The sequence below is a fragment of the Chiloscyllium punctatum genome, chromosome 40, assembly GCF_047496795.1.
Source record: "Chiloscyllium punctatum isolate Juve2018m chromosome 40, sChiPun1.3, whole genome shotgun sequence".
Classification (NCBI taxonomy): Eukaryota; Metazoa; Chordata; class Chondrichthyes; order Orectolobiformes; family Hemiscylliidae; genus Chiloscyllium; species Chiloscyllium punctatum.
Window position 1 is genome coordinate 32,899,062 of NC_092778.1, and position 144,179 is coordinate 33,043,240.

At 41.2% G+C, this 144,179-nt stretch overlaps 1 long non-coding RNA gene across 2 annotated transcripts; it reads right to left on the bottom strand.

Annotated features, from left to right (window-relative positions):
- Positions 1-41,051: 41,051 nt before the first annotated feature.
- On the bottom strand, positions 41,052-91,219 carry LOC140464448 (uncharacterized). 2 transcript variants are annotated; one of them, XR_011954928.1, is made up of 3 exons: positions 90,600-91,217; positions 82,922-83,420; positions 41,052-41,525 (listed from the first exon to the last, which is right to left on the bottom strand). It is a non-coding gene; the product is annotated as an uncharacterized lncRNA (long non-coding RNA). The 2 variants fall into 2 exon arrangements; XR_011954929.1 differs by lacking the exon at positions 41,052-41,525 and adding an exon at positions 48,109-48,482 and having other exon boundaries at positions 90,600-91,219.
- Positions 91,220-144,179: the final 52,960 nt, after the last annotated feature.

Sequence of the window (144,179 nt, forward strand, 5' to 3'; positions counted from 1 at the left end):
AAAAGAATAGAAAAAAGAAAAGTGATAAGAAAACAGAAGAGAAAAGGTAAATGAGAAAAGAAGACAATAGCGAAAAGAGAAAAGAAGAGAAACGTGAAAAGAGAAAGAAAAGAAGTGAAAAAAAGAAAAGAGAGAAGAAGAGAAAAGGGAGAAGAGAAAAGAAGAGAAAAGAAGTGAAAAGAAAAAAGAGAAAAGAAGAGAAAAGAGAAAAGGGAAAAGAGAAAAGAAGAGGAAAGAAGAGAAAAATGGAATGAGAAAAAAGAAGAGAAAAGAGAAAAGAAGAGAAAAGGAGAGAAATGGGAAAAGAGAAAAAAAGAGGAGAAAAGAGAAAAGTAGAGAAAAGAAGAGGACAGAAGAGAAACGTGAAAAGAGAAAAAAGAAGAAGTGAAAAAAGAAAAGAGAAGAAGAGAATAGAGAGAAGAGAAAAGAAGAGAAAAGAGAAAAGAAAAAAGAAGAGAAAAGGGAAAAGAGAAGAGAGAAAAGAAGAGAAAAGAGAAAAGGGAAAAGAGAAAAGAAGAGGAAAAAAGAGAAAAATGGAATGAGAAAAAAGAACAGAAAAGGAGAGAAATGGGTAAAGAGAAAAAAGGAGAAAAGAAGAGAAAAGAAGAGGAAAGAAAAGAAATGAGAAATAAAGAGAAAAGAAGAGGAAAGAAGAGAAATGTGAAAAGAGAAAAAAAGAGGAGAAAAGAGAAAAGAGAACAGAAGACAAAAGAAGAGGTAAGAAGAGAAACGTGAAAAGAGAAAAAAGAAGAAGTGAAAAAAGAAAAGAGAAGAAGAGAAAAGAGAGAAGAGAAAAGAAGAGAAAAGAGAAAAGACTGGAAAAGAAGAGAAAAGGGAAAAGGGAAAAGAGAAAAGAGGAAAGAAGAGAAAAATGGAATGAGAAAAATGAAGAGAAAAGAAGAGAAAAGAGAAAAGAAGAGAAAAGGAGAGAAGTGGGAAAAGAGAAAAAAGGAGAAAAGAAGAGAAAAGAAGAGGAAAAAAGAGAAAAGAGAAAAGAAGAGAAAAGGGAAATGAGAAATAAAGAGAAAAGAAGAGGAAAGAAGAGAAACGTGAAAAGTGAAAAAAAAGAAGAGAAAAGAGAAAAGAGAAAAGAAGAGCAAAGGGAAAGAATGAAGAAGAGAAAAGAAGAGGACAGAAGAGAAACGTGAAAAGAGAAAAAAGAAGAAGTGAAAAAAGAAAAGAGAAGAAGAGAAAAGAGAGATGAGAAAAGAAGAGAAAAGAGAAAAGAAGAGAATAGATGAGAAAAGAGAAAAGAAGAGAAAAGAGAAAAGAAGAGAAAAGAGAAAAGAGAAAAGACTGGAAAAGAAGAGGAAAGGGAAATGAGAAAAGAAGAGGACAGAAGAGAAATGTGAAAAGAGAAAAAAGAAGAAGTGAAAAAAGAAAAGAGAAGAAGAGAAAAGAGAGAAGAGAAAAGAAGAGAAAAGAGAAAAGAAAAAAGAAGAGAAAAGGGAAAAGAGAAGAGAGAAAAGAAGAGAAAAGAGAAAAGGGAAAAGAGAAAAGAAGAGGAAAAAAGAGAAAAATGGAATGAGAAAAAAGAAGAGAAAAGAAGAGAAAAGAAGAGAAACGTTAAAAGAGAAAAAAGAAGAAGGGAAAAAGAAAAGAGAAGAAGGGAACAGAGAGAAGAGAAAAGAAGAGAAAAGAGAAAAGACTGGAAAAGAAGAGAAAAGGGAAAAGGGAAAAGAGAAAAGAAGAAGAAAGAAGAGAAAAATGGAATGAGAAAAATGAAGAGAAATTAAGAGAAAGGTAAAAAGAAGAGAAAAGGAGAGAAATGGGAAAAGAGAAAAATGGAGAAAAGAAGAGAAAAGAAGAGGAAAAAAGAGAAAAGAGAAAAGAAGAGAAACGGGAAATGAGAAATAAAGAGAAAAGAAGAGGAAAGAAGAGTAACGTGAAAAGAGAAGAAAAGAGGAGAACAGAGAAAAGAGAAAAGAAGAGGAAAGAAGAAAAACGTGAAAAGAGAAAAAAGAAGAAGTGAAAAAAGACAAGGGAAGAAGAGAAATGAGAGAAGTGAAAAGAAGAAAAAAGACAAAAGAAAAAGAAGAGAAAAGAAGAGAAAAGAGAAAAGAAAAAAAGTAGAGAAAAGGGAAAAGAGAAGAGAGAAAAGAAGAGAAAAGAAAAAAGGGAAAAGATAAAAGAAGAGGAAAACATAGAAAAATGGAATGAGAAAAAAGAAGAGAAAAGGAGAGAAATGGGAAAAGAGAAAAAAGGAGAAAAGAAGAGGAAAGAAGTGAAAAGAGAAAAGAAGAGAAAAGGGAAATGAGAAAAGAAGAGGACATAAGAGAAATGTGAAAAGAGAAAAAAGAAGAAGTGAAAAAAGAAAAGAGAAGAAGAGAAAAGAGTGAAGAGTAAAGAAGAGAAAAGAGAAAAGTGAAAAGAAGAGAAAAGGGAAAAGAGAAAAGAAGAGAAAATAGAAAAGTGAAAAGAAAACAGAAGAGAAAAGGGAAATGAGAAAAGAAGACAATAGAGAAAAGATAAAAGAAGAGAAAAGTGAAAAGAAGAGAAAAGGGAAATGAGAAAATAAGAGAAAAGAACACAATAAAGAAAAGAGAAAAGTAGAGAAAAGAAGAGGAATGAAGAGAAACGTGAAAAGAGAAGAGAAAACAGAAAAGAGAAAAGAAGAGAAAAGGAGAGAAAAGAAGAGGAAAGAAGAGAAAATAGAAAAGTGAAAAGAAAACAGAAGAGAAAAGGGAAATTAGAAAATAAGAGAAAAGAAGACAATAGAGAAAAGAGAAAAGAAGAGAAAAGAAGAGAAAAGGGAAAAGAGAAAAGAAGAGAAAACAAGAGGAAATAAGAGAAACGTGAAAAGAGAAAAAAAGAAGTGAAAGAAGAAAAGAGAGAAGAAGAGAAAACAGAGAAGAGAAATGGAGAGAAAAGGAAAAAGAGAAGAGAGAAAAGAAGAGAAAAGAGAAAAGGGAAAAGAGAAAAGAAGAGAAAAGAAGAGGAAAGAAGAGAAAAGTGAAAAGAGAAAAGTGAAAAGAAGAGAAAAGGGAAATGAGAAAAGAAGAGAAAAGAAGAGAAAAGAGAAAAGAAGAGAAAAGACAAAAGACAAAAGAAGAGAAAAGAGAAAAGAAGAGAAAAGGAGAGAAATGGGAAAAGAAAAAGAGGAGAAAAGAAGAGAAAAGAAGAGGAAAGAAGAGAAAAGAGAAAAGAATAGAAAAGAGTAAAGACAAAAGAGAAAAGAAGAGAAAAGAGAGAAGAGAAAAGAAGAGAAAAGTGAAAAGAAGAGAAAAGACAAAAGACAAAAGAAGAGAAAAGAGAAAAGACAAAAGACTGGAAAAGAGCGAAGAAGAGAAGTGAAGAGAAAAGAAGAGAAAAAGAAAAGAGAAAAGAAGAGAAAAGAGAATAGAAGAGAAAAGAGAAAAGAAGAGAAAAGGGAAAACAGAAAAGGGAAAAGAAGAGATAAGAGAAAAGGGAAAAGAGAAAAGGAGTAGAAAGAAGAGAAACATGAAAAGAGAAAAAAAGAGGGAAAATGAGAAAACAGAAAAGAGAAAAGAGAAAAGAGAAAAGTAGAGAAAAGAAGAGGAATGAAGAGAAACGTGAAAAGAGAAGAGAAAACAGAAAAGAGAAAAGAAGAGAAAAGGAGAGAAAAGAAGAGGAAAGAAGAGAAAATAGAAAAGTGAAAAGAAAACAGAAGAGAAAAGGGAAATTAGAAAATAAGAGAAAAGAAGACAATAGAGAAAAGAGAAAAGAAGAGAAAAGAAGAGAAAAGGGAAAAGAGAAAAGAAGAGAAAACAAGAGGAAATAAGAGAAACGTGAAAAGAGAAAAAAAGAAGTGAAAAAAGAAAAGAGAGAAGAAGAGAAAACAGAGAAGAGAAATGGAGAGAAAAGGAAAAAGAGAAGAGAGAAAGGAAGAGAAAAGAGAAAAGGGAAAAGAGAAAAGAAGAGAAAAGAAGAGAAAAGTGAAAAGAGAAAAGTGAAAAGAAGAGAAAAGGGAAATGAGAAAAGAAGAGAAAAGTAGAGAAAAGCGAAAAGAGAAAAGAAGAGAAAAGGGAAAAGCTAAAAGAGTAAATGAAAAGAAGAGAAAAGAGAAAAGAAGAGAAAAGAATAGAAAAAAGAAAAGTGATAAGAAAACAGAAGAGAAAAGGGAAATGTGAAAAGAAGACAATAGCGAAAAGAGAAAAGAAGAGAAACGTGAAAAGAGAAAGAAAAGAAGTGAAAAAAAGAAAAGAGAGAAGAAGAGAAAAGGGAGAAGAGAAAAGAAGAGAAAAGAAGTGAAAAGAAAAAAGAGAAAAGAAGAGAAAAGAGAAAAGGGAAAAGAGAAAAGAAGAGGAAAGAAGAGAAAAATGGAATGAAAAAAAGAAGAGAGAAGAGAAAAGAAGAGAAAAGGAGAGAAATGGGAAAAGAAAAAGAGGAGAAAAGAAGAGGAAAAAAGAGAAAAGAGAAAAGAATAGAAAAGAGTAAAGACAAAAGAGAAAAGAAGAGAAAAGAGAGAAGAGAAAAGACGAGAAAGTGGAAAAGAGAGAAGAGAAGAGAAGAGGAAAGAAGAGAAAAGTGAAAAGAAGAGAAAAGGGAAATGAGAAAAGAAGAGAAAAGAAGAGAAAAGAGAAAAGAAGAGAAAAGACAAAAGACAAAAGAAGAGAAAAGAGAAAAGAAGAGAAAAGGAGAGAAATGGGAAAAGAAAAAGAGGAGAAAAGAAGAGAAAAGAAGAGGAAAGAAGAGAAAAGAGAAAAGAATAGAAAAGAGTAAAGACAAAAGAGAAAAGAAGAGAAAAGAGAGAAGAGAAAAGAAGAGAAAAGAAGAGAAAAGAGAAAAGAAGAGAAAAGACAAAAGCCAAAAGAAGAGAAAAGAGAAAAGACAAAAGACTGGAAAAGAGCGAAGAAGAGAAGTGAAGAGAAAAGAAGAGAAAAAGAAAAGAGAAAAGAAGAGAAAAGAGAATAGAAGAGAAAAGAGAAAAGAGAAAAGAAGAGAAAAGGGAAAACAGAAAAGGGTAAAGAAGAGATAAGAGAAAAGGGAAAAGAGAAAAGGAGTAGAAAGAAGAGAAACATGAAAAGAGAAAAAAAGAGGGAAGATGAGAAAACAGAAAAGAGAAAAGAGAAAAGAGAAAAGAAGAGAAAAGAAGAGGAAAGAAGAGAAACGTGAAAAGAGAAAAAAGAAGTGAAAAGAGAAGAAGAGAAAAGAGAGAGAGAAAAGAAGAGAAAAGAGAAAAGAAAAAAGAAGAGAAAAGGGAAAAGAGAAGAGAGAAAAGAAGAGAAAAGAGAAAAGGGAAAAGAGAAAAGAAGAGGAAAAAAGAGAAAAATGGAATGAGAAAAAAGAAGAGAAAAGAAGAGAAAAGAAGAGAAACGTTAAAAGAGAAAAAAGAAGAAGGGAAAAAGAAAAGAGAAGAAGGGAACAGAGAGAAGAGAAAAGAAGAGAAAAGAGAAAAGACTGGAAAAGAAGAGAAAAGGGAAAAGAGAAGAGAGAAAAGAAGAGAAAAGAGAAAAGGGAAAAGAGAAAAGAAGAGGAAAAAAGAGAAAAATGGAATGAGAAAAAAGAAGAGAAAAGAGAAAAGAAGAGAAAAGAAGAGGAAAGAAGAGAAACATGAAAAGACAAAAAAGAAGAAGGGAAAATGAAAAGAGAAGAAGGGAACAGAGAGAAGAGAAAAGAAGAGAAAAGAGAAAAGACTGGAAAAGAAGAGAAAAGGGAAAAGGGAAAAGAGAAAAGAAGAAGAAAGAAGAGAAAAATGGAATGAGAAAAATGAAGAGAAATTAAGAGAAAGGTAAAAAGAAGAGAAAAGGAGAGAAATGGGAAAAGAGAAAAAAGGAGAAAAGAAGAGAAAAGAAGAGGAAAAAAGAGAAAAGAGAAAAGAGAAAAAAAAGAAGAGAAAAGAGAAAAGACTGGAAATGAAGAGAAAAGGGAAAAGGGAAAGGAGAAAAGAGGAAAGAGGAAAGAAGAGAAAAATGGGATGAGAAAAAAGAAGAGAAAAGAGAAAAGAAGAGAAAAGGAGAGAAATAGGAAAAGAGAAAAAAGGAGAAAAGAAGAGAAAAGAAGAGAAAACAAGAGGAAATAAGAGAAACGTGAAAAGAGAAAAAAAGAAGTGAAAAAAGAAGAGAGAGAAGAAGAGAAAACAGAGAAGAGAAATGGAGAGAAAAGGAAAAAGAGAAGAGAGAAAAGAAGAGAAAAGAGAAAAGGGAAAAGAGAAAAGAAGAGAAAAGAAGAGGAAAGAAGAGAAAAGTGAAAAGAGAAAAGTGAAAAGAAGAGAAAAGGGAATTGAGAAAAGAAGAGAAAAGTAGAGAAAAGCGAAAAGAGAAAAGAAGAGAAAAGGGAAAAGCTAAAAGAGTAAATGAAAAGAAGAGAAAAGAGAAAAGGAGAGAAAAGAATAGAAAAAAGAAAAGTGATAAGAAAACAGAAGAGAAAAGGTAAATGAGAAAAGAAGACAATAGCGAAAAGAGAAAAGAAGAGAAACGTGAAAAGAGAAAGAAAAGAAGTGAAAAAAAGAAAAGAGAGAAGAAGAGAAAAGGGAGAAGAGAAAAGAAGAGAAAAGAAGTGAAAAGAAAAAAGAGAAAAGAAGAGAAAAGAGAAAAGGGAAAAGAGAAAAGAAGAGGAAAGAAGAGAAAAATGGAATGAGAAAAAAGAAGAGAAAAGAGAAAAGAAGAGAAAAGGAGAGAAATGGGAAAAGAGAAAAAAAGAGGAGAAAAGAGAAAAGTAGAGAAAAGAAGAGGACAGAAGAGAAACGTGAAAAGAGAAAAAAGAAGAAGTGAAAAAAGAAAAGAGAAGAAGAGAATAGAGAGAAGAGAAAAGAAGAGAAAAGAGAAAAGAAAAAAGAAGAGAAAAGGGAAAAGAGAAGAGAGAAAAGAAGAGAAAAGAGAAAAGGGAAAAGAGAAAAGAAGAGGAAAAAAGAGAAAAATGGAATGAGAAAAAAGAACAGAAAAGGAGAGAAATGGGTAAAGAGAAAAAAGGAGAAAAGAAGAGAAAAGAAGAGGAAAGAAAAGAAATGAGAAATAAAGAGAAAAGAAGAGGAAAGAAGAGAAATGTGAAAAGAGAAAAAAAGAGGAGAAAAGAGAAAAGAGAACAGAAGACAAAAGAAGAGGTAAGAAGAGAAACGTGAAAAGAGAAAAAAGAAGAAGTGAAAAAAGAAAAGAGAAGAAGAGAAAAGAGAGAAGAGAAAAGAAGAGAAAAGAGAAAAGACTGGAAAAGAAGAGAAAAGGGAAAAGGGAAAAGAGAAAAGAGGAAAGAAGAGAAAAATGGAATGAGAAAAATGAAGAGAAAAGAAGAGAAAAGAGAAAAGAAGAGAAAAGGAGAGAAGTGGGAAAAGAGAAAAAAGGAGAAAAGAAGAGAAAAGAAGAGGAAAAAAGAGAAAAGAGAAAAGAAGAGAAAAGGGAAATGAGAAATAAAGAGAAAAGAAGAGGAAAGAAGAGAAACGTGAAAAGAGAAAAAAAAGAAGAGAAAAGAGAAAAGAGAAAAGAAGAGCAAAGGGAAAGAATGAAGAAGAGAAAAGAAGAGGACAGAAGAGAAACGTGAAAAGAGAAAAAAGAAGAAGTGAAAAAAGAAAAGAGAAGAAGAGAAAAGAGAGATGAGAAAAGAAGAGAAAAGAGAAAAGAAGAGAATAGATGAGAAAAGAGAAAAGAAGAGAAAAGAGAAAAGAAGAGAAAAGAGAAAAGAGAAAAGACTGGAAAAGAAGAGGAAAGGGAAATGAGAAAAGAAGAGGACAGAAGAGAAATGTGAAAAGAGAAAAAAGAAGAAGTGAAAAAAGAAAAGAGAAGAAGAGAAAAGAGAGAAGAGAAAAGAAGAGAAAAGAGAAAAGAAAAAAGAAGAGAAAAGGGAAAAGAGAAGAGAGAAAAGAAGAGAAAAGAGAAAAGGGAAAAGAGAAAAGAAGAGGAAAAAAGAGAAAAATGGAATGAGAAAAAAGAAGAGAAAAGAAGAGAAAAGAAGAGAAACGTTAAAAGAGAAAAAAGAAGAAGGGAAAAAGAAAAGAGAAGAAGGGAACAGAGAGAAGAGAAAAGAAGAGAAAAGAGAAAAGACTGGAAAAGAAGAGAAAAGGGAAAAGGGAAAAGAGAAAAGAAGAAGAAAGAAGAGAAAAATGGAATGAGAAAAATGAAGAGAAATTAAGAGAAAGGTAAAAAGAAGAGAAAAGGAGAGAAATGGGAAAAGAGAAAAATGGAGAAAAGAAGAGAAAAGAAGAGGAAAAAAGAGAAAAGAGAAAAGAAGAGAAACGGGAAATGAGAAATAAAGAGAAAAGAAGAGGAAAGAAGAGTAACGTGAAAAGAGAAGAAAAGAGGAGAACAGAGAAAAGAGAAAAGAAGAGGAAAGAAGAAAAACGTGAAAAGAGAAAAAAGAAGAAGTGAAAAAAGACAAGCGAAGAAGAGAAATGAGAGAAGTGAAAAGAAGAAAAAAGACAAAAGAAAAAGAAGAGAAAAGAAGAGAAAAGAGAAAAGAAAAAAAGTAGAGAAAAGGGAAAAGAGAAGAGAGAAAAGAAGAGAAAAGAAAAAAGGGAAAAGATAAAAGAAGAGGAAAACATAGAAAAATGGAATGAGAAAAAAGAAGAGAAAAGGAGAGAAATGGGAAAAGAGAAAAAAGGAGAAAAGAAGAGGAAAGAAGTGAAAAGAGAAAAGAAGAGAAAAGGGAAATGAGAAAAGAAGAGGACATAAGAGAAATGTGAAAAGAGAAAAAAGAAGAAGTGAAAAAAGAAAAGAGAAGAAGAGAAAAGAGTGAAGAGTAAAGAAGAGAAAAGAGAAAAGTGAAAAGAAGAGAAAAGGGAAAAGAGAAAAGAAGAGAAAATAGAAAAGTGAAAAGAAAACAGAAGAGAAAAGGGAAATGAGAAAAGAAGACAATAGAGAAAAGATAAAAGAAGAGAAAAGTGAAAAGAAGAGAAAAGGGAAATGAGAAAATAAGAGAAAAGAACACAATAAAGAAAAGAGAAAAGTAGAGAAAAGAAGAGGAATGAAGAGAAACGTGAAAAGAGAAGAGAAAACAGAAAAGAGAAAAGAAGAGAAAAGGAGAGAAAAGAAGAGGAAAGAAGAGAAAATAGAAAAGTGAAAAGAAAACAGAAGAGAAAAGGGAAATTAGAAAATAAGAGAAAAGAAGACAATAGAGAAAAGAGAAAAGAAGAGAAAAGAAGAGAAAAGGGAAAAGAGAAAAGAAGAGAAAACAAGAGGAAATAAGAGAAACGTGAAAAGAGAAAAAAAGAAGTGAAAGAAGAAAAGAGAGAAGAAGAGAAAACAGAGAAGAGAAATGGAGAGAAAAGGAAAAAGAGAAGAGAGAAAAGAAGAGAAAAGAGAAAAGGGAAAAGAGAAAAGAAGAGAAAAGAAGAGGAAAGAAGAGAAAAGTGAAAAGAGAAAAGTGAAAAGAAGAGAAAAGGGAAATGAGAAAAGAAGAGAAAAGAAGAGAAAAGAGAAAAGAAGAGAAAAGACAAAAGACAAAAGAAGAGAAAAGAGAAAAGAAGAGAAAAGGAGAGAAATGGGAAAAGAAAAAGAGGAGAAAAGAAGAGAAAAGAAGAGGAAAGAAGAGAAAAGAGAAAAGAATAGAAAAGAGTAAAGACAAAAGAGAAAAGAAGAGAAAAGAGAGAAGAGAAAAGAAGAGAAAAGTGAAAAGAAGAGAAAAGACAAAAGACAAAAGAAGAGAAAAGAGAAAAGACAAAAGACTGGAAAAGAGCGAAGAAGAGAAGTGAAGAGAAAAGAAGAGAAAAAGAAAAGAGAAAAGAAGAGAAAAGAGAATAGAAGAGAAAAGAGAAAAGAAGAGAAAAGGGAAAACAGAAAAGGGAAAAGAAGAGATAAGAGAAAAGGGAAAAGAGAAAAGGAGTAGAAAGAAGAGAAACATGAAAAGAGAAAAAAAGAGGGAAAATGAGAAAACAGAAAAGAGAAAAGAGAAAAGAGAAAAGTAGAGAAAAGAAGAGGAATGAAGAGAAACGTGAAAAGAGAAGAGAAAACAGAAAAGAGAAAAGAAGAGAAAAGGAGAGAAAAGAAGAGGAAAGAAGAGAAAATAGAAAAGTGAAAAGAAAACAGAAGAGAAAAGGGAAATTAGAAAATAAGAGAAAAGAAGACAATAGAGAAAAGAGAAAAGAAGAGAAAAGAAGAGAAAAGGGAAAAGAGAAAAGAAGAGAAAACAAGAGGAAATAAGAGAAACGTGAAAAGAGAAAAAAAGAAGTGAAAAAAGAAAAGAGAGAAGAAGAGAAAACAGAGAAGAGAAATGGAGAGAAAAGGAAAAAGAGAAGAGAGAAAGGAAGAGAAAAGAGAAAAGGGAAAAGAGAAAAGAAGAGAAAAGAAGAGAAAAGTGAAAAGAGAAAAGTGAAAAGAAGAGAAAAGGGAAATGAGAAAAGAAGAGAAAAGTAGAGAAAAGCGAAAAGAGAAAAGAAGAGAAAAGGGAAAAGCTAAAAGAGTAAATGAAAAGAAGAGAAAAGAGAAAAGAAGAGAAAAGAATAGAAAAAAGAAAAGTGATAAGAAAACAGAAGAGAAAAGGGAAATGTGAAAAGAAGACAATAGCGAAAAGAGAAAAGAAGAGAAACGTGAAAAGAGAAAGAAAAGAAGTGAAAAAAAGAAAAGAGAGAAGAAGAGAAAAGGGAGAAGAGAAAAGAAGAGAAAAGAAGTGAAAAGAAAAAAGAGAAAAGAAGAGAAAAGAGAAAAGGGAAAAGAGAAAAGAAGAGGAAAGAAGAGAAAAATGGAATGAAAAAAAGAAGAGAGAAGAGAAAAGAAGAGAAAAGGAGAGAAATGGGAAAAGAAAAAGAGGAGAAAAGAAGAGGAAAAAAGAGAAAAGAGAAAAGAATAGAAAAGAGTAAAGACAAAAGAGAAAAGAAGAGAAAAGAGAGAAGAGAAAAGACGAGAAAGTGGAAAAGAGAGAAGAGAAGAGAAGAGGAAAGAAGAGAAAAGTGAAAAGAAGAGAAAAGGGAAATGAGAAAAGAAGAGAAAAGAAGAGAAAAGAGAAAAGAAGAGAAAAGACAAAAGACAAAAGAAGAGAAAAGAGAAAAGAAGAGAAAAGGAGAGAAATGGGAAAAGAAAAAGAGGAGAAAAGAAGAGAAAAGAAGAGGAAAGAAGAGAAAAGAGAAAAGAATAGAAAAGAGTAAAGACAAAAGAGAAAAGAAGAGAAAAGAGAGAAGAGAAAAGAAGAGAAAAGAAGAGAAAAGAGAAAAGAAGAGAAAAGACAAAAGCCAAAAGAAGAGAAAAGAGAAAAGACAAAAGACTGGAAAAGAGCGAAGAAGAGAAGTGAAGAGAAAAGAAGAGAAAAAGAAAAGAGAAAAGAAGAGAAAAGAGAATAGAAGAGAAAAGAGAAAAGAGAAAAGAAGAGAAAAGGGAAAACAGAAAAGGGTAAAGAAGAGATAAGAGAAAAGGGAAAAGAGAAAAGGAGTAGAAAGAAGAGAAACATGAAAAGAGAAAAAAAGAGGGAAGATGAGAAAACAGAAAAGAGAAAAGAGAAAAGAGAAAAGAAGAGAAAAGAAGAGGAAAGAAGAGAAACGTGAAAAGAGAAAAAAGAAGTGAAAAGAGAAGAAGAGAAAAGAGAGAGAGAAAAGAAGAGAAAAGAGAAAAGAAAAAAGAAGAGAAAAGGGAAAAGAGAAGAGAGAAAAGAAGAGAAAAGAGAAAAGGGAAAAGAGAAAAGAAGAGGAAAAAAGAGAAAAATGGAATGAGAAAAAAGAAGAGAAAAGAAGAGAAAAGAAGAGAAACGTTAAAAGAGAAAAAAGAAGAAGGGAAAAAGAAAAGAGAAGAAGGGAACAGAGAGAAGAGAAAAGAAGAGAAAAGAGAAAAGACTGGAAAAGAAGAGAAAAGGGAAAAGAGAAGAGAGAAAAGAAGAGAAAAGAGAAAAGGGAAAAGAGAAAAGAAGAGGAAAAAAGAGAAAAATGGAATGAGAAAAAAGAAGAGAAAAGAGAAAAGAAGAGAAAAGAAGAGGAAAGAAGAGAAACATGAAAAGACAAAAAAGAAGAAGGGAAAATGAAAAGAGAAGAAGGGAACAGAGAGAAGAGAAAAGAAGAGAAAAGAGAAAAGACTGGAAAAGAAGAGAAAAGGGAAAAGGGAAAAGAGAAAAGAAGAAGAAAGAAGAGAAAAATGGAATGAGAAAAATGAAGAGAAATTAAGAGAAAGGTAAAAAGAAGAGAAAAGGAGAGAAATGGGAAAAGAGAAAAAAGGAGAAAAGAAGAGAAAAGAAGAGGAAAAAAGAGAAAAGAGAAAAGAGAAAAAAAAGAAGAGAAAAGAGAAAAGACTGGAAATGAAGAGAAAAGGGAAAAGGGAAAGGAGAAAAGAGGAAAGAGGAAAGAAGAGAAAAATGGGATGAGAAAAAAGAAGAGAAAAGAGAAAAGAAGAGAAAAGGAGAGAAATAGGAAAAGAGAAAAAAGGAGAAAAGAAGAGAAAAGAAGAGAAAACAAGAGGAAATAAGAGAAACGTGAAAAGAGAAAAAAAGAAGTGAAAAAAGAAGAGAGAGAAGAAGAGAAAACAGAGAAGAGAAATGGAGAGAAAAGGAAAAAGAGAAGAGAGAAAAGAAGAGAAAAGAGAAAAGGGAAAAGAGAAAAGAAGAGAAAAGAAGAGGAAAGAAGAGAAAAGTGAAAAGAGAAAAGTGAAAAGAAGAGAAAAGGGAATTGAGAAAAGAAGAGAAAAGTAGAGAAAAGCGAAAAGAGAAAAGAAGAGAAAAGGGAAAAGCTAAAAGAGTAAATGAAAAGAAGAGAAAAGAGAAAAGGAGAGAAAAGAATAGAAAAAAGAAAAGTGATAAGAAAACAGAAGAGAAAAGGTAAATGAGAAAAGAAGACAATAGCGAAAAGAGAAAAGAAGAGAAACGTGAAAAGAGAAAGAAAAGAAGTGAAAAAAAGAAAAGAGAGAAGAAGAGAAAAGGGAGAAGAGAAAAGAAGAGAAAAGAAGTGAAAAGAAAAAAGAGAAAAGAAGAGAAAAGAGAAAAGGGAAAAGAGAAAAGAAGAGGAAAGAAGAGAAAAATGGAATGAGAAAAAAGAAGAGAAAAGAGAAAAGAAGAGAAAAGGAGAGAAATGGGAAAAGAGAAAAAAAGAGGAGAGAAGAGAAAAGTAGAGAAAAGAAGAGGACAGAAGAGAAACGTGAAAAGAGAAAAAAGAAGAAGTGAAAAAAGAAAAGAGAAGAAGAGAATAGAGAGAAGAGAAAAGAAGAGAAAAGAGAAAAGAAAAAAGAAGAGAAAAGGGAAAAGAGAAGAGAGAAAAGAAGAGAAAAGAGAAAAGGGAAAAGAGAAAAGAAGAGGAAAAAAGAGAAAAATGGAATGAGAAAAAAGAACAGAAAAGGAGAGAAATGGGTAAAGAGAAAAAAGGAGAAAAGAAGAGAAAAGAAGAGGAAAGAAAAGAAATGAGAAATAAAGAGAAAAGAAGAGGAAAGAAGAGAAATGTGAAAAGAGAAAAAAAGAGGAGAAAAGAGAAAAGAGAACAGAAGACAAAAGAAGAGGTAAGAAGAGAAACGTGAAAAGAGAAAAAAGAAGAAGTGAAAAAAGAAAAGAGAAGAAGAGAAAAGAGAGAAGAGAAAAGAAGAGAAAAGAGAAAAGACTGGAAAAGAAGAGAAAAGGGAAAAGGGAAAAGAGAAAAGAGGAAAGAAGAGAAAAATGGAATGAGAAAAATGAAGAGAAAAGAAGAGAAAAGAGAAAAGAAGAGAAAAGGAGAGAAGTGGGAAAAGAGAAAAAAGGAGAAAAGAAGAGAAAAGAAGAGGAAAAAAGAGAAAAGAGAAAAGAAGAGAAAAGGGAAATGAGAAATAAAGAGAAAAGAAGAGGAAAGAAGAGAAACGTGAAAAGAGAAAAAAAAGAAGAGAAAAGAGAAAAGAGAAAAGAAGAGCAAAGGGAAAGAATGAAGAAGAGAAAAGAAGAGGACAGAAGAGAAACGTGAAAAGAGAAAAAAGAAGAAGTGAAAAAAGAAAAGAGAAGAAGAGAAAAGAGAGATGAGAAAAGAAGAGAAAAGAGAAAAGAAGAGAATAGATGAGAAAAGAGAAAAGAAGAGAAAAGAGAAAAGAAGAGAAAAGAGAAAAGAGAAAAGACTGGAAAAGAAGAGGAAAGGGAAATGAGAAAAGAAGAGGACAGAAGAGAAATGTGAAAAGAGAAAAAAGAAGAAGTGAAAAAAGAAAAGAGAAGAAGAGAAAAGAGAGAAGAGAAAAGAAGAGAAAAGAGAAAAGAAAAAAGAAGAGAAAAGGGAAAAGAGAAGAGAGAAAAGAAGAGAAAAGAGAAAAGGGAAAAGAGAAAAGAAGAGGAAAAAAGAGAAAAATGGAATGAGAAAAAAGAAGAGAAAAGAAGAGAAAAGAAGAGAAACGTTAAAAGAGAAAAAAGAAGAAGGGAAAAAGAAAAGAGAAGAAGGGAACAGAGAGAAGAGAAAAGAAGAGAAAAGAGAAAAGACTGGAAAAGAAGAGAAAAGGGAAAAGGGAAAAGAGAAAAGAAGAAGAAAGAAGAGAAAAATGGAATGAGAAAAATGAAGAGAAATTAAGAGAAAGGTAAAAAGAAGAGAAAAGGAGAGAAATGGGAAAAGAGAAAAATGGAGAAAAGAAGAGAAAAGAAGAGGAAAAAAGAGAAAAGAGAAAAGAAGAGAAACGGGAAATGAGAAATAAAGAGAAAAGAAGAGGAAAGAAGAGTAACGTGAAAAGAGAAGAAAAGAGGAGAACAGAGAAAAGAGAAAAGAAGAGGAAAGAAGAAAAACGTGAAAAGAGAAAAAAGAAGAAGTGAAAAAAGACAAGGGAAGAAGAGAAATGAGAGAAGTGAAAAGAAGAAAAAAGACAAAAGAAAAAGAAGAGAAAAGAAGAGAAAAGAGAAAAGAAAAAAAGTAGAGAAAAGGGAAAAGAGAAGAGAGAAAAGAAGAGAAAAGAAAAAAGGGAAAAGATAAAAGAAGAGGAAAACATAGAAAAATGGAATGAGAAAAAAGAAGAGAAAAGGAGAGAAATGGGAAAAGAGAAAAAAGGAGAAAAGAAGAGGAAAGAAGTGAAAAGAGAAAAGAAGAGAAAAGGGAAATGAGAAAAGAAGAGGACATAAGAGAAATGTGAAAAGAGAAAAAAGAAGAAGTGAAAAAAGAAAAGAGAAGAAGAGAAAAGAGTGAAGAGTAAAGAAGAGAAAAGAGAAAAGTGAAAAGAAGAGAAAAGGGAAAAGAGAAAAGAAGAGAAAATAGAAAAGTGAAAAGAAAACAGAAGAGAAAAGGGAAATGAGAAAAGAAGACAATAGAGAAAAGATAAAAGAAGAGAAAAGTGAAAAGAAGAGAAAAGGGAAATGAGAAAATAAGAGAAAAGAACACAATAAAGAAAAGAGAAAAGTAGAGAAAAGAAGAGGAATGAAGAGAAACGTGAAAAGAGAAGAGAAAACAGAAAAGAGAAAAGAAGAGAAAAGGAGAGAAAAGAAGAGGAAAGAAGAGAAAATAGAAAAGTGAAAAGAAAACAGAAGAGAAAAGGGAAATTAGAAAATAAGAGAAAAGAAGACAATAGAGAAAAGAGAAAAGAAGAGAAAAGAAGAGAAAAGGGAAAAGAGAAAAGAAGAGAAAACAAGAGGAAATAAGAGAAACGTGAAAAGAGAAAAAAAGAAGTGAAAAAAGAAAAGAGAGAAGAAGAGAAAACAGAGAAGAGAAATGGAGAGAAAAGGAAAAAGAGAAGAGAGAAAAGAAGAGAAAAGAGAAAAGGGAAAAGAGAAAAGAAGAGAAAAGAAGAGGAAAGAAGAGAAAAGTGAAAAGAGAAAAGTGAAAAGAAGAGAAAAGGGAAATGAGAAAAGAAGAGAAAAGAAGAGAAAAGAGAAAAGAAGAGAAAAGACAAAAGACAAAAGAAGAGAAAAGAGAAAAGAAGAGAAAAGGAGAGAAATGGGAAAAGAAAAAGAGGAGAAAAGAAGAGAAAAGAAGAGGAAAGAAGAGAAAAGAGAAAAGAATAGAAAAGAGTAAAGACAAAAGAGAAAAGAAGAGAAAAGAGAGAAGAGAAAAGAAGAGAAAAGTGAAAAGAAGAGAAAAGACAAAAGACAAAAGAAGAGAAAAGAGAAAAGACAAAAGACTGGAAAAGAGCGAAGAAGAGAAGTGAAGAGAAAAGAAGAGAAAAAGAAAAGAGAAAAGAAGAGAAAAGAGAATAGAAGAGAAAAGAGAAAAGAAGAGAAAAGGGAAAACAGAAAAGGGAAAAGAAGAGATAAGAGAAAAGGGAAAAGAGAAAAGGAGTAGAAAGAAGAGAAACATGAAAAGAGAAAAAAAGAGGGAAAATGAGAAAACAGAAAAGAGAAAAGAGAAAAGAGAAAAGTAGAGAAAAGAAGAGGAATGAAGAGAAACGTGAAAAGAGAAGAGAAAACAGAAAAGAGAAAAGAAGAGAAAAGGAGAGAAAAGAAGAGGAAAGAAGAGAAAATAGAAAAGTGAAAAGAAAACAGAAGAGAAAAGGGAAATTAGAAAATAAGAGAAAAGAAGACAATAGAGAAAAGAGAAAAGAAGAGAAAAGAAGAGAAAAGGGAAAAGAGAAAAGAAGAGAAAACAAGAGGAAATAAGAGAAACGTGAAAAGAGAAAAAAAGAAGTGAAAAAAGAAAAGAGAGAAGAAGAGAAAACAGAGAAGAGAAATGGAGAGAAAAGGAAAAAGAGAAGAGAGAAAGGAAGAGAAAAGAGAAAAGGGAAAAGAGAAAAGAAGAGAAAAGAAGAGAAAAGTGAAAAGAGAAAAGTGAAAAGAAGAGAAAAGGGAAATGAGAAAAGAAGAGAAAAGTAGAGAAAAGCGAAAAGAGAAAAGAAGAGAAAAGGGAAAAGCTAAAAGAGTAAATGAAAAGAAGAGAAAAGAGAAAAGAAGAGAAAAGAATAGAAAAAAGAAAAGTGATAAGAAAACAGAAGAGAAAAGGGAAATGTGAAAAGAAGACAATAGCGAAAAGAGAAAAGAAGAGAAACGTGAAAAGAGAAAGAAAAGAAGTGAAAAAAAGAAAAGAGAGAAGAAGAGAAAAGGGAGAAGAGAAAAGAAGAGAAAAGAAGTGAAAAGAAAAAAGAGAAAAGAAGAGAAAAGAGAAAAGGGAAAAGAGAAAAGAAGAGGAAAGAAGAGAAAAATGGAATGAAAAAAAGAAGAGAGAAGAGAAAAGAAGAGAAAAGGAGAGAAATGGGAAAAGAAAAAGAGGAGAAAAGAAGAGGAAAAAAGAGAAAAGAGAAAAGAATAGAAAAGAGTAAAGACAAAAGAGAAAAGAAGAGAAAAGAGAGAAGAGAAAAGACGAGAAAGTGGAAAAGAGAGAAGAGAAGAGAAGAGGAAAGAAGAGAAAAGTGAAAAGAAGAGAAAAGGGAAATGAGAAAAGAAGAGAAAAGAAGAGAAAAGAGAAAAGAAGAGAAAAGACAAAAGACAAAAGAAGAGAAAAGAGAAAAGAAGAGAAAAGGAGAGAAATGGGAAAAGAAAAAGAGGAGAAAAGAAGAGAAAAGAAGAGGAAAGAAGAGAAAAGAGAAAAGAATAGAAAAGAGTAAAGACAAAAGAGAAAAGAAGAGAAAAGAGAGAAGAGAAAAGAAGAGAAAAGAAGAGAAAAGAGAAAAGAAGAGAAAAGACAAAAGCCAAAAGAAGAGAAAAGAGAAAAGACAAAAGACTGGAAAAGAGCGAAGAAGAGAAGTGAAGAGAAAAGAAGAGAAAAAGAAAAGAGAAAAGAAGAGAAAAGAGAATAGAAGAGAAAAGAGAAAAGAGAAAAGAAGAGAAAAGGGAAAACAGAAAAGGGTAAAGAAGAGATAAGAGAAAAGGGAAAAGAGAAAAGGAGTAGAAAGAAGAGAAACATGAAAAGAGAAAAAAAGAGGGAAGATGAGAAAACAGAAAAGAGAAAAGAGAAAAGAGAAAAGAAGAGAAAAGAAGAGGAAAGAAGAGAAACGTGAAAAGAGAAAAAAGAAGTGAAAAGAGAAGAAGAGAAAAGAGAGAGAGAAAAGAAGAGAAAAGAGAAAAGAAAAAAGAAGAGAAAAGGGAAAAGAGAAGAGAGAAAAGAAGAGAAAAGAGAAAAGGGAAAAGAGAAAAGAAGAGGAAAAAAGAGAAAAATGGAATGAGAAAAAAGAAGAGAAAAGAAGAGAAAAGAAGAGAAACGTTAAAAGAGAAAAAAGAAGAAGGGAAAAAGAAAAGAGAAGAAGGGAACAGAGAGAAGAGAAAAGAAGAGAAAAGAGAAAAGACTGGAAAAGAAGAGAAAAGGGAAAAGAGAAGAGAGAAAAGAAGAGAAAAGAGAAAAGGGAAAAGAGAAAAGAAGAGGAAAAAAGAGAAAAATGGAATGAGAAAAAAGAAGAGAAAAGAGAAAAGAAGAGAAAAGAAGAGGAAAGAAGAGAAACATGAAAAGAGAAAAAAGAAGAAGGGAAAATGAAAAGAGAAGAAGGGAACAGAGAGAAGAGAAAAGAAGAGAAAAGAGAAAAGACTGGAAAAGAAGAGAAAAGGGAAAAGGGAAAAGAGAAAAGAAGAAGAAAGAAGAGAAAAATGGAATGAGAAAAATGAAGAGAAATTAAGAGAAAGGTAAAAAGAAGAGAAAAGGAGAGAAATGGGAAAAGAGAAAAAAGGAGAAAAGAAGAGAAAAGAAGAGGAAAAAAGAGAAAAGAGAAAAGAGAAAAAAAAGAAGAGAAAAGAGAAAAGACTGGAAATGAAGAGAAAAGGGAAAAGGGAAAGGAGAAAAGAGGAAAGAGGAAAGAAGAGAAAAATGGGATGAGAAAAAAGAAGAGAAAAGAGAAAAGAAGAGAAAAGGAGAGAAATAGGAAAAGAGAAAAAAGGAGAAAAGAAGAGAAAAGAAGAGGAAAAAAGAGAAAAGAGAAAAGAAGAGAAAAGGGAAATGAGAAATAAAGAGAAAAGAAGAGGAAAGAAGAGAAACGTGAAAAGAGAAAAAAAAGAAGAGAAATGAGAAAAGACTGGAAATGAAGAGAAAAGGGAAAAGGGAAAGGAGAAAAGAGGAAAGAGGAAAGAAGAGAAAAATGGGATGAGAAAAAAGAAGAGAAAAGAGAAAAGAAGAGAAAAGGAGAGAAATAGGAAAAGAGAAAAAAGGAGAAAAGAAGAGAAAAGAAGAGGAAAAAAGAGAAAAGAGAAAAGAAGAGAAAAGGGAAATGAGAAAAGACTGGAAAAGAAGAGAAAAGGGAAATGAGAAAAGAAGAGTACAGAAGAGAAATGTGAAAAGAGAAAAAAGAAGAAGTGAAAAAAGAAAAGAGAAGAAGAGAACAGAGATAAGAGAAAAGAAGAGAAAAGGAGAGAAATGGGAAAAGAGAAAAAAGGAGAAAAGAAGAGAAAAGAAGAGGAAAAAAGAGAAAAGAGAAAAGAAGAGAAAAGGGAAATGAGAAATAAAGAGAAAAGAAGAGGAAAGAAGAGTAACGTGAAAAGAGAAAAAAAGAGAACAGAGAAAAGAGAAAAGAAGAGGAAAGAAGAAAAACGTGAAAAGAGAAAAAAGAAGAAGTGAAAAAAGAAAAGGGAAGAAGAGAAATGAGAGAAGTGAAAAGAAGAAAAAAGACAAAAGAAAAAGAAGAGAAAAGAAGAGAAAGGAGAAAAGAAAAAAAGTAGAGAAAAGGGAAAAGAGAAGAGAGAAAAGAAGAGAAAAGAAAAAAGGGAAAAGATAAAAGAAGAGGAAAACATAGAAAAATGGAATGAGAAAAAAGAAGAGAAAAGGAGAGAAATGGGAAAAGAGAAAAAAGGAGAAAAGAAGAGGAAAGAAGTGAAAAGAGAAAAGAAGAGAAAAGGGAAATGAGAAAAGAAGAGGACATAAGAGAAATGTGAAAAGAGAAAAAAGAAGAAGTGAAAAAAGAAAAGAGAAGAAGAGAAAAGAGTGAAGAGTAAAGAAGAGAAAAGAGAAAAGTGAAAAGAAGAGAAAAGGGAAAAGAGAAAAGAAGAGAAAATAGAAAAGTGAAAAGAAAACAGAAGAGAAAAGGGAAATGAGAAAAGAAGACAATAGAGAAAAGATAAAAGAAGAGAAAAGTGAAAAGAAGAGAAAAGGGAAATGAGAAAATAAGAGAAAAGAAGACAATAAAGAATAGAGAAAAGAAGAGGAATGAAGAGAAACGTGAAAAGAGAAGAGAAAACAGAAAAGAGAAAAGAAGAGAAAAGGAGAGAAAAGAAGAGGAAAGAAGAGAAAATAGAAAAGTGAAAAGAAAACAGAAGAGAAAAGGGAAATTAGAAAATAAGAGAAAAGAAGACAATAGAGAAAAGAGAAAAGAAGAGAAAAGAAGAGAAAAGGGAAAAGAGAAAAGAAGAGAAAACAAGAGGAAATAAGAGAAACGTGAAAAGAGAAAAAAAGAAGTGAAAAAAGAAGAGAGAGAAGAAGAGAAAACAGAGAAGAGAAATGGAGAGAAAAGGAAAAAGAGAAGAGAGAAAAGAAGAGAAAAGAGAAAAGGGAAAAGAGAAAAGAAGAGAAAAGAAGAGGAAAGAAGAGAAAAGTGAAAAGAGAAAAGTGAAAAGAAGAGAAAAGGGAAATGAGAAAAGAAGAGAAAAGTAGAGAAAAGCGAAAAGAGAAAAGAAGAGAAAAGGGAAAAGCTAAAAGAGTAAATGAAAAGAAGAGAAAAGAGAAAAGAAGAGAAAAGAATAGAAAAAAGAAAAGTGATAAGAAAACAGAAGAGAAAAGGGAAATGTGAAAAGAAGACAATAGCGAAAAGAGAAAAGAAGAGAAACGTGAAAAGAGAAAGAAAAGAAGTGAAAAAAAGAAAAGAGAGAAGAAGAGAAAAGGGAGAAGAGAAAAGAAGAGAAAAGAAGTGAAAAGAAAAAAGAGAAAAGAAGAGAAAAGAGAAAAGGGAAAAGAGAAAAGAAGAGGAAAGAAGAGAAAAATGGAATGAAAAAAAGAAGAGAGAAGAGAAAAGAAGAGAAAAGGAGAGAAATGGGAAAAGAGAAAAAAAGAGGAGAAAAGAGAAAAGTAGAGAAAAGAAGAGGACAGAAGAGAAACGTGAAAAGAGAAAAAAGAAGAAGTGAAAAAAGAAAAGAGAAGAAGAGAATAGAGAGAAGAGAAAAGAAGAGAAAAGAAAAAAGAAGAGAAAAGGGAAAAGAGAAGAGAGAAAAGAAGAGAAAAGAGAAAAGGGAAAAGAGAAAAGAAGAGGAAAAAAGAGAAAAATGGAATGAGAAAAAAGAACAGAAAAGGAGAGAAATGGGTAAAGAGAAAAAAGGAGAAAAGAAGAGAAAAGAAGAGGAAAGAAAAGAAATGAGAAATAAAGAGAAAAGAAGAGGAAAGAAGAGAAATGTGAAAAGAGAAAAAAAGAGGAGAAAAGAGAAAAGAGAACAGAAGACAAAAGAAGAGGTAAGAAGAGAAACGTGAAAAGAGAAAAAAGAAGAAGTGAAAAAAGAAAAGAGAAGAAGAGAAAAGAGAGAAGAGAAAAGAAGAGAAAAGAGAAAAGACTGGAAAAGAAGAGAAAAGGGAAAAGGGAAAAGAGAAAAGAGGAAAGAAGAGAAAAATGGAATGAGAAAAATGAAGAGAAAAGAAGAGAAAAGAGAAAAGAAGAGAAAAGGAGAGAAGTGGGAAAAGAGAAAAAAGGAGAAAAGAAGAGAAAAGAAGAGGAAAAAAGAGAAAAGAGAAAAGAAGAGAAAAGGGAAATGAGAAATAAAGAGAAAAGAAGAGGAAAGAAGAGAAACGTGAAAAGAGAAAAAAAAGAAGAGAAAAGAGAAAAGAGAAAAGAAGAGCAAAGGGAAAGAATGAAGAAGAGAAAAGAAGAGGACAGAAGAGAAACGTGAAAAGAGAAAAAAGAAGAAGTGAAAAAAGAAAAGAGAAGAAGAGAAAAGAGAGATGAGAAAAGAAGAGAAAAGAGAAAAGAAGAGAATAGATGAGAAAAGAGAAAAGAAGAGAAAAGAGAAAAGAAGAGAAAAGAGAAAAGAGAAAAGACTGGAAAAGAAGAGGAAAGGGAAATGAGAAAAGAAGAGGACAGAAGAGAAATGTGAAAAGAGAAAAAAGAAGAAGTGAAAAAAGAAAAGAGAAGAAGAGAAAAGAGAGAAGAGAAAAGAAGAGAAAAGAGAAAAGAAAAAAGAAGAGAAAAGGGAAAAGAGAAGAGAGAAAAGAAGAGAAAAGAGAAAAGGGAAAAGAGAAAAGAAGAGGAAAAAAGAGAAAAATGGAATGAGAAAAAAGAAGAGAAAAGAAGAGAAAAGAAGAGAAACGTTAAAAGAGAAAAAAGAAGAAGGGAAAAAGAAAAGAGAAGAAGGGAACAGAGAGAAGAGAAAAGAAGAGAAAAGAGAAAAGACTGGAAAAGAAGAGAAAAGGGAAAAGGGAAAAGAGAAAAGAAGAGAAAAGGGAAAAGAATGAGAAAAATGAAGAGAAATTAAGAGAAAGGTAAAAAGAAGAGAAAAGGAGAGAAATGGGAAAAGAGAAAAATGGAGAAAAGAAGAGAAAAGAAGAGGAAAAAAGAGAAAAGAGAAAAGAAGAGAAACGGGAAATGGGAAATAAAGAGAAAAGAAGAGGAAAGAAGAGTAACGTGAAAAGAGAAGAAAAGAGGAGAACAGAGAAAAGAGAAAAGAAGAGGAAAGAAGAAAAACGTGAAAAGAGAAAAAAGAAGAAGTGAAAAAAGACAAGGGAAGAAGAGAAATGAGAGAAGTGAAAAGAAGAAAAAAGACAAAAGAAAAAGAAGAGAAAAGAAGAGAAAAGAGAAAAGAAAAAAAGTAGAGAAAAGGGAAAAGAGAAGAGAGAAAAGAAGAGAAAAGAAAAAAGGGAAAAGATAAAAGAAGAGGAAAACATAGAAAAATGGAATGAGAAAAAAGAAGAGAAAAGGAGAGAAATGGGAAAAGAGAAAAAAGGAGAAAAGAAGAGGAAAGAAGTGAAAAGAGAAAAGAAGAGAAAAGGGAAATGAGAAAAGAAGAGGACATAAGAGAAATGTGAAAAGAGAAAAAAGAAGAAGTGAAAAAAGAAAAGAGAAGAAGAGAAAAGAGTGAAGAGTAAAGAAGAGAAAAGAGAAAAGTGAAAAGAAGAGAAAAGGGAAAAGAGAAAAGAAGAGAAAATAGAAAAGTGAAAAGAAAACAGAAGAGAAAAGGGAAATGAGAAAAGAAGACAATAGAGAAAAGATAAAAGAAGAGAAAAGTGAAAAGAAGAGAAAAGGGAAATGAGAAAATAAGAGAAAAGAACACAATAAAGAAAAGAGAAAAGTAGAGAAAAGAAGAGGAATGAAGAGAAACGTGAAAAGAGAAGAGAAAACAGAAAAGAGAAAAGAAGAGAAAAGGAGAGAAAAGAAGAGGAAAGAAGAGAAAATAGAAAAGTGAAAAGAAAACAGAAGAGAAAAGGGAAATTAGAAAATAAGAGAAAAGAAGACAATAGAGAAAAGAGAAAAGATGAGAAAAGAAGAGAAAAGGGAAAAGAGAAAAGAAGAGAAAACAAGAGGAAATAAGAGAAACGTGAAAAGAGAAAAAAAGAAGTGAAAAAAGAAAAGAGAGAAGAAGAGAAAACAGAGAAGAGAAATGGAGAGAAAAGGAAAAAGAGAAGAGAGAAAGGAAGAGAAAAGACAAAAGGGAAAAGAGAAAAGAAGAGAAAAGAAGAGGAAAGAAGAGAAAAGTGAAAAGAGAAAAGTGAAAAGAAGAGAAAAGGGAAATGAGAAAAGAAGAGAAAAGAAGAGAAAAGAGAAAAGAAGAGAAAAGACAAAAGACAAAAGAAGAGAAAAGAGAAAAGAAGAGAAAAGGAGAGAAATGGGAAAAGAAAAAGAGGAGAAAAGAAGAGAAAAGAAGAGGAAAGAAGAGAAAAGAGAAAAGAATAGAAAAGAGTAAAGACAAAAGAGAAAAGAAGAGAAAAGAGAGAAGAGAAAAGAAGAGAAAAGTGAAAAGAAGAGAAAAGACAAAAGACAAAAGAAGAGAAAAGAGAAAAGACAAAAGACTGGAAAAGAGCGAAGAAGAGAAGTGAAGAGAAAAGAAGAGAAAAAGAAAAGAGAAAAGAAGAGAAAAGAGAATAGAAGAGAAAAGAGAAAAGAAGAGAAAAGGGAAAACAGAAAAGGGAAAAGAAGAGATAAGAGAAAAGGGAAAAGAGAAAAGGAGTAGAAAGAAGAGAAACATGAAAAGAGAAAAAAAGAGGGAAAATGAGAAAACAGAAAAGAGAAAAGAGAAAAGAGAAAAGTAGAGAAAAGAAGAGGAATGAAGAGAAACGTGAAAAGAGAAGAGAAAACAGAAAAGAGAAAAGAAGAGAAAAGGAGAGAAAAGAAGAGGAAAGAAGAGAAAATAGAAAAGTGAAAAGAAAACAGAAGAGAAAAGGGAAATTAGAAAATAAGAGAAAAGAAGACAATAGAGAAAAGAGAAAAGAAGAGAAAAGAAGAGAAAAGGGAAAAGAGAAAAGAAGAGAAAACAAGAGGAAATAAGAGAAACGTGAAAAGAGAAAAAAAGAAGTGAAAAAAGAAAAGAGAGAAGAAGAGAAAACAGAGAAGAGAAATGGAGAGAAAAGGAAAAAGAGAAGAGAGAAAGGAAGAGAAAAGAGAAAAGGGAAAAGAGAAAAGAAGAGAAAAGAAGAGAAAAGTGAAAAGAGAAAAGTGAAAAGAAGAGAAAAGGGAAATGAGAAAAGAAGAGAAAAGTAGAGAAAAGCGAAAAGAGAAAAGAAGAGAAAAGGGAAAAGCTAAAAGAGTAAATGAAAAGAAGAGAAAAGAGAAAAGAAGAGAAAAGAATAGAAAAAAGAAAAGTGATAAGAAAACAGAAGAGAAAAGGGAAATGTGAAAAGAAGACAATAGCGAAAAGAGAAAAGAAGAGAAACGTGAAAAGAGAAAGAAAAGAAGTGAAAAAAAGAAAAGAGAGAAGAAGAGAAAAGGGAGAAGAGAAAAGAAGAGAAAAGAAGTGAAAAGAAAAAAGAGAAAAGAAGAGAAAAGAGAAAAGGGAAAAGAGAAAAGAAGAGGAAAGAAGAGAAAAATGGAATGAAAAAAAGAAGAGAGAAGAGAAAAGAAGAGAAAAGGAGAGAAATGGGAAAAGAAAAAGAGGAGAAAAGAAGAGGAAAAAAGAGAAAAGAGAAAAGAATAGAAAAGAGTAAAGACAAAAGAGAAAAGAAGAGAAAAGAGAGAAGAGAAAAGACGAGAAAGTGGAAAAGAGAGAAGAGAAGAGAAGAGGAAAGAAGAGAAAAGTGAAAAGAAGAGAAAAGGGAAATGAGAAAAGAAGAGAAAAGAAGAGAAAAGAGAAAAGAAGAGAAAAGACAAAAGACAAAAGAAGAGAAAAGAGAAAAGAAGAGAAAAGGAGAGAAATGGGAAAAGAAAAAGAGGAGAAAAGAAGAGAAAAGAAGAGGAAAGAAGAGAAAAGAGAAAAGAATAGAAAAGAGTAAAGACAAAAGAGAAAAGAAGAGAAAAGAGAGAAGAGAAAAGAAGAGAAAAGAAGAGAAAAGAGAAAAGAAGAGAAAAGACAAAAGCCAAAAGAAGAGAAAAGAGAAAAGACAAAAGACTGGAAAAGAGCGAAGAAGAGAAGTGAAGAGAAAAGAAGAGAAAAAGAAAAGAGAAAAGAAGAGAAAAGAGAATAGAAGAGAAAAGAGAAAAGAGAAAAGAAGAGAAAAGGGAAAACAGAAAAGGGTAAAGAAGAGATAAGAGAAAAGGGAAAAGAGAAAAGGAGTAGAAAGAAGAGAAACATGAAAAGAGAAAAAAAGAGGGAAGATGAGAAAACAGAAAAGAGAAAAGAGAAAAGAGAAAAGAAGAGAAAAGAAGAGGAAAGAAGAGAAACGTGAAAAGAGAAAAAAGAAGTGAAAAGAGAAGAAGAGAAAAGAGAGAGAGAAAAGAAGAGAAAAGAGAAAAGAAAAAAGAAGAGAAAAGGGAAAAGAGAAGAGAGAAAAGAAGAGAAAAGAGAAAAGGGAAAAGAGAAAAGAAGAGGAAAAAAGAGAAAAATGGAATGAGAAAAAAGAAGAGAAAAGAAGAGAAAAGAAGAGAAACGTTAAAAGAGAAAAAAGAAGAAGGGAAAAAGAAAAGAGAAGAAGGGAACAGAGAGAAGAGAAAAGAAGAGAAAAGAGAAAAGACTGGAAAAGAAGAGAAAAGGGAAAAGAGAAGAGAGAAAAGAAGAGAAAAGAGAAAAGGGAAAAGAGAAAAGAAGAGGAAAAAAGAGAAAAATGGAATGAGAAAAAAGAAGAGAAAAGAGAAAAGAAGAGAAAAGAAGAGGAAAGAAGAGAAACATGAAAAGAGAAAAAAGAAGAAGGGAAAATGAAAAGAGAAGAAGGGAACAGAGAGAAGAGAAAAGAAGAGAAAAGAGAAAAGACTGGAAAAGAAGAGAAAAGGGAAAAGGGAAAAGAGAAAAGAAGAAGAAAGAAGAGAAAAATGGAATGAGAAAAATGAAGAGAAATTAAGAGAAAGGTAAAAAGAAGAGAAAAGGAGAGAAATGGGAAAAGAGAAAAAAGGAGAAAAGAAGAGAAAAGAAGAGGAAAAAAGAGAAAAGAGAAAAGAGAAAAAAAAGAAGAGAAAAGAGAAAAGACTGGAAATGAAGAGAAAAGGGAAAAGGGAAAGGAGAAAAGAGGAAAGAGGAAAGAAGAGAAAAATGGGATGAGAAAAAAGAAGAGAAAAGAGAAAAGAAGAGAAAAGGAGAGAAATAGGAAAAGAGAAAAAAGGAGAAAAGAAGAGAAAAGAAGAGGAAAAAAGAGAAAAGAGAAAAGAAGAGAAAAGGGAAATGAGAAATAAAGAGAAAAGAAGAGGAAAGAAGAGAAACGTGAAAAGAGAAAAAAAAGAAGAGAAATGAGAAAAGACTGGAAATGAAGAGAAAAGGGAAAAGGGAAAGGAGAAAAGAGGAAAGAGGAAAGAAGAGAAAAATGGGATGAGAAAAAAGAAGAGAAAAGAGAAAAGAAGAGAAAAGGAGAGAAATAGGAAAAGAGAAAAAAGGAGAAAAGAAGAGAAAAGAAGAGGAAAAAAGAGAAAAGAGAAAAGAAGAGAAAAGGGAAATGAGAAAAGACTGGAAAAGAAGAGAAAAGGGAAATGAGAAAAGAAGAGTACAGAAGAGAAATGTGAAAAGAGAAAAAAGAAGAAGTGAAAAAAGAAAAGAGAAGAAGAGAACAGAGATAAGAGAAAAGAAGAGAAAAGGAGAGAAATGGGAAAAGAGAAAAAAGGAGAAAAGAAGAGAAAAGAAGAGGAAAAAAGAGAAAAGAGAAAAGAAGAGAAAAGGGAAATGAGAAATAAAGAGAAAAGAAGAGGAAAGAAGAGTAACGTGAAAAGAGAAAAAAAGAGAACAGAGAAAAGAGAAAAGAAGAGGAAAGAAGAAAAACGTGAAAAGAGAAAAAAGAAGAAGTGAAAAAAGAAAAGGGAAGAAGAGAAATGAGAGAAGTGAAAAGAAGAAAAAAGACAAAAGAAAAAGAAGAGAAAAGAAGAGAAAGGAGAAAAGAAAAAAAGTAGAGAAAAGGGAAAAGAGAAGAGAGAAAAGAAGAGAAAAGAAAAAAGGGAAAAGATAAAAGAAGAGGAAAACATAGAAAAATGGAATGAGAAAAAAGAAGAGAAAAGGAGAGAAATGGGAAAAGAGAAAAAAGGAGAAAAGAAGAGGAAAGAAGTGAAAAGAGAAAAGAAGAGAAAAGGGAAATGAGAAAAGAAGAGGACATAAGAGAAATGTGAAAAGAGAAAAAAGAAGAAGTGAAAAAAGAAAAGAGAAGAAGAGAAAAGAGTGAAGAGTAAAGAAGAGAAAAGAGAAAAGTGAAAAGAAGAGAAAAGGGAAAAGAGAAAAGAAGAGAAAATAGAAAAGTGAAAAGAAAACAGAAGAGAAAAGGGAAATGAGAAAAGAAGACAATAGAGAAAAGATAAAAGAAGAGAAAAGTGAAAAGAAGAGAAAAGGGAAATGAGAAAATAAGAGAAAAGAAGACAATAAAGAATAGAGAAAAGAAGAGGAATGAAGAGAAACGTGAAAAGAGAAGAGAAAACAGAAAAGAGAAAAGAAGAGAAAAGGAGAGAAAAGAAGAGGAAAGAAGAGAAAATAGAAAAGTGAAAAGAAAACAGAAGAGAAAAGGGAAATTAGAAAATAAGAGAAAAGAAGACAATAGAGAAAAGAGAAAAGAAGAGAAAAGAAGAGAAAAGGGAAAAGAGAAAAGAAGAGAAAACAAGAGGAAATAAGAGAAACGTGAAAAGAGAAAAAAAGAAGTGAAAAAAGAAGAGAGAGAAGAAGAGAAAACAGAGAAGAGAAATGGAGAGAAAAGGAAAAAGAGAAGAGAGAAAAGAAGAGAAAAGAGAAAAGGGAAAAGAGAAAAGAAGAGAAAAGAAGAGGAAAGAAGAGAAAAGTGAAAAGAGAAAAGTGAAAAGAAGAGAAAAGGGAAATGAGAAAAGAAGAGAAAAGTAGAGAAAAGCGAAAAGAGAAAAGAAGAGAAAAGGGAAAAGCTAAAAGAGTAAATGAAAAGAAGAGAAAAGAGAAAAGAAGAGAAAAGAATAGAAAAAAGAAAAGTGATAAGAAAACAGAAGAGAAAAGGTAAATGAGAAAAGAAGACAATAGCGAAAAGAGAAAAGAAGAGAAACGTGAAAAGAGAAAGAAAAGAAGTGAAAAAAAGAAAAGAGAGAAGAAGAGAAAAGGGAGAAGAGAAAAGAAGAGAAAAGAAGTGAAAAGAAAAAAGAGAAAAGAAGAGAAAAGAGAAAAGGGAAAAGAGAAAAGAAGAGGAAAGAAGAGAAAAATGGAATGAGAAAAAAGAAGAGAAAAGAGAAAAGAAGAGAAAAGGAGAGAAATGGGAAAAGAGAAAAAAAGAGGAGAAAAGAGAAAAGTAGAGAAAAGAAGAGGACAGAAGAGAAACGTGAAAAGAGAAAAAAGAAGAAGTGAAAAAAGAAAAGAGAAGAAGAGAATAGAGAGAAGAGAAAAGAAGAGAAAAGAGAAAAGAAAAAAGAAGAGAAAAGGGAAAAGAGAAGAGAGAAAAGAAGAGAAAAGAGAAAAGGGAAAAGAGAAAAGAAGAGGAAAAAAGAGAAAAATGGAATGAGAAAAAAGAACAGAAAAGGAGAGAAATGGGTAAAGAGAAAAAAGGAGAAAAGAAGAGAAAAGAAGAGGAAAGAAAAGAAATGAGAAATAAAGAGAAAAGAAGAGGAAAGAAGAGAAATGTGAAAAGAGAAAAAAAGAGGAGAAAAGAGAAAAGAGAACAGAAGACAAAAGAAGAGGTAAGAAGAGAAACGTGAAAAGAGAAAAAAGAAGAAGTGAAAAAAGAAAAGAGAAGAAGAGAAAAGAGAGAAGAGAAAAGAAGAGAAAAGAGAAAAGACTGGAAAAGAAGAGAAAAGGGAAAAGGGAAAAGAGAAAAGAGGAAAGAAGAGAAAAATGGAATGAGAAAAATGAAGAGAAAAGAAGAGAAAAGAGAAAAGACTGGAAAAGAAGAGAAAAGGGAAAAGGGAAAAGAGAAAAGAAGAAGAAAGAAGAGAAAAATGGAATGAGAAAAATGAAGAGAAATTAAGAGAAAGGTAAAAAGAAGAGAAAAGGAGAGAAATGGGAAAAGAGAAAAATGGAGAAAAGAAGAGAAAAGAAGAGGAAAAAAGAGAAAAGAGAAAAGAAGAGAAACGGGAAATGAGAAATAAAGAGAAAAGAAGAGGAAAGAAGAGTAACGTGAAAAGAGAAGAAAAGAGGAGAACAGAGAAAAGAGAAAAGAAGAGGAAAGAAGAAAAACGTGAAAAGAGAAAAAAGAAGAAGTGAAAAAAGACAAGGGAAGAAGAGAAATGAGAGAAGTGAAAAGAAGAAAAAAGACAAAAGAAAAAGAAGAGAAAAGAAGAGAAAAGAGAAAAGAAAAAAAGTAGAGAAAAGGGAAAAGAGAAGAGAGAAAAGAAGAGAAAAGAAAAAAGGGAAAAGATAAAAGAAGAGGAAAACATAGAAAAATGGAATGAGAAAAAAGAAGAGAAAAGGAGAGAAATGGGAAAAGAGAAAAAAGGAGAAAAGAAGAGGAAAGAAGTGAAAAGAGAAAAGAAGAGAAAAGGGAAATGAGAAAAGAAGAGGACATAAGAGAAATGTGAAAAGAGAAAAAAGAAGAAGTGAAAAAAGAAAAGAGAAGAAGAGAAAAGAGTGAAGAGTAAAGAAGAGAAAAGAGAAAAGTGAAAAGAAGAGAAAAGGGAAAAGAGAAAAGAAGAGAAAATAGAAAAGTGAAAAGAAAACAGAAGAGAAAAGGGAAATGAGAAAAGAAGACAATAGAGAAAAGATAAAAGAAGAGAAAAGTGAAAAGAAGAGAAAAGGGAAATGAGAAAATAAGAGAAAAGAACACAATAAAGAAAAGAGAAAAGTAGAGAAAAGAAGAGGAATGAAGAGAAACGTGAAAAGAGAAGAGAAAACAGAAAAGAGAAAAGAAGAGAAAAGGAGAGAAAAGAAGAGGAAAGAAGAGAAAATAGAAAAGTGAAAAGAAAACAGAAGAGAAAAGGGAAATTAGAAAATAAGAGAAAAGAAGACAATAGAGAAAAGAGAAAAGAAGAGAAAAGAAGAGAAAAGGGAAAAGAGAAAAGAAGAGAAAACAAGAGGAAATAAGAGAAACGTGAAAAGAGAAAAAAAGAAGTGAAAAAAGAAAAGAGAGAAGAAGAGAAAACAGAGAAGAGAAATGGAGAGAAAAGGAAAAAGAGAAGAGAGAAAAGAAGAGAAAAGAGAAAAGGGAAAAGAGAAAAGAAGAGAAAAGAAGAGGAAAGAAGAGAAAAGTGAAAAGAGAAAAGTGAAAAGAAGAGAAAAGGGAAATGAGAAAAGAAGAGAAAAGAAGAGAAAAGAGAAAAGAAGAGAAAAGACAAAAGACAAAAGAAGAGAAAAGAGAAAAGAAGAGAAAAGGAGAGAAATGGGAAAAGAAAAAGAGGAGAAAAGAAGAGAAAAGAAGAGGAAAGAAGAGAAAAGAGAAAAGAATAGAAAAGAGTAAAGACAAAAGAGAAAAGAAGAGAAAAGAGAGAAGAGAAAAGAAGAGAAAAGTGAAAAGAAGAGAAAAGACAAAAGACAAAAGAAGAGAAAAGAGAAAAGACAAAAGACTGGAAAAGAGCGAAGAAGAGAAGTGAAGAGAAAAGAAGAGAAAAAGAAAAGAGAAAAGAAGAGAAAAGAGAATAGAAGAGAAAAGAGAAAAGAAGAGAAAAGGGAAAACAGAAAAGGGAAAAGAAGAGATAAGAGAAAAGGGAAAAGAGAAAAGGAGTAGAAAGAAGAGAAACATGAAAAGAGAAAAAAAGAGGGAAAATGAGAAAACAGAAAAGAGAAAAGAGAAAAGAGAAAAGTAGAGAAAAGAAGAGGAATGAAGAGAAACGTGAAAAGAGAAGAGAAAACAGAAAAGAGAAAAGAAGAGAAAAGGAGAGAAAAGAAGAGGAAAGAAGAGAAAATAGAAAAGTGAAAAGAAAACAGAAGAGAAAAGGGAAATTAGAAAATAAGAGAAAAGAAGACAATAGAGAAAAGAGAAAAGAAGAGAAAAGAAGAGAAAAGGGAAAAGAGAAAAGAAGAGAAAACAAGAGGAAATAAGAGAAACGTGAAAAGAGAAAAAAAGAAGTGAAAAAAGAAAAGAGAGAAGAAGAGAAAACAGAGAAGAGAAATGGAGAGAAAAGGAAAAAGAGAAGAGAGAAAGGAAGAGAAAAGAGAAAAGGGAAAAGAGAAAAGAAGAGAAAAGAAGAGAAAAGTGAAAAGAGAAAAGTGAAAAGAAGAGAAAAGGGAAATGAGAAAAGAAGAGAAAAGTAGAGAAAAGCGAAAAGAGAAAAGAAGAGAAAAGGGAAAAGCTAAAAGAGTAAATGAAAAGAAGAGAAAAGAGAAAAGAAGAGAAAAGAATAGAAAAAAGAAAAGTGATAAGAAAACAGAAGAGAAAAGGGAAATGTGAAAAGAAGACAATAGCGAAAAGAGAAAAGAAGAGAAACGTGAAAAGAGAAAGAAAAGAAGTGAAAAAAAGAAAAGAGAGAAGAAGAGAAAAGGGAGAAGAGAAAAGAAGAGAAAAGAAGTGAAAAGAAAAAAGAGAAAAGAAGAGAAAAGAGAAAAGGGAAAAGAGAAAAGAAGAGGAAAGAAGAGAAAAATGGAATGAAAAAAAGAATAGAGAAGAGAAAAGAAGAGAAAAGGAGAGAAATGGGAAAAGAAAAAGAGGAGAAAAGAAGAGGAAAAAAGAGAAAAGAGAAAAGAATAGAAAAGAGTAAAGACAAAAGAGAAAAGAAGAGAAAAGAGAGAAGAGAAAAGACGAGAAAGTGGAAAAGAGAGAAGAGAAGAGAAGAGGAAAGAAGAGAAAAGTGAAAAGAAGAGAAAAGGGAAATGAGAAAAGAAGAGAAAAGAAGAGAAAAGAGAAAAGAAGAGAAAAGACAAAAGACAAAAGAAGAGAAAAGAGAAAAGAAGAGAAAAGGAGAGAAATGGGAAAAGAAAAAGAGGAGAAAAGAAGAGAAAAGAAGAGGAAAGAAGAGAAAAGAGAAAAGAATAGAAAAGAGTAAAGACAAAAGAGAAAAGAAGAGAAAAGAGAGAAGAGAAAAGAAGAGAAAAGAAGAGAAAAGAGAAAAGAAGAGAAAAGACAAAAGCCAAAAGAAGAGAAAAGAGAAAAGACAAAAGACTGGAAAAGAGCGAAGAAGAGAAGTGAAGAGAAAAGAAGAGAAAAAGAAAAGAGAAAAGAAGAGAAAAGAGAATAGAAGAGAAAAGAGAAAAGAGAAAAGAAGAGAAAAGGGAAAACAGAAAGGGGTAAAGAAGAGATAAGAGAAAAGGGAAAAGAGAAAAGGAGTAGAAAGAAGAGAAACATGAAAAGAGAAAAAAAGAGGGAAGATGAGAAAACAGAAAAGAGAAAAGAGAAAAGAGAAAAGAAGAGAAAAGAAGAGGAAAGAAGAGAAACGTGAAAAGAGAAAAAAGAAGTGAAAAGAGAAGAAGAGAAAAGAGAGAGAGAAAAGAAGAGAAAAGAGAAAAGAAAAAAGAAGAGAAAAGGGAAAAGAGAAGAGAGAAAAGAAGAGAAAAGAGAAAAGGGAAAAGAGAAAAGAAGAGGAAAAAAGAGAAAAATGGAATGAGAAAAAAGAAGAGAAAAGGAGAGAAATGGGAAAAGAGAAAAAAGGAGAAAAGAAGAGAAAAGACGAGGAAAGCAGAGAAAAGAGAAAAGAGAAAAGAAGAGAAAAGGGAAATGAGAAAAGAAGAGGACAGAAGAGAAATGTGAAAAGAGAAAAAAGAAGAAGTGAAAAAAGAAAAGAGAAGAAGAGAAAAGAGAGAAGAGAAAAGAAGAGAAAAGAGAAAAGAGAAAAGAAGAGAATAGATGAGAAAAGAGAAAAGAAGAGAAAAGAGAAAAGACTGGAAATGAAGAGAAAAGGGAAAAGGGAAAAGAGAAAAGAGGAAAGAAGAGAAAAATGGAATGAGAAAAAGAAGAGAAAAGAAGAGAAAAGAGAAAAGAAGAGAAAAGGGAAATGAGAAATAAAGAGAAAAGAAGAGGAAAGAAGAGAAACGTGAAAAGAGAAGAAAAAGAAGAGAAAAGAGAAAAGAGAAAAGAAGAGCAAAGGGATAGATTGAAGGAGAGAAAAGAAGAGGACAGAAGAGAAACGTGAAAAGAGAAAAAAAAAGAGAAAAGAGAAAAGAGAAAAGAAGAGCAAAGGGAAAGAATGAAGGAGAGAAAAGAAGAGGATAGAAGAGAAACGTGAAAAGAGAAAAAAAAGAAGACAAAAGAGAAAAGAGAAAAGAAGAGCAAAGGGAAAGAATGAAGGAGAGAAAAGAAGAGGATAGAAGAGAAACGTGAAAAGAGAAAAAAGAAAAAGTGAAAAAAGAAAAGTGAAGAGAAAAGAGAGATGAGAAAAGAAGAGAAAAGAGAAAAGAAGAGAATAGATGAGAAAAGAGAAAAGAAGAGAAAAGAGAAAAGAAGAGAAAAGGGAAATGAGAAAAGAAGAGAAAAGAAGACAATTGAGAAAAGATAAAAGAAGAGAAAAGTGAAAAGAAGAGAAATGGGAAAGAGAAAAGAAGAGAAAAGAAGAGGAAAGAAGAGAAATGTGAAAAGAGAAAAAAAAAAGTGAAAAAAGAAAAGACAGAAGAAGAGAAAAGAGAGAAGAGAAAAGAAGAGAAAGGAAGAGAAAAGAGAAAAGAAGAGAAAAGAGAACGAGAAAAGAGAGAAGAAGAGGAAAGAAGAGAAAAATGGAATGAGAAAAAAGAAGAGAAAAGAAGAGAAAAGGAGAGAAATGGGAAAAGAGAAAAGAAGAGGAAAGAAGAGAAAAGAGAAAAGAGAAAAGAATAGAAAAGAGTAAAGACAAAAGAGAAAAGAAGAGAAAAGACACAAGAGAAAAGAAGAGAAAAGGGAAAAGTAAAAAGAAAAGAGGAGAGGAAAGAAGAGAAAAGGTTAATGAGAAATGAAGAGAAAAGAAGAGAAAACAGAAAAGAAGAGAAAAGGGAAATGAGAAAAGAAGAGGAAAGAAGAGAAACGTGAAAAGAGATAAAAGAAGAAGTGAAAAAAGAAAAGAGAAGAAGAGAAAAGAGAGAAGAGAAAAGAAGTAAAAAGAAGAGAAAAGAGAAAAAAAAGAAGAGAAAAGGGTAAAGAGAAGAGAGAAAAGAAGAGAAAAGAGAAAAGGGAAAAGAGAAAAGAAGAGGAAAAAAGAGAAAAATGGAATGAGAAAAAAGAAGAGAAAAGGAGAGAAATGGGAAAAGAGAAAAGAGGAGAAAAGAAGAGGAATGAAGAGAAAAGAGAAAAGAGCAAAGAATAGAAAAGAGTAAAGACAAAAGAGAAAAGAAGAGAAAAGCGACAAGAGAAAAGAAGAGAAAAGGGAAATGAGAAAAGAGAAGAGAAGAGGAATGAAGAGAAAAGTGAAAAGAAGAGAAAAGGGGAATGAGAAAAGTAGAGAAAAGAGAAAAGACAAAGGACAAAAGAAGAGAAAAGAGAAAAGACTGGAAAAGAAGAGAAAAGGGAAAAGGGAAAAGAGAACAGAAGAGAAAAGCAGAGAAAAGAGAAAAGAAGACAAAAGGTTAAAGAGAAAAGTAGAGGAAAGAAGAGAAACGTGAAAAGAGAAAAATAGAAGAGAAAAGAGAAAAGAGAAAAGAAGAGAAAAGGGGAGAAAAGAAGAGGAAAGAAGAGAAAATAGAAAAGAGAAAAGAATAGAAATGAGAAAAGAGAAAAGAAGAGGAAATGGAAAAGGCAATAGAGAAAAGTGAAAAGAAGAGAAAAGGGAAAAGAGAAAAGAAGAGAAAATAGAAAAGTGAAAAGAAAACAGAAGAGAAAAGGGAAATGAGAAAAGAAGACAATAGAGATTAGATAAAAGAAGAGAAAAGTGAAAAGAAGAGAAAAGGGAAATGAGAAAATAAGAGAAAAGAAGACAACAGAGAAAAGAGAAAAGTAGAGAAAAGAAGAGGAATGAAGAGAAACGTGAAAAGAGAAAAAAAGAAGAGAAAACAGAAAAGAGAAAAGACGAGAAAAGGAGAGAAAAGAAGAGGAAAGAAGAGAAAATAGAAAAGTGAAAAGAAAACAGAAGAGAAAAGGGAAATTAGAAAATAAGAGAAAAGAAGACAATAGAGAAAAGAGAAAAGAAGAGAAAAGAAGAGAATAGGGAAAAGAGAAAAGAAGAGAAAACAAGAGGAAAGAAGAGAAACGTGAAAAGAGAGAAAAAAGAAGTGAAAAAAAGAAAAGAGAGAAGAAGAGAAAACAGAGAAAAGAAATGGAGAGAAAAGGAAAAAGAGAAGAGAGAAAAGAAGAGAAAAGAGAAAAGGGAAAAGAGAAAAGAAGAGAAAAGAAGAGGAAAGAAGAGAAAAGTGAAAAGAGAAAAGTGAAAAGAAGAGAAAAGGGAAATGAGAAAAGAAGAGAAAAGTAGAGAAAAGCGAAAAGAGAAAAGAAGAGAAAGGGAAAAGCTAAAAGAGTAAATGAAAAGAAGAGAAAAGAGAAAAGAATAGAAAAAAGAAAAGTGATAAGAAAACAGAAGAGAAAAGGGAAATGAGAAAAGAAGACAATAGAGAAAAGAGAAAAGAAGAGGAAAGAAGAGAAACGTGAAAAGAGAAAAAAAAGAAGTGAAAAAAAGAAAAGAGAGAAGAAGAGAAAAGGGAGAAGAGAAAAGAAGAGAAAAGAAAAAAGAGAAAAGAAGAGAAAAGAGAAAAGGGAAAAGAGAAAAGAAGAGGAAAGAAGAGAAAAATGGAATTAGAAAAAAGAAGAGAAAAGAGAACAGAAGAGAAAAGGAGAGAAATGGGAAAAGAAAAAGAGGAGAAAAGAAGAGAAAAGAAGAGGAAAGAAGAGAAAAGAGAAAAGAATAGAAAAGAGTAAAGACAAAAGAGAAAAGAAGAGAAAAGAGAGAAGAGAAAAGAAGAGAAAGTGGAAAAGAGAGAAGAGAAGAGAAGAGGAAAGAAGAGAAAAGTGAAAAGAAGAGAAAAGGGAAATGAGAAAAGAAGAGAAAAGAAGAGAAAAGAGAAAAGAAGAGAAAAGACAAAAGACAAAAGACAAAAGAAGAGAAAAGAGAAAAGACAAAAGACTGGAAAAGAGCGAAGAAGAGAAGTGAAGAGAAAAGAAGAGAAAAAGAAAAGAGAAAAGAAGAGAAATGAGAATAGAAGAGAAAAGAGAAAAGAGAAAAGAAGTGAAAAGGGAAAACAGAAAAGGGAAAAGAAGAGATAAGAGAAAAGGGAAAAGAGAAAAGGAGTAGAAAGAAGAGAAACATGAAAAGAGAAAAAAAAGAGAGAAGATGAGAAAACAGAAAAGAGAAAAGAGAAAAGAAGAGAAAAGGAGAGAAATGAGAAAAGAGAAAAGAGGAGAAAAGAGTAAAGAGAAAAGATGAGAAAAGAAGAGAAATCAGAAAAGCGAAATGATGAAAGAAGAGAAAAGGAGAGAAAAGAAAAAAGAGAAAAGAAGAGAAAAGCCGAGAAAAGGGAATGAGAAAAGAGAAAATAAGAGAAAAGAACAGAAAAGGAGGGAAAAGAAGAGAAAATACGAGAAAAGAGATAAGAGAAAATAGAAAAGAAGAGAAAAGGTAAAAGAGAAAAGAGAAAAGAAGCCAAAAGGGAAAAGAGAAAATAAGAGAAAAGCAGAGAAAAAAGAAAGGGAGAGAAAAGAGAAAAGAAGAGAAAAGACAAAACAGAAATGGAAAAGAAGGAATAAGAAGAGAAAAGATAAAAGAAGAGAAAAGAAGAAGAAAGAGAAAAGAGAAAAGAAGAGGAAAGAAGAGAAAAGGGAAAAGAAAAATGAGAAAAGAAGAGAAAAGAGAAAAGAGAAAAAAAGAGAAAAGAAGAGAAAAGAGAAAAGATGAGAAAAGAAGATAAAAGAGAAAACAGAAAAGAGAAAAACGATAAGGGAAACGAAGAGGAAAGAAGAGAAAAGAGACAAGAGAAAAGAGAAAAGATGAGAAAACAAGAGAAAAGTGAAAAGGAGAGAAAAGAAAAAAGAGGAAAGAGAATAGTAGGGAAAAGGGAAAAGAGAAAAGAAGGGAAAATAAGAGAAAAGAAGAGAAAAAAGATAAGAGAAAATAGAAATGAAGTCAAAACAAGAGAAAACATAAAAGAGAAATGAGAAAAGAAGAGAAAAGAAGAGAAAAGCGAAAAGAAAAATGAATAGATAAGAAGAGAAAAGAGAAAAGAAGAGAAAAGAGAAAAGAAGAGAAAAGGCAAAAGAGAAAAGAAGAGAAAAGGGAAAAGAGAAAATTGAAAAGGAGAGATAAGAAGAGAAAAGAGAATAGAGAAAAGAAGAGAAAATGGAAAAAAAGAAAAGAAGAGAAAAAAAGAGAAAAGAGAAAAGTAGAGAAAAGAAGAGAAAAGGCAAAAGAGAAAAGAAGAGAAAAGAAGAGGAAAGAGAAAAGAAGAGACAAGAGAAAAGAGAAAAGATGAGAAAAGAGAAAAGAAGAGAAAAGACGTGAAAAGAAGAGAACACAGAAAAGGGAAAAGATAAAATAAGAGAAAAGGAGAGAAAAGAGAAAAATGAAAAGAAGAGAAAAGAAGTGAAAAGGGAAAAGAGAAAAGAGAAAAGATGAGAAAAGTGAAAAGAGAAAAGAAGGGAAAAGAAGAGAAAAGAGATAAGAAAAAATAGAAAAGAAGAGAAACTAAGAGAAAAGAGAAAAGAAGAGAAAGAAGAGAAAAGAAAAGAAAAACGAAGAGAAAAGACAAACGAGAAAGAAGAGAAAAGGGAAAAGAGTGAAGAAGAGAAAAGAAGAGAAAAGAAGAGAAAAGAGAAAAATGAAAAGAGAAAAGAAGAGAAAAGAAGTGAAAAGAGAAAAGAGATTCAATATAAGTGACTAACCACAGTCAACTTCAGTAGTGATTAGCAGACAAAGCAGAGAAATAACTCATCTGGATAAGTCAGTTTTTACCACCCTTTTGGTGCTGGTGAAATGGTTTGGTAACTGATACAAAAGTGGCCTGAGTGTTGGAAAATAAAGTTCGTTCCCAGGAAATATCATTGGACCAAGGAACTGTTGCAGAAAGCAATATCGAGTATTGATTGGCATTTATCTGAATGCATTATACGATCATGGCCTGTATCCTTCCTTAAAAATTGTCTTTTAAAAAGTATTTGTTATCATTTTTGTGCACAGTTACACCAAGGAACATGGAAGTGTATAACCTCTGTGTTTCTGCACCCTCCATACTCGGCCGTATAAAAAATAAAGAATATATTCTTAACAGCCAGATCAATTACGAGTGTTTATTGACCGATCGCCAAAGCGAGACCCTCTCCTTGCCGGGGGTTCAGATCATCATCTGGTGTCGTGACTCGGTTTCGGTAAGGACAGATTGAAGATAATAGTGTGAGAGTCTTCAGACCTCCACGATTGTCGAGAAATTGGCCGGCCAGACATGAGTATTTTCTCCATTTGGTTTTTCTCACATTCAAACTTAGTTGATTCGACCCCTCACTCTCTATCGTCCAAGTGCAGCCTGAAAAGGTCTTAATAAGAATACATTACGAAATGAAAAAAAAAGAAGGGGACTTTAGGGAGTTGTCCAAATATTGGGCACGCCAGACCAGTATCAACTGGTTCAAGATTATAGAGCTATCAATGGTCTGGCAGTGGTCCCAAATCCAACTCATATCCTGGTCTTGGTACCATCAGACGCTGAATGTTTCACTGTTGTCGACCTGCAACATGTTTTGTTTTTTCTCTCTGCTTGTTCATGAAGACAGTCAGCACCCATTTGTCCTTACTTTTATTGGCCTGCAGTTGATGTGGACTCGATTACCTTAGGACTTCATACTTCCTCCGACCCCTTTCTCTCAGGCCTTACAGAAACAATTGTGGTCTCTCACCCTCACCGGTGGGTCTGCACTAATCCAAACTCCTTGTTGCCAGTCTAGATGAAGAATCTGGTCACTCCGATGTTGTCCTCCTCCTCATCCATCTTAAACGTCTGGACTATGTTGCTTCTCCCGAGAAAGTCTCAATTGTAGAACTTCAGGTATAGTTTTTAGGTTTCATGCTGCCAGCTGATTCACACTCCCTTGAGCAGATCCGTATAACTCCTATCGTCAACTTCCCGGTCCCAACAATGGTGAAACAGGTTCGTCCGTGGTTGGGTATGGTCAAATTATGCCGACAATGTTTCCCCAACGCTACTATCCTCGTTCAGATATTGATTGCCTTTTTTTTCCTGTGAAGGTACCTTCGAGCTCTCCTCAGAGGCATAGCAAGCCTTCGACAAACTAGCCTTGTCACAAGCTTCAGCTTTGGGAAGACCCCTGTATGATAGACCTTTCCAACTTTACTGCACGATTCTGGATGACTGTGCTTCCTCAGTTCTAATTCAACTACATGGAGATCACCGCTGCGCTATTGCCAATTTCTCTACTAAACTTGACTCTTTAGGATATTCTCGTTGAACTCAGAGCCGTACCACTATTTATCTTAGATTACAGTCCACAAAAACCCTTACACTTCAGTAGGATATTGTGGTCTACTGTTCTCATGTGATGATCGACCAGTTGGGATAATTGCAAACTCAACATTTGACTGGGGCTTGCCAAAACTGTTATGAGATTTACCTCTTCAATAACCTCCGGCTGACCATACCTATTACTCTTACCAACTTCAGATCATGACTGAATTCTCCTCATCAATGAGGACATCTAAATTCGTTCAGATCTTTCCCATGCCCCTATCTCTGACACTGGCATCGATAAGCTCACTGATGGTAGTTCTTCTACTGACCACACAGGCACTCGCTTCTCATTTGACGCAATAATTGATGGCCGTGGCTTCATCCTTGATTCAGCGTCATTTGAGATTTCCTTTTCTGCTCAACAAGCTGAACTTTTTGACCTGATCAGTGCCTGCATCTTTGGACAGACCTTCGTGTTAACATGTACACTGAATCCCGATAAACATTCAGATTTGTGAATGTTTTTGTCAATTCTGGAAAAATGCAAGGTTTTTGACCACTTCAGGTACTCGCAGAACACTGTCCAATCCCCGTCGACATTGGTAGGCCTGCTTTCGATGAGGAGGCAAAACAATTGCAGCCTCTTATGGCCATCTTATGATTGTGTCTAACATGATGAGCCAGACTGAATGCTCGAGAGTGTATCACATCTCCAAACAAGAAGGTGTTGAGGAAGGTTTGTCTACTGAGTCGGTATGAGTGGAAGTTAGGAACAGCAAGGGAGCAGCCACTGCATTGGTGGTTTTCTACAGACCACCTAATAGCAGTAGAGAGATTGAAGATCTCATAGGCGGGCAGATTCTGGAAAAATGCAAACTTAGCAGGGTTGTTGTTATGGGAGATTTCGACTTTCCCAATATCGAATGGAACCTCCTAAGTGTAAATGATTTGGATGAAGACACCTTTGTCAGGTGTGTTCAGGAGGGTTGCCTTACTCAGTATGTCGATAGACCGACGAGGGGAGATGCCATTTTGGATTTGGTGCTCGGCAATGAGCCAGGACAGCTGTCACATCTGGCGGTGGGAGAACACTTTGGTGACAGTGATCATTACTGCCTAAAATTTAGCATAGTCTTGGAGAGTGAAAGGAGCAATAACAAGGGAAAATATTTAATTCGGTAAAAGGAAACATGACTCTATCAGACAGGCGTTGGGAAATATAGACTGGGAGCAATTGTTCCACAGAAAGGGCACAGCAGGCATTTGGAGACTATTTAAGGAGCAGTTGTCACGAGTGATGCACAAATTTGTTCCTCTGAAGCAGGTAGGAAGAGGTAAGATTAAGGAACCTTGGACGATGAGAACAGAGGAAGTTCTCGTCAAAAGGAAGAAGGCAGCTTACATAAGATGGAGGAATCAAGATCTAGCACAGCTTTAGATGATTGCAGGCTTGCTAGAAAGGAGCTCAGAAATGGACCGAGTCAGGAGGTGGCACGAGAGAAGGATTAGGGAGAACCCAAAGGCGTTTTACTCATATGTGAGGAAAAAGAAAATGATCAGGGAGAAGTTAGGGCGGATAAGGGATAGCGGAGGGAATTTGTGCGTGGAGTCTGAGTAGATAGAGGAAGCCCTAAATGAGTTTTTTGCTTCAGTTTTCACTAAGGAAAGGGAACTTGTTAAAAATGAAAACTTAGAGGAGCTAAACACAGTAATTGACAGCGCAATTAATACTTCTATTGGTGATTTATTTATGATATTTTGATAGGAAGTACATCTGTTTCATCAGACTTAGAAATGCTCAATCCAACTACATGCTCAAGTACTACCTTGTTACTGATATGAATTGATTTTGCTCTTGAGGTCCGATATGATCACTTGGTATTATTGGGTGATTTTCTGGATCTTCCTCCATGAAGGTAGATTTTAAAAATGGTTAGTTTCTTGGCCATTTCCCTGTTCTCCACAATAAGCAATCCTCTCCCGATTACAAATGTCCACATTGGACCTTGCTTTTATTTTGTTTCCTTTGAAATATAGATCGTAGATTGATGCAGTCGTTGTGTTCCTGCTTGTAAGCATGCATGTTCTGCTTTTGATTTCCTTATCAGTTTCATGGCCTTTCTTTTCTGGATCGTTACTTTCCTGAGAATTCTCAGGTTTCCTCAATATTTGGAATTCTTCTGAAGTCATTTCCTATGATTAATATATTTCCTAATTTGTTATGTTAAATATCATTGAGTCACTTTCCCTTCCGTTGACGTTTGTATCTGAAATAAATAGATGTATTTTTTAGACTTTGCAATATTTCTGAACATCTCTTGGTCCTTACCAGGTATATTTAGGGACACTGCAGGAAGATAGAGAAGAAATTGTGGGGTCCCGGGTTGGTTCTTTTCCATCATCTTTGGCCAATGAGTGAGGTCCCAGACAACTGGAAGACAGCGAATGCTGAGCCCGTATTCAAAAAAGGCTACAAAGAAAAACCTGGGAACTAAAGACCGGCATACCTAAAATCTAGTAGGTAAGTTACTTGAAAAGATTCTGATATATAAAATATACATGCATTTGGAATGACAGTGTGCGATTCGGAGAAAGGATATAATGGTTCTGGAAAATCCTCCAGTCCTCGGGTACTAAACCTGTAGACAATGTTGACTCAAATATCAAAGCCAAAGGCTCTGCTATCTCCTCCCTAGCTTCTCAGAGAATCCTCAGATAAATCCCATCCTGTCCAGGGGACTTCTTTGCTTTCACTCCTTCCAGAATTGATAACACCTGTTCGTAAATAACCTCGATCCTTTCTAGACTAATACCTCGTACCTCATCGTTCTCCTCTACAATAGTCTCCTTTTCCTGAGTGAAAACTGATGAGAAATGTTCTTTTAGCAACTCTCCGATCTCGACCAAAGTCCACACTAAACTTTCCTTTTCTGTCTATGACTGGCCCTATTCCTACCCTAATCATCCTTTTATTCCTCACATTCCTCTAGAAAGTTTTAGGGTTCTCCTTTATTCTATTTGCTAAAGACTGCTCGTGTCCTCTCTATTCTCATCTTCACTCTTTCTTTAAATCCTTCCTAGCTGATCTGTAACTCTCCATCGCCTCATCTGAACCAGCTTGCCTCATCAACACATAAGCTTCCTTCTTCTTCTTAACAAAAGATGGAATTTCTATCATAAACCACGCTTCCGTACCTTATCACTTCTTCCCTTATGACAGGGACATACCTATCAAGGACATACAATAACTGTTCCTGAAACCAGCTCCACATTTCCACTCTCTGCATTCCCTGCATTTTGCTACCCCATTCTATGCATTCTTATTCTTGCCTAATTGTATTATAAATGCCTTTACCCCATCGATAACTCTTGACCTGTAGCGTGTACCTATCGCTTTCAATAGCTAAACTAAACATAACTGAATTATGGTCAATTTACTCTGAAGTGTTCAACTACAACTAAATCAAACACTTGGCCTGGCTCATTGCCAAACATCAGATCCAATGTGGCCTCTCCTCTTGTCGGCCGTTCGACATACTGTATCAGGAAACCCTCCTGTACACATTGGACATAAACTGATCCATCCAACGGACTAGAGTTATAACATTTCTAGTCAATGTTAGGGAACTTAAAGTCCCCCATAATGACCACCATGTTCCTTTCACTCCTACCCAAAATAATTTTGCTAATCCTCTTTTCCACCTCCCTGGAACTCTGCGGAGGCTATACAAAAAACTCCAAGCAGTATGACCTCTCCTCTCCTGTTTCTAACCTCAGCCCATACTACCTCAGTAGATGAGTCCTCAGCAAAAGTTCTCAGAGCCAGCGTTATGCTATCCTTGGCTAAAAAGACCACATCTCCTCTTTTACCACCTTGCCTGTTCTTATTGAAAGAGCTTGAACATCTTTCACCCAAGTTCCTATAATAGCTATGATGTCCCAATCCCACGTTCTTAAATATGCGCTGAGTAGATTAGCCTTCCCTGTAAAACCCATTGCACTGAAGTAAATGCGTTTTAGTTCTTCAGAATGACTATATACTCTGATTCTCTCATCTTTCTTTTCTAACTGGCATGTTCTCATCACATTCAGAGATTTCTCCATCCATCCCACAATTTACACTGCTACTTAGAGTACCTCCACGTGCCTTTTCTGTCAATATAAAGTCTGCCTTTATGGAGTGAGCAAATCTCCCTGCTAAGATATCGGAGGGTTTCCCGTTTAGATTAGACCGATCCTTTTGGAACGGGCCTTTTCTGTTTCTAAAGACATTCCAACCTCCCAAAATCTGAATCCATCAACAGCACAACATCTCTTCATGCCATTGATTCTTTTCCTTTAACCTTTTTTTCCCCCTTCCCCGCTTGAATTTGTCATTGGGAGCAAACCAGAAATTACTATTTTAAGTTTTTTTTTATTTTTAATCCTCTACATCACCTGTTTAGTTTACTCCGGACTGTTTTAGTCTTTTCCCCAAAAATGTCATTCATACCAATATACACAATAATTTCTGGCTGCTAAATCACACCTTTAACAATATGCTTGAGACTTTCAGAGACGTTCTTAATCATAGCACCGGGAAACCAATAAACTATCCTAAATTTTCGCTCACTGTCACAGAATCTCCTGTTTATGCCCCTGACAGGAGAGATCTCTGTACCAATAATTATACAAAATCTTCTCAAACGCTGCCTAACATAAGAATTTTTTTCAACAGTCCAATAACCGATTGCTCTTCCATTTTCCTCAGAGACACTACCCCCTTCAACACTTCCAAAAACTGGACACCTGTTTGATAGAGGAATAGCCACCGGAGATTTTTGAACTACCTTCTTACTTGTCCTGACAGTCACCCATCTATCTGACTGATTTTGCTGGATAATAACTTCCAGCCATCGCCCTCTCTACCTTATATATATGGCCTTAATAATATTATGCCTATAAACAGAATTTTTAACGACATTAAAATAGAAAATATATCCGTATACATATCAAACATGTAAAGAAAAATCAACCATTTGGAAAACTAACTCAACAAAAATATTCTTCTTCAATAAATTTCTCGAAGAAAAATGTTTTCTCCAGAGCTGAATGCGTGTTGGACTCTCCAGAATGAAGGAACTTCTTCCTATTTAAAAATACTCTTTGAAACTAAAAAATACTTTTGCATTTAAAACAAAGAAGCCTTTTGAAACATGTATTGACTTTTCTAATTTATTTTTGTAGACCCACCTTAAAAAGCTCGTTAAAAAAAATGTTCGTTTGAAAAAATAGATTTTCTTTGCTTGTTTTTTCTGTTTGTTTTTGAATGTTAATAAACCAAAATGGAAAAATAATTTGATATTAATAAACTATATGAACTACATGTAATGCAATTAATAACTATAATTAATCTTTAACTATTCTTGCAATCCCAGGAGCAGCTGTAAGATCCATACTGCTCTAAGAACATGTATTATAACTTGAAAAAAATTAAGGAAGTGTGGGCATATGTTCTAATATTTGCTTCAAATGCATGGCACCCTTGGCGATATGATTTGATCTCCTACTGTGTATATGTGCAGCATTTAATTGAATCTGTATCCTCATCGCTCCAGCTCTTTCAAGCAATCATATGAGCCTGTGTCTATCCTGCAGATTAAAAATTCCTTCCGCTCTGACTATTGCAGAGGATGTTACAAAAAACATTATCCAGGTCCACGTAAAATACAAATTTTGCAGAGTAAGTCAGTCCAACCTAGTCCAATATTAAACATATGTAAGCCTTATGAATAAAACATACAGAGACGAATAGTATAAAAGGGGCATTCAGCTCCGTGTCCAAAAAAAAACTGGTTCACTCATAAAAAGATCTCAACTGCATCACGTTGTAAATTCACCAAAATAGGAAGAACAAGAGACTGAAATTCTTAATTATTCTTCTTCGAACAACATCTGAAGAACAGGAGAAATGAAACAAGTCTGATCTGTGAGCTTATTAATGATGATGATGAGAATGTGAGGGATGGATTTTGAGGGAAATGATAACTAATGTTATGGATGACACAGAGGTTAGGTGGGTGGTTCGCAGTGAGAAGGAACATGCTAGTTGAAAGGACGATATAAATGGTTTGTTCAGGTGGCTAGATCAATGATTGACGAGATTTGACTGATAAATGTGAGGTGATATATATATCAGAAGTAAGAAGACAAGAGAGAGTGCTCAAACCATGATGAGGGGTTAGATGTTTTTGAGCAGAGGAGGTTGAGAGGGGTTCCTGATTGTGGTGTTTAAGAGCATGAGGTTTATGGACAGTTTGAACAGAGAGCGGCTCTTCACCTTGCTCAAGTGCTCAATAAGAAGGAGACACAATTTTAAAGTGAAAGTGATCTCACCATTAACTGTAAAGCTTAATTGCAGATTTATGTTGAATTTAGATTCCAGCATCTGCCGTGGGGGCATTTGAACCCGAGTTCCCAGAACCTTATCTGGATCACTGGATCAGCAGTTGGCGATAATATCACCGGAACTTGGCTTTCATCTTATCATGGTCTTGTTTGGTAAGGTATGCATGACGCTTTATCTTTTCAGAATTCCTCTTCCATTCAGGAATTAACTTTAATTGATGTGTTTTTACTATGTTGCTAAGTATTTGTTACTGTTCTTCAAATTTTCTGCCCTTTAATATTTTTTCTGAGTCCACTCAGGCCAATCCTTCCTCAGGCCTGTATAATTATCACTGAACGACACTAAATCTCTCGCATATGACTCTGTCTACAATCTTTGAATCTGAATGTGAAACTCCAGCATATTAAGGTCACTCTTCAAAGAGGATACTCTACTACAAGATGATTTATCACTCCTCCCTCATTATTCACACCAAATCAAAAAGCCAGTTCTCTGTGTGGTTTCCGTGACGTATTGTTCAAAGAAACAATCCCTCATATATTCTAGGAATCGTTATTTGAGGCTACCCTTGCCAAATTGATTAATTAAGTCAATATGCATACAAAGATTGCTCACTCTTGTGGCCTTCTCACAAGCCATTGTTATTCCCTGGTTTTTGAAAGTATGTTTGGAGGATGGGGGTATTGTGGCATGAAACTACTCCTCGAAGCAAGTTTCTTTCTATGTGCTTTATTTGGATCCAAATTGATTTGTCATCTTGGTCCCTCGTGCTAATGTTATTTCTTAATGTAGGCTTTGATATCATTCTTAATCAATGCAGCAACTCAAGCTGCTGTGCCTTCTTGTCTGAGTAATGAGTAAGTACCCTTAGACATTTCTCTTCCCAACACTGACCTTCCTGTACCCACCTTCGTGTAATCCCCACCAGGCCGTACCTTTTTAAGTCAGTTTGAGCTGTCAGTTTATTCACTTTTTCCAAATATTCCATGCATTTTGGTACAAGGTATTTATATAATTTCTATAGGATATGTTTATCTCCTTTAATAATTTTTGCACACTACACTTTCCACACACTCCATTCCTATTTTTTTTTATCTGAACCTATCATTACAATACAAACATTTTAAAAATTGCTGTGATTATTTTCCTCAGCATGGTCATTAGACTGGCCCTGCCTGTCTATTCTATTAAACTCTACTTTCTGCTCACTTGCTGTCCTGCTACTCTGGTTTTCAGTCTCCTGCATTATCCATTTAAATCCACCCGTGATGCATCATCAAACCTCCCTGCCAGGATGTTGATGACCCTCCAGTTAAAATGGACCCTGTCCTTTTTTACAGGTCCCACCTGCCCTGGACGAAAACCCAATAATCCATAAATCTGAAACCCTCTTCCTGAACCAGGTCTTCAACCACATATTAAAGTTTTCTATCCTCATCTTCCTTATCCAACTTCCACCTAGCACGAGGAGTAATCCCAAGATTATAACACTGGATATTCCGCTTTTCCACTCAGGCCAATCTCCCTGCACTCTTCTTGCAGGATCTTGTCACGTTTCCTGCCAATATCATTGGCACCAATGTGTACCACGTCCGCTGGCTGTTCACCCTCCCCTTTAGTGTGCCCTGAGCATGCTTGGAGACATCCCTGATCCTCGCACCGAACACACTTCTGATGAAGAACACACAGATTCGTTGAATCCCTACATTGTGGAAACAAGCCATTTGGCCCAACATGCCCACACTGACCCTCCAAAGAGTGACCCACCCAGACCCATTAGCCAATTCTCATACTCTACATTTACCCCTGACTAATGCATCTAACCTACACAACCCTGAAAGTTATAAGTGTAGTAACATGGCTATAGCCAGTCCCCTACCGTATGTTGATTTTGCTTTCGCACCACATATACTGTCAGTAATTCTGAGCGTTCCCAGCAACATCTGGTTTTGCCACCAATGATGATCACATATTGATCAAAACGTATCCAACTCAGATTTGAAAAAAACACTGAATTTGTTTTCTCAATAGAAAACCAAATATTTAGTCGTTCAAGAATCGCAGTAAATATCCGTTAAATTATTTTTGTTTGGTCCATGATTATCATTTGTTACCTTGCCAATCCATGAATAAAATAGAGTTTTGCATGTTTGTGCATTATCTTATGGGAGGAGTTGGGGGGGGGGGGGGGGGACCAGGGGGTTGCCAGGAATGTTAATTTCCCACTAAAACTGGACTCACCTCGAGCATAAGGCCTCCATTGGCAGCTGCGCTGAGAGCAAGGAGCGGAGTGGGAGAGGACGAATTGTGCGCAGGGAAGGTAAATGATATATTTGGGCTGCGATTGAATGAGAGAAACTACACGTGCAATGTCTCCCACCCCGAACTCCTCATCTAACCAAAACAAAAGAACTCTCTACTGTGTTGATAAGGTGCTTCTCTTCTTTTTATTAATCCTGTGATTCGTGAAAGAAAAAAATCTTTCCTTTTCCGTTTATCTAATTAAAGACCAAGTTAAGGTTTACAGTAAAAGTGGCAGGCGATCTCAGAGCCATGTTATGCTCCACTTGCTCAATGTGGGAGCTCAGGGACACAGCTGCTGTCACCGTTCACGTGCAGGACGTGTGTCCATCTCCTTGCACTCTCCTTGCAGGATCTTGTCACGTTTCCTGCCAATATCATCAGTACCAATGTGTACCACTGCTGCTGGCTGTTCAGACTCCGCTCCAGTATTCCCTGAGCATTCTCCAAGACATCCCTGATCCTCGTACCAAAGACACTTCTTATGAAGAACGCAGAGAAGGGATGATGGCTCTAGAGCGGCGGATGGACTCACCTGGGAACACACACAATGCAGAGGAGGTTGGAGATAGCACATTGAGAGAACTGATCACATTCGCAGATTAGGATTGCTGAAGGAGAAAGGGAATTGGTGACCAAAAGGCAGAGAAAGAGTAGGAAGGCACTGCAGGTTCCCCTGCGGTCACCTACCTCCTTAGCAGGTACACAGTTTTGGATCCTGTTTGGAGAGATGGCTCACCAGGAGAAGACAGCAGTAGCCAGGTTAAAAGTACCATGGTTGGCTCTGCTGTTCAGAAGGGCGGGAGAATTACTGGAAGTGCTTAGTCACAGGGGATTCAATTGCAAAAGGAGTAGATAGGCATTTTTCTGTTCAAAGCCAAGACTCCCGAAAGGTATGTTGCCTTCCAGGTGCAAGGGACAGTAATGCCTTGGATTGACTGCAGAACATTCTGAAGGGGGAGGGTGAATATTCAGTTTTCATGGTGCATGTAGGCACCAATGACATAGGTTATAAAATCAGGATGAGGTCCTACAAACAGAATTTAGGGAGTTAGGAGTCAAGGTAAGAAGTAGGACCTCAGAGGTTGTAATCTCAGGATTGCTACCAATGCCACGTGCTGGTCAGAGTAGAAATAAAAGAATAGCATTGCTTGAGAGATGGTGCAAGAGGGAGGAGTTCTGATTTTTGGGACATTGGGACTGATTATCTGGGAGGTGGGTCTATTACAAATCGGACAGTCTACACCTGAGCTCGAATGGAAACAATGTCCTTCGGGGTACTTTTGCTAATGCTGCTTCGGAGGGTTTAAATTAATGTTGTAGAGGGTTTGGAACCAAATGAGGAGGTGATTCGACATTAAGGAAATAGCAACTGCAGCCTGTAAGGAAATAGCTAATGAAGTCAGCGTGAGTAAGGGGAAGAGTCGGCAGGGATTAGATGATGAACACAAATGGACAGGTTATGTGAGGTACATTTGTTTTAATGCAAGAAGTGTAGTATGTCCAGATAAACACAGGGCTTGGATTAGTACCTGGGAGTTGATATTATTACTATTACTGATACTTGGTTGAGGGAAGGGCATGATTGGCAAGTAAATATCCTAGGATATCAATGCTTCAGGCGGGATAAGGAGGGGGGTAAAAGGGGTATAGGAGTTGCATTACTGGTCAAAGAGGATACCACAGCTGTACTGAAGGAGGGCACTATGGAGGACTCGAACAGTGAGGCAATATGGGCAGAGGTCAGAAATAGGAAGGGTCCAGTAGGAATGTTGGGGCCTCCCAACAGTGAGCTGGAGATACAAGTACAAGATTTATGATCGGGACATAAATTTAAGGTGAAGGGTGGAAGGTATAGGGGAGATGTCAGGGATGGGTTCTTTACCCAGAGAGTGGTGGGGGCATGGAATGCGCTGCCCATGGGAGTGGTAGAGTCAGAATCATTGGCGACCTTTAAGCGGCATTTGGATAGGTACATGGATGGGTGCTTAATCTAGGATAGAAGTTCGGCACAACATCGTGGGTCGAAGGGCCTGTTCTGTGCTGTATTGTTCTATGTTCTATGTTCTAAGTACAAATATGTAACAGATCATGGAAAGATGTGGGAGCAACATGGTGGTGGTGATAGGCAATTTTATTTTCGTAACATTCACTGGGATTCACTTAATATTAGAGGACTGGATGGAGCAGAATTTGTAAGGAGTAGCCAGGAGGGTTTTTTGAGTCGTATGTAAACAGTCCAACTCAGGAAAGGGCCATTTTTGTCCTGATGCTGGGGAATGAGCCTGACCAGGTGGTTGAGGTTTAAGTTGGAGATTACTTTGGTCACAATTCCATACGTTTTAGAATACGCAAGGAAAAAGACAAGAGTTGCCCTAAAGGAAGAGTGCTAAATTGGGGGAAGGCCAACTATAACAAAATTCAGCAGAAGTTGGGGAATATAGATTGCAAGCAGTTGTTTGAAAGTAAATCCACATTTGATACGTGGGAAGCTTTTAAAGAGAGGTTGATTAGAGTTGAGGTCAGATATGCTTCGTGGAAATTAGGGGTAGGAATATTAAGATTGGCTTAGTGGAAAAACGAAGTGTACATAAGGTCTAGGTGACTGAAGATGGCACAGTGGTTAGCACTGCTGCCTCACCGCACCGGAGACCCAGGTTCAATTCCCATCTCAGGCGACTGACTTTGTGGAGTTTGCAGGTTCTCCCTGTGTCTGCGTGGGTTTCCTCCGGGTGCTCCGGTTTCCTCCCACAGTCCAAAGATGTACAGGTCAGGTGAATTGGCCATGCTAAATTGCCTGTAGTGTTAGGTAAGGGGTAAATGTAGGGAGTATGGGTGGATTGCGCTTCAGCGGGTCGGTGTGGACTTGTTTGGCCGAAGGGCCTGTTTCCACTAATGTAATCTTTAAAAAAAAGATAGACTAAGCTTGGGAAGAATATCGGGAATGTAGGACCCGTCTGAAACAAGGAATTAAGAGGTCTAAAAGGGGTCAGAGGGTAGCGAGAGGAAGGGTTGGACCACTCAAGGACAAAGGAGAAAAGTTATGCGTGGAGTCAGAGAAAATGGGTGAGATTATTAACGAGCACTTTGTATCGGTATTCACCAAGGAGAAATGTTGAGATTCGGAATGGATGCTTGATTACTCTAGGTCAAGTTGAAATAAGGAGAGAGAAAGTGTTGGTTATTCTACAAGGCATTAAGGTGCCAAGTTCTCAGGTCCGAATGGGATCTATCCCAGGTTACTGAGGGAATGGAGAGAGGAAAAAGGTGGGACCATAACAGATATCTTTGCAGCATCTTTGAACACGGGTGAAATCCCGGAGTACTGGAAAATTGCTAACGGTGTTCCCTTGTTTAAGAATGGAGACCCTGACGTTAGTGACAGGGAAGCTGCTTGAGAAAATACTGAGGGATAGGATGTATTCCCAGTTGGAAGAAAATGTGCTTAGTAGTGATAGGCAACATAGTTTTGTGCAGGGAATGTCATGTCTTGCCAACTTAACAGAATTCTTTGAGGAAGTGACAAAGTTGCTTGTTGAGTGAAGATCTTTAGATGTCATATACATGGACTTTAGTAAGGCGTTTGATAGGGTTCCCCATGGTACGCTGATTGAGAAAGCGAAGTCGCATAGGGTCCAGGCTGTAGTAGCTTGATGGATAGTGAATTGGTTGGGCCACAGCTCACGGAGATTAGTAGTTGAAGGTGGTTTCTGCAAATGGAGACCTGTGACCAGTGGTGTTCAACAAAGATCCGTGCTGAGACCATTGTTGTTTTCATTATACAGAAGTGATCTGGATGAAGGTATCTTTGGCCTGATTAGCAAGTTTGCAGATGACACAAAGATAGGTGGAGTAGCAGATAGTGGAGGAGAATGTAAGAGAATAATGAACAATATAGATGGATTGTAGAGTTGGCAGAGAAATGGTAGATGAAATTCAATCCTGGCAAATGTGAGGTGATGCAATTCAGAAGATCTAATTCAAGAGTGAAATATACAGAAAATTGAAAATGCTGGGATTAATTGATGTTCAGTGATTTCTGGATGTTCAGGTCCATTGTTCCCTGAAGATGGAACAGTGTGGTCAAGCGGGCTTATCGCATGCTTTCCTTCATTCAATGGGGTATTGAGTACAAGCGTTGGCAGGGCATGTTGCAGTTGTATAAGACATTTTGTAATACTGCCTATAGACCTGGTTGCCACATTACAAAAAGGGTTCAGAAGAAGTTCACTAGGTATGGTGGGTGCTCGCAATGAAGAGATTTTGAGTAGATCATCGTCATTTTCATTAGAAAGATGGAGGTCGAGCGGGGAGCCTGATTGAGCTCTACAAAATCATGTGAGATATAGACAGGCTGGAGAGCAAGTTTGTTTTTCCCCCGGACTGGGGGACTCAATTACTAGGTGTCACAAGTTCAAAGTAAGAAGGGAAAAGTCGAGGGTAGATATGCATGGAAATTTCTTTGTGCAGAGGGTGATGGGTGACTGGAACACATTGCCAACAGAGATAGTAGAGGCGGTCACGACAGCATCATTTAAGATGTATCTAGACAGATATATGAATGGGCAGGGAGCAAAGGGATACAGACTCTTGGAAGGTATGTGCTAGGTTTAGGTAGAGGATCTGGATCGGTGCAGGTTTGGAGGGCCGATGGGCCTGTTCTTGTGCTGTAATTTTGTTTGTTCTTTAATATCAGACAGCTTGGAATCTTTGTACAATTTCCCAATCATTTAGGAATTTCTCATTCTTTCATTTCACTCTAATTGCAAAGGATCATACATAACACATGCATACACAGGTACACACCCAAAGACACAGACACAGATACACATGCATACAAACATAACCACATAGACCCATACACACACAAGTAATGCATTGCTTTGTCGAAGAATATCAATAACATTATCAATAATTAGAATCATAACTGGAATTCTGGATAAACGAAGGATGAGATAAATTGTCTTATTCTATTTGAAAAGACCATTACCTGAACTTACTGCGGTAAACATTAGACAACACCCAGATATATTCCAACAGGTTTATTTGGAAGCACTAGCTTTCAATGTGCTACTCCTTCATTAGGTGGTTGTTGAATGTAAGATCGTAAGACACAAAATTTATAGCAAAATATTAGAGTGCCATGCAACTGAAATAGTATATTGAATAAACCTGGATTTTTAAGTCTTTCATCTTTTAGAATGGGTTGCAGTTTTCGGTTCATTAATATGTAAATCCCAGAACTTCATTTAAGTCATCTTCTCAAGATAACTTGAGGTTTTACAACAAAAGGTGAAATCTCAGCTCAGACAATGCATTAAAGATGTAAGGTCAGAGTCTGTCTGTGTCCCAATCTTGAGTTAGACTGATTCTATTTCTAAAGTGGAATTAGCAAAATATTTAATGCAATGACTGCCTGCAGTGTGTGCATTTTTGAGCAAAACAGAATGCATTTGCAAATATATATCTGCAAATATAACGATATTAAACTGATGTGGTTAATATTGCTTGTAAATTTTCCAATGCCTCCTGGCAGTATTCTGTCCAACGAAATTCCACGTTCTTCTTCAGTAAATCTGTCAGTAGTGTCCCCATGCTGCTGAAATTTGGAACAAACTTCCTGTTGAATCTGCTCAGTCCCAAAAGTCGAAGCACCTATTTCTCCATGCTCAAGGAACTTCTTCCATTGCTTTCGTCGATGCATACCTTGGAGTCATCCTTCCATGTTCGATGTTATGCCCCAACAATGTCACAAATTATGTTTTTTTAAAGTTTATTTCCAGTTTTGTTTTTAGGAATCACTCAAAGGATTTTGCCAACTGTCCCATATGATCTTTCCATGAATGGCTAAAGATCACCACATCATGTTATTTCTTAATCTGGCCACATGTGTGTTCTTTGGAATGTGGCTGGTGTGCTCTTCATTCCAAAGGGTATTACTTTGAATTGACACAGTCCATTGGGGTTTACAAATACAGAAACTTCTTTCGCTTTCTCTATTAAACATACCTGCTTGTCACAATGCAGTAAATCAACTTTGTGATGTAACTGGCTTTTCCAACTTTCTCTGTACAGTCCTCCAAACTTAGTATTGGTTATGAGAGCGATTTTGTTACGTCGTTGACCTTCCAATAGTCCAAAGAAAATTGTTGAGTTCCATCAGCTATGGGAACTAGCAAGATCAGTGAACTCCACGCCACTCTGCCTTGGTTCGATGACGTCTTCATTGAGTATCACATTCACTTCCTTCTGGACCTTTAGGGCTTTGAAAGTATTAAGCCAGTAATGGTATTCTTTTATTGGAACAGCATTCCCTACTTCCACCTCATGCACACTGGTATTAGTCCTCCCATTTTATTCATGCATATGTCCTTATAATGCTGCAACAAATCTTTCGACTGTGTTCTTTGCTCCTGAGACAGATAGCTAATTCTCCCACCCCATTCTTTAAGGGCTTCTGCATTATTTAATGCACTTTGGAGAACATCAAACTCCATTACATCTGGATCTGATTTCTCACTCAGCAGAGCAATAAATAGCACCTGCTTCTCCAATTCTCTTTCGTTATTATAGTAAGGTTTCAACATATTCAGATGGCATGCTCAATACAGCTTCTTTTCTGCCCAACTTCTTTATCAGATAGCTTGCCAGACTCAACTTTTTCTCAATTTGATAGGGACCACTAAACGGGCCTTTGAAGGTATGTCCTACTACTAAAAACAATACTAATACATCATCTCCTTGGGAAAACGTCTGAATTTTATAGTTTCTATCTGCCAACTGCTTCATTCTACGCTGTGCCCTATTCAGGTGCTGTTTAGTTAACTCACCTTCCTGATTTAATCGTTCGATCACCACTGCTACATGATACAAGTGGGAAATCTCTGACTTTGATTCTATCAATTTTTTAGTTTCAAAGGCCCTCTCACTTCCTGTCCAAATATTATCTCGTATGTAGTAAACTGAGTAAATTCATTTGGGGCATATCTCATTGCAATCCATACAAGTTCGATACCTTGATTCCAATCATTCAGTGTATCCTGAATGTATATCGTCTTCAGGGTCAATGCCACCTTTCCAAGGCTCCCTGGGATTTTGGATGGTACGGACTTGATTTAAAGTGTTGTATATTAGAGAGCTGCTGGAAAAGCACAGCAGTTCATGCATTGACGAGCAGGAAAATCGACGTTTCGGTCATAAGCACTTCACCAGGATTACCGATGAAGGGCTTTTTCCTGAAACATCGATTTTCTTGCTCCTCGGATGCTGCCTGAACTGTTGTGCTCTTCCAGCACCACTCTAATCTAAAATCTGGTTTCCAGCATCTGCAGTCCTTGTTTTTATCTAGTTTAAAGTGCTGTATGCTATCCAAGACTTGCTTAAAAGTCTCAGCAGTATAATGGGACCCTTGGCCTGATTTAATCTCTCCAAGTAGCCCATAACGGGAAAAGAAAGCTACCAACTCCTCCACCAACTCCTCCAAATCCCAGATGAGCCACCAATCTGTTAAAATGCAGAGGTCAAACTGCTACTATATAAAGCTAAACACACAGAAACACTCGCCTCACCTTGTCATCTGTGCGAAGTGTGAGGGACTGAAAGGGAACACCTAATTTCCACTATTTAAAGAAAAGTAACAATTTTGTTTCCGAACAGAACACTACACAAATCTATTAAGAAACTGAACATTGCTTTCCTTAACTGAGCACAACCCTATTGACATGCTGTTCCAATAACACACAATAAATATTACATTAACTTAATCACATGTCTACACAGTCTCTACCTTCTCTGCTGTAATCAATCTCCTACCCAGTGATTTCACTGGGTCCTCTCAATCCTTTTTACTAAGTGAAAGTGAGAACTGCAGATGTTGGAGATTAGTGTCAAAAGTGTTGTGCTGATGAAGGGCTTTTGCACGAAATGTTGACTCTCCTGCTTCTCGGATGCTACCTGACCTGCTGTGCTTTTCCAGCACCACACTCTCGACTTATTTCTTTTTACTCTGAATACGTGTTACAGCAAAAGGTATCTTTTTGATAGACTGCTCTCTGATTTCTTTGAGAGCAAGATTTTAGATAGGCAGTTAGCTCTTTGACTCTACAGCAGTTGCTCTGTTATTCCGTGGCAGTAGCTCTAACCAATTTTCAAAGTGCCCACTCTTTTTTATACTCCAAACATCGTTCCCTGTCACTTGTCTGATGTCATCAAAACAATAATTTCAAACTCGATTGTGTTTTAGTATCTCGGGCATAACTTAAAATATTTGGTTAAACTTGGATTGTTGTCAAAACAGCAATCAAAACTCAGGTACCCCTTTAAGAGCCAATTGTTGCATGTATCCATTTTGCAACAGCTCATCTCCCAGCCCTTCCATTTGGGCAGCTGAGCCTGCAATTTGAGTTTACTTCAATATTCAGAAAACAATGTTCACTTTAAATTGGATATACGTGCTTTGGCTTCGTAATAAACACCGTTTAATAACACACATCATTAACGGAGATTAATATTCGAAGTGCGTATTGAATAATTGTCATTCTTAAATCATTTGCAATTAGCTAAATCTCATGCATTTCAGTGAGAAATTAAATTGATTAATTATATTTTAATTCATAAGAATGCTCAATCGATTTGATTGTTTAATTGTTTGCTCACTGTGAATATGTAATGGTTTAGAGGCAAACACCTTTCGAAATGTTAGAGTGAGAATGTATTCATTTGAATTATGACGTTGAATATTTAATTGTGATCGTACAAAAATGAGGCAAATATTCTCTGTTCAGTATAAAATAGCACGTAGTTTTCTTTTATTTTTGTATCATAAAGTGTTGTAATGAATTTATATTTTTGTTCCAAACACATAGTAACAATGTAGTTGTTCTCAGAGATAATGCAGGCATTGTTATGGGGAATAGTCGGAGTTCACATGGTATTGCTGCCCCCAATGTACAAAACACAGGAGATATTTTATTATTCATACTGGGAAACTCATCACTTGCAATCACGACCTACATAATTAATAGATTCCAAAGGATCTGAATTCAGGCATAATGCTACTGGAACTCACAGCTGCCTGTAATATTGAATGACATACTGGCCTGCTCCTCTACCTGTCCAAGAGACCTTACAACCTGAGTCAGGGCAGTTATTCAAACATACTTTCACAAAAAATCATTTGCAGCCCACCCTGGGCAGGTGAAAACTAAACAATAGCCTATCGCTGGTCTTAGTGTTGACACAAATGCTGTCCAAAATAGGTACCGATGACTGACCAACAAACAGGTCTTAGAAATTCATCTTCAGTCTCAGCCTGCTCCAGGGAGCAGATGTATGGGCATGTCTTGCCAGAACACACTGCACAAGCCACTTGACAGCATCTAGCATGCCTCCTAGATTCCAGATATTTGCACCCTGCACCAGACCCAGGATGAAGAAATTCACAATTTGACTGTCTCACAGTAAACATTCTAAAAACATAAGCAGTATATGTCACCTTCACATTCATCAGTGTCAAAATAAAATTGAACTTCTGTGTAGATGGCCAGTGATCAATACAAGGATCACCCAACCTGCTTTTGAATGGGTTTCGATTGCGATCAGTCCTGCAGACTGCATATGAGTGAAACAGCAGCAAATGCCACTTTAATAACTGAACTGTGTGGATTTTGTCTGATGTATGTCACTACACACTCATTGCACTGACACTCAGTTGAATGTAACAATGTGCACCATAAGTGCAAGTCTCGACCTAACACCTCTCCCCAGCTTCTTCACCTCACTCCCTCCCCCATTCACCAATTGATGAGAATCCACCACCTGGGATTAACAGTCTGTGCTTCATCTCAGGTGGTCCACTCCATAATGGACTGTTCAAACTACTGACTGACTGCTTTGCATTTCAGGGCTACATATGGTGCTGACTTCCTGAGCCAGTTTGATTCCCAATGTCCTGGGGATCATGGAATGGAAAACACAGGAAGGCACTAATCATTTTCTGTGAGACATGTCACATGATGAGAGGCAGGTTTGAATTACTAGAGGGAGAGTGATTATTATTCACAAAGGGTCAGCACAAGCCCTGCACACTCCAGCAGCATCGCTTGTGGAGAGACTTAATCAACGCTGCCTATTACTGAGGTCTGCACCTCTGCACACTGACGTGGGGGGGGATTAATCACCAGAAACTCATGGTATGTGGAGGTGATCGCTCAGTTTTGGAAGGTTGAACTTGATGCATCAATGTTAAAAACTGATAAGTCGACAAATATTGGTTCTTACAGTCATAGATTTACAGTTTTGGTTCGTAGATTGGGAAGCCTGATCACAGTCAATGGTTATAGAACTCCAAAATACAGACGAGGTACGGACTGTTCCTGGTGTTATATTCCAGGCTGGATGTCCTTTACCTTGGTATTAGGATTATTACATGTCAGACAGATGTGGTAACGGAATAGATTGACATGTGAAATTGTGACATTTTTTTGCCATCAGAGATGTGGTTGGAGGAGTTCAGGACTGGCAACTCTATATTCTGTAGCATAGGAAATATAGGCAGGAATTGGTGTTGTTTATTAATTAAGGAATCAATTACTGCTGTAAAGAGGGACAATATTTTGGACGGGCCTTCAACTGAGACTTCAAGGATAGCGATTGGAATCAAAAGATGACAGGTAATTGCTAGGGTCACATTATAGATCCCCAGTTAGAAAAAAATACATGAGTCAATGTGTAACCAATTGCTGTAGTGTATAAAAAACAATAAGAGGGTAATTCTGTTTATGCTTTTCAATGTCCAACATTTATTGGGACACACGTACTTTTAAGAGGGGACAAATATGTTGAACTGTATTGCTGAGAGCTTCTTAGATGAGCATGAAGAAGATACAACAAGGGATGGTACATTGTTGGACCCAACCTAATCTAGACCCCCTTGCCAGCACCTGACCCATATCCCTCCAAATCCTTCCTAATCATATACACATCCAGATGCCTTTTAAATGTTGCAATGCTAATTCTGGGTAAAGCTGTAGTCGAACCGCATGGAGTGGGGAGGGGTGTTCATGCTCAAAATGGATTTAATGAGAATATCAGTCCATATTTTTCAATCTACAATCCAATGAAGGAAAACGAGCCCACAGAACCTTCAACATTTGCAAATGTTCAGAGCTGAATAACAAAGTAAAGAGAAGCTTAAAGCATCTATAAATTGAGCAGATGAATGGAATCCCTATAAGAATGTAGAAAGTGTAACACTGAAATTAAGGAAATCAGTAGAAAAGCAAAAATGGGGTGTGATAAAACATCAGCGGGTGTTCTATCGCTATACCCAGCGAAGAGGATAACTCAGGAAAGAATGGAGGAGTATTAGGGATTAAGGAGGCAAACTGTGCGTGGATCCAGAGAATATATTAAATACGTCCTTCATATCAGTCTTCAGTTTGGAGGAAGGCTTATTGGAATGGTGAAGAGTAGCAGAATAAATAGTGGATTCATCCCCAGATCTGGATAAGCTGTATCTTAACTGATACGGGAAAAGAAGGAGGAAGTTACAGGTTCTGACCCTGTCTTTTTACTGTGCTTTTGCCAGAGAGCATGTGCAATAGAACAGGATGCATTCAATTGTAGGTTCAACAAGGAGGGCTAGGAACAAACAAGAGAATTAAAATTATCAAATCTCATATCAGTGAGAGGGAAACAATTATAGAAGATTCTGAAAGCTATTGAGCCGGGATCATTAAGTATCTTCAAGGCTGAGAGACATATTTTTCACGAATGAATCAAAGGTTACGAGGAAAGTGGAGTTGAGGATTATCAGAACAAACATCATTGAACTGAAAGGCAGAGCATACTCGGTGAGCTGCTGGGTCTACTGTTGTTGCTATGCCTTATGGTATCCAGTCTGCAACTATCTCTGTGTTCGCAAGAACAACAACCTCTCTCTGAGACACAATTCAGAATGCAGCTGACTAATTCAAGGAATTTATAAATACTATCCCGATAGCCAGAAATACGTTTGAAGCAGGAAGCCAATTAGTATCTTTTATCTTTCAATGAAATGTAGTCTCATTTTTTGAAACACGAGGGAACACAGATCTAGTTTGTCATCGCCCTCTTTGATAGAATGTTCCTTGGAAGTAGTCTATTGAACCTTGCTTGCCATCTCTCTGTGGCAATAAAATATTTCCTGAGATAAAGAATCAAAACTGCAAATAGTCCTCCATGTACAATCTGGCCAACTGAAGCAAGACGTCACTCCTCCTGTGCTGAAATCCTCTGAAATTAGAAGTTTACATTCCACTGACATTCCAACTAGTTTGCTGAAGCTGTATGTTAGGCGTCGGCAACTTATAGACAAGGACACATAGGTTTATATAAAACTGTACTTTCCAACATTTTAAGATTTAAGAATTATACTGCACAACAATTTCGCCAAAAAGTTGGATAACATTCTGTTTCCACATGATATGACATTTGCACTGATCTTGCCCATGTGGACACAATCTTCATAAATCTTTACATCTTCCTCACTGCACGCATTCCCACGCAAGAATTATGTTTAAGTCCTACACTCTGTTTACTGTCTTTTAACTAATAATTAATCCGTCGAGTGTATTCGCAATGCTAAAATTGTTAGGGTGCAGTGTGCATTCACAGGCCCTTCAAATGCACATCATTACCTCCACCCATTATCCTGCCTTTCCTCTGTATCCTCTCTGACTCATCTTGAACACAATCTACTTATTTTAATTCTTTCTGTGAAAAGCAATATAACAGTCTTTGTTGAAGAATAATCTCCTCTAAGTAAATATTCTCAACTGAAGAAAAGGCAATAAAGGAAGTACATCACCCTGGCATTCAAATTGACACTCAGCAGCCTTCTATAGTCAAGATTGACGTGGTACGTTTCAGGTTATCCACTGGACAGCCATCTTGTTCCCTGTTTGGTTTGGTAATGTTCAGTTCTTTGTTTACTCCTGAATACCTGAGATAGAAACTATTTGCAAAGGAAAGGTTGTGACAGATTTGATCCAAAGGCAGGTAAACCAGAGTTAGGCAACAAATCAATTATAATCTCCTTAAATTGTGGAACAGGCGCAAAGGGTTCAACAACCTCTTCCTGTTCCTATGGTCTTGTGTTCTATGTTGAAATGGCATGGTGATCATGCCGCCAATTACAAATTCATTTCAACAGATAAATGTGTAATTAAATTATATGGAGTCACTGATTGTAACAAAATGAATTTATATTGCTAAAAATTTCGAGGAATATACCTAGAAACGTTATGCCGTCCACGTATAAGGAAGGGTGCATTTGCTGTCTAACTTGGTTGCCACCACATTCACAACATTCACTGCCTCCATTATGAACTCTCAATGGAAGCAGCGTATCCAACAAGATACATTGTAGATATTTACCAAAGTTCATTCGACAAGACTTTCCAAGTCAGGACCATCTGCAACATCAAGGGCAACAATTCCATGGAAACACCACCCCCTGCAAGTTACACATAAATTCAGTGACTGTCCTGACATGGAAATACATCTTTATTCCATGGTTTTCACTTGATGAATATCCTGGCTTTTTTCCCTCAAATTATTGTTGGTATCTCTGCACCAAACTGACCGCAAATGCTCAAGTAGGCAGCGCACCACTACCTTGTCCAGAACAACAGTATATGTGCAATAAATGATGGCCCAGTCAGCAATATCTGATAGCTATCAGTGAATAATACACGAATGCTTAACAGCTTGCAATCTGGGTTTCCCTTTCGGAATAAATTTGTTCTATATTATTGAGTTTCAGGAAATGGATACGTGATTTGATTGAAATATGAAAGATTTTGAATTGCAAGGGCTTGATTGGGCAAATGCTGAAAAATTATTTCTGTGGGTCAGGGAGTCCAAAACACGATAACAGGGTCTCGGGATAACGGACAATTTATTTGGGTCTGAGAGGATGTGAAATCATTTCAATCAAAGGATATTCGAGTGTTTAGTGTTCGCCATCTTAAGAATTGTGGATGCATTGTGAATGAACACAGTGAAAAGTTCACAGAGATATGGAGGAGCTCAGGGTTAGAGGAGCTCACAGAAATAGGGAGGTATAAGAGCAGGTCGATGCTACATATACAGGGAAGCTGTAACAGAACTGAGTGATTGCCTGGATAGTGATGGGTTTAAGGGCTGGATGTTAGAGAAGGCTGTAGGTGCTGGAAGAGTTTACAACAATAGGGAGGACTGGAGGAGCTTGAGGTGTTTATAGTGATAGGGAGGTATGTAATTCCGAGAGTGGGTTCCAGTCATGTGGAGTGACATACATGTTGGAGGAATCCTCAGTGACAGGAACAGGTGAAGATGCTGGAGATCAGTTGGGGTGGAGGGGTGGAAATATTACAGAGATAGGGAGGTGTGTAGTGACTGGAGGAGATTCAGAGATACGGAGCGTTGTTGGGTCTGGACGAGATTCCAGAGATAGGGAGAGTTGTAGGGGGCTGGAGGATATTACAGAGATTGGGAAATGTGTAAGATCTTGACTAGGATACAGAAATTGGGAGGTGCGTAGGGTCTGTAGGAGCGTACCGAGATAGGCAGGTGTGTTTTGGATGGAGTGACATTTTTGCCATCAGAGATATGGTTGAAGGAGATCAGGATTGAAAACTTAATATTCTGTAGTACAGGAACTATAGGCTGGACATGATTTGGTTTTATTAATTAAGGAGTCAATTACTGCAATAATGAGGGATGATGTTGTGGAAGGGCCTTCAATTGAGGCTTCGTGGATAGAGACTGGAATACATTGATGACAGATACATTGCTAGGGTCATATTAAGACGCCCAGTTAGAAGAAAGTACAGGAGCTATTGTGTGACCAATTGCTGTTGTGTATAAAACAATAAACAATAAAACAATAAAACAATAAACAACAATTCTATTTATGCTTTTCAATATCCAACATTTATTGGGCAGTCATGTTCTTTTAAGCGGTGACAAATATGTTGAAATTTATTGCTGAGAGCTTCTCATATCAACATGTAGAAGATACAACAAGGGATAGTGCATTGCTGGGTCTTAATGTGGAGAATGAAGCCAGTCATATGTTCGAGGCAGGTTTGGGAGAGAATTTTAGGACCAATGAACATAACATCATATATTTTAATTTCCTTAAGGAAAAGGCAAAAGAAAGGTCTTCAAAATATAAGGTTTTTGGATTGGGGAGACAGAGTTTGTTAGAAAACAGAATCTGGCAAAATAGTCTGGGAACATTTATTTCTGGGTAAAGCTGTCGTCGAACAGCGTGGAGTGGGGACGAGTGCACATGCTCAAAATTGAGTTGGTGAGAGTATGGGCCCAATATGTTGCAATCCAAGATCAAGCTTAGGAAAACAATCCCAGAGACACGCCGATGTCTACAAATATTCAGAACTGAATGACAAAGTAAAGAGTAGCTTAAATCAGCTATAAAGTGAGCAGATCAATGGAATCCCTTAAGAATGTAGAAAGTGCAGCGCTGAGGTTAAGGAAGTCAGTAGAAGAGAATAAAGGAGGTGTGATAAAACATTAGCTGGGAAGATTAGTAAGAAGCCCAAGATGTTCTATCCACATATCGGGGGAAGAGGATAACAAGGGAAAGAATGGGGAATATGAGGGATCAAGGAGGCAGCCTGTGCACACAGCCAGAAAATACGTGAAACACGTCTTTCATATCCGTCTTCACTTGGGCAATGGAGTTCCTGGATTCAGGGAGAGTGACCATGTGACCCTTTAACAGATTGATAGAGACAGGGAGGAAGAACTGGAAGTTTTGGCAGAATAAAGAGTGGACAAATCCCCAGATATGTGAGCCGTATCTTATACTGATATGAAAGAAGAGGGAGCTGCAGCTGTACAGGACTTTGGTTAGGCCACATTTGGAGTACTGTGTGCAGTTCTGGTCGCCTCACTTTAGGAAAGATGTGGAAGCTTTGGAGAGGGTGCAGAGAAGATTTACCAGGATGTTGCCTGGAATGGAGAGTAGGTCGTACGAGGATAGGTTGAGAGTTCTCGGCCTTTTCTCGTTGGAACGGCGAAGGATGAGGGGTGACTTGATAGAGGTTTATAAGATGATCAGAGGAATAGATAGAGTAGACAGTCAGAAACTTTTTCCCCGGGTACAACAGAGTGTTACAAGGGGACATAAATTTAAGGTGAAGGGTGGAAGGTATAGGGGAGATGTCAGGGGTGGGTTCTTCACCCAGAGAGTGGTGGGGGCATGGAATGCGCTGCCCGTGGGAGTGGTAGAGTCAGATTCATTGGCGACCTTTAAGCGGCATTTGGATAGGTACATGGATGGGTGCTTAATCTAGGATAGAAGTTCGGCACAACATCGTGGGCCGAAGGGCCTGTTCTGTGCTGTATTGTTCTATGTTCTATGTTCTATGTTCTATAATAACAGGCTCTGAGATTTATTTATTTATTTATTGTGCTTTTGAACAGAGTGGAGGTGCGATAGGAGAGGTCGGCATCTAATTTCGGTTCAACAAAGGGCGCTAGAAATAAACAAGGGTAATAAAGACTACCAAGTCTCATATCAGTGAGGGAAACAATTGCAGAAGACTTTGAAAATATCTTCAATGTGGAGTGACATATTTTTATTCAGTCAGTGAATCATAGATGATGGGGAAAATGCAGGAAAGTGGAGTTGGGGATTATGAGAACAATCATCATTGAACTGAAAGGCAGAACATACTCGGTGAGCTGCTGGGCATACTTTGTTCCTATGCCTTATGGTATGCAGTCTGCTACTGTTCCTGTGTTTGTGAGAACAACAACCTGTCTCCCATTGCAGTGGGACACGGTTCAGAATACAACTGAATTTATAAATGGTACACGAATAGCCAGAAAGTAGTTAGAAGCAGTAATCTAATCAGTATTCTGTAACTTCAAATGAAAATAATTTTCATTCCTTGAAACACTGGGGAACACAGACCAAGTTTCTCATGGACCTCTTTGATAGCATTGTCCTTGGTAGAAGACTATTGAAACTTCCCTTTCCTCTCTCTATGGCAATAAAATATTTACTGAGAGAAAGAACCAAAACTGCACAGAGTCCTCCAGGTGCAGACTGGCCAAGTTCCTCTCCAACTGAAGCAAGATGTCTCTCCTCTTGTGCTTACATCCTCTGACAATAAAAGTTCTCATTCCACTGTCTTTCCAAATAGCTTGCTGCACCTGTAAGTTAGACGTCAGCAGCTTATAGAAAAGGACACCTTGGGTATTATTTACATCAGTACTTTTCAATGTTTCACAATTTAAAAATATAATGATCATTAATTTCTCCAAAAAAGTTGATAACTTCATGTATCTGCATTATATGTCATTTGCAATGACCTTGCCCATATGGAGGCCCAATCAATTTTCATAAATATTTACATCTTCCTCACAGCACACATTCCCACACAAGAATTAACTGTACTCTGTTTCCTGTCTTTTCATGAATATTTAACCCATACGAGTGCATTCATAATTATAGTATTGTTAGAGTGAAGAAGGCCCATAGTGATCTCACTGGCTCTTGAACTGAGCATTACTGCCTCCATCCAATTTCCCACTTTTCCTTTGCAACCTCCTTGACACATGCCAAACACAATCTACATCTTTTATTTCTTGCTTTAAAAAGCTGCATAATTGTCTTTGTTGAAGAAAATATTCTATCAACAGAAGCAAAGGCAATGAGTGAAGGACATTATCCCATCATTCAAATTGTCCTTCTAAAGCCTTCTGTGGTCAACACTGAGTTGACACGTTTCAGGTTATCCACTCAATATCCATCTTGTTGCCTGTTTTGGTTGGTATTGATTTGTTCTTTGTTTACACCTGAATAACTGAGGTAGAAACCCTTTTCCGAAGGAAAGATCATGACAGATTTGGGCCAAAGGCAGGTAAAAGGAGTTATGTAACAAATCAGTTATAATCTCCTTCAATTGTGGATCAGGCGCAAGGGGTTCACCAACCTCATTCAGTGCAGGCGTCTTGTGTTCCACATGGCAATGGCAGGGCGACCATGCAGCCAATTACAAACTCACTTCAGCAGATAATTGTTCATTTAAATTACATGGAGTCACTGACTGTAACAAATTGAAGTCGTATTGCCAAAATGTAGCTAAGACCATATCTCGAACAGCTATGCTGCCCATGAATAAGAAAGGGTACATGTGTAGTCCAGCTTGATTGCTACGACATCCACAACATTCACTACTTTCACTACCAACTCTCCAAGGAAGCAGTGTGTTCCAGCTACAAGATACATAGCAGATATTTACCGAAGTCCATTCGACAGCACCTTTCAAGCCTTGATCATCTGAAGTAGCAAGGGCAACAAAAACCCTGCAAGTTACTCAAAGTCAATGACCATCCTGACTGAGAAATATATCTCAGTCTCACGGGTATCACTTGATGAATATCCTGCCTTTCATTCCCTAACATTATTGTGGGTGACCCTGCACCAAAGTGACTGCAACAGTTCAAATGGGCAGTGCACGGCCACCATGTCCAGAACAACGGTGTATGGGCAATAAATGATGGCCCAGCCAGCAATATCTGATACCTATCAATGAATAATACAACAATGTTTCACTGTTTGGCATCTGAGTTTCCCTCGCTGCGTTTGTGAATAGATTTAGCCGATATTCTTGAGTCTCAGGAAATGGAGAAGTGATTTGATTGAGGTGCAAAAGTTTATGAGTGGAAAGAGCTTGATAAGGCAGACGTTGAGAAATTATTTCTGTGGATCTGGGAATCCAAAACATGATGACAAGATCTCAGGATAAGGGGCAACTTATCTGGGACTAAGATGATGTGAAAACACATCCCTCAAAGGATCTCAGCGTATTCAGTATTCGCCTTTCCAAAGATTGTGGATGCACTGTCAATGAATATAGTGAAAATTTCACAGATATATAGAGGAGCTTCAGGTGAGATGAGGTTACAGTGATATGGAGGCATAGGTTCAGGAGGGTGTTACAGATGTGGGGAAGCTGCAAGAGAACAGGGAGATTACCGAGATACGGACGGGTGAATGTGCTGGAAGACTTTGCAAACTTCGAGAAGGCTGTAGGGGCTGTATGTGTTTCTAAAGGCAGGAAGGAGTGAAGGAGCTTGTGGAATTTATAGCGAGAGGGTAGTATGGAATTGCTAGAGTGGGTTCCAGAGATATGGAAGAATATTCGTGATGAAGGAAGCCACAGTGATAAGAAGACTGAAGATACTGCAGGAGATTACAGGGATCACTAGCGGTGGAGGGCTAGAATATGTATGTGTTGGTGGAGGTTATGCAGATAAGAATAGGTTTAGGTGTTGGAGGATGTCACCGATATAGGGAGGTGTGGAGAGGCTGGAGGGGGTTACAGAGGTCAGAAAGACTGTCGATGATGGATGAAGTTCACAGAGGTAGGGATGGATAGAGCGGCTGGAGGAGTTTACGTAGATAAAGGATGAAATGGGTAGAGGAGGTTACAGAGTTGAAAACGGCAGTAGTGTCTGGGTGTGGTTAAGGAAATGGGGAAAGATGTAAGTGTTTATAGAACATAGTAAAATGCAGCGCATAACAGGCCCTTTGGTCCTCGATGTTGCACCGAACTGTGAACTAATCTAAGACAATCCCCCTACCCTGTCCCATCATCATCCAAATGCTTATCCAAGGATTGTTTAAATCCCCCTAATGTGGCTGTGTTAAGTACATTGGCAGACAAGGCATTACACGCTCTTACCACTCTCTGAGTAACGAACCTACCTCTGACATCAGTCTTAAACCTGTCACCCCTCAATTTTTAGCTATGCCCCCTCGTACAACCTGATGTCATATCTGAGGAAAAAGGCTTTAATTGTCTACCCTATCTAATCTTTTGATAATCTTGTATGTCTCTATTAAATCCCCTCTTAGCTTTCTTCTCTCCAATTGGAACAGACCCAAGTCTCTCAGCCTTTCGTCTTAAGACCTTCCCTCCAGATCAGGCAACATCTTCGTAAATCTCCACTGCACCTTTCCAATGCTTCTACATCCTTCCTGTAACGGGGCAACCAGAACTGTACACAATAATCCAAGTGAGGCTGCACTCGCGTTTTGTATATTTGCAGCATGACATTACGGCTCCGGAACTCAATCCCTCTACCAATAAGACCTAACACATCGTATGCCATCTTTACAGCATTATAACCTGGGTAGCAACTTCCAGGGATCTGTGTACATGGACACCAAGATCTTTCTGCACATCTACACCACCACGAATCTTTCCATTGACCCAGTATTCCGGCTTCCTGGTATTCTTCCCAAAGTGAATCACCTCATATTTATCTGAATTGAACTCCATTTGCCACCTGTCAGCCCAATTCCGCAGTTTATCCAAGTCCCGCTGGAAACCCGCAAAATATGTCCATACTGTTCACTACTCCTCCGACTTTAGTCTCATCTGCAGACTTTCTAACCAATCCACCTATGCTTGCATCTACGTCATTTATAAAAATGACAACCAGCAGTGGACCCAAAACAGATCATTGTGGCACATCACGAGTAACCGGACTTCATGCTTAATATTTTCCATCAACCACCACGTGCTGCCTTCTTACAGAAAGTCAGTTTCTCATCCAAACTGCTAACTCATCCTCAATTCCATGCCTCTGCATTTTCTCCAACAGCCAATCATGTGGAAACTTATCAAAGGCTTTACCAAAGTCCAGGTACACCACGTCATCTGCCCTACTCTCACCTTCATGCTTGGTCACCTTCTCAAGGACCTCAATGAGGTTTGAGAGACACGACCTCCCATTGACGAAACCATGTTGACAATTTGCAGTCAAATTCTTGCTTGCTAGATGATTTAAAATCCTCTCTCTTATAATCCTTTCCAAAACGTTTCCTACACAGACATAAAGCTCACTGGGTCATCTGTTCTGTCCTTCTTGAACAAGGGCACAGCATTTGCAATCCTCAAGTCCTCTGTACTAAATCTGTAGACAATGAAGACTCAAATATCAAAACCAGAAATTCCAACAAATCCCCCCTAGCGCACCAGAGAATGCTTGAATAAATCCTATCCGGCTCAGGGGACGTTTTCACTTTCAAGAATTGATAACACCTCTTCCTTACTAACCACGATCCTTTCTAGTAAAATATCTCGTATCTCATTCATCTTCTCTATAATATTTGCGTTTTCCAGAGTAAAAACCAATGAGAAATATCCGTTTAGCACCTCTCCGATCTCCACTGAATTCACACTCAACTTTCCACTTCTGTCTTTGACTGGCTCTATTCCCACCCTCGTCATCCTTTTATTCCTAACTGACCGATACAAAGCTTTCGGATTCTCCTTTAATTGACGTGCTAAAGACTACTCATGTCCTCTCTTTGCTCTCCTTAACGCTCTCTTTAAATACTTCATAGCTATCTGAAACTCTCCATCGTCTCATCGTCACATAAGCCTCCTTCTTCCGCTTAACAAGAAATGTGATTTTTAGTAGACCACGGTTCCCTTACATTATGACCTCCTCCCTGCCTTATAGGGCCATGCTATTCAAGGACATGTAATATCTGTTCTCTAAACCAACTCCACATTTCAATTATCCCCATCCCCTGCATTTTGCTACCCCATTCTATGCATCCTAAATCCTGCCTAATCACATTATAATCGCACTTCCCCCATTGATAACTATTGCACTTTGGCATATACCTATCCCTTTCAGTCACTAAACTAAACGTGTTCATGGAGGTTATATACATAAGAAAAGGTAGAGGTACTAGAGAATGCCAGAATTATGGGGCAGTATGGAGAGTCTGGAGGAGATTACAGAGATCAGGAGAGTCTAGTGGTTGGATCAGATTTACAAAGGGCGGGAGTGGGCAGTGGCTGGTGACGTCACAGCGACAGGGTATATGTGCGAGCAGCTTATGTAGGGTTTGTAGGAGCTGGAGTAAGTCACAGATAAAGGGATATATGTAGATAATGGAGGAGGTTAGAGAGATAGGGAGGGATCGAGGGTTGGAGGAGGTGAGAGAAGTAACGAGGGTGCAAAGTTTGGAGGTCGTTAGAGAGATAAGGAGGGATCTGAGTTTGGAGGAGGTTGCAGAGTTAGGGAGAGGTGAAGGAGTTGGAAAGTATTAGAGAGATAGAGTGGTGTTGGATTTGAAGGAGGTTAGAGAGGTAGGGAGTGATGTCGGTTTTGGAGATGATTAGAGAGATGTAGATGGATCTGTGTTCAGAGGAGATCGCAGAGATAGGGAGTGCTATGGGGGCTGGAGTAGGTGAAAGAGATAGGGAGGGGTGTAGGGTTTGGAGGTGGGGGTGAAGGTGGTGGAGAATATTAGGGCGATAGGGCGGTGTATACTGTTTGGAGTAGGTCAGAGAGATAAAGAGTGCTGAGAGTTTGAAAGACTTTAGAGAGATAGAGAGGGGTGTAGGGTTTGGATTCGGTTTGAGAGTTAAGGAGGGATGTCAGATTTGGAGGAGGTTAGAGAGACAGGGATGGGTTGCAGGATTTGGAGGAAGTCAGAGAGATAGGGAGGGATCTGGGTTTGGATGAGGTAAGAGAGATAAGGAAGGATCTAGGTTTGGAGGAGTTTGCAGAGATAGGGAGTGCTATGGGGGCTGGAGTAGGTGAAAGAGATAGGGAGTGGTGTAGGGTTTGGAGGTGCATAGAGAGGTAGGGAGGGGTGTCCGGTTTGGAGGAAGTTACAGAGGTAGGGAGACGTAGCACTTGGAGGAGTTTAGTGATGGGGAAAGGGTAGGGTTTGGAGGAGGTTATAGAGATAGAGAGGGGTATAGGGTTTGGAGGAATTTATAGAGATAGGGAGATGGAAGATTCTGCAGATATTTACGGTGATAAGTTGGTTGATGAATGGACAGACAAGGGAGAGAGAGTAATTGAAGGAGTGAGACCTTGGAGTGTCCGATCACGAAAGCCAGAGTCAGTGTCATACACAAAGGAGAGGCCCTTCTGTTGACAGTAATAAAAGTAAAAGACACCGTAGTCCCTGCAAACTCCTCCTTCCTAATGCCTTGGAGCTAATGCCAGAATTGAGAGAGATGTCCTACAGACTGCTCAGGCAAAAATGTGACATAACAAAACCTCATGGGGTCATATGAAACACTGACATGGAAACCTCCTACTGACTCCCCTCTCTCAGCCTCACGGTGCCAGATCAAACACTGACACGGGAATCTCCTGCTGACTCCCCTCCCTCAGCCTCATGGTGTTAGATCAAACACTTAACACGGAAACCTCCTGTTGACACTCGTCCTTAGCTAATGGATCAGTGTCCCTCTACATTGAACAGAACTTGGAGGAAACACTGAGAGAGTGACAGAGCTGGAGAATGTATGCTGGCTGGGCTATTTTAAACCCCACCAAGACAGGTTCAGCAGCAGCATTGCTAATTGAGGTGGTCGGGTCTAAAAGGACATAACTGCTTCACTGCGTCTGCACCAAGTTGGTAGAAACGACTGACAGGGAGAAACATCCTTGACTTCATTCTTATCAACCTACTGGCTGCAGACACATTGTTCGATGACCGTATTGGGAATGGTGGCTATCACACGCAGTATTTCTGGAGACAAAGTTGCACTTTTACATCGTGAAGACTCCCTGTGTATGTGTGACACTATCACTGTGCTGAACAGGGCAGATTTCCAATAGAATTTGGAATTTTGCAGTGGCCTGTGTGAGGTGGATCGGGTCATTACCAACAGCAGCAGATTTGTACTCCAGTATAATTTTCACTATCACTGCCTGGCAAATGCTCCTGTTTATCCTGACCATCAAGTCAAGGATACATCCTTGTTAAATGGAGAACACGGGAGGGCCTGCCTATAGTAGCACCAAATACACCTCAGAATGAGATGAAGTTACTAAACTGGGCCACTTACTCACCACATGGTGTAAACAGCAATTGATACATAGATCTAACCAATGAATCAGACCTAATCTCTGCAATCCGGGTGAATGGTGGTGGACAATCACACAACTCACTGGAGGAGGAGAATCCACAAATACCACCTTCCTCAAAGATTGAAGAGCCCAGCACAATAATAGAAAAGCTAAGGCTGAAACTTTCACAACAATGTTGAGACAGAAAAATCGATGGGATGATCTATTTTAGTCTCCTCCAGATGGCAGTCTTCAGCTAATCCTATTCACTGTGTGTGGTATTTGCAAACAGCTGGAGGGATTGGAGAATGCAAAGTCTGTGGGCCCTGATAACATTCCATTCAGGCTGTTCCTGCTGAGATACAGCACTGGCATCTCCCTGACAATATGGGAAACTATCCAAGTGTGTCCTGTACATACACAGACAAAATGTCAGACAATCAATGACTGCCCCATTGCTCTTATCTCCATCATTAATGGCAGATGTCTCCTGCAGTGGGATCAAGCAGCACTTCCTCAGCACCAACCTGCTCACTAGAACTCAGTTTGAGCTCTCATCCCTTGGGCTCATTGAAGCCTTGGTTTAACGATGTACAATAAGAAAACACATTGCTGAATTCTAGAGGTAAGGTGACAGTGACAGTTAACATGATCATAACAACATTTGACCAAATGTTGTATCCAGGATTAACGGCAAACCTGGAGCAAATAGGAATCGTCTGCATTGGAAGAAGTTGCACCTGGTACAAAGGAAGGTGGCTGGGGTTGGTGGAGAGCAGCCATCTCAGCTCTGCCGCCGCTCCCTAATGGAGGGGTTTCTGGGTAAGCCTGTAGACCAGAAACGGAAAGGTAGGGCACCATACCCGACAGGATGATAGGGCTACTCTCTTGTTAGACAGAGACGACGGGTGGTAGTTTAACTGGGCAGTCATCATGCCTCAAGTGAGGGAGAGCTTGAGTAAGACAGCCCTTTTCAGACACCTCAGTCAGTGCAGGAATTGAACTCACACTGTTAGTATTAATATTCATTACAAATCTGCCGTCCAACTGATTGAGCTAACCAAGTCCTCACTCAACTCCTTGGGGAAGATACTGTAATATTATTCCATTCAGATATGTTGTTTGACACCTCTGGAGCAGGTGAAACTCGAAGCAAGCTTCCTAGCTCAGAGAGAGGGACAGCATCACTGAGCTGTAAGAGAGCTCTCTGCCCTAGGCGCAATAATTTTCAGCTGCTTCATAAATGACCATCCCTACTCAAGTGAAGTCACAACTGGGGATGTTTATCAATGATTGGACAGTATTCAGCACGATTTGTGGTTTACTCATACTGAAGCAATCCTTATCCAAATGCAACAAGGACCTGGGAATATGAAGGTGTGTGCTTAACTGTGACAAGTACAATTTCGATTGCACACATGCCAGACAACGATTACCTCTAACAATTGAAAATGTTACAATGTCCTCTAACGTTCAATGGCACCACCATCACTGAACTCCCAATGACCAATATCCCAGGGATTACCATTAACCAGAACTGGACTGAACATATAATTTCCTTACCCATTCTTGTAAAGGGCTTATGCTAAAATGTTGACTCTCCTGTACCTCAGATGCTGCCTGACTTGTTGTGCCTTTCCAGCGTCACACTTTGACGCATATAAATTAATTGGCGGCAAGAGTATGTTAAGTGCTAGGAATCCTGCAGAAATAACATACCTTATGATTTTCAAAAACGTGTACACCATCTATAAAACACATATTGAATGTGTGTAATGAAATACCCGTCCCCTCCCGATTTGCCTGTGAATGCACCTTCACCCCTCATCCACTGACACTAGGACCAGCAATACCTGCCAGCTACACGGTGCCCTGCAGAAATCTAACAGGGCTTCTTACAACTTACCTCTGAAACCATGACCGTGAAGAAGGACAAGGGAAACAGATACATGGGATCATCACCATGTTCACTTTCCCTTCCACCATCCCGACTGGGAAGTATATTGCCGTTCCTTCAGTGCCACTATTTCGGGTTCCCTCCCTAATGGTATCGTAAGTCTAATTACAGCGCATCGACTGCAGTGGTTCAATGTGGCAGCTCACCCTCACCTTCTCAATGGCAACAAGAGCTGGGCAATAAATACTGGACCAATCATATTCCATGAATATATGAAAATGAAAATATTGTCCAGACCTGCTCATTGCTGGACACTGTGCTTTGGGTTTGGTGAGCTCAGGCTGTTAGCGTCCAGGCAGTAACCTGTTTGTTGTGAACAGCTGAAGGGATGTGCTGTTTTAAACAATCTGTCAGTCTCTCAGAGGCATGGCCTACATACCAAGCATCACACAGACACTGCAATTCACATCTCACATTACTGAGCTCTGAGATAGACAGAAGCAATTCAAAATGTACTCATATCTGACTAATATGTTTAAAAACACAGTGCTGTTGTTGCCATGAAAGTGATTATGAGTGAATATTAGCAGGAAGAAAGTGAGGACAGCAGATGCTAGAGAACAGATCCAAAAAGTGTGGTTCTGATAAAAAAAGTCACAGCCGTTCAGGCAGCATCTGAGGAGCAGGAGAGTCGACTACGAGTTCACAAGGGAAAATAAATGAATGTTTTCAAAGTCCTTGTACTTAAAAAAAAATGTGGTCTTGGGTGTGGTAATGAGATTCATCATTTCAATGCTCCTTACTGTGACTTGGCCACTCACATCATATTGTTGTTATAAAAGAGAACGGAATAAATTGGTGGATTTTGTGCTTATTGGACAATCTAAAAGTTGGTATCATGAAAGGATGTTAAACCTTCAGTAAAGAGACTTTGCTGTTAACGGTTAGAACAATGCTGCAAACATTTACACAGAGATTTCCAGCTCAAGTCACACACAAAGACATTGGGCTGGGATCATACTGGCCATCAATAGGGCTGCACAAATCTGTTTGGATACTGACATTGTGTGGCTAACATACACTGGATATGGTTTATGATGGATTCAATGTAAGATGCTATGTGCTGCAGGAGGCCATCATCTTTATAACACCTTCATTCAGGATTGGGTCCAAGGTGCAGAATTACAGAGTTTAGGTGGCACACCAAAAGGGATATACTTGCAAGACATGGCTGTTTACAGGTCATTGTTACAAATGTTGAACTGCGCCATGTGCTAGTCCATTGACCAGTCTGCCCCACACACCTCTTCCCATTGCTCACGTATAACTCTAACCAGTCTATTGTGAGGGATTGTGTGATTAACTACCCAGATCCAGTTTGGAAGGTCTCTGGACAGATTTTGGAGATGGCCAGTATTTTGGAGGTCATGGTGAGGGCCCTTAACACAGTGTCTGAATTCAGGCTTTACCTCAAAGTAATTTCCAACAGCTTTGCTGCCTGCAAGATGGCGTGTTCACTGATCTGAACATGAATCGGCTGTTTACTGCAGTCACTGAATTGTGCAATAGTTAAGTGTTCACTTCAATTGTTTTCAACTGAAAAACATTGATGTTTGGTTTATTTTAAAATATGTAAGAAACAAAGTGATATTAACACTTCATTATACAAAATGTAAAAGTGACCTGTTGTATATTTCCCACGGACTAATAAAAATACAGTCAGGTATTGTCTGCAAAACAGGATTCTGTGAACAGGATTATGTCTCTGGTAACTTCACCACCCTCTCTGGTAGGTTCTGTCCCATTGACAGGACATAGCCAGGCTGAGGGGGCAGCTCCTTGGTATATATTCAATACAGTGCTCAGCATCGATGCTGTATCCTGCGGTTGCAAGACTGCTCTGTGGCAGGCTGAGGGAATCAGTAAAAGGGAAACATATAATTAGATTAGATTACTTACAGTGTGGAAACAGGCCCTTCGGCCCAACAAGTCCACACCGCCCCGCCGAAGCGCAACCCACCCATACCCCTACATCTACCCCTTACCTAACACTACGGGCAATTTTAGCATGGCCAATTCACCTGACCTGCACATCTTTGGACTGTGGGAGGAAACCGGAGCACCCAGAGGAAACCCACGCAGACACGGGGAGAACGTGCAAACTCCACACAGTCAGTCGCCTGAGGCGGGAATTGAACCCGGGTCTCTGGCGCTGTGAGGCAGCAGTGCTAACCACTGTGCCACCGTGCCGCCCACCAATTGACCACATTGTCACCGATCTGCCTGCTGCAGAACCACCTCTTCATTTCATACATCGGTAAGAATGGTCACTGCATAGCCCTTGAGGGGAGCAAGGGCTAACTTCACATTTTGCAGACCCACCTCACCATGATATGGGTTCCTAGTGGGACAGGCATGAAACAGATTGAGCAACAAATGATGAAGCATCTATGAAGTGCAATGGGCCATCGGCAGCAGCAGAATCATAATCTGGACAACTCAGTCTGCAACCTCACAGCCCGACATACCTCCCGCTGTACAGTAACAGTCACGGCCTGACATACCTCCCACTGCACAGTAAGCACCACGGCCCGACATACTTCGCACTGCACAGTAACTGTCAAGAGCTCAGTGTTTAACACTGCTGCCCCACAGCACAAAAGTCCAAGGTTCAATTTTGACCTTGGGTGACTGTCTGTGTGGAGTTTGCACATTCCCCCCGTGGCTGTGTGGGTTTCCTCTGGGTGCTCCGGTTTCCACCCACAGTCCAAAGATGTGCAGGTCAGGTGAATTGGCCATGCTAAATTGTCAATAGTGTTAGGTGTATCAGTGAGGAGTAAATGTAGGGCAGGGGAATGGGTCTGGGTGGGTTACTCTTCTGAGAGTTGGTGTGGATTGGTTGGGCCGAAGGACCTGTTTCCACACTGTATGGAATCTAATCTAACCTCCAAGGTTCAAGTCAGGAATATAATGGAATAATCACTTGTCTGAATGAGTGCAGCTCCAACAGTACTCTAATGTTGACTTACAAGCAACAGGCAATGCAGTTGTGTAGGGAAGATCCTGTCTCACAAACTTGATTGATTATTTTGAGGAAGTGACAAAATTGATTGATGAGGGCACGGGACTGGATATTGGCCGTCTGGACCTTACCAAGGCCTTTGATATAGTTCCTTATGGCAGGCTCATACAGAAGGTAAAGTGAAATGGGATCAGCGGTCAGTTAGTAAGATGGATAGAGAACTGCTTAGTCATAGATGAAAGAGTTGTGGTGGGACAGTGTTTTTGTGACTGGAGATCTGTAAATATTTTGGAGGAGTTGCAGATTGTGAGGATGATTGCCAGAGAATACAGCAGGATGTAGGCCAGCTGCAGACTTGGACAGAGAAAAAACAGAAGTAACTTTATCTGGACAGTTGCGACATGATGTGTTTTAGAAAGTGTCATGCAGGAGAGAAGTATACAGTGGATGGAAAAATTACTGAATGCATCAACATCCGAAGGGATCTAGGTGTACAGCTCCACAATTCACGGGAAGTGGCAACACGGGTGGATAGGGTGATCAAGAATCTGACGGCAAACTTGCAGTCAGGCATCGGAGCATGCAGTATGAAAATTAACAGGTCATATTGCAGCTGCAGAGAAACTTAGTTCAGGCACATTTAGAATATTGTGTGTACAGTACTGGTTGCCACACCAGCAGAATGATGTGAAAGTGCTGGAGAGGATATGGAAAGGCTAACCAATATGTTGTCTGGTTTGGAGGGTATTAGCCAGAAGGAGAAGTTGAACAAACATGGTTTGTGTGCATTTCGGCATCATTGACAATGGGGCTACCTGATAGATATTTACAAAATTATCAGAGGCATAGATAGAAGGACAGTTAGAGGCTTTTTTCCCAGAGTAGAAATGTCAATTACTCAGGATCGTTGGTTTTCGATAAAAGGGAGAAAGTTTAGGAGATATGATCAGCAAGGTTATTTTTGCTTTTCCAGACAGGATGTGTAAGTGCCTGGAATGCACTGATAGAGGAGAAGGAGCTAATATAGCAAGATTTAAGAGGGATCTTGGCACAAATATGAGTAAGATGGGAACAGAATGACATAGTGGATATCGGAGAAAAAACTTTCGTTTTAAATGGAGAATGGCATTATGTGTCAGTGCGGGCTTTCTGGGCTGAAGGGCTTGTTCCTCTACTGGACTGCTCTTGAAAACAAGATTTCAGTGCAGGAGTGGCAAGATGTTGACTGAATAATTACTGATCATCCACAGTCACATTCAGTGGATCTCTCCTCAACAACTTGCAGCTTCATACCCTCCCTCCCACAGTAGGGAAACTCAATATGGAGAATTGGACGTGAAAGTCAGAGCTGGTAACTGGTGACTCCATCTCGCCCCTCGCTCCTGTAGCCTTCTATCTTGGATAGCAGCGTCTCAGGGGTCACTGCACAGACAGAAGCTGCATGTACTTCACACCCACCAATTCTAGCATCTGTCATATGCCAAGCTCACCACGCCATCCCAGCACACATCCGACCCACTGATAGTACGCTTCTGTACTTCAATGCTGCAGCTCAGGGTGCACTGACAACTATCATTGAAATGCTTCTGCAAGGACACTGTGCTCAGGGACACATACCCACCTCATGGACTACCTCTCTGGGCTGCTCACTCCGTGTTTGTACACAGTCAAAGCTGCTGCAAGGACAATGTGCTCAGGAACACACACTCATCTCATGCCCTGCCCCTCTGGGCTGATCACTCCGTGTTTGTACGCACTCACTTTGAACTGACTTCAATGCTCACAGAATTATTAACTTGCCTTACCCTACCCTCAGCAGTGTGTCCCTTCAGCCAAAGCTACCAGGCTCACCCACCTGCTGTGTTGTCTTGGTATTTAGCACAACCACAAAACAAGGAAGCTTGATATCATTATCCACAGTCAGTCACGGTGCACAGCACAGTGAGACAAGGAGTGTCTCCGATCCCAGTCCGGGAACTTGGACATTCTCAATCAATCTCTCGTGCTTGTTAGGGTCAGGATCCTTCCCCTGAGATGGGGTGAGGAGCTGAATGTTGGGGAGGCCCCTATCTCTCTTAGTTCTTTCTCTCCTATTGTGGGATGGTTCCTTCTCGGATATGAAAATTAGCAACAGGTATTAAGGGAGATGGAAGTGGTTGTTACAGCTGTTAGTGAGGGACAGCTGAGGGAAAGGTGGCGAGGTGGCCTGAGTGAATGAGTAGGCAGTACAGACACCAGGCAGAGTTGGCTAGAGGGGCAGAGATGAATTTGGAGAGACTGAAAAAAGGTGCTTCCTACACTGCTGGGCATTTGCCCAGAAGGCGGCCAACTCAATGACACAGGCGTCAATCTCGGGCGAAGCTGGCAGGGTCTGGTGCCATGGCCTTCCCTGCCAGTCCTAGATGAAGATAATGTCCCTCTCCTGCATCATGTCATCCACCAGAATTTCAGGGGCTTGTCCATAAAGTGGGGCCGCAGTTTTACCCCCTCTGCCATGTCTAGGCAGTTTGGATTGACAATCCAAGAGTATCATGACTTTTTAAAGACGGCCACTTTAACAGGCAGGCCGGTGCATTCTGGGATATCCGGGCAGTGGGCAGTTGTTATGACAAAAGGAAAAGAACATCGGGTTAGTGTCAAATGAGAGGAAGACCACGTGGGCAGGGAAGGTAGTTATTTGGGTAGATTGTGGATGGTATCATGAGAAAATGCACCACATCTTGTGGAGAGTAACCCTCCATAAAACACGACTAAAATGGGACTTCACCAAATCATAAGATGGTTTAGGTTTCTCTCTGTCTGAATCAAAATAGGGATGAAATATTGGGAGCAACAAACTTAGAGTGGAGAATTTTACAGGAGATTCAATCCTTAAAATAGGGGTACAATGTTCCAGACTGTTAAAAGGAGCTGGGAAAATCACCTGCCTTTTTGTTACCTACATTATCCAATCCTCACTGGATGCAGAGATGGTGCTGGAGGACTGGAGAACGGCTGACGCCGCAGCTTTGTTTAATGTGGAGCAAGGGACTGACTGAATAGGTCGTGGCTGGAATTCTGAGACAGTAGATAAACGGTCATTGAGAAAGTTCCTGGGACTCCAGGACAGTCAGTCTGGATTTGTTCAAGGAAGATCGTGTGGAATAGATCTGACTTCCTTGGATTTAACGAGAGATGCGATGGCAGACTGTTTAAAAACAGAAACTGGAGGATCCAGGTGAATGGCGCAAATGACCCAGAGAAGTGCAAGGCAAGGCATTTGGGGACATCAACAATAAGAAGAATGCACAATAAATGAAAATATGGTCAGTGTGGGCAGATAAATGAAGGTAGCTGGAAACACCAATTATCTCGTTAATGGAGCAAATGGCATTGTTTCCTCTATCAGACAAAATACTCTTCAGAGCTTATGCTGGAACTGTATAAATAATGAGTTCAGTCACAGCTTGGGGACTGTGTACAGCTCTGGTCACCCCATCACATGGAAGGATGGAATTGGACTGGGGAGGGTACAGAGGAGATTCTTCACCCTGTGACAGTGGAAGTATAGTTCTGAGGAAAGATGGGAACGGAGGATGCTGAGAGGAGATTTGATTGGGGTGCACAGATTGTCAGGAGCCTGGGTAGAAAGGGAAAGAACACCTTGTTCCTGTTAGAGAGCTCAGTTACCAGTGGTGAATATTTAATCTAATTGGATGAAATATTTGAGAAGTGGTGAGGAAAGCTGTTATTATACCCAGAGTATGGTCGGGCTCTGGGAGTCACACATGGAAGCGGAGTAGAGGCAGAAACTCTCAAACCATTTTAAAAAGGTGCCGGGTTCTGCACCTGAAGGCCTACACTGTCCGGGGAGACAGAACTAGGGCTTTAAAAAACAATCTTACATCTTGTCCAATGCAGACCGTGGACAGAGTGATCTCCTCCATACTGTGCTATTTTCTGAAGTTTTCAAAGGTTACCAATGTTTGACATGATCAATAGGCAGGGATGAGGGGTGAGGGCAGGGAGGAGCAGTGTGTGAATTGATTAGCATGACAATAATACTGATCCTATCCTTTACACTTAATGCTACTTCCCTGTGTTGGCCTATTAACCCTTCCTTCAGAAATGGGAAAAACCTTTCATTATCCAGTTCTCTGTCGTCGTCAAACTGCAGCCCATCTCCATAATGAGAGCTACATCTGACCTGGTTCACACTATTTAAAGCTACCATTTCATTTGCTTTTTTGAAAGGTTCCCAGTTTTATTCTTGCCCCATTGAAGGCTGCTCTCCGTCAACTAATGTTTCTCACTCTCAATTATTGTATATCATTCTCTATAATCATCTTGAACTTTACAATAAAATGATCGCTGCACCCCAAAATTATCTCCTACTGATGCTGGAGCCATTTTCCCACCTCTTTCTGTGGGACCAGGTCCAACAGTACATGCTGTCTTGGGCTGGACACATACTCCTGCAGTGAGCTCTCCTCCATGTAATCCAGGAACACTTGCCCCTCATGACCCTGCACACCAGTGTCCCTGTCTGCATCTGGATACATTAAGTTTCTCAGTATAACTAATCTGTAGTATTGTCATCGCTCTCAAATGATCCTGCATATTTATTCTCCATCATTTCTTTGGTTGCTGGCCGACAGACTGTACCTCACAGTGTAATTGTATACTTTCTGTTCTTTAGCTCCAGCCAAATTCATTCTGTTCCTTCGACGGATCCTCTTTCTCTTGGACTCCTTAACTAACGCTAATCAAAACCAATACTTCTACCTCCATCCTCTCCCTTCCCTTCTATTATTTCAAAATCCTTTATACCCAGCAATATTTAACACCCAGTCCTGCCATTCCCTGAGCCAGCTATCGGTGATCAGTCCATCAGATTTCCATACACTAATCTGCATCTGTAACTCCCCACACTCCCAGTATTCATGTCCATGCAAAGAACCTCAGATCAAGGCTTTCTTTCTTACTCCATCTTCCACTGATAAACTTTTTGTAAGTTAGTACCAACTGTATCTCCCAGTATTTTGAGAATCCTGGTATTCTCCTCCACTATTTCTTTTTGGATCCTAAGCACAGGCCAAGTTATTTTCAATCCCTCCCAAAAGACCCCGTAAGAAATTCAGTCCCGGCACTGTCACTTGTTAGCCCATTCACCTTGCACAATTGCTGCCTTCCTCAGAACCAGTCCCAATGTCCCAGGAATCTGAAGCCCCACACTCTCATCTACCTGAAAGTCCGAGTCCTGTTCTCACTTGGACATGGCACTGGCAGTAACCACGGGATTGCTACATTTGAGGTCCTGGTTGCTAACCATCCACCTAGCTCCCTAAATTCTGATTCCCAGACCACTTCACCCTTCATATCCAGGTTATTCCTACCAACATGGACATGATCTTGGACTGCTCACTGTACCCCAGACGAATGTCTTGCAGACACAGTGACATTCTTAACCCCACTATCCTGGAATTACAGAAACACTGACACCTTCTTCAGTTTCCTGAAATGCCCTGTGCCTATTGCTTCTCCTTCCTTCTCCCTCCCCTCCTGTACAGTCAAGCTGCTTGTGGGGCCACAGACATAGCTCTGACTGTCCTCCCCTGAGCAGGCCGTACCTTCATCAGCTTCCAAACTGGGAAACTGAATTGGGAGGGAGATATCTGGGTATTCCTGGATTCCCTGTTTCTCTTCGATTGCCTAGTCCCCCATTCCCTTCCTTATTCCAGGCTGTCATGTCTGCAGGGTGATCTACTCTGTGTGTGTGCTATCCCCATAACTCTTAGTATCACAGAATCTCTAGCACTGTCTGATCTCCAAGATCCCGTGTTCATCTAGGACACGTGCAGGGGCTATGACTTCCCAATGTAACAGAACACATTTTCCATCTGACAAATATGTCTTGCCATGTCGTAAAATGCAACATGTCTAGAGTAACTTAATTAATTGCTTAGAATGAAGTTAACATCCGGGAAATAACAATATGGTTAAGTCCCTTATTCAACTGTGGCTTACTGAGGGTAATTTTCGATATTGGCTCAGAATTTCACATTCTCTCTTATTTCTGACTTCAATCCTTACTTCAGAAGTTGAAAAAGTAACTTTGCTGACTTACAGCAATTAACTGATAGTCGTTAATAACGGTGTATTTATCAGCCAATGAACTTACAGCCTTTTCTGTGATGGCTCTTGCACTTCTTCCAAACTCAGTGCAGGCAGGTCTCAGCAGCAGAAAGTTATCTCTGTAACTCCCAGGTACGTGTAATCCTCCAGCTCCCACACCACCTTTCTCCCTCACAGGGTCACCGTCTCTGTGACTCTCAGGTACAACTAGGCCTCGATCCTCAGTGCTGATTTATATCCTCCCACTTTGCTGTTTCTGTAACTCCCAGGTATGTTAGCCTCATGCTCCTTCTCCAAGTTGCTCCCTCACATGGTCATTCCCTCTGTGACTCGGTGCTGCTTTCGAGCCTCCAGCTCTGCTTTTTCTCCAACTCCAAGTCCCAATCGGCCTCGATCCTCGCTACTGATTTATATTCTCCTGTTCTGTGTTGATCTCTGTCAGGTTCTCTGCCCTTGTGACTCCCAGGTAATGGTAGGCCTCAAGCCTCAGCTGTGATTTATAACATCCAATTCCGCACTACTGTCTTACAGAATCGCTGTTGTACCTGGAAAAGAGGGGGATTGGACAGAACAGAGTGTGTTACATTGATTGAGTGAGCTATATGGGATGGAACAGGTTATCTGGGGAGCTAGGCAGATCTTCAGCAACTGAAGAAGTTTACTGGAAGATACAGTGAGAGATGCAGACACTAAAGAAGGAAAAGGAAATAGAGAAATAGTGGCTTGTTCATGACGGAGCTTTGTAGAGTCTAAAGGGCTTTTTCTGAGTCGCTTACACAGGCGTGTAGACTTCAACAAATTGACAGCCATCAAGTGCCGTGTGGTACTAGAGACTGTTGGATGTTACAGAGTTAGAAGACTTGCAGTAACTGGGGGGACTATAAACATTTGGAACACTGGTGATGTTCAAGGACCCTCAGGCCATGAGGAGCTGCAGAGAATGGCAGCATTCCAAATAGTGGGATTGTAGGGACTGGAAGTCCTGAGATGGATAAGGAGGAAGAAAATTGCCATTTTGGCACACGCAACCATCGTAATTACAGAGATTTAGGTAGGAAACCTGTGCTATCATTGATTACAGTTATATGGAGAGTTATAGAAGCTGAAGGGGTTACACATTTTAAAAGGGAGAGATTTTATGTGATCAGAAGTTTAAACAAGAATAAATAAATTTCAGTGATCTTTAGCACAGATGGGAATGGAGGAGGGGAGATATTGTGAGGAACTGTCAGATTTATATGGCGAGGACGATGTCAGATATGAAAGGGAGAGCTGCATTGTCTGTACGTAGTTACATACATGAGGAGCAGCGCCTGCTGTAGGGGACACTGATAACAACAGTTCCAATGGCTGGTGCAGTGGCTCAGGAAGGCAGCTCAGTACCACCTTCTCAGGGACAACTCCAAATCGCAAATAAATGCTGGCTCAGCCAACAAAGCTCATGCTCATGAATGAACGAAGAAATCCAAATCTACAAGTTGCATGGTGGTCTCTCAGGCATGCCCTTTCAACAGTATTTTACAAACCCGAAACCACTATTCCCTGGGATGTCAGGAGCTCCAAGTGCACGGGAACACCAGCATTTCCAAGGTACCCTCCAAGCCACGCTCCATCCTCCCAGCACTGTGTCTGTCCCTATATTCAAAGGACTTCAATGTGTCAGGAAGGCAGCTCCTCACCACCTTTTCCAGGGAATTACAGATGGGAAGGTAATGGTGAAACTCTGCTGTTTACAGCCAGACAGAAAAATAAATTCAGCAGTGTGTGTCAAATGAAATTTCTGTTTCAGAACAACATGCTGAGCATGGAGAGAGGATTTGTCTGATTGGCACAAGGCAGAGAGTGTGAAGAAAGTGGTCTTTTTCACAATGGGAACTGGTGATGAGGGGAGCTCCGCAGGGGTCAGTGTTGGGACTACACTCTACACGTTATTCATTCAGAGTCTGAACAAAGGATGTGAAGGGGTACGAGAAATGGGTTTCCAAGAAAGATCCCAGGGATGAATTTTGTGTCATATGAGGAGCAGGTGAAGTCTCTGGGTCTGCACTTGATGAAGTTTCAGAGGCGGCAGCGGCAGAATCTCATTCAAACTTACAGAATACTGAGGGACCGGGATGGAGTGGACTGGGGCAAGATGTTTCCACGAGCAGGAGAGACTAGTGGCCAAGGGCACAGCTTCAGAGTGAATGGACGGCCCTTCTGAACAGAGATGTGGAGGAATTTATTCAGCCAGAGGGTGATGGATCAGTGGAACACACTGCATCATGGGGCTGTGGATGCTAAGTAATTCAATGTATCTAACTCAGAGATAGCTAGGTTCTTGATGAGTAAGGAGATCAATGGTTACTCGGAGTAAGTGAGAGACTGGGGTTGAGAAACAATTCAGCCATAATCACATAGTGGAAGAGGCCCAATGGACCAAATGGCCTAATTCTGCTCCTATACATGATGGTCTTATGGATTGCGCTTTTTCCATAGAGTTCTAAGTTTGCAGTTATCATTTCTGGCATATTGTTTATCATACATTCCAGTACTTTCCTGATTATTGCTGTCACCTCTTGGTTTCAGATCAACTGCAGAAAGCTACATCACAGAGTAACTTGAGAATCATTATGTATAAATCACAGAAAGGTGGTATACAGGGCCAGCAGGACATAAAGAAGTCAAATGGAATGCTGGCATTGATTCCAAAGGGAATGGAGAATAAAAATATGGAAGGCTTGTAACAACTATAGAGGACTCCAGTCTGCCCACTGAGAATACTGTGAACAGGTTTGGTCCCGTATCTGGAGGGAAAATGTCCTTGCATTGGAGGCAGCCCAGAGAAGATTCACCAGGCTGATCTTCAAAATAGTGGGATATTGATGAGAAGAGGTGGAGAGGTTGAACTTGCAGTTGTTAAAATTTAGAAAATGAGGCAAATTTATTGATACACCGAAGATTTTTGTGTTCTTACAGGTTCGGTACTGAGACATTATTCCCCTGAGCAAGGATCTTTAACCAGAGATAAAGGGGAATACAGACACCAGAGAAGCCAACAGAGAAAAGATGGGTTGTCGAGACTGGAGGATGTTACAGAGTTCGGGTGGTTTGAGATCACTGTTGGTGGTTAGAAATCAGGTAGGTTGTCGGGCTGAAAGATGTCAAGGAGATTTACAGGGTTATCAGTCCTGAAGGAGTTACAGCGATAGGGAGGAATATAGGGACTAGAGATTACATAGATAGGGGTGGTCATTGGAGCTTCAGGAGATACAGAGACTGGGAGGGTTGTCGGGACTGGAGATTACTCAGATATTAGTGGTAGTTGGAGCTACAGAAGTTTTAGGAGACAGGGAGGATTGTAGGCACTGGATATTAGACTGTTGAGGTGAAAGTTGGAGCTGAAGGAGTTTATAGAGCCCGGGAGGATTTTTGGTGCTGGGAGCTACACTGACATGGACAAAAGTTGGAGCTGCAGGAGAGAGGGAGATAGGGAGAGTTGACGGGTCTGGATCAGTTCGCACAGCCAGGGAGAAGTGTAGTGATTGGAGGAGCCGGAGATACTGAGGGTTGTAGGTCTGCAGGAGTTCAGAGAGCTAATGAATGCTGTGAAGGCAGGTTTGCAGCATTCCCATCAGTTACACAGAGATGTGGAGTGCTGTACTGGAGGAGGTTACAGAAATCAACAGGATTGCAGATTATGGAAGACCTTACAAAGACAGTGAGCTGTAGTATTTGAGGAGGTTACAGGGACAGAATGCATTGAGGAGTTGGAGGCTGCTACTGGTGTTAAACATGCTGCAAGGGATCAATATCCTTACATCTATCAGGGGGATTGGAAGCTCTTGAGAAAGAATGAGAAATACAGTAACTGAAGAATATCACAGAGATGGGGAGGAACATATGAGGGGCATTAATCACTCAGATGTGAAAGCAGAAATTTTCAATAGTAGGTTTGCAAAAGATGTGAAAGGTGAGGGCGTTGCCAACAGTGAGGGGGCTGGTCTCAGGATGCAGTCTGAAGGTTGAGGCTGGGACAGAATTTCAGCAGAGTAATTTCAATTGATAACCAAGTAAGAGCACAGCAGGCGATGAGGGAAAACTGATGAACTAAGCTTTATTTTGATGTAAAATGCCTGATGAACGTACGGCATAGATGGGAACATGGGACTGGGAAATGACAGGAATTACAGAAACACAGCTGAGGGACAGACAGGACTCGCAGATCATTGTTCCAGAGGACAGATTCAACAGGAAGATAGAAGGGGAGGCAAGAGAGTAGGGGGAATGGATCAGTGAAAACATCACTGCGGCACTGAGAGAGGATATTCCTGAGGAAGCTATGTTAGTGGTCCTGAGAAATAAGAATGAATAATCAGTTTGATATGACTGCACTAAAGGCCCACAGTAGTCAGAGGGAAATTAAACAGCAAATATGTCGGAGATCTCAGATATCTGTAAGAAGGATAGGGTTGGAATGGTCCGGGATTTTAACTTTCCAAACCTAGACTGGGACTGCCAGAGTGTTCACAGCTTGGATGGGAGGGATTTGTTCAGCGTGTTCAAGAAAACTCTCTCCATCAGTATGTAACTGGCCTAACTGGAGAAAGGGATAAAACCTGACCTCCCCTTGGGAGAGAAAGGGGCTGAAGTGTTTGTGGGGTCGCACTTTTGCAAAGTCACCACAATTATATTAGTTTGAAAATAGCGATGGAAAAGGACAGGCCTGGTCCACAAGTTAAAGATCAAAACTGGCCTTGCCCAAGTCCAATTAGGCAAGAGTGTCCAAAAGTTGATTCGTGGAGGCTATTTGAAAGTAAAGGGACGTCGGGCAAGTGGGATTCTTTCAAAAGAGGGATAAATTAATACTTCAGGGCCAGCATATTCCTGTTAGTGTGAAGGACAATGCTGATACAAGTGAAAAACACTGGATGACTGGTGATATTGAGGTTCTGGTCAAGACAAAATGGGGCACATGTCCTATATAGCCAGCTGGATTAAGTCAATCCCTTGAAGAACATTGTGGGTGCAGTAATATTCTAAAGAGGGCCGAAAGGGGAACTGACAGAGCTTTGGCAGAGAACGTTCAGGAAAATCCAGAGAGATTCTACAAGTATATTAACAACAGAAGATTAACTCGAGACAGAATGTGTCCTAAAAGATTAATGAAGCCATCCATGTGTGAACCCACAGGAAATGGGTGAGATCTGAATCGAAAACTTCACGTCAGAACTTACTGTGGAAAACACATTGGGGAAGCAGGGGAATAAACAGTGATGTTTTCAAAAGAGTCCAGATTGGAGAACAGAGGGTGCTGAAGGTTTTCAAACACATTAAAATTAGACAACTCCCTGGAAACTACTCAAGTATATCCCAGGACATTGGGGTATGTTAAGGAAGAAACTTACAACGATATTTCTATCACTGTCAGCCACGGGTGGTGAGCTGGGAGCCTGGATGGTGGCTAATGTTGTGCCAGCATTTAGGAAAGGCTGCGGGGAAAAGCCAGGGACATAAACACCAATTAGCTTGATGCCAGTGGTGCCAAAGTTGTTGGAAGCAATTCCGCGGCACAGAACTTCCATGCATTTGGAAAGACAATGATTGATTAGGGATACTCAGCAGAGCTTTGTGCATGCAACGCCGTGTCTTTCAAACTTGATAGAGTTTGTTGAAGAGGTGACCACGAAGATGGATGAAGGCAGAGCAGTAGATGTTGTCTATCCTGACTTCTGCAAGGCCTTTGACAGGATTTAGCGTGGTGCACTGGTTAGTAAGGTTAGATCACATGGGATCAGGGAGAGCAAGCCAAACAAACACAAAATGGGCTTGAGAGTAGGAGATAGAGGGTAGTGGGAGAGGGTTGTTGTGCTGACTGGGGGCGTCTGACCAGCAGTGTGCCATAAGGATCGGTGCAGGTTCCACACATGTGCATTATTGATATAAACGAGAATATATGAATTATTGTTAGTAAGTTTGTGGATATTAAATAAGTGTTATATTGGGCACTGAATGCAGTTATCAAAGGTGATCTTAACCAACTGGAGCCAGTGGGTCAAGAAATGAAAGATGGAGCTGAATTCAGGTACTGGATTTTGTGAAGACAAACCAGGGACGACTAACACAATTAATGGCAGAGCTCTGGAGAGTGTCGAACGGAGAGAGACCAAGGGATGCAATTACATTGTTTTTTTGAAGTGGCATCACATGTGGACAGGATGGGGAAAGCAACATTTGGCACACTAGCCCTCATGGGTCAGAGCATTGAGTAGCTGAGTTGGTACATCATGGTACGACTGTGTCAGACATTGCTGGGACTCCAGTTGGAGTACTGTGTAGAATTCCGATCCTCCTGCTTTAAGAAACATATTCCGAAACTGTAAATGGAGCAAAGATTGATGAAGATTTTACTGATACTGGAGGGTTTGACAGAAACAGAGAGGCTGGATAAGTTGGAAAGCAACATGCGTGGAATGAGATAGATTTGGCAGATAAGGTTAAGGAGAATCCAAAGAGATTCTACAGCATACAAGTACAAAAAACCTACTAGAGAGACAATAGAGCCCCTCAAAGTTCAATAAGGCATTTCATGTGTGGAACCACAGAAGATGGGCGCGACACGAAATGAATATTTCATGTCAGAACGTACTGTGGAAAAAGACTAGGAAACAAAAGGAAAGAAATAGTGATGTCTTGAAAAGAGTCCCCATTACAGAAGAGGTGGTGCTGGAGGTCTTAGCACACAAAGGTGGAAAAATCCCTAAGTCCTAAACAAGTGCATCCCAGAACATTGTGGCAAAGTCGCAGTGGGGACCGTAGCAGAGATATTAGTATCATTATCCTTCGTATTTCCATTGGATGTAGGTGGCTGAGGGGTGACCTTATAAAGGTTTATAAAATCATGAGGGGTATACGTAGCGTGAATAGTGAAGGTCTCTAACTCAGGGTAGGGGAATCCATAACTAGAGGGCATAAATATGAGGTGGGAGAGGAAATACTTAAAGACGACCACTGGAGAACATTTCCACACAGAGAATGGTGCACATATTGAATGAACTGCGCTGAAGTGGTAGAGAAAAGTACAATTCCATCATGGAAAAGACATTTGGGCAGGTACATGGAGAGGAGAAGGTTTGATGGGATTGGGACCAAACGTAGGCAAATGCCACTCGTTCAGGAACCGTGATCAGCATGGACTCGTTGGATCGATGGAACCATTTCTGTTCTGAATGCCTCTTTCTCCAGTTATTGAAGGAGGACACTACTGAGATAAGGCATGTTGTAGGCACTGAAGCAAGTTACAGCGATGGATATGGTAATCTAGAATGCAGTATATTTCAAATATGTGGAGGGACTCTCGGGAAGGGAGTAGGTTACAGGGACAGGAACGAATATAGGAGTTAAAAATTATTGAGGACACGGGTCCACGAGACATGGTATATGTACAGTGTTAGAGGGGGAACACAGACCCGAAAGATCCCAGGCAGCATTCCCACACAGTCATGGGAAACTTGATTTCCCCTCTGTTATACTGATGTTCACTAAGACATCACAAGCCTGGATTGATAACTGTGACACTCCCGATGCTATCTCAATGCAACAAATCTTACAGTAGGGGTGTTGATTGACCTGGGGTGCGTCTATACTGTGCTCCCCCTCCAGCACTGTATCTATGTCATGCCTTGTTAACCGATGTTTGGAGCCCTCTCATTGCTCTCTTCTCTGTGCACTGTGAGTGATCTTACCTCACTGCAGGATTTACTGAAGGCTCCAGATCTCCCTGCCCTTTGTCTCTCTGGCTAACAACCATCTTCAATGAGGACATAGACGAGGCACCCAGCAGCTGGGATGTCTATTGAGTCCGGAAGTTACTGATTACCTGCAGGAGACAGAGAAATATGCAGGATGGGAAATTAGACTGATGCAGTGAAGATTATACATGCAGAATGGCAGTGAGTCCCACAAAGATCTGGAAAATCCCAGTCTCCATTCCTGGCCTGTGCTGTTGTGTCTCTCTGGAGTGGCGAATTCAGTTGGCTCAGGATCTGGAGTAGCTGCAAGAGCGAGAGACATTGACAGACGCAGAAATTGTACCCACGCAATGAGGAATACCACATGGACAGATACTGAGTGATATCACTAGATTGCAGGAAGGTATCAGGATCAAACAATCATGAAGGAAAAACAGGTTTAGCTCCATGATGCACTGGTATCAGTGTTCAGGGATGAATCGGCTGTGAGCAGGCGAAGTGATCGCCTCGTGGTGTTATTGCTAGAGCATGTATTCACAACCTCAACTAATGTTCGGGGAAGGAAGGTTTAACCCCCACCATCAGAAATGGTGGAATTTGAAATGAATTATTTTAAATATAGTAATTGACAATACATCAATACCATTACTGATGTACAATAAATCCAAACACTTCTCCTTTCAAGAAGGACATCTGCCCATCCTCACGTGATCTGCATGACATCCCCACAGCAAAGTGTTTGCCTCTTAATTACCCTCTGAAATGTTCGAACAAGCTACTTAGCTGAAGAGCAGGTAATGCTGGGCAAGAAAGTTTGGTCAGCCAGAGACATCCATATCCCATATTTGATTTTTAAAAAAAATCTATTGTGATGGTCCCACTGGAACTGAGGTGTGGCCAGTATCCTGGCCAATGATGTCGGTTGATGTATGGACAGGGCTTTAAACTGACAGAGAGGATGCAGGGACAGGGTTCAGGTGAAACGAGCTTTCCAAATCCAACGAGAAAAGGTCCTGTATCAGAACAGCATAGGAATGTGGCCGCAGACAAGCAGAAAGGAATAGGATGGGACAGAGTTTAACTAAAACTATATATCAGCGAATCGATTTGTGACAGGAAATTGTGGGAAAGAGTAAATTATGTTTTGTTTTGGAATGGACAAAGTCTCTTCAATAAGGTGGATGGATTTGTGACACAGAGGTGAAAGGTATTTAAAAACCAGAGATACGTGGTTACAGGGCGAACAAAAGGTGGAAAAGAAGCATTCAATAGTTCACAACCTTGCAGAAACTCAGGCAAAATGGGTAACGCTAACAATAATGGATAACTAAGGCATTACAGAGAAAGCATTTGGCCTCAGATCATGAAGTAGAATCAGTCTGAATGTAAATTCTGGCTACTACTTACCAATTGTGATAAAGTGCAGTTTAAAGAAATATAAAGTTTGAAAGGAATTACAGAAAGGACAAGCTCCAACTAGAAATAAACACAGCTAATTACACGGGTTTGAGTGGAGAACTGGCCAAGGTAAACAGGCGGAACAGATTGACACATGTGTCTGTAAATGAACAGTGGAAAACATTTGAAGGAACAGTGTAAAATACTCAACAAAAGGAAATTCCATTGCAACAGACAAAACCTCAGCAAGAAATTACCTCCCGTCCCTCACTCAGGACAAAATGGATCATATTAGATTATGAGGCTCAGAAGATCACCACAAAGTACTTAAAATCCTGAAATGAGAGAGAGTTTAAGCAGTAAGTATTAGAGGGATTGTGAAGGGTCTACTAGCAGGAGGGCAGTGGAAAGGGGAATCATTGTCAAGGCTTAATGACACGATATGAACAGGGAGAGGTGAAGGTGCTGGAGGTGGTGAGAATGTTACAGAGAGTGGTCAGAGCCTGAACCGTGTTACAAAGCCAGTACGGATTGCTGCAGATGCGGATTGCAAAGGTAGGGAGGGACATCTGCATTTTATTTATTCATGCATGGGATGTGAGGGTCACTGATTTGGACCAGTATTCTTTGCCCCCACTGCTAATTGCCCAAAGGGCAGATCAGAGTCAGCTATATTGCTGTGGGTCTGGATTCACATGTAGGCCAGACCAGGTTAGAATGTCAGATGTCCTTCATTAATGGAGGTAAGTGAACCAGTTGTGTTCTATCGGACTGATCAACAATGTTTCCTCACCAATGTCTTGTTCAGACAACATGGCATTCCAACACCTATTCTCAATGTTCTAACCAATGAAGGTAACCATTCCAAACGCCTGCTTCACCAGCCTGTCTACCTGAGACACCACTTTCAAAGAACTGTGTAGCTGCATCCCTGGGTCACTGACTGCCAACACTACCCAGGGCCCAAACATTAACTGTACAAGTCCCACCCTGGTTTGTTTCACCAAAATGGAACACTTCACATTTATCTAATTAAACTCCATCTGCTATTCTTCAGCTCAGTATCCCAGCAGCACTGTTCATCTTGTTGTATAGTAGATAACCTTCTTCACTGTCCACTTTACCACATATTTCAATGTCACCCAAAAAACTTACTTACAAGGAAACCAATATTCCCATCCAAACCAATTATCCAAATGACAAACAGCAGTGGGCCCATTACACCGCTGGTCACATGCCTCCAGTCAGAAAAACAACATGTCTCCCCTCACGCTTTGTCTCCTACCATCAAGCCAATTTTGTTACCAGTTCACTAGTTTCTCCTGAATGCCATATGCTTTTACATTGATCAGAGCTTATTACCCAGTTTACCATACGAAACGCAGAACACAGAACAGTACAGCACAAGACCCTTCGGCCATGATGCCATGCCAACCTTTTATCCGACAGTAAGATCAAACCAACCTACATACCTTTCATTTTAATGCCACCCATGTGTCTATCCACGAGTGTATTAAATGTCCCTAATGTATCTGACTCTCCCAGCACTGCTGGCAGTGCATTCCACACCCCCATACACACACTTTATGTAAAGAACCTGCATCTGAAATCTCTTCTTAACCATCCACCAATCACCCTAAAATTATGCCTGCTCAGAATAGCCATGTTTGCCATGATATAAAGAAGTCTCTCACTATTCACTATATCTATGACTCTCATCATCTTGTTCACCTCTACCAACTTGCCTGTCACCCATCTTCACTCCAATGAGAAAAGCCGAACCTCCCTCAAACTTTCTTCATAAGACATGTCCGCCAGCACAGGCAGCATTCTGGTAAACCTCCAATTTAGCCTCCCTAAGCTTCCACTGCCTTCCTGTAATGAGGGGACCAGAACTGAACACAATATCACAAGTGGAGTTTAACCCAGGCTCTATAGAGCTGCAGAATAACTTCACTGCTTTAAAACTCAATCCCCCAGCAATTGAAAGCCAACACAACATATTCCGTCATAACAACCATATCAGCTTTGGTGGCAACTTTGAGGGATCAATGGATTTGGAACCCAAGATCGCTCTTTTCCACAACACTACCAAGTATTCTGCCTTGAACCCTATATTCTGCATTAAAGTTCGACCTTCCAAAATGAATCATTTCACACTTTTTCAGATTGAACGCCATCTGCCGCTTCTCAGCCCAGCTCCGCATCCTGTCAATATCCTGCTGAAACCTACAACAGACCTCCACACTATCCACCACTCCATCAACCTCCATGTCATTGGCAAAATTACTAACCCATTCCTCCACAACCACATCCAAGTCGTTTATAAAAAAAATCACAAAGAGCAGAAGTCCTGCAACCGATCCCTGCAGAACACCACTGGTCATCGAGCTCCAGACTGAATGCTTTCCATCTATCACCACCCTCTGTCTTCTATGAGCCAGGAATTCTGTATCCAGACAGACAGGTATCCTGTATCCCATGCCTCTGTTCTTTCTGAATGAGCCATAAAGGTGTTTTGTCACATTCTTGAAGAGTTCAATAAGATTTGTGAAGAAGAGACCTGACAAGACTTTATTTTTGTTTAGAATCTCACCCATATCCTTTGTTTCCACACATTGGTGACCTTATTGATCTTTAAGGGTCCCTATTCTCTACCAAGTTATTCTTTAGCCACTATTGAAACCTGCACAAAGGCTTCTGAAAATTAAAATAAACCATATCCTTCGTACCAACATCCCCCCCCCCCCCCACCCCACCATTCCCTTATCTATTCTGCCATTTATATTCACACCAACAAATAAAACCCAACAGACACAAAACCGAATTCGCTTGTATAAAATGCGTTTCTAGGGGTTCATTTTTTTTATTGATATGTCGTTTTTCACTCATTTCAGAATGCTCCTGACTTACTGTCAGGCTAACAGTATTTGTTTTTAGATTGGAAACATAAAGGGTTGTGGGAGTTCTTGTTTATGAATCTGAATAAAAAGTAGCTTACAGGGTCATCAAGTAATAGAGAAGGCAAATCAAATACTGCCATTTAGTACAAAGGGAATGGAGGCTAAATATAGGGAGGTCTTACTAAAACGATGCAAGGTACAAGTCAGACTACAGCTAGAATATTTTGAACAGTGTGTGCACCCGAAGGTAAGATATTCTTGTATCAGAGACAGGCCAGAGAAGGTCCACTCGGCTGATGTTGGAAATGGAGGGATTTTATAATAAGAAGAGATGGATTAGATTGAGAATGAACCCATTGAAGTTGAGAGAAATGAGAGAGAAACTGAATGAAACATGCCAGATTCTGAAGTACTTTAATCGGACAAATGCTGGGAAGTTAGAAAATAGAACAGTTCAGCAATAGGCCCTTCGGCCCATCTTGATGTCATTCTCAACTCATCCCATCTGTATATACATGGTCCATGTCCCTCTATTCTCTGCCCATTCATGTTTCTGTCTAAATGCCACTTCAAAACTTTACTCACATTTCTGTTTCTATGAACTTGCTTGGCAACTTCCACTCTCTGTAAAATAAACTTGCCTCACTCACTTCAATTAAACTTTCTCTTTCTCACCTTTAACCTCTGCGCTCTTCTATTTGAAACTTGCATATTGGAAAAGAGATTCTGACCATCCACATTATCTATCCTTGTCTTATTGTTATATTCCTGTACCTAATCGCCTGTCAGCCTCTGATACTCTCATAAAGCAATCCAACTTTGTTTAATTTCCTCTTACCACCTAACACACTCTTAACAACATAACACAGGTAACGTGCTGATAAACCCCTTTTGTACCCTCTCCAAAGCCTCCACATCCTTCCTATTTTGTGGAGATGAGAACTGTACACATTACCCCAAGTGCGGCCAATCAGAAGTTTTATACAATTACAACATCAGATGCAAATCACTATACCCAACATAGTGACCGATGAAGGCCGGTGTTCCATTTGCTTTCTTTCCCATCTAAAACAATTGTGTTGCCATTTTTAGGGAGTTACTGGCTTGCACCAAGATCCTTTTGTATATCAATGTCCCTCAGTATCCTAACTTTCATCTTGACTTTGACATCATCTCACACTTGTCCAGATTAAACTCAACTTGCCATTTCTCTGCACATCTTGCAACTGATCTTTAACCTTCTGCAACCTTGGATATCCTTGCTCATTAACCCCAATTCAACCAATTTTCATTTCATCTGCAATAATTATATTTGTCAATACCTTTCATTTCAATTGTGTGAGAATCTGTAACCAGGGGGCAGAAAATCCCAGCAAGGGCTCACCCGTTTAAGATGGATATGAGGAGGAATGTCTTCACTCAGCGGGGAGTGACTCTGTGGGAATTCGGGACTGCAGGGGGCTGCCAAGGCTGTGGTCATTAAGAATATTTACAACAGAGATGGTCAGATTGTAAAGAATCAGGGAAACAAGGGTTTTGTGGAGAAGGCAGGAAAATGGAGTTGAAGATCATCAGGTCAGCCATGACCTGATTGAAGGGCAGAGCACACCGGATGGGCCAAATGGCCTAATTCTGCTCCTACATCTCAACTTAGTATCTGCATTATAACATTATGAATCTCTGCTCACAAACTCCTTTATAATGGGATTATTAGATACTTATTACTACATTGCATTTGATCAACAACAGACAATTTTGTTGATGGCTCCTTGATATGATGTTCTGGAAAACCATCTCATATACAATCCAGGATTCCATCCATTACAACCCTGATATTCATTAGTTATCCAGTCGGGATGGAGACTACTGTCACACACGGTTACCTCCTGCCCTTGCTGCAAGTATATTCAGTGTCCTGACTATAACCATATTGACATTACCACTGCTGTCTGGTGCCTATAAAAGAATTCTTGCTAACGCTTGCTGCTGCTTGTTTATTCTCAGCTCCACCCAAATAGACTCCAAATTTTGATCGTCAGATCGACGTGACGGTCTCAGTAATGCATTAACCTCATCGTTTCTTCGTAACTTGTTGGCTTTTTGCCTGTCCTGCCGTGATCCCAACAACCCTTCAATATTCCCTTCCCAGCGATGGTCATTCTGCAGCTACATCTCTGGAATGACAGTTCCATCATATCTGTTCACTGTCATTCCATCTGCCTCACGGCGAATACAGGGAGTCATTCCTCAATAGAGGGGGATTGAATGCATGGGTAGAGGTTACAGAGATAGGGAGGCGTACAGGGACTTGAGGATGTTCGAGTTAAACAGAGTTACATCTGGTCAAGAATATCAGTGAGACAAACGGGTTTGGGGATTAGGGGAATTTACAGAGATCGAGGGAGCTGGATTAGATTCTGGAGATAGGAATGGGGATCGATGTATGGAGAGGCAGGCAGTCTGAGAGGCACAGACAGGGGGTATTTCAGGGAGAAGTATATTATATATACTAACAGAGATATGAAACGTTGTAGTGACGGAAGACATTTACAGTTATAAGAAGGTTTCCAGGTTCTGAAGGCTACATAGATAGGAAGGCAATGGAGAATGTCAGGTTACTGGGTTGGAGAGAGTTACACAAATGGGGAGGGTTGCACAAACTGAAAGAGGTTCCTGTGGTCAGGAGGGTTGGGGGGCGGTGAGGTTTAAATAGATTAAGATAGAAGAATTGTAGAAGGAGAAGGAGGTTACAGATGGATGTGGGGATTGGATGAGCTGACATTGAAAGTGAGTCTTATGTAAACTGGGGAGTCACAAAGATTTGGGTTGGTGCTAAGATCGTAAAATAGGCAGGGACTTCAAGGGATTACCCAAAAAGCGAAGATTAACGGGTCTCCATATATTGGGGTGTTGTCAGGACTGGAAGAGGTTACACAGAAAGGGAGGGCTTTAGATGTTTATGGAGATAGTGGCGGGGCTGAAACAGTTAGCAGAGACATGAAAACTTTTACGACAGTACTAAGATACACAGGCATCAGTTAGTGCAAGAATGGGTAACTTAATGGGACTGGAGGAGCGAAGAAAGGTACAGATAGCAGTGGTGGCTGCAGATGTTAATGGATTATGGAGAGACTTGCAGGTTAGAGAGAGTGTGGGCTTCAGATTCTGTCAGCCATTGTACGAAGTGGAGTAGCCTTGCAAAATGGCGAGTTTGCAGCTATAGAAGGTGCTGAAGGGACTGGAGTGGTAAAAGATGTAGAGAGGGTTGTGGAAGCAGTTGGTGGTTCGAGATAGGGAGCACTGCAGAGACTGCAGGGGATCGTACAGACAGGGGGATTTCTAAGAGCAGGGGAAAGTAACAGAAATAGAGAAAGTGCAGTGCCTGAGGAGGGTTCAGTAACCAGGAGGTTTCAAGGTGCAGAACAAAGTTACAAAGACTGGAACAGTTCTAGGGATTGGAGGAGCATAGAAAGATAGGGAGGGCTTTCAATCCTGTAGGATAGTATGTTACAGATATGGGAAGAGTTTCACAACGAAAGGGAATTAGAAAGATCAGGAGCAATTGAGGTTAATTAGATTAGATTAGATTAGATTAGATTACTTACAGTGTGGAAACAGGCCCTTCGGCCCAACAAGTCCACACCGCCCCGCCGAAGCGCAACCCACCCATACCCCTACATTTACCCCTTAGCTAACACTATGGGCAATTTAGCATGGCCAATTCACCTGCCCTGCACATCTTCGGACTGTGGGAGGAAACCGGAGCACCCGGAGGAAACCCACGCAGACACGGGGAGAACGTGCAAACTCCACACAGTCAGTCGCCTGAGGCGGGAATTGAACCCAGGTCTCTGGCGCTGTGAGGCAGCAGTGCTAACCACTGTGCCACCGTGCTGCCCTAATGGAGCAGCTTTATCTGTATAATTTCTCCAGAGATAGAGAAAGTTGTGGAGACTGGAACAGGTGAAAAAAGGGAGGGTTTTAAGAATAAGAAGGACATTTCAGGGAAACAGAAGGATGTTGGGATGGAACATGGTGAGAGTCACAGTGACAATTACGACAGCTCATGAAAGTAACAGAAATATATAGTGTAGTGATAAGGGGAGAACATTAAAGGTATAAAGATTTGTAGTGACTGAAGGAGATTACATGCACAGCAAGGGGAGTAGGGACTACTAGAGTTTGCAGAGATTGAGTCTGGTTGAGAGAGGAAGTGATTATTGTCATCATTAGGATTGTAGAGATGAAATTCCATGATAGAACTTATGTATCCACAGCCATGGAGAATATTAACAGATGGAGAAGGTTCCTAAGGTCAGGAGGTCCTTGGTAGATTTCACAGATAGTGAGATTCTCAGGTAAGATCCTGGCATAGTTACAAAGACAGAGAGGTATTTCAGGTCTGGAAGGGATTACAGAGATCGGGACAGCTCAATGGACTGAATAATTTTTCACAGATAAGGAAGGTTGGAGGAGCTGGGGAAGTTTTCCCAGATAGGTACGGATGGAGAGGTTAAAGACAAACACATTGACATTGAGGGTGTATTGGTGGGAGGATCTTACAGGGATAGAAAGGACTGTCGGGGTTTACAGGGAGGATGGAATTTAGTATCTACTGGGGAAGTTTAGGGATTAGTGTGTCAGGGGTTAGAGAACCTGACAGAGACAGAGAGCATTGTTGGGACGAGAGGAGTTTCCAAACAGAGGAAGGATAATCAGGAATGGAGGAAATTACAGAGATCACTAATACGACATAGGCCAGGATTGATGTCTGGGATCCCCTGTACTGTCTCGGTGAGGATCAGTACAGCAGAGGTGAAAGCAGGACTCTCATCAGATGGTGGGATTGCAGCCTAGGATGTAGCTGTTCCTTGCCCAGCAGTGTATCTATGTCCTATATCTCTCAGCCATGTTTCTGTTCTGGTTGGAATATTGCAGTCCCCAGAGCCAATCCATGCTCTGAGTTCATCTCCCTCACCAGTCAGGCCTCATGCGTGCCGTTCAGCCAACCAAACCCCGCCTCCACCTCCATCTCCATCTCCATCCTCACCGCCCCCCAACCAACACTATCAAGGAATACTGGTGCCCATCTGGTTCAAATTCAATTCCCTTAGAAATGAGGGGCAAGCAATGGTCATTAAATATCCTTGGCAGACACTATTAAGGAAAAGCTACAAGATATTTTATGACATAGTCATAGTTAGAGGATTCCCAGCTAAAGAGTGAGGCCTGTTGGAAACCAAAGTGGTAATATGTGCATGGAGCCAAAGGAAGTAGGTGAAGTCTTCAATGAATACTTCCCATCTGTATTCACACAGTAGGAAGGCATTGTAGCCGGGGCTATCAGTTGGGATGGTGAGGTTCGAAAACATGTTAAGATCAATAAGGAGGTATTAAATGTTTTCACAGGCATAAAGGTGGAGAAATCCCCAGTGCCCAGTGAAATGTATCCTAGGTTGCTATGGGAGGTAAGGGAGGAGATTACTGGGGCCCTGGTGGATATATTTAATATTTTGCTGACCACAGGTGAAATGTCGAATGCCTGGAGGATAGCTAATGTGGTTTGGGTAGGCCAGGTAATTACACAGCAGATAGTTTGACAACGGGGGAGGGAACTTATTGGAAAAAGTTCTGAGGGACAATTAGGGATAATCAGCACGGATTTGGTAAAGGAAGATCCTGTCTGATGAATTCAGCTGAGTTTTCTTTAAAATGATGATTAAAAATATTGATGAGGGCAGTGCAGATGATGTGGATTCCTTGGAGTTCACTATTGCCTTTGACGATGTTCCACATGGAAGGTTGGTCCAACAGACCAATGGGATCCAAGGCAAGTTAGCATATTGAATCCACAATTGTTGGAGGGTTGGTTTTGTGTTTGAAATTCTTTCATCAGTGGGTGTACCATAGGGATCTGTGCAGGAATCATTGCTGTTTGTATGTACATTAATACCTTGGATGTGAAAGCAGAAGTTATCATTACTCGGTTTTCAGATGACATGAAAGGTGAGGGTGTTGTCCACAGTGAGGGGGACGGTCTCAGGCTGTAGTCTGAAGGCTGGGCCAGAATTTCAAGAGAGCCATTTAAATAGACAATGCCGGCAAGAACACAGCAGCCCATAAGGGAAAACGGATTAATTAAACTACTTTATTTCAACATAACAGCTCTAACCGGTGAGGCAGATGACCTTGGTGCATGGACATGGGACTAGGACACCATAGGTCTGACAGAAACACAGCTGAGGGAGGGACAGGACTGGCAACTCAATGTTCAAGGGTACAGATTCTACAGGATGCAGAGAGCAGGAATGAGAGAGGAGGGGGATTGGAGTCTTTGATATTCCTGGGGATCGCCCAGTGATGCTGTAATGGTGGAAATGAGAAATGAGAATTGGTCATCACTTTGATATAACGGCACTACAGGCCCTCAACAGTCAGTGGGAAATTGAGCAGCAAATATATCGGGATACCTCAGATATCTGTAAGAATGATAGCATTGTAAAGGTCGGGGATTTTAACTTTTCAAACTTAGACTGGGCCTGCCAGAGTGTTCACAGCTTGGATGGGAAGGATTTGATAGGCATGTTCAAGAAAACTATCCCAGTCAAAATGTCAATGGTCGGACTGCAGAAAGGGCGAAAATCTGACTTCCCCTTGGTAAACAAGGTAGGGAAAGCAACTGAGGTGTTCGTGGGGAAACAGTTTGGCAAAGTCAGCACAATCATATTCGTTTGAAAATAGTGATGGAAAAGAACATGGCTGGTTCACAAGTTATTGATCAAAACTGGCCTTGCCTGAATCCAGAAGGTATGAGTCAAGAGCATTTAACAATTGATTGTGGAGGCTATTTACAGCTAAAGGGACGTCAGGCAGATGGGAAGCTTTCAAAAGAGATAAAACGAGAGTTCAGGGCCAGCATATTCCTGTTAGTGTGAAGAATAATGCTGATGAAAGTAAGAAAACCTGGATGACTGGAGATATTGAGGTTCTGATCAAGAGAAATTGAGCACATATCACATATAGCCAGCTGGATTATGGAAATCCATTGAAAAACATTGCAGGTGGAGTAATTCACTTAAGTGGGAAATCAGGAGGGCCCAAAGGGGACCACAGAAAGCTCTGGTAGTTCAAACTGAGGAAAACACAAGTATATTAACAACAGAAGATTAAATACGGGTGGAATATGGTTCCTTAATGATCAATGGGGCCAACCAAGTGTGGAACAAGAGGAGATGACTGAGACCCTAAACGAAAATTTTACGTTTCAACTTACTGTGGAGCAAGTCTGGGAAAGTCAGGGAAATAAACAGTGATGTCTTCAAAAGAGTCCACATTACAGAACAGGAGGTATTGGAGGTTTTAAAATGCATAAAGGGTAGGCAAATCCCAGGGAACTAATCAAGTATATCCCTGGATATTGTGGGAAGTACAGAAAGAAATTGTGGGATCCCATAAGGAGATTTTTCTATCACTGACAGCCCGAGTGATGAGGTGGAAGCCTCACACTCACTCAGTCACCATCACACTGTCCCCCTCACACTCACTTCACCATCGTTTCCCTGATAGGGTCACACTCACGCAGTCACCGTCACCCTGAAACACTCACACTCAATTTATGTATACTAACCTGACGGAAACATACATGCACTCCATCCCTGTCACGCTGAGACACTCAGTCTCTCTGTTCCTGTCACGCTGAGGCACTCACACAGTCTTTGTCCCCATCACCCTGTCACGCTCACACTTACTCCATAACCATAACCCTGATCCCCTCACACTTACTCGATCACTGTCACACTGACTCCGTCACAATCACTCAATCTCTGTTAGCCTGTCCACCTCACACTCACTCTATCACCGTCATACTGATACCCTCACACTCATTCTGTACCGTCAGCATGAAACACACACACACACACAACCTCACTCTCACTCTGAACCCCTCAAACTCACACACTCACTATCACCCTGATCCGCTCCGATTCACACTGTAACTGCAACACTGGCTCCCTCACACTCACACCGTCAGGGTCCCGCTGAACCCGTCACACTCACATGCTCACCGCCACCCTTATCCCTCACACTCACTCCGTCACTGTTACCCTGACCCCTTCACACTCACTCAGTAGCACCGTAAACATAACCCCATCAAACTCAGTCTCCATTAACCTGACCCCCTCACAATCACTACATCACCGTCACCCTGACCCCCTCACCCTCTCTCTCTTTCACCGTCACCCTGACCAGCTCACACTCATTCTGTCACTACCCCCATAACTCCATGATACTCATTCTGCCATTATTACGCGGAACCCATCAGACTCCCTATTTCACAGTCACACTGACCCCTGAATCTCACTCCAATCCCATGAACTTGACTTCCTTATACTCAGTCATTGATTGTCAAGCTGAAACCCTCATGCTCACTCCATCACCGTCACTCTGATGCCCTCACTCTCCTGCGGTCACCCTGATCCAGTCACACGTGTTACCTCCCTGTGTCCTTGAACGCACAATTCAAACCCTCACTGCCACGCTGAACATCTCACACCCACTCTGTCACAGTAACCGTGTCCACAAGGCACTCACTCCCTCATTGTCATTGTTGAACCCTCCCACTTACTGCATTCCTGTCACCCTGACAACGTCACACACACACACTCAGTCATCGTCACCCTGATCCCCTCACACTCACTCCATCACCATCACCCTAAACCCCTCACTCTCTCTCTCACTATGACCGTTACCTGGTCACCCTAACCCCCTCACTCCATCACCATAACCTTGACCCCATCTCACACAGTCCGGCACTCTCAACCGAAACCCCTCCAAATCACTAGGTCACCGTCAACCTGACGCAGACACACTCACTCCCAAACTGACCCCCTCACACCCGGTCCACCTCTGTCATCCTGATCCCATTATACTATTCTTGTCACTGTCACTCTGAATCACTCACACTCACTCCCCCACTATCAACCCAATACCATCACACTCATTCCATCACTGTCAGCATGACCCACACACATTCACTCCATCACCGTTGCCCTGACCCGCTCACACTCACTCCGTCACAGTCACCCTGATCCGAGACCCCATCACACTTACTCCATCATCATCACCTTATCCCTGTCACACTCTGTCCATGACGAGCACCTGGTCACCTTCACACTCTCTCCATCATTGTCACGGTCACCCCGCACAATCATTCCAACAGCATAACCCTGAAGCCTCACACTCACTCCATGACTTTACCCTGAATCCATCAGGCATACTCTGTCACCGTCACCCAGAACCCCTCAAAATCACTTGGTCACCATCAAACTGACCCCATCACATTCACTCCCACCTTGACCCTCTTACACTCACTATATCATTGTCATCAAGACACCCCACACTATTCTGTCACTTTCACCCTGACATCCTCACATTCACTCAGTCACTGACACCCGGAAACCTTCACACTCACTCAGTCACTGTCATCCTGGCCCCCTCGCACTCACTACGTCACTATTTCCCTGACAGGGTCACAATCACTTCGTCACCGTCACCCTGAATCACTCATAACCACTGCATCAATGTGAACCTGACGCACACAGGTGCACTCAGGCACGCACACTCACTCTGGCAAGGTACCCCCAGCCCCTCGCACTTTCTCTAACCCAATCACCCTGAGCCCCTCACACTCAGTCCATCTCTGTTACCTGGACACTCTCATTCTTACTCCATCACCGTCACCCTGAGCCCTTCAGACTCTTTCGATCACTGTCACCCTGATACCATCACACTCACTCCAGCACCATGACCCTGAACCCTGCACACACACTCTGTCAGTGTCAACCTGACCCCCTCACAGTCACTCCATCAGCGTCACCCTGATCCCCTCACACACACTATGTCACTGTCACACACACACATGCACACACAGACATTTACTCTATCATCGTCACCCTGACCGCCTCACACTTACACCATAACCATCAGCCAGACCACTCAATGCACTTAGTCACCATTACCCGGACCCCCTCATACTCACTAAATCACCGTCACACCATCACCGAAATTCTGATCCAGTCACACTCACTCCATCACTGTCAACCCGTGCCCCTCACAATCTCTCTGCCCCATTACTCTGAGGCCCTCACACTGTCTTAGTCTCTGCCATCCTGACCCAATCACACTAACTCCATCACTGTCATCCAGTACCTCTCTCACTCACTCTGTCACTGTCACCTTGGAACCTTCACATTCACTCAGTTACTTTCACCCTGTACCCCTCACTCTGACCTTCTGGTATTCATCCGTCATTATCATCTTATGTCCTCATGTTCACTCCATCAGCGTAATCTATCACACCCGTCCCACTCGCTCCATTACCATACACCCTGGCACCCTCACACTCAATCCGTCATTGTCACAATAGACAATAGACAATCGGTTCAGGAGTAAGCGATTCTGCCCTTCAAGCCAGCACCATCTTCATTATGATCATGGCTGGTCATCCTCAATCAGTATCCTGTTCCTGCCTTATCCCCATAACTTTGAAGGTCTTTGACTATCCTTAAGAGCTCTATGCAACTCTTTCTTGAAAGTTTCCAGAGACTTGGCCTCCACAGCCCTATCGGGCATAGCATTCCACACACCCACTCTCTGGGTGAATAAGTTTATCCTCAACTCTGTTCTAAATGGCCTACCCCTTATTTTCAAACTGTGTCCTCTGGTTCGGGACTCACCCATCAGCGGAAATATGCTTCCCACCTCCAGAGTGTCCAATCCTTTAATAATCTTAAACGTCTCAATCAGATCTCCTCTCATTCTTCTAAACTCAAGGGTATACAAGCCCAGTCGCTCCAATCTTTCAACGTAAGACAATCCCGCCATTCTGGGAATTGACCTCATGAACCTCCGTTGCATTTCCTCAATAGCCAGAATATCTTTCCTCAAATTTGGAGACCAAAGCTGCACACAATATTCCGGGTGCCGTCTCACCAGGGCCCTGTACAGCTGCAGAAGGACCTATTTGCTTCTAAACTCAATTCCTCTTGTTATGAAGGCCAGCATGTTGTTAGCTTTCTTCATTGCCTGCTGTACCTGCATGCTTGCTTTCATTGACTGATGTACAAAAACACCTAGATCTCGTTGTACTGCCCCTTTACCTAACTTGACTCCATTTAGGTGGTAATCTGTCTTCCTGTTCTTGTCACCAAAGTGGATAACAACACATTTATCCACATAAAACTGCATCTGCCATGCATCTGTCCACTCACCTAGCCTGTCCAGGTCACCCTGTAATCTCCTAACATCCTCTTCACATTTCACCCTGCCTCCTAGCTTTGTATCATCAGCAAATTTGCGAATATTACTTTTACTGCCATTATCTATATTATTAATGTCTATTGTAAAAAGCTGCTGTTCCAGCACTGATCCCTGCAGTACCCGCCTGCTATTCTGAAAGGGAGCCGTTTATCACGATCCTTTGTTTCCTGTCAGCCGACCAATTTTTAACACAAATCAGTATTTTGCCCCCAATACCATGAGGGCAAACTTTGCTCACTAACCTCCTATGTTGGACTTTATCAAAGTCTTTCAGAAAGTCCAGGTACACTACATCCACTGGATCTCCCTTGTCCATCTTCAGAGTCACATCCTCAAAATATTCCAGAAGATTAGTCAAGCATGATTACCCCTTCATAAATCCATGCTGACTCTGACCTATCCTGTTACTGCTATCCAGATGTGTCATAATTTCATCCTTTATAATTGACTCCAGCATCTTGCCCACCACTGAGGTCAGGCTAACTGGTCTATAATTCCCTGCTTTCTCTCTCTCTCTCTCCTTTCTTGAAAAGTGGGACAACATTAGCTACTCTCCAATCTGCAGGAGCTGATCCTGAATCTATAGAACGTTTGAAAATGATCACCAATGCATCCGTGATTTCTAGAGCCACCTCCTTCAGTACCCTGGGACGTAGACCATCAGGTCCCAGGGAGTTACCAGCCTTCAGACCTAACACCATTTCCTGACAAATATAAATTCCCTTCAGTTCAGGTCCCTCAGCCACTATTACCTCTGGGAGATTGCGTGTGTCTTCCACAATGAACACAGATTTAAAGTACCAATTCAATTCTTCTGCCATTTCTTTGTTCTCCGTAATATGTTCACCTGTTTCTGTCTTCAAGGGCCCAATTTTAGTCCTAACCATTTTTTTTCCATTCACATACCTAAAAAGGCTTTACCGTCCTCCTTTATATTTTTGGCCAGTTTAACTTCATACCTCATTTTTTTCTCTGCGTATTTCCTTCTTAGTTATCCTCTGTTGTTCTTTAAAAGTTTCCCAGTCGTCTCTGTCCCACTCATCTTTGCTATGTTATACTGTTTCTCTTCTGACTTTATATGTTTCTTAACTTCACTCTTCAGCCACGGCCACCACTGCCTCCTCTTAGGACCCTTCTTCCTTTTTGGAATGAACTTATCCTGCATCTTCTGCATTATACTCGGAAATACCTGGCTTCACTGCCATCCATCCTTGTTAGGGTATTGCACCATTGAACTTTGGCCAGCTCCTCCCTCATAGCTCCATAGTTACCCTCATTCAATTGAAATATTCTTCAGTTCACTTCCGATTGTACTCTCTCCCTTTCAAATTGCAGATTAAAGCTTCTTATGTTATGGTCACTATCTCCTAATGGCTCCTTCACTTCGACATCCCTGATCCAATCCGGTTCGTTGCACAACACCAGATCCAGAATTGCCTTCTTCCTGTTAGGCTGCAGTACCAGTTGTTCTAAGAATCCATCTCAGAGGCACTCCACAAGCTCCCTTTCTTGGGTTCCAGTACCATCCTGATTCTCCCAGTCGACCTGCATGTTGAAATCCACCATATCTTTGTAGTAATATCTTTGCGACAGGCCAATTTCAGCTCCTTATTCAACTTGCACGCAACATCCAGACTACCGATTGGGGGCCTGTAGATAACTCCCACGAGGCTCTTTCTACCCTTAGAATTTCTCAGCTCTATCCATACTGACTCCACATCCTCTGCTTCTAGGTCCTCCTTCGCAAGGGACTGAATACCATTCCTGACCAACATGGCCACCCCACCCCCTCTGCCCGTCAGTCTGTTGTTACGATAGAATATAGCATTGAATATTCATTTCCCAGGCTCTGCCCACTTGAAGCCACGTCTCCGTTATCCCCATAACATCGTAACTGCCAATTTCCAAATGAGCCGCAAGCTCATCCATCTTATTTCTAATGTTTTATGCATTCATCTATAATATTTGTTACTGCCCTCACCCTTCCTATCAATCCCTATTTCACTTGACCTTACAGCATGATCACTTTGTGAGTTTTCTGCTCCATTGATTCCGTTGTCTTTCTTGACTTCTCTTGTTCTAACTTTCCCTTCAATTTCCTTCTTAAGCTTGCAGTTTGTCCCCCTGCCCCCGCTATTTAGTTTAAACGCAACTGCTTTGCAGTGACAAACCTGCCTGCCAGAATGCTGTCTCCCATCTATTAAGCTGCAAGCCGTCCCTCTTGTATAATTTATCCTTACCGCAAAACATACCCCAGTGATCCACAAATTTAAGTCCTTCCTTCCTGCACCAGTTCCCCAGCCACACATTCAAGTCAATTATCTCCGTGTTCCTGTCCTCTCCAGCCCGAGGAACTGGAAGCAAACCAGAGATAACCACACCAGACGTGCTGATTTTCAGCTTTCTTCTGAGTTCTCCGAATTCCCGCTGTAGAATGTCCCTCCTCCTCATCCCGACATCATTTGTGCCGACATGTACCACCACCTCTAGATCTTCACCTTCGCCCTTGAGCACTCTGTCTGCGATATCCTTTATCCTGGCACCAGGAAGGCAACACACTATCCTCAAATCCCGCCTGCTGCCACCGAAACCCCGTTCAGTTCCTCTTACTATGGAGTCCCCTATTACCATGGCTCTATATGATGTCTGCCTCCTCGGGCCTGCCTCCATGCCAACTTTTGATTGGCAGACCTGACCGCCTCGCAGACTGGCAGTGTCATCTGTCTCTCCTGTTTCCAAAAGATTCAACCTGTTCCTAAAAGATACTTCCACTAGGGTCTCTAGCACTTGTCTCCTCTCTGCCTTCCTCACCGTCTTCTCCCTTCTGGTATGCTCAGTGTAATCAACTCGCTGAAGGTACTGTCCAGAACGATCTCATTCGCTTGGATGAGCATGAGGTCATCGAGTTCTTTATCAGTGCTGCAATATGCTCGGTCAGAAGCTGAACGTGTACACACTTTTCACGGTTATACAAGCTAGATACACCAGAGTACTTGACTTCCAACATCATGCACACAGCACCAGCTTCGCAGTCAAGGAAACCTACACAGACACGGGGAGAATGTACAAACTCCACATGGACAGTCGCCCAAGGCGGGAACTGAACGCACTTCTCTGGTGCTGGGAGTCAACAGTGCTCAGCACTGTGCCACCATAGGACCTGGGACTTATAACACACTGACTTAAATAACAGTCGCTCAACTTCCCAAATAGCCTCTGCGCTCCGACGTCACATCCGCCCACCTCCCGCCACTCTCTGCTGCAACCAGACCCTGATACATTACCTGCAATCACAGTCACACTGTCAGCGTCACACTCCAACATCACCATACCGATCACCCCTCACACTTATTCTGTCGCCATCTCCTTGATGCCTCGCACTCATCCATCACTGTCGCACTGTCTCCCACACTCTCACTGTCACACCATCACACTGACCCGCTCACACTGACTCCATCACAATAACCCTGACACCGTCAACCTGACCCAGGCAAACTCACTCCCTCCCTGACCTCCTCACAGTCACTCTGTCACCGTCACCCTGATCCATTCACATTCACAACATCATTGTCACACTCACACCCTGACATTGACACCATCATCACCCTGACCTTCTCACACTCACTCTGTAACCATCAGCCTGACTCCCTCACACTCACTCCATCACTGTCACGCTGACACCCCAACACTCACTCTGTCAGTCACAATGAATCGCTCACATTCACTCAGTCACTGACACCTGAAAACCCCACAGTCACTGACACCTCGATCCCCTCACACGCATTCCGTCACCATTTCCCTGAACCCCTCATACTCACTCCGTAATTGTCTCCCTGAAACCCTCACTCTCACTCAGTCACCCTTTCCCTGACCCACTCAAACTCACTTTGTCATTGTTTCCATGACCCCCTGATGCTCACTCCGTCACTGTTCCTCGGAAAGGGTCCCAATCACTAAGTCACCATCACCCTGAAACCCTCGCAATCACTGCATCAGTTACAACCTGACAAACACACATGCACTCCGATCCTGATATGCTGAAGTACTCACCGTCACTCTGAGCCCCTCGCACTCTCTCTGTCCCGTCACCCTGATCCTGTCGCACTCATTCTGTCACTGTTTACCTGGCACACAAACGCACATTCAGTCCCTGCCAAGCTGAGGTGCTCACAGTAACTCTCTCACCTTCACCCTGTGCCCCTCACAATCTGCCTGTCCCCGCCACCCTGAGGCCCTCACACTGCCTTTGTCCTTGTCACCCTCACCCCCACACATTCACTCCATCTTTGTCACCCTGATGCCGACACACTCACTCCGGCTCTGTTACACTGCCCACCTCAAACTCACTCCGTCACCATCGCCACCACCTCGCACACTGTCACATTGGTCCCATTGCACTCACTCCATCAGGGTCACCCTGAACCCATCAGACCCACACCATCACCGTCACCCTGACCCCCTCGCATTCACTTCATCACCATATCCCTGACCCATTCGTACACACTCCATCACCGTCACCCGGAACTCCTCTAATTGTGAGTGGCACGGTGGCACAGCAGTTAGTACTGCTGTCTCACAGCGCCAGAGACCCGGGTTCAATTCCCACCTCAGGTGACTCTCTGTGTGGACTTTGCACGCTCTCCCCGTGTCTGCGTGGGTTTCCTCCGGGTGCTCCGGTTTCCTCCCACGCTCACTGTGTCATCATCACTTATAAACCCTCAAACTCACTTCGTCCCTGTAATCATGACCACCTACAGACTCTCTCAATCAGCATCACCCTGACACCCCTACACTCACTCCATCACCTTCGTCCTGACCCTTTCACACTCACTTATCTCTGTCACCCTGACCACTCAAAATCGCTCCATCATGGTCACTCAGTTCCGTCACCATGACGCCTTCACACTGACTTGGTCACTGTCACACTGACCCCATCGCACTCACACCATCACCATCACTCTGACCTCCTCACACTCATCCGTCACTGTCTCCCTTGAGTCCTCATATTCGCTCCATCACCCTGAACTATGACACCCTCACACACACTCCAACATCGTAACCCTGGCACTCTCACACTCACTCCGTCAGCATTACGCTGAAGTCCTCACACTCACTGTCACCATCACCCTGACCACCCCCAGACACTCTCAATCACCGTCACCCTGACGTCCTCACCCTCACCCTTACTCCAGCACAATCACTCTGACCCCATCACGCACTCCATCACTGTTAACCTGACAACCTGAAACTCACTCTGTCAGCATCACCCAGAACCCCTCACCCAGTTTCTGTCACCGTCACCCCCTCACGCTGACTTAGTCTCCATCACCCTAATCCTCCCACACTCACTGTGTCATCGTCAACCTAAACCCATCACGCTCATTCCGTAACTATCAGCCTGAGCACTCAATGCAGTTTGTCACCACCACAAGACCGCCACACGCTCACTAAATCACCATCACCCCATCACCGTAACACTGATGCCATCACACTAATTCCACCACTGTCTCCCTGACATTCTCGCACTCGCTCGATCACTGTCTGCCGAACCCCCTCACACTCACTATGTCACCATCACTTTGACTCCCTCACAGCCACACACTCACGGTCACCCTAATCCGCTCATATTCACTCAGTCACAGTTTCCCTGACAGGGTCACAATCCCTCAGTCACCAACACCATGACTCCGTCACACTCACTGATTCATTGTCACACTGACGCACAGATACTCACACAGTCGCCGTCACTCTGTCCCACTCACACACACACTCTATCACCGTTATACTGACCCCCTCACACTTACTCTCTCACCGTCACCCTAACCCCCTCGCACTCACTCTGCCATCGTCACACCAACTCTCTCACACTCACTCGTTCACTGTCAACATGATCCGGTCACGGTCACTACGTCATTTTCAATCTGATTCCCTCACACTCTCTCTGTCACCGTCAGTCTGACCCCGTTACACTCATCCTGTCACTGTCACTCTAGCTCCCTGACTTCAACTCTGTCATCGTCACCCTGACCCTATCAGAATCCCTCCCTCACCATCACCCTGACACTCAATCTCACTCCATTCCCGTGACCATTAAGTCCTTACACTCAAACCCTCATTGTCACCCTTACACCCTCACACTCACACCGTCACCATCATAATGAACCCCTCACTCTCACACCGTCACCCTGACTGAGTCACGCACACTCCCACCCTGTTCCCCTGACCATTCAACCTCAAACCCTCACTGTCACGCTGAACCCCTAACACTCACTGTCACAGTAAACCTGACTACATCACACTCACTTCTTCATTATCATTATTAAACTCTCCCACTTACTCCGTCACTGTCACTCTTGACAACTAACACTGAGTCTCCCAATATCACAATGACCGCTCACATACACCACATCATTGTCACCCCGACCCACTCACACTCTTTCCATCACTGTCAACCTGACATCCCCACATTCACTTGGTCATGGTCATCCTGCACCTCCACACTCACTCCATCACCATCACTCTGACCCCCTCAACACTCATTCCATCATCATCACCCTGACGCACTCACACTCTCACTGTCACACTGATCCCGATACACTCACTCCATCACTGTCGCCCTGACACCCTCACACTAACTCCATCACTATCACAGTGATCCCCTCACACTAACTTCTTCACTGTCACACTGACCCCCTCGCACTAACTCCATCACCATCACACTATCCCCACATACTCAGTCAATCACTGTCACCCTCAATCCCTGACTCTCACGTTGTCACCGTCACATTGGCTCCATCAAACCCACTCTCTCACCGTCATCCTGATACCTTCACACTCACTCCGCCTCGATCACACTGAGCCCATCACACTCAGTCCATCAGAGTAACCCTGACTAGTCACAGTCACAAACATCCTGACCCACTCACAGTCACAAACACCCTGACCCACTCACACTCACTCAGTCACTATCACTATGTACACCCCACACTCACTCCATCAACGTTTCCCAGATCCCCTTACACTCACTCAGTCACAATCAACCTGACACCCTCACACTCATTCACTCATTGTCAACCTGACCCCCAAGCACTAACGCCATCACAACCACACAACCTACCCTACACTCAATCCATCACTCTCACCCACAACTCCCTGACACTCACTTTGTCACCGTCAGACTGACCCCCATCATAATCACTGCCTGACCCACACCCTGATACCCACACACTCACTCCATCTCTGTCATGCTGACCCCATCACACTCAGACCGTCACAATAACCCTGAGTGTAAGGAGAAAAGCAATGATGGAGTGAATGTGATCACCCTGATTTGATCACATTCACTCCATCATTGCTACCTATACTCACTCTGTTGCCCTGACCCACTAATAATCACTCAACTGTCATCGCCTCACACTCACTGCAAACCCCTCACCATGATCTCCCCACACTCACCCGTCACTGTCACCCTTACCTCCGTCCGTTCACTCCATCACTGTAATCTATGATACCCTCACACTTACTCCATCAACGTAATCTTGGTACACTCACATTCACTCTGCCACCATCACAATGACTCACTCACACTCACTCCATCACTGTCACCCTGAATGCATCACACTCACACCCTCAATGTCACCTGACACCCTCACACTCCCTCCATTGCAGACACTCAGACCCCCTTATTCTCACTCCGTCGCTGTCTCACTCTGACACGCAATCTGTCACCGTTACCATCAGCCTGACACCTTCACACTCAGGCCATCGCCCTCACCCTGATTTGATCACATTCACTCCATCATTGCTACCTATACTCACCCTGTTGCCCTGACCCACTAATAATCACTCAACTGTCATCACAATTACCGCCTTATACTCAGAATGTCACTGGCCCATGCATACCGTGACATGCAGTCTCTCACTATCACCCTGACCCAATCACACTGAGTAGGTCCCATCGTGCTTTTCTCCTTACACTCACAACATCACTGTAATCAGCCTCTCACATTAAATCCATCACCATCATCCTGATTCCCTCACACTCACTCCATCACTGTCACCGTGACCATCTCTCACACCCTCCGCCAGGGTAACCATAATACTTTCATAATCACTCCATCCCCTTCACCCTGACGTCCTCACACTCATCTGTCACTGTCATCCTTACCTCTTCATATTTACTCCATCACCATAATCTATGACACCATCATACTCACTCCGTTATTATTACCCTGAAACCCTCAGAATATCTCCTTCACTGTCACCCTGACGCTCTCAAACTCAATCACAGGCACCTTGACCCCTTCAAACGCACTCAGTCACTGTCATCCTGTCCTCCTCACACATACTCAGTACTGCCACCCTGACCCACTCCCACTAACACCATCACCATCACGCTATTCCCCCACCCTCACTCTGTCACTGTCACACTCACCCCGAAACTCACATAGGTACCGTCAAACTGATTCCATCAGACCCACCCCCTCACCGTCACCCTAACACCCTCACACTCCCTCTATCTCTGTCACGCTGAGCCCAATAACGTTCAATCCATCTAAGTAAACCTGTCGTCATAATCATAGGCACCCAGACCCCTCACACTCACTGAGTCACAATCACCGTGTAGACCTCACATTCACCCTGTCACCGTTTCCTTGATCCCCTCACACTCATTCCATCACCATCAGCCTGATACCTCACACTCACTCGAACACAATCAACCTCACCCCCTCATATTCACTCACTCACTGTCACCATGACCCCCTCACACACACACTCCTTCGCTGTCACCCTGACCTCCTCGCAATCACTCCTTCATCCTGAGCCCCACACAGTCACTCCGTCGCTGTCACCCTAATAATCTCACACACACTCTGTCAGGGTCACCGTGACACTCTCACACACACTCCATCCCCCTCACCCTGACCTCCTCACACTCATCAGTTACTGTCATCCTTACCTTCTCACATTTATTCCATCACCTTAAACTATAACACACTCACACTCACTTTGTCACTGCCACCCTGACACCCTCAAACTCAGTCACAGGCACCTTGAACCCTTCACACTCACTCAATCACTGTCATCACACTCACTCGGACACAATCAACGTCACCCCCTCATATTCGCTCACTCACTGTCACCATGACCCCCTCACACACACTCCTTTGCTGTCACCCTGATCTCCTCTCACTCACTCCTTCATCCTGACCCCCTCACACTCACTCTATCACTATCATCCTGTCACACTCAAATCCTCAATGTCATCCTGACCATCTCAAACTTACTCTCCCCGCGGGCCACCTCACACTTCTCCATCTCTGTCACCATGACCCCTGCACATTCACTCCGTCACCGTCAGCCTGACCTCATTACATTCACTTTGTCACCCAGACCCAATCACATTCAGTCCTCCCTGCCACCCTGGCCCCCCTCACTCAGTCAATCACCGTCACCCTGACTCCATCACAGTCACTCCTTCAGCAATCGTCTTACCCACTCGCACATAGTCTGTCACTGTCACCCTGAAACCCTCACACTCTCTCTGTAACTGTTCCGCTTCCCAGCCTCACAGCCACTACATTCAGTCACCCTGATCCCCTCACACTCACTATGCCACTGTCATCCTGACCCTCTCACACACACTCTGACACCATCACCCTGACCCCCTCACACTCATTCTGTCACCCTGACCCCCTCACACTCACTCTGTCACTGTCACCCGGACCCCCTCACATTCTTTCCATCACCCTCATGAATTAACACTCACTCCGTCACCCTGAAACCTCTTACATTCACTCCGCTGTTATCACCCTTACCCTCTAACGCACATTTCGTCACCATCACACTGAAGCCCTCACTCTCATTCCATCAGCGTCATACTGACACCCTCAATCTCATTTCATCACAGTAACGCTGGCACCATCAAACTATCTCCATGACTGTCACACCAACACCTTACACATATACTCCATCACCGACACACTGATCCCTTTACACTCACTGTCACTGTCACACTAACACCCTCACACTCAATCTGTCATCGTCATTCTGACATCCTCACACTCACGTCTTCACCACCAGCCTGACTCCCGCACACTTACTCCATCACTGACATCCTGACCCCCTTACACTCACCTCAGTTACCGTCACCGTACACGCCCATTTCTCATTGGTCACCATCAGACTTACTCTGTTACTGTCACGCTCACTTGCTGACTCTCACTATGTCCCCGTCACCGTGACCCCATCAGAGTCCCACAATCACAGTCACCTTGAACCCATCACACTCACTCCATCACCCACAATCTGAATCGCTCACTCTCATGCCGTCATTCTGACTCGGTCACACACATGCACCCTTCCTATCACCCTGAACCCTCAAAATCAATCTGTCAGTGTCACACTGACTCCCTCACACTCAATCGCCAAGGATCACCCTAAACCCCCCACACTTCCTCTGTCACTGTCACCCGCAGGCCTCTCATTCACTCCATCACACTGACCATCCTCATAAACTGTTGCCCAGGCCCCCTCACACTCACAGTCACTGTCACTCTGAGCCCCTCAAACTCATGCAGTCACAGGCAACCTGACCCCCTCATAAACACTCAGTCACTGTCACGGTGTCCCCATCACATTCATTCCCTCACTGTCACCCTGACCCCTCGCACTAACACAATGTCCATCACACTATACCTCCGCAATCACTCACTCACTGTCACCCTCAACTCCCTGACACTCACCTTGTCAAGTCACACTAACTCCATTAGACTCAGTCCGCCGTTGTGACCATTACCATCTCACGCTCACTCTGTCACCATCACCCTGACCCCTACACGCTCACTTTGTCACTGTCACACTGACCTCCTCACACTCAGTCCATCACTGCCACCCTGACATCCTCAGTCTCACTCCGTCACTATCACCCTGAACGCCTCAATCTCACTCTATCACAGTAAGACTAACATGCTCAAACTCTCTCCATCACTGTAACCCTGAAACGCTCACACTCACTCCATAAACGTCACTGTTACATTTCCTTCCTCACACTCACTCCATCACTTCACCCTGACACCCCATCACTCAACTGGGTCACCGTTACCTTGACCCCCTCACACTCAATTTGTCACAGGTAACCTTGGCCCACTTCCTCCCAATTAGTCACCGTTACCCTGACCCCCCACACTCACTTGGTCACAGGTAACCTTTACCCACTTACTCCCAATTAGTCACCGTTACCCTGAACCACTCACACTCCCTCCGTCACTATCACCCTGACCCCCTCCACACTACTCCGTTATTGTAACCCTGACCATTTACACTGATTCTGTCGCTGTCACAGTGACTACTTCACAGTCACTAATTCACCATCACACTAACCCGCCTCACACGCACTCCATCGCCCTCACCCTGACGTGATCACATATACTTCATTACTTCTACCCTGGCTCCCTCACATTTCGTCAGCCACCTTGATGCCCTCACTGGCACCCTGTCCCCCCGCTGGTCAATTCATCACCCCTAGCCTGCCCACCGTCATACTCACACAGTCACCCTAACCCGCTCGAACTCTTTTCCTCACTATCACCCTGACACCCTCAGAATCACATCATCGCCATAACCCTGAATCCCTCACACTCACTTTATCTTTATCAACCTGACCTTATCAGATTCCCTCCCTTACCATCCCCGTGAACCCATCACACTCACTCTGGAACTACCACCCTCACCCTCACACTCACTGTGTCAATGTCACCCTGGCTACTCACACACTCTCACTCCATCTCTGTAACTCTGACCACCTCACACTTACTCCACCAAAGTCACACTGGACCTCACACACTCATTCCATCACTGTCAACTGGTCCACCTCACGCTCACTCCATCATCGTCACCCTAACACCCTCACACTCACATAAAAACTATCACCTCACACTCACTCCATCAATGTCACCCTGGCCACCTCACGCTTACTCTGTCACAGTCACTCAGACCCACTCACAGGCACCTGGTCATTGTCACCCTGACCAACCCCCCCACACTCACTCTGGAACTATTACCCTGACCCGTCAGACTCACTCCATTGACACCACCCTGACCATATCACACTTACTCCATCTTTGTCATCCTTGCCACGTCACATTCGCTGCATCAACCTGATTTCCTCATAACCACTCCGCCTTCGTCACTGGGATCTCCTCATACTCACTCCGTCACTGTCAGGCTAACCTTCTTCCCCTCACACACACTCGGTCACTGTCACCAAGACCCTCTCACACTCACTGCATCACTGTCACCCTGACGCCTTCAATCTACTCCATCACCTTCACCATGACCCCCTCATACTCACTCCATCACCCTGACACACTCATACTCAAACCATCATTGTCACCTAGACCTTGTAACAATAACTCCTTCTCTGTCACCCACTCCATCACCGTTAGACTGACCCCAAACACTTACTGCGTCAGTGACCCACTGACTCCCTCACACTCACTCCACCAACTCCTTGACTCACCAACATTCACTCTTTCACCATCACCCTGAAACCCTGATGTTCACTTTGTCTACCTGATATTTTTACACTCACTCCATAACCGTCACCATCACCTATCACATTCCCTCTCTGTCACCCTGACCCCCTCACACTCTGTCATCCTGACCGCCTCCCACTTTCTCTGCTGTTGTCAGTCTAACCCTCTCACACTTACTCTGTCAACATCACCCTTACCCACTCATACACACTCTGTCACTATCACTCTTACCTGCCTCACTCTCACTCCACGGCCCTCACCCTGATCTGATCACATTCACATCATCACTGCAACCCTAACCCCCTCACACTCACTCCGTTGCCTTGACCCACTAACTATCACTCCACCCCCGTCATACTTACCGCCTTACACTCAGTCTTTCACTGGTCCACGCACACTCTGACACCTTCTCTGTCACTATCACCCTGACCCAATCACACTGAGTCCATTCCAGCACAAATTTCTCCTTACACTCACTCCATCAGTGTAACCTGAGCCACTCACACTCACTCCATTACTGTCATACTGACCCTCTCGTTCTCACTCCATCACTGTCACCCAGACCCCCTTACCCTCACTCTGTAACCATCATCCCGAGTCCCTCACACTCAGTCCATCACGGTCACTTTGAACCCTTCAGTCTCATTCCATCACTGTAACGTTGGCACCCTCAATCTCTCCATCACCATCACCCTGACCACCTCACACTCACTCCATCACCATGACGCTGATGCCCTCAGTCATACTCCGTCACTGTCACCCTGAACCCCTCAGTCTCACTCTGTTACCATTACCCTGAATGCCTCTCTCTCACTCTGTCATCGTCATCTAAACTGATCACACTTATTCAGTCACTTTCACCCTCACTGACTGACTCTCACTCTGTCTCCATCACCCTGGCCCCATCAGACGCACGCACATTCTGTAAGTGCCAACCTGACCCACTCACATGCACTCCATCATTTTCATCCTGATTTCCTTACACTCAGTCTGTCACACTCACCCTGTCCCCATCAGATTCCCTCTGTCACCCTCACACCTAACACTCACTCCATTCCCCTCATCCATCCTTATCACTTCACACTCCATCCCTCATTGTCACCCGACTACTCCACACTCACTCCATCACTGTAACCTTGACCACCTCACACTCACTTCGTCACCATCACCCTGACCACACACATTCACTCTGTCACACAAACCCAATCACACACAGTCCACCCCACCATCCTGGCTCCCTCCCACTCAAACCCTCAAAGTCATCCTGCCAACTCATACTCACGTTGTCACCCTGGCCACCTCACACTCGCTCCATCACCATTACACAGACCCCTTCACACTCACTCCGTCACTGTCACCCTGAACCCCCAAACCCACTCCCTCATTGTCACGCAGATCACCTCACAAACACCCCATCACCATCACCGTGAATACCACACACTCACTCTGTAACTGCTACCCTGATCTCCATACACTCACTCCATCACAGTAACCGTGACCCCCTCACACTGTCAATTTCTTCCTGCCCACTTCACACTCACTCCATCACAGTAACCCTGATCTCCTCACGCACAATCCGTCACCATCACTGTGACCCCCACACACGCCCTCCATCCCAGTCACCCTGACCGCCTCACACACACTTCATCACCGTCACCCTGACCCCTGACACTGTCAACATGACCCCCTCACATTCACACCTTCACTGTCACCCTGATCCCTTGACACTGACTCCATCACCGTCAACCTTGCCCCCTCACAGTCACGCTGTCACCGTCTTCATGACCACCTCACACTCATTCCATCACTGTCACCCTGACCTCGTCTCACTCACTCAATGAACGTAACTCTGAAACTCTCAGACTCACTTCATCACTGTCACCTTAACCCCCTCACACTCATTCTGTCACACTCACGCTTACATTCGCGCTCATTTCATTACACTGTTACACTCACAACAGCCCTCACGCCCCTGCACCATCCCACTCATTTCCTCACTTAATCCCTCACTATTACCCTCACTACTGTGCTCCCTCACCAGTACCCCACATGATCTCCGAAACACACGCTCAATCTCACACTTCATCTAGCAATGTGCCGCTCACTCCCGTACATATACCCCCACTGTAAAGCTCACTCACCCGCACACTTCCCCACCATCATGCTCACTACACGACACACTCCCCCATGGTCACGCAAACTGCCTCACACTGTGCGATGTCGCACTCACTCAGTAGGAGTCTCCATAAACATCACACTCACTCCCCTGCATACTCCAATATCATCATGTTCATTCCTGCGCTCTGTCCCATGGTCACACACACTCCCGCAATCACTCCAACATCACACTCACTCCCAAATATTACTGCACACTCTCATTCACCACCCCACACAATTGCCCACTGTCACGCTCACAATCACCCACAATCACCTTCACTGCCTTGCACACTTCCCCACTTTCACACTCACTCCTACACACTCCCGCGTTGTACACTTACTCTCACGTACTCTCCCCCACCATCACTGTCTCTTCCCTGCACATTCCCAAAACCATCACGCTCATTCCTCTTTCCTCTCCCCCACTGTAATGTTCTCCTCCCGCACACTTCTCCACCTTCACTCTCACTCCTCTGCGCACACACCTACCATCAAACTCACTCACCTGCACTCTCCCCGACCAACATGCTCACTCTCTCACATATTGCCCCACCATTCCGCTCAGTCCCTCGCACTCTCCGCCAATGTCATGCATGCACCCATACACTCCCCCACTGTCACACGTACACTGCTCCACTCTCCACCATGGACAGGCTCGCTCAAATGCACAAATGCCAACATCACTTTCACCCCACCTGCACACCCACATCGTCATGCTTACTCTCCTGCAAGCTCCCACACTGTCAAACTTACATCCTCACACAGTCCACTACCATTGCAATTACTCCCCACATGTTTGCCCAACATCTAATTAACATCCCCAAATCCCTCCACCATCATGTTTACACCCCCATACACTCCCCCACTGTCATGGTCGCTTCACTACACACTGCCTCACAGACAAGACTACTCCCCACACATATGCCCACCATCACCCTCACTCACTCACTCTCCACCATCATGCTCACTCCCCTGAATGCTCCCCACAGTCACATTCACTCCCCCACACAATTCGCCATTGACACATTTATTCCCCTGCACACGCTCCTAAAATCATACTCACGACCAAGCATACGCCCCCACCGATTGCTCACTTCCCTACACACTGCTACACCGTAATGCTCAATACCCCACGCACTGTCCTACCATAACACACATTCCCCTGCACTCCTTCCCACTATCCCGCTCACTCTTCCATGCACAACCCGCCATCACACCCATTCCTCAGCTCTCTCTCCCACTGTCATACCATCTCCCCATCAAACTTGCTTCCATCACACTCCATCACCGTCACACTCACTCCCTCTACACTCTGCTTCACTGTCACACTCTCTTCCCCGCACAAGCCCAAATGATCATGTTACACTCCTGCACACTTCCCCACTGTCAAGCTGACTCCCCCACAAGCTCTGTCACCGTCACACTCACTCCCCACACTCACCGACCAACGTACTGCCTCCCCCACTTTCTCCCCTCAATGTTATGCTTTCTCTCCTCCCACATGCCCACATTACTATGCTCACTCCCCCGCGCATTTCCCCAAAATTATGCTTAATTCTCGTACACTTCATCACCATAACGCCTACCCTGCTGCACACTCCCCACCATCACACTCACTCCCCCACATACTCCCTTATCATCACATTTACTTCCCCTACACTCTACTCCACTGTGACACGCTCTACCCTTCCCATGTCAACACCATAGCCCTCACTCCTCTGCACATTTCCCCACCCTCATGTGCTGCCATTGTCAAACTTACTCCGCCACACACTCCCCTGCCATCACTCCCCCTCCCCATACACTATTACCGCATCACACTTTCTCCGCCGCAAACGCCCACATTCTCACGTTCACTCCCCAGAATACTTCGCCAACATCGCATTCAGTCTCCCGCACACTGCCCCACGATTCCCCACGATTCCACTCAATCACCCCGCACAGTCTCCTACCGTCATGTTCACTCCTCGTACACTGCAGCACCATCACGCTCATCCGCCTGGATTCTCCCTCACCATTATGCTCACTCACCCGCACAATCCCTACCCTAAATTCATTCTCTTGAACTGGCCTTTGATCACATTCCCACTCAGATCAATGAGCATCTTCCGTGTGAAGATTAGATTACTTGCACTGTGGAAACAGGCCCTTCGGCCCAACAAGTCCACACTGACCCGCCGAAGTGTAACCCACCCATTCCCGTACATTTACCCCTTTACCTAACACTACGTGCAATTTAGCATGGCCAATTCACCTGGCGTGCACATCTTTGGACTGTGGGAGGAAACCAGAGCACCCGGAGGAAACCCACGCAGACACAGGGAGAATGTGCAAACTCCACACAGTCAGTCGCCTGAGTAGGGAATTGAACCGGGGTCTTTGGCGCTGTGAGGTAGCAGTGCTAACCACTGTGCCACCGTGCCGACCCGTGAAGCAGCCTGTTGTCCAACACCAATCCTTTAGCAACTGCCACAGCCGATGGTGCCTTCCCCATTATTACCTCCTTCTTACGACTAATGCTCTCACATTCACCGAGCAAAGACGTTTGTCCAAAGCTCCAGGTTATTAAGTGAGGAACAGCCTGACACACCCCATTCAGCCTTGCTGCCCCAGCATCTGCCTGAATATCCACACCCCTCTTTTTTCCCCCCAGCACCGGAATGTAAAGAGAGGATTCGAGGAAGAGAGAATTGGAGAGAGGGAGTTTGGGAGGTAACGAGTGCAGAACGCAGAGAGCGCAGGCAAGTGGGGAATGGAGGGACAGTACAATAGATTGTAAATGGAAGACGGAGTGAGAGACACAGAGGAACAGTGTGAGCATGGCAGGGAGATATGGAATGGAGAGGGGAAAAGGCAGAGAGATGAATTGTGCAGAAGTCCAGGTCAGAGTGGGGGGACGCAGAGGTAAAGGCAAGGATAGAGTGACTTAAACCCACCTGCTGAGTTCAGGCCCATTCCCTCCCCTTCCTGTGGACCAGGACTTGGAGCTGAGTCTGTCTCTCTCCAGCCCAGCTTCTTCAAAGCAAAAGCAAACAACAATAACATTCACTCTGCTGCTTTACGCTTTATAATGAACATTATTTGTTGTTTACAAATTGAAGTGATGGAGTACAGTCAGTGGGATGTTGCTGTTGCTCATTGGCCCCTAAGTTGTGGGAAATATTCTCATGTGTCCCTGTAACCCCACTGTGGGGTAATGTTGGGCAGACAAGAGCTACCCTCAGTCTGTTAACATAGAGACAGACTGCTTCACCTCTGAAACTCTGAACTGATGTGAGGGAATCCTGAATGGACTGATTAACGGCTGAATTTGATTGAGTGATGAATTTAGGTAAATGGATATTTCAGCACATTCTTCAGAAGCTGTCTGAACTTATTCTGTGTCACTGCATAAATCGCGGTGTTTGTGCAGCAACTGAGGAGCTGCAGCATGAAGTCCAATTCCCGCAGATAAGGATGGAGATATACAGAGGTATTCCCAATGTCCTGAATCCGGCCCCACATAGAATAAAGCATAAATAATGACCACAGCAGGACAAAATTGGCCGAGATCAAAAACAGTAAAATGATGGAATTAATTCGATTTCTCATTTCTGTGTCCAACTGAGCGTCCCCATTGGTGGCAGCTACGAGTCTCCTGCGGGCTCTGCTGGTCACTAAAATGTGTGTGGTGGTGAAACCATTGAACAGCAGAATCAGGAGAAATGGGAGAGCCAGGGTTACAGTGTAGTGGATGGACTGGATTGTGACCCAGACATGGGAGGAATGTACACCAACTTTTGCATTACAAAACCAGTGGCGGTTTTTCATCACATACCACGTTGTGAGCATAAAATACCAGAAAATGTTCTTTAAACTGCTCAGCACAGCCACTGCTCCCAGAACCACAGCCGCCGTTTTCTCACTGCAATATTTACTTTTCAGCTTCTGACAACAAATGGCCACAAACCGATCAAAGGTGAAAGTGACGGTGAACCAGACAGAACAGTCAATGGATGCATAAACCAGAACGGCCTGGATATTACACACGGGGATGTACGTGTAAAAATAAAACAACTCTCCATAAACGGGAATCCTCCTCAGTATCAGTTCGAAGGTACTGATCTGCCGCTGCCATGGCCACCAGGTAACGTCTCACACATGGAGACAATCTACAATCTTTCTCACGCAGGACGTAGATTGTCAGTGCATTAACTGTGAGGAAGGAAAACAAGCAGATCATCCAACAGCCTGGACGCAAATTTCCTAGTCTGACTGAGGACCCAATGAGATTATCGAAAATGTAACTGTACACAGGGAATTATTACTGAAATAATTGGAGCTGCAATAACAAATGGGAAATTCAGAATTACTGACAAACTGTAACAAGCCACAAGAAACCCTCCCTCCCCAAACGCACAGGAACACGTCCATAAGAACAGATGGTTCGTGAAACATTCCCACACACTCGATCACTCGAGACCAGGCTCAGGTCACTTCTTTCCAGATCCTAATACGGAGGGTGAAAAAGTTGCTGTTCCGAAGGATTCCTTGCAGACAAACGGAGTTTCGAAATTTCTGGTTTTTAGTCTAAGTTGTGATCGATCCTGTGTCGTGAAGATATGTAAATGCAGGGAAAAAGTACTCAACACTTTTACTGCCTGAGGGACTTCGGAGCAGTCTCTTTCTCCCTAGAACGGGATCCTTTCCCTCTGCATCTGATCATTTGTGCAATTCATTGACGTCCGGCCGTTCACAAATTATATCCGGGTAGAATGTTCGGGTAATGTCCGTTATAAAATATTCGGTACAGAATATTCCGGGAAATCTTTCACAGCTACTTCGGCACCATTCCCCATATTTTCCTCCGCTACACTGGTGACTGTAATGGAGTTACCTCGTGCTCACACGAGGAGATTGAACAGCTCATCACCTTCACAAATATATTCTAGCCAACCTCAATTTCACCTGGACCATCTTGGGCACCTAATCCCTTCCTAGACCTCGCCATCTCCATTTCTGGAGACCAATTAACAACGGACATTTCCTACAAGCGCACTGACCTACATAGATACTACACCTCCTTCTACGTCCTGTCTCTTGTACAAACGCGATTCCTTATTCACAATGGCGCTATCTCCGTCCCAACTATTCCTAGGAGGACCAATTACACCGCATACAAAATCCAGCCTCCTTCTTCAAAGACTACAATTTACCTTCACACATGTTTGATGATGCCGTCCAGCGCATCTCGTCCACTTCCTGCACCAGCGGCATCCAACTCCAGTGCTCCCAACGCAACAAGGACAGAAACCCTTCACTTTCCTCCCCACCAACTTCTTCATACATTGCATCATCCTTTGCTATTTACGCCACCTACAAACAGACCTCCCCGACTTGGAATATAGTTCCGTCCTTACCCTGATCAGAGGCCATTCCCTCTGCAACTTCCTCGTCAGATTGACGCCCTCCACCAGCCCTCATCCCACTCCCGACACTTCCCCGGCCATCGCAAGACCTGCAAAATATGCGCCCACACCTGCTACCTCATATCCATCTATGGTCACAAAGGATCCTTTCGCATCCGACAGAAATATATCTGTACCAACGGCAATGTCTTCTACAGTATCCTTTGCACCCAATTTGATCTTCTCTACATCGGGGATACTGGACGCCATCTTGCAGATCATTTCAGACTACATCTCTGGAGCACCCGCAGCAATCACCACCACCGCCCCATGTTGAACTCCGCCTCCCACTCCGAAGGATATGCAGGACCTGGCTTCTTCATCGAGAAACAATAACCAGCCGAAACCTTGAGGAAGACGCCTCATATTCCGCCGTGGGACATTGCAACTGAACAGGGTCAATGTAGATTTCATCATTTTCCGCATTTCCTCTTTCCCTATGTTATCACAATCCGAAGCCTCCAAATCGGCACCGCACCCTTTACCTTTCCTTCATATTTCACTTTTTCTGATCCGCTCTCCTCTCTGACCTATCACCTTCTACCCTACCTTCACCTGTCTATCACATTCTCAGCTACCTTGCCCTCACCCCAGCCCCTTTCCATTTGTTTCTCAGCCACCCAGCCAGGAAGGCTCATTCCTGATGAAGGGCTGATGTTCAAAAAGTTGATTCCCCTTCTCCTCGGATGCTGCCTGACCTGTTGTGCTTTACAAGCATTACATTCCCAGTTAGAAAACAGTCTGACACCATCTTACTCAAAGAATCAGGCCTGATGGTTAATGTTTCATGAAGCACTATCACCATCCCTGGGTATATCTTGACCCGCCGGCAGGACAGACCCAAAAGTAATGGGGGTTCCCTGGGGTACAGTTAAGGAAGGGGTTTCCCTGCAATTCCCCAACATTGATTTCAGGACCTGGAAAATCTCATGCTAACAGGTCAAATGTGGTCAAGGAAATCGCCTGAGGATGTATATGTCCTTCTTCCCTCCACCCCACCTCTCAGTGGTAACTCAGTTCTCCTTGATTTTGAAAACAAATCAAAGGAAGCATTGCGGGTGAGAAGGACATAGAACATACTCTGGGCCAGGGACTTCATGGCCATCACCAAGTGTGTCTCCACAGGTCCACCGCTGACTGAGCAGGAAGAGACATCAGATAGACAACAACCAGACTGGGGCAAGTGATGGGGGAACCAAAAAGAAGGAAACATTCTCACCAAACTCCTTTTTCCAGATCGATCAGTCCTTAACAGTATCTGTTGGAGCAGCCAGCACACAGGGAATGCCTCATCCGCCTCATATTGAAGATCCTGCCCATTCTGTTATATGTCATTCCCTCCTGTGAAGTAGGACATATTTCGAAAGGACCAAGCAAATTGAAACTGGTCCTCCATGAGGCATCATGGGCTATCAGCAGCTGCAGCATCAATGGCGTTCACTCCCTCATAAAATCAGAAGTGGACTGCTTAGCGATGGTTCCAAAATGTTCAGTAACATTCATAACTACACCTATACTGAAGCAGGTTTTTAAGCCCATCAAGTGTTGTAAACAGGAACAGAATGAGGCTATTCAGCTATTCGAGCCTGCAACTCAACTATTGAAGCTGATCTTTTAATATCTCATTCCTGGTCCATTGGAAATTGCAGGGAACATTCATCCTTTCAAAACAGCCACACAGGTTTAAGTTAGGTTTAAGTTAGGGATAAATGTGTCTTTATCAGTTCAACACAAATTAACGACTGCAGTGGCACAGTGACCAGTACGGGGACCTCAACGATTTGCAATGTTTTAGAGAAATGCAACAGATGTAACTTAGATAGACAGAAAATTAATTTATCAAGAGGAGGTAGAGAATCTCTAAATGGATAAGCAATGGACAATGACTTGGCAGCTGGAATGTAACGTGGTATATGAAAAGTATGATATTTATCAGCAAGATTAACAGGCTGTATGTTAAATAAATGTAGGGAGATAACAGGACTTAGAGATACACTGTGTACTGTTGCGTTCAGTCTGACCTTTTCAGACATGGTAAGTATTGCTTCATCTCACTAATGGTCTGCTCCCAGTGGCCCCACAGCTCTCGTTACACACGGGATATTTTGAAGTGGTTGTTTGGCGGTGTGGAGTGGTGAGGGGTACTGTGTTTTGAGCCGTGTTCCAAGGGGATAGCCTTTATTCTGAAAGCTATAATTTCTGGCTACGTGGAGACCTGAAGACAATGGGAATAGCTGACTGCTTCTGAACGACGAAGCTGTGGTTGCTGCCAGGACAGTGGGTATTCACTAAGATGATGTACTGTACATAGTCACGCTGAGACATTAATGGAGTGAGAGACGGAGGGTCCTATCACAAAATGAGAATTAAAGGCATTACAGGTCAGCTCAAATTGATAGGTATAATACATTTTCAATCCATAACAGAGAAGCATTAAATCAGAGGAGATATCTCTCCAGCACATAACACTGTGTCGATCATGATCTGCTCAGTCCAACCCAGCAATCTGCCGAGTGCAGAAAACTGTGCAGACCACAGCAGTGCATTGATCTATAAATCCAAACTAGACATCTGTCCAGCACGGGGAGCTGTGCAGACCACAGCATTGCCTCGATCTTTAAACTCGGACTAGATGTATGTTCATCACTGGGAGCTATGCAAAACACAGCAGTGCACTGATCTTTAAACACAGACTAAATATCAGTCCAGTACGCCGAGCAATGCAGAGCACAAATCTACATTCCGGATTAGATGTCTTTCCAGCATCGGGAGCTATGCAGACCGCAGTGGTGCATTGATCTATGAACCCGAAATAGAAATCAGTCCAGCACGTGGACCTATGCAGAACACAGCAGTGCATTGACCTATCAACCCAGACTAAGTATCTGTCCACAGTGTGCTGCTGGGAACGCACATCAGGCCAGGCAGCATGTGAAGAGCAAGAGAATCGGAGTTTCGGGCATAAGGCCTGATCAGATTCCTGGTGAAGGGATTATGCCAGAAACGTTGATTCTCCTTCTCCTTGGAAACTGACTGGCCTACTGTACATTCCCAGAAGCACACTCTGATTTTCAGCATCTGACTCCTCACTTTCTCATAGGTCTCTGTCCAGCACTGGGAGCTAGGGACACCGCAACACTGCAGTGATCTTTAAACCTAAAAAAGATATCTGTCTAGCATGGTGAGCAACGCAGACCACCGCAGTGCATTGATCTATAGACCTGAACAATTTATCTGTTCAGCACCAGAATCTATGCAGACAACAGCAGTGCATTTACCTACACATGCGGACTCGATATCTGTCCAACACAGGGAGCTATGCAGACCACGGCTGTTAACTTGCATCGAGGTCACCCTGAGTGAAGTAATTTAGGAGAGGTTGAGTTTAATTTTAGTTCGCTTTCTCCAACTTTGAATTTTTTTTTGGAAATACTCTTCAAAAGTATAGTGAGAATAGATTATAAAGTAATTAAACAACCCCAATGGCAGCATACGGGCCACCAAAGGGCATGTCTGTCTCTTTCTGTTATTATCTCAAGGACAACGTCGCAAGGAATCGTAGAAAACTGCTCTGACTTTTTAAAGGCATTGTTTGAAGAAGGAAACAGCGTGGAATATCGTAAAGATGGTGGCAGGGTCAGAATGTTCCAGTTTGAACGCCTATGCTTTGCCGACACTTTGTGTCTTTCTTATTTACTCTATTTTCTGGAGAGTATTTTGTTGCCAAACTATTATATTTTTAACGTGACTCCTTTGGGAAAGGAGTAATGAGTCCCAGATCAGAGGATCGCGAGGGGAATCAAGGCTTCAAGGTTTAAAGAAAAGTTCTACCTGGAGACATGCCCAAGTGCCGTCTGGATACTGGGCCCGGGGCAGTCTGGATACTGTTTCTGGTGCAGTCTGAGACTGGGCCCCGTGCGGTCTGGAGACTGGGCCAAGTGTGACCTGGCGACATGGCCCGGTGTCGCATGGACAATAGGCCCGATGCAGTTTGGAGACTGGTCCTGGAATGTGCTGCAGTCTGACCCAGTGTGTCCCAGAGACTGGGTCTGCTGCGGCCTGGAGACTGGACCTGCTGCGGTCTGGACACTTGGCCCGGTGTGCTTTGGACACTGGCCCTGGTATAGTCTGGAGACTGGGCCCTGTGCGGCCTTGAGACTGGGCACGGTGCGGTCTGGAGACTGAGCCTGGTGTGGTCTGCCGACTGAACCTGGTGTGATCTACAGTCTCGAGACTAGATATTGTATAATGTCGCTAGTAATATTTGGTCCAAAGAAAGATAATAGTGGGAAGTGTTAGTTGAATCTGAGGACATGGGGAAGCACTTCGTTAGTACTTTTCATCAGTATTCTCTTTGGAAAATGGCAATGTTATTCAGAATACGGAGATACAGGCTACAAGATTATATGGGAATGATGTTGACAAAGGGGTGGGTTTCGCAATTTTGGAAGATCTGAATATAGGTATTAACCCTGGGCCAGCGGGATTTATTCTCGGGATCTCTGGAAAGCCAGGGAGGCGATTACAGAGTCTTCGACTTCAAAATATATGTCATCATTGTCGACAGGAGTAGTGCCATAAGACTGGAGGATAGTAAAAGTTGTTCTCTTGCTTTAGAAGGGTTATCGGGACAACGCTGGTAACTAAAGGGCAGTGCGCCTTATATCAATTGTGAGTAAGATGTTGGAAACTTTTGTGAGAGATAAGATTTGTAATCATCTGGAAAGGAATAATTTGATTAGAGATAGTCAACATAGTTTAATGAAGCGTAGGTCGTGCCTCACCAACCTTATTGAGTTCTTCGATAAGGTGAGAAAACAGGTGGGTGAAGGTAGAGTGGTTGATGTGGTGTACAAGGACTTCAGTAAAACATTTGATAAGATTCCATACGATAGGGTATTGCTCAAAATACGGAGTTTTATGATTCAAGGTGATTCAGCGGTTTAGATCAGATATTGGCTATCTGAAAGAAGACAGAGGGTGGTGGTTCGTGGGAAATGATCATCCGGGAGGTGCGTTACCAGTGGTGTGCTACAGGAATCTGTTTTGGGACCACTGCGGCTTGTCAGTTTTATAAATGATCTGGATGTGGGCGACGATGGATGGGTTAGTAAATTTGCGGGCGACACGAGGGGAGGCAAATTTGTGGATCGTTCTGACGAATACATAAGATGAAGCGCTACACTGTGAAGTGGCAATTGGAGTTTAATGCAGGAAAGCTTGAAGTAGTTTAATTCGGGAGAAATGACAATAATGCAGATTATTGAGCTAATGGTAAAAGTCTTGGCATCTTAGATGAACAGAGAGATCTCGGTGTCCAGGTGCTTACATACCTGAAAGTTGCCACTCAGGTTTATAGGGTCGTTAAGAAGGCATAAGGTGTGTTGGCGTTTATTTGTAGGGGGATTGAGTGTCGGAGCCAAAAGGACAAGGTTCAACTGAGCAAGACACTGGTAAGGCCGCACCTGGATTATTGCCTGTAGTTCTGGTCAGTGCATTATATGAACGATGTGAAAGCTTTGGACAGGTTGCAGATGAGATTTACGAGAATGTTGCCTGTCATGGAAGGAAGGCCTTACGAGGAAAGGGTGAGTGAGGACTTACACTGTATCCGTTGGAGAGAAGAAGGTTTAGAGGTGACTTCACCGAGACGTACAAGATAATCAGAGGGTTGGATAGAATGGACAGTGAGAGCCTTTTATCCTCGTATGGTGAAGGCAAACACGAGGAGGCATAGCTTTCAATTGAGGGGTGATAGTCATAGGATTGATATTAGGTATAGTTTCTTCACTCAGAGTGCAATCGGGGCCAGGAATGACCTGCCTGAAACAGTAGTAGAGTCGCCGACATTAAGCGCATTTAAATGGGCCATATAGAGACATATGCATAATAATAGAATGGTGTAGGTTAAATGTGAATCAGATTATTTTCACCATTCGGTGGCATTGAGTGCCGAAGGGCCTTCACTCCGCTGTAACTTTCTATGTTCTATGAGTATCGGCCCGGTGCAGCCTGGAGACTAGGCCTGATGCGGCCTGGAGACTGGGCCCAGTGCTGTCTGGACACTTGTTGCTGGCAGAGACTGGGTTGTAATTCGAGTCAGTTGTTTCTTTCATTTTTATTCTTCTGCTGGACTTTCCTTTATTATTCTTTTAATTTTGTACCAAATACTTAAGAATCTACACCTAGATTTCTTGTACCTATGATGGCGCGTAAGTGAAGTCATTGCAAACTTTCGACTGCAATCATTAAACTGCACGTGACAATTAAGCCAATTCAATTCAAATGTGATAGAGTCACTGTCTTTGATGCTCCTTCCAAACAAACCTGCTGCTTGTGCAGTGACATGGAGCGTCTGGAGAGAATTTTATTATTTTACTTTAAACACAAGAGGGGGGGGGGGGGACAGACAGTGAGAGAGTGAGGGGGAACATTTTGATTCCCATTTCAATAGATTTACTCTCAAAGAACAGAAACCCAAATGCTCAGAGTCGCAGATGCAGAGATACATACATTAATACACTGAAGCGCGCGCGCGCGTGCACAGACACACACACACCATATTCGCACAGACCATTGGAGATATTCAGCCCTTCATGTCTGTCTTGACATTCCATGGCTGATCTGAACATGGTCTGACCTTTATTTCCTCCTGGGAAATAACGAAGGGCAAGTGACTTTTATGTGAGAATGAGGGCATTTTGTGACCTGTGAACATTATTCTATTAGTTTGATAATAGTCCTGAAAAAGGATATAGCTGCTCCACAATTTTACGTTACAATTTGGTGCAAGACATTGTGATAGAATTGGGCAAAAACTTTCAAAAGATGATTGGGGGAAGCTGTTGAAGGTGAAAGGATATCAGGAAAGTGCGAGTCATTCAAAAGCGAGATAGTGAGACTTCAGGAATTGCATGTTCCCGTCAGTGTGAAGGGCAATGCTAACAGGAGTAGGGCACAGGACATATCAGGGGATATTGAGGCTTTGGACAAGGAAAAAAGAAGGCATACGTCAGGTACAGGCAAGTGCTATCAAAGGAATCCCTTGAGCATATGGAGTGTAGGAGAACACTTACCAGGGAAATCAGGATGGCAAAATGGGTGCATGAGGTAGTTTTGGCTCACGAGGTTGAGGAGATTTGAAAGAGATTCGACAAAAGAGAAACTGGAGAGACATTAGGACCCCATAAAAATCAATCAGCCATCTAATGTTTGGCTCCACAGGAGAGGAGATGAATGAGGTTTATTAGATCTATTGTCACATGCACTCACGTGAGGACAGTGAAAAGTTTACAAGTCGCCACATGTGACACAATCTTAGATACAAAGCTTCCCGTCCCTCCCCCGCCACCCCCCCCCCCCCCACCTCCAAGATACAAAATCTTGGTAGAAATCAGAAAATAAACAAAATTAAATTAAATGTAAAACATTACGGCCGTTCCTACAGTAGTGGAAAAACACAGAAAATCAGTTCATTGTTCAACAACAGAGTCCATAAGAGTCTGGCTGTGCTGGGTTTACACTTGACATAAGGACTCGACCTCTCCCACTCCGCTGCCTTATAGCCTGTTTCTGCTCAAAGGGTGAGGTCCCACACAAAGTCTTCATATCGGTATTTACTCCAGAGGAAAATGCGGAAGAGAGGTAAATCAGGGAAATAAAAATGTGATCTTTGAAAGGAGACCACATTACAGTAGCGGAAGAGCTGACGGTCTTAAAATGCATAACCATAGGTTAAAAACCCGGGACATGTTCAAATGTATCCCGGAACCATTGCAGGAATCTAGGGAAGGAACTGTGCTAGCACAGGTTGAGATGTTTGTATCATTCGTTAGAATTCTGGTGAAGGGTTACTGGATCGTTAATTCAGATTTCTCTGCACAGATGTTGCCAGACTTGTTGAACTTTCCCATAACCTTCTGTCCTTCTTACTGATTTACAGAATCTGCAGTCCTTTCATTTTTTAAAATTTGTATCATTGACAGACACGGGTGAGGTGCGGAAGGATTGGAAGGCAGCTAATGTGGCAACATTATTTTTAAAAAGGCTGCCAGGAACTACAGACCAGTGACTCTGACGTCAAATGTGGCTAAATGTTTATAGGAGCTACTGGGAGACAGGATTTACATGCATTGGGAAAAACAAGGACTGATTAGAGATAGTCAGCATGGCTTTTTGTGTTAGAGAACTGGTCTCAAAAATAGTTTACATAGGTGACCAAGAAGATAGATGAATGGCAATCAACAAACATTGTCTACGTGGACCTTAGCAAGCCCCAACATTTGGGAGAACTAGGCAATTTGATGCAGTAATGTCTTAACAGTCGGAGGCAGAAGGTGCTGGGAGAGATTTGTTGTTTCTACTGCTCGCGTGTGACCAGCGGTGTGCCACTAGGAGCAGGATGCTTCTTTTCATTGTTTTTGTAAATGATTTGGATGGGAATGTAGGAACCTTCGAAAGTAAGTTTTATAGGACTACTATTATAGGACAAGCCAAACAGAGAAAAGCCAGGGAATTCCTAGAGGCATGGCACTCATCCACAGATTCTATCAACAAATACATCGACCTGGACCCAATATACTGGCCAGTGCAGCGGACAGCTGGAACTGACAACTGGAAGCGACAGGGACAAATAATTATAAGTGCCGAGGAAACAACACAAAAGCGCTTCACAGGAGGCTCCCAAGCATTGAGAAAGCCCCTCGACAGAGGACGAAACGTTTGCAACACAAATTTCCAGCTCGGCGAACAGAACCAGAACAATGTTGCATTTTGTTCAAAAAAACCAGCGCAGGATTTATACAGTTAACGGTTGGGCCCTGAGCAGTGTTTTCCAACAGAGAAACCCAGGTTGCAGGTACATTGTTCTTTGAAAGTTGAGTCGCAGGTCGACCGGGTAGGGAAGAGGGTATTATACACGCTTACCTTCAACTGACAGACCCTTGAGTACAGGAATTAGGACATCATGTTGTGACTATGCAAGAGAATGGCAAGGACACATTTAGTGTACTGAGTACAATTCTTATCGCCCTTCTATAGGAAGGATGTTATAAAGTGGAAAGGAGACAAAATATTTTAAATGTCGTGGTGGAGATGGGAGGTTTTGAGATATATGGCAAGTCTGTGATTTTGTTCCCTTTCCGTAGGATGTGAGGTTACCCTACAGAGGGTTAAAAATCATGAGGATGCACGGCCAAGGCCTTTTCCCCACAGTAAGTGTGTCTGAAACCAGAGAGGATAGGTTTAAGATGAGAGGGAAGATATTTAAAAGGGATCTAAGGGGCAGTTGTTTCTCACAGAGGGTTGGATGTATATGTAGGCAGCTATCAGATGAACTGGTATTGCTGAGTACAATTACAACATTTAAAAGACAATTGGATGGGTACATGTACAGGAAAGAGTTCGAGGAGTACATGCCAAAAGCAGAAACATAGAACTAGTTCAGTTTAGGAAACATGGTAGAGAGAATTCCTGATGCTGATGTGGTGCTACAGACCTCAGCAGCAGCAGAAGCATAATCTGCAACTTTTTCTTCTGGGGATAATCCCTCAGTCTGCCATTACTACTGAGCCGATCTATGGTTCGGCGATAAGTGTGGGTGAACATTCCAGACAAAACCATGTGTACCTAAACTGATGGCAAACCATAAAAAACTACCGCATCTACTGCTTACATTCCAAACAGTTGGACTAACACCTGACAGAAAGGGCGAAACAACCCCAAGACTAACAGTCCAACATTCTGGCCACATTCAGTCATAAGTGGTGATGGACGGTTAAACAACTCACTGGAGGATATGGCTCACAAATATCCCCATCCAAAATAATGGAACAGCCCTGTAGTTCAGTGTAAAAGACAAGGATGTAGTATTTGCAGCATTAACAGCCAGAAGCGTTGAATCATTGATCTACCTAACCCCCGCATGATGCCCACAGCATCACAGATGCCAGTCTTAAGTCAATTCAATTTTCTGCACGTGACGAGAATAAACGACAGAACACAGTAACCTGACAAAGTCAATGGGCCCTGACATCATTCCTGCAATAGGACTGAAGACTTGTGCTGCACAACAAGCCGTGTCACTGGGAAGTTGTTTCATTCCAGCTCCAATTCTGTTTTCTCCCTGGCAATGTGGAAAATTACTCAACTATGCCCTATTCTCCAAGAGGGGAATAATTTCAATAAGAACATATACCACACCCTCAGACTCATCACGACAGTGAAAATCGTGGAAGTACTTCTTGACAGCTGTCGAGCTACACAAAAACGGCCAAGTAAGGCGATCAATTGTATCAAATTGCTCCGAGGTCGAAAGGATAGACCTAGATGGAATTCATGATTTGGAGATGTCGGTATTGGACTGGGGTGGACAAAGTTAAAAATCACACAACACCAACTTATAGTCCAACAGTTTTAATTGGAAGCACTTGCTGTCGGAGAGCTGTTCCGTCATCGAGTTTTGTACTTTTGGAGTTTTTGCTTTTTAACCCCGGATACATCACCGATCTATAGCCTCCATATTGGACAAAGGAACGGGAGGTACAGTCCTACCGACCCTGTCGAGGCCTCCTTCCTAACATCTGACAGCTTTTGACAAACATTACAGAGCTTTCCCATAGACTGCACAGAAACATCGCGAAACGAGTAAGCCATTCAACACATTAAGCATCCCCAATTCCAGTTCTTCAACATCTCCCTCATGCACTTCTCCCACAAAATGCATGAATCCGTCAATGCATTCAACCATTGGAAAAATATTTAATATTAACTTCAGCATTCCCTTCGATCCATCATTGTGTACCCCCATTCAATGTAATGATGTCTGATCCTTTGTCTTCAAACCATGGTCCTGCTCTATCTCTTCCTATTTAGTGTCTATGCATATTCAGTGCGTTTGATCTCACAGGCTTGAGTGGGACAAAATTAAGTTCAACAGTCTCTGGGTGCAGATATTTATTCTCGTCTCAATGCAGAGTGTCCTGGCTGTACCTCATAATGTGGCCTCTTGTTTCAGACGTCCCAGCCAGGGGAATTGTCATCCTTGTTTCGAATCTGTCTCACCGTCATAGGTCCATATTATTTACTCAGATCTCCACTCATTTTCCTAAACCCCTTGGAATACAGGCTCAGTTCACACAAATTATGTTCCCACAACACGCCTGATTTCCCAGAGATCCTTCACTGCACTCCCTGAAGGTCAGTTTTGTCCTTTATTAGGGACAGAAATCGAAACTGCACATAATGTTGCACAATGTTAGACAAGGGTTCTCACCAAATTGCAGCTGCAGTAAGACACCCTTACTCCTGTTTTCAAATTCCCTTGAAATGACGGTCAATACACCATTTATCTACCTAAATGTTGCTTTCAGTGACGAGTGTACAAGAAGATCCAGATTATTTCCAATATTACAGCTAACGATTTCGTGGGTACATGAACACTAGTCACTGTGTCAATGCCATTCCCAGTACTGATCTCTGGCGCCAGAACTCACAACTGTGCATGAACGTCGAAGGTCTGTGCAGATGAAAACAAGAAAATCTGCATAAGTCCCTTAAAAATAATATTTTTAACCTATCCCTGGAGTCAGCTATTACAAGGGGGCATAGCTTTAAATTAAGGGGGGGTAGATATAGGACTGATGTTAGGGGTAGGTTCTTCACTCAGCGAGTTGTAAGTTCATGGAATGCCCTGCCAGTAGCAGTAGTGGACTCTCCCTCTTTATGGGTATTTAAGCGGGCATTGGATAGGTATATGGAGGATAGTGGGTTAGTGTAGGTTAGGTGGGCTTTGATCGGCGCAACATTGAGGGCTGAAGGGCCTGTACTGCGCTGTATTCTTCTATGTTCTATGTTCTATGTTCTAAATGACAGGCTACTGTCCTATAGTTCCCACCAAAGTACACAACATCACATTTACACATATTGGTCTTCATCTGCCATTCACTCCACTTGTCTCAATCACCTTGAAGCATTTTGATATCGTCCTTACCCACTCACAATCAGACACCGTTTAGTGCTGTCAGCAGGCTTGGAAATGTTGTACTTGGGTCCGACAACCCTATGTTTGAGGTATATTGGGAATACCTGGGGCCCAAGGCCCAATTCCTGTCACACACCACGATACGTCCACCCCCAAAAAAGTGTTCTCTCACTCAGGGATCAGTGCAGAAGCCTCCTCTGGACTTCCTGGTTTGCTGCCGTTCATTGAGTACTCCCCTGTCTACGTTTTTACTTCTGAGGTGCATCACCTCATATTTATCAGTGTTACATTGCATCTGTCATTGATCTGGCCATTCCATCTACATGTTCCTGTTACATAAGACCTTCATCCTCACCGTCAAACAAACACTTATTAACCACATTCCCTCACCACCCTCAACATCCATATCTCCATTACTTTAGAGTACCCCAAATTGGAAGTGACACAGCACTGATCCTTGTGTTACACGTTTCCAGTCACACAAACAGCCTTCTGCCACCACCCTTCTTCTCCTTCCACTGAGATAGTTTTGGATATAACTTGCTAAGTTAACCTTGATACCATAAGATTATAATACATTTATCAGTTTCCCATGGGGGGCTTTGTCAATGGATTTGGTGAGAAAACCATTAAAACAGCTCCTTGAAAAATTCCAATAAAATTCTTTAGGCATGACTTCCCTCCGATAAAGCCATGGTGACTGTCCTCGATGAAACATTGCCTCTCAAATGGAGATCCATTTTATCCTTCTTTGTATTCTCCAACAGCTTCCCTGAAAGTGATCTGATACTCACTGATCTACAGTGCCCTTGTCTTTCTGCACCACCCTTCCAGTACAGTGTAACCGCATCCATCCTCTAGCTTCTCTCTCCTGTCACCAGATTCTAAATATACGTTAAAAAAATTGGTCAGGTCTATTCTTCCTTATCTCCAACAGCAGCCTGTGATAAAACGCATCCGGATCATTTTTATCCAATTTTTAGACCAGATAAAACCATCAATCGAACATCACATCTTATATCAATTTGCTAAATAGCTTCCCACTCCAACTTCTCAAATTCTGTCCATGCCTCCTCCTTCAGGCACAGATGGTTTCTAATGGGTTCTAACTGTTCGCTTGTAATATTATTCTGCTTGATGTCCTTGTGGAAAATCTTAGGACTCTCCCCAATCTTGCCTGCTACCACTTCTCCAAATCCCTGTTTTATTCAGCCCTTTCTGTTTGAACTTTCTCGTTTTCATTAAGATTGCTTTTCAATCGTTGAGACTCTAGGTAACACAGGCCGAGTTCCCTCACCAGACAATCTTGCCATCTGTGGGATTAATCTGGAGAATGTCCTTTCAGTATATGTTGCCAGTATATTCTTCCCTAGATCAGGACACCGAAACTTCACACAGTATTAAAGGCACAGTCTCAGCAACACTCGGCGTAAGCGAGGGAAGACACATTTACCTTTAATAAAAGTAAATTACTGTAGATTCTGGAATCAGTACTGAAAACAAAAAATGCTGAAAACCACAGCTGTTCAGACAGCACCAATGGAGAGAGCGCAAGCTAATGCTTCCAGTCTGGATGACTGTTCATTATCTACATTCTGATTCCCATTAAATAAAAGTAAACCGAAAATCTATCTTCATGTTTCCACATGTTTCTCCAATACCCATTTCTTCAGTTTCTGTCTAATAGCGTGCTGTGGCATTTCTTTAAAAAAATCCTCCTGAATATACAATTATATCATATCTGTTGGTTCTCCATTGTTTATATCTACAAGCGATATCTTCAAGAAAGAAATGTCTGAAAATTATAACTTCCCTTTCTGTATGCATTCTCTTGAGGTTTGCTATTACTTTCTAAATGACCAATACCACATTTGTTATAACAGATTAAAACATGCATGATAAGTTACTTGGTCTATACTTCCCCACTTGTCCTCTTTGGATCGTGGAATGCATTTATATTCTTCCACATTGCACAGGAGAAGTAATGTATTACCTAATGCAATCAATCTGTGCATTGCCTCTCTCTCTGAAATTTCCGTATGAAGTACATTTGTTCTGTCAGACTTATCAATCACTAACCCGGCTATGGTTTCAAACACGCCTCGTTACTAATATGAATGATTTTAGTCTTTAGTTACACAAGTCTCATGGTCACTTTGTATTTCTGGGAGATGTTATGTATTCCTCCACGAAGACAGACAATATAACAAGTTAGTTTCCCTGCAATTTCTCTTTTATCAGCAATAAATTATCCTATCCACATTTGTTCCCCACTGCTTAACATTTCACGTGGATTTAAAATTTCCTTTCAAATATTGTCAGAAGCTTTTCATCAGTCCTTATGTTTCTTTTTTAGCTTGCATTCTTGATGTCTTTTTAATGCCCTTATCAATTTCTTACTCCTCCTTCGTTCCAATGAATCCATACTGTTTTCCATTTTTCTGATCGACTTTCCTTGATATAATACAATTTTTAACTTTGCCTGTTAATCATTGTTGAGTCACCGTACCCTTTTGCTATATGCACCTTGGAGGATATATGTATACTGTGCAACTTATAGTGTTTGTATAAACGAAGGGCAGTCCGGTAGCTCAGTGGTCAGCACTGCTGCCTCACAGCACCAGGGCCCCGGGTACAATTCCCGTCTCGGGCAACTGTCTGTGTGGAGTTTGCACGTTCACCCCGTGTCTGCGTGAGTTTCCTCCAGGTGCTCCGGTTTCCTCCCACAGTCTAAATGTGTGAAGGTTAGGTGAATTGGTCATTCCAAATTGTCCATAGTGTTAGGTGTAGAGGAATGGGCTGGGTGGGTTGGCGTGGACTTGTTGGGCCGAAGAGCCTGTTTCCATACTGTAGGGAATCTAATCAATAGAAATGGCCAAATATGATGCATCTGTAAAATTGCCACCTTGCTGCTCATGCATTCATGACTCCAGTCAGATACACGCATTTTAATTTTAAAAAAATAGTTTGTATTCAAACGTCATGTAAAATTCAATATATTAAGATGGTTATTTCCAAAGGCTCCTTTTCCGCATGGTTTTGAAATAGTTCTTCTGATCACACAGGAACTTCTAAACAGCCTGATCTCGAGTTCACTGTTCAACATATTGTTCAAGGAAAGCAGCTCATACACACTCATGAAACCCATTTTCCCAGCATTAACATTAACTTTGATTCACATTGTTTAGATGCGATTCTAATGTCTCCATAATTACTGCTGTACCCAAAATCTTGCATTTCTATTTTCCTATTTTGTGACATACGCAGCATTTGTGCCACAGCTTTGACATTGATAATTACCTCCCATCAATATTTGATTATCCTTGCTGTTTCTAAGCTCCACTTTAGCAGATTCTGTGGAATCTGAGCAACGTGGGATCGAGGAAAATTAATAGCCGATTCAGGCGAAATGTTTGGCCAAGGCATATTTGAACATTGATATTATCTCGCTGCATCCTACACGTTCTTCACAAGTGTCATTCTGACATTTTCGCCAATTCTCCCGTTATGCTCGTGAAGTAGAGAAGAGCAAAATATTTCAATAATGCTGTGCATTCCCCCAAACAACTGAGACCGCTCTAACCGGGGTGGAAACCTTACAGCAGGCAGGTAAAATGTTGCCACTGCTGTACAGTATCTTAGTGCGATCACAGCTGGAGTAGCGTGGACAGATTTAATCTCCACACCGAAGAAAGGATATTTGAAATAACCAAAAGATTGTTCCCTTGACTTATTTCCGCTGTGAAGATTTTAATCATAGAATCTCTACAGTGTGGAAGCTGGCCATTTGACCCATAGACCCCACATTGAGCCTCAGGAGACCATCACATCCCAATCAGAAACATTGCTCTCGTTCAAATATTCCCTGTAACCCTGTATTTTCCATGATTAGTGCATCTAGCCTGCACATTCCCGGACGTCCTGCGTAATTTAGCATAGCAAATCCACTTATTCTTCAAATTTTGGGACTGCGTCAAAACTGCAATACCAATGGAAACCTTGATAGGCATAGGGAGAATGTGCAAACCCCGCAGAGTGAGTTAACGGAGACGGGAATTGAACGCGGGACTCTAGCGTTGAAAGGCAGCAGTGCTAACGACTGAGCTACATTCTGTCGGGTCTTCGAGCTTGCCTACATAATAAAGGAGCAGCACACACTTGTTTCTATCTAGGGACTTTTCCCACGTGACGTGAATGTAATAACTACCACTTTACAGAATCACAGTGTGGCCGCTGACTTCCTGAAGGCTAGGAAGTAGGGCCAGGGTAAAAGTCGTAGTTTAAGTAATCCTACATAGAGAATCATTCTAAGAGAATAAATAAAGCTGGAAGAGGTTCCAGTGAACTTTCCCACGGTATTCGAGTAAACCTCAAGGTAAAGGATTGCTGTCTCTACAGTGCTTTATACAAATCAAGTCTAAGGGTAGTTTGAGACTTGGAAACACCACTGTCTGAGTTAGACTCGCCAAAGGCGTACCGGACATGTGGTTTCTTGGTTTGCGAAATCCAAGGCATTGCGGTGGACGCGCCCAATGTGAGGAGGCACCTCCAGAGGTAAAAAAACAAGTCAAAAAGGAACATATAACAGCACAAAGAAAGAGAGAGAGACAGCTGAACACTTTTCCAGGAAAGTTGAAATGGGCTCCAGCAAGAGCAAACGAAAAGAGTGTCCAGAGGGGACTTGGAATGGTCAACCAAAAGTACAGTACATGTTAAATAATTACGGCCCAGTGTCTGTAAAATAGTTAGAATTGTGGATTAAGGAATGTGGTATTTCGGAGGGTGGTGGTTTTAGTTGAAGGCAGTTGGAAATACTAAAGTCACAGTTGGAGATGAGAGAGAATGAGAAAAGGAAGGGAATAATAAAACCTATGAATTGGAGTGCTTATAAAATTTGGAAGGCTGAGGCTAATATCAGGGAAAGTAAATACCAAGTAAAAGATAGATCAGATACGCGTATAAACACTAGCACACATGCAGACTTGCGCAGAAAACAACCTGGTGAAGCTGTACTGTGTCTTAAGTCTGTTCCAGATCCTGACCATGATGACTGCCCTCCAGTCCTACAGCCTCCCTATGAGATCCACCTGCCGAAGGTTCCAAGCCAGCGGCCGCCATCTTAGGGTGTGATGGATCACCAATAGCCAATAGCCAATTGAAGTAAGAAGTCTAAAATGAGGACGGCCACTCCAAGACTGAAAGACATCCAGGGCCTGCTCACAATTAGTCCACGACAGACGATAAGTCAGACGGCAAGAGTACCGACGTACAATCATCTAAGCAGGTCGTTCTGGAAGCACCACTGGTTGAGGTTGCAGATCCAGAAGGGCGCCCAGTGCTGGTCCACCGATCATGGACCATAAAGGATTTGGAAACTGCATATGGGCAGTTGCCTGAATCACGCGAGGTTGGAGGTAATACGTTCGTTGAAAAAGTAACAAAAGTTCTGTGTTGAGTTCCGTTCCAGGCCACATGAGATGAGACATCTCCTGGGAAAAACACTGGTGCCGATGTCCCCAAACTCAAGTATAAATGGTCAGCCATAAACGTCCATGCCAAATCAACCAACCTGCAAGTGTAAGAGAACAGAGACTTAAATGCTTTTGCTCCACGCTGGCAGCCGCCTGTCGGGAGGCATTCCCAGTGCGAATGGAAGTGACCAAACTTGCAATGTGTAAACAACAAGAAGGTGAGACAGTCTCCCAGTGCCCTACGCGCCTCAATGAAGTCCATAACGCCCATGGTGGACGGAAACCACCCGAGGACATGACGACAGCAGAAATTACACCGTATGAAGCACACCTGAGGAACATCGTCATCAATGGAATCAAAGATGA